A 122,029-nucleotide genomic window follows, 5' to 3' on the forward strand; every position below is an offset into this window, starting at 1 on the left:
AAAAATTATTTTTGATTTTCGTTTTATTTCGACCCATCCTAAATTATTAAAAAATGTTGTGTACATAAGCTATTTACGGGGCACCCTATATATCCTAAAAATTTACTCTGGTCAAAAACCGGTGTTTATAAAACGATTTATTTTACTATAGACGCCAAATAACAACTTCATCAAAGACGGTTTAAGGAAAACGTCCTAACAAACAAACCTTAATCGTGTTACAATATAATTACAAAACAAGACCTCTTTGTACGTACGATAAATTTCCATCCTGTTCTGTTATTTTATTATTTGTAATCTTGATATATTTGAAAATTATGAATTTCAAAAGGAATACATAACATATTTAATGCTAAAAGCAACAGAAACTGTATACATTGCATCAAACCTATTTTTCGTGTGAAAAAGAACGTCTGAATACTGTCAAATGAATATTTACATCTTTAATTAGGGTAGTTTTACAATTTGGACTTTTCTCCTCGATTACGTAATAGCATAGATTAAACGAGTAGACATTAAAGCAGTATCATAGACAAAAAGAATTAAATATAGACCGACAGCCGTGCTGCGATTAGCATATGTTCTGGCGTCCACCGCTAGGAGCGTCGTGTAGTGACGTAGCACGTACGCCGTAACTACACCGCGCTCCTAGCGGTGGACGCCTGGATCTATGCTAACCACAGCACAGCTGTCGGTCTATATGAAATTATTATTGTCTATGGTAGTATACATACTCCTTTAATCTATGATATTAAAGAAGAAGTAATAGTTCACAAATTGATTGTTATATTCATACTAGATACATTATATCAACAAATGGTAAAAACAAAACGCCCCCTACATAAACTTTACACAAGCATACATTGAAATTATTTGTTTATTCATAAAAGTGAAGAATGTATAAGGAAAGAATGTTATTTATGGTTCACTCTAGTCTAGTCCAACTTGAGCACGTTATGATGCAGTCTCAGTCCGGTTGGAGTCAATTATCGGGTTTTCCGCGTTTACGGAGGTGCTGACACGTAATTGGAAGACAAAGACGACAAACGAGAGGTGAAAGTTGCTCTCTCTTTCTACAAGAAAGTAAGTGAATAACGAGCCTGAAGCATGGATCGTGGTTAATCTAACAGGCCTTGAGGGTTCTTTGATAAGATTACATTTCGTGATCTCCCACTTACTGAACCAATTGACCTGTCTACGACTGATCCAACTCTGAATCTAAAGGTTTTCATTGATAAAGTCGTCACGAACTAAAATTGCTATATTTCACATTATTGAATAGTTTAGTAGCAAGGCGAAGGAAATGTGTCTTCAGGCTTATAATCACATGGAGTTGTCGGTGATGCACCTATTTTCCTAATAAGACAATTTTAGCCGGTGTTGTTTTTAACGAACATATTTCGTTACTAACGAACATATATTTCGTTACCAGTTAATCCAAGACCATTAAACCGACTTGTTAAAAGTTCTACTCAGAGGCGTCCTATGAACAGCTGACAAATAAGCCTGAGGTCTTCAAATCTCTTCGGCTACAGTCCATTGACATCCTAGGTTATGGGGTAGAATTTCTGAAACTAATTATTTGATGATCTCCGTGGCCAAAAATATGAAAACTAAAATTTGTTCCATTACATCAACTACACTATGCCACCTTCTGATTTAATTCAAACATAGAGTTATGTAAGAACTAGTACAACAGAGATATATTTTTATATTCAATTGCAGATTTGTAACTCACAGTAGATTTAAAGAGCTACACTTCTAAACTCTTCTGTATCCTCGCCACGACACAAAGCTCGAACGAACTGTTCTAAAGTGTAAGAACATTACACCCACTTTACAACAAAAAACTTAATAAACAATGTTGTTAAGCCTCTTCAAATCAAAACAGAAATAGAAAGTCTGAAGGCATTATAGGACAATAACCATCTCCACGGCTATGGAAGATTAGCGGAGCGAATGTATGTTTTTGCCACTAACGTTATTGACCTAATACACTAAGCTGGCTGGATTGGTAAGGCCATCGCTGGATTCTCACAATACAATACAATGGTCGACTTCGAGGCCAGGTGTTTTTATCGCATAACAGAGTTTTGTAGTCAAATGTTTATAATATTGGGGCATAATTATATAATAATGTTATATTACTTAAAACTGAAATAACTCCTTCCTTTATTGTGAATTCATCTCTAACGTGAAACACGTACAAAGAGTACTTCCATGGCATAATAATAAATTGATTATAGGATGTTTAAGTTTGGAATTTCTTAGACGTTTTATATGTGTGCCTGAAATACTACAACCAATTGTGTAAAGTTTAAAAAGGAAAATGCAGTATAATCGCAATGACAAGTGTCCCATGTGGATTATAAAATGACTTGTTATAAACGTAGACTTCTTATTATTTTTGCAATAACATGTAAATTATGGGTGATACAAAAACAAAGGGTATTGAAAAATTGCACGGTGCAATCCAAAGCACTCTCGAACACTCAGTAAAAGAATATCATGAAATATGTATTTAAAACGTCCTTGTAATAAAATCAAAAATAGGCACAACTCAATTCGGAAATACTAAAGAGCGAGGTAAATAAAAACTAAGCAGATTGTCTTAGACACACCACCTCAATTTTATAACAGTATAGATATATACCATTTGAGTCATCAAAACAAAGAATTCATGTATATTGAAAAGGTAGTTTAAAATAATCTCCATGCTAACCACTCCATAAATAAAATAACAAACCAATATATGGACTTATAATAAACATTAATAGTAATTCCTCGTTTAAAATATTGATGTAATTGAAAACCTTTAAAAATTAGAAAGTCTCTAATATGCTTTGCTTATGATACATCAGAGAGTTTCCGAGTAAAAAAATTTAATTAGCAAGATCGAGGTTAATTATTTAAAAATAGAATACTATTTCATCAATATATCCTTTAAAATGACTCCCATCTCGTTTTTAATTTATTTTATGGAAATTAGCAGCTGTTTAGTAAGTTATTCAATCAATCTTTTCGTCTATTACGATTGTGTTGCACATTATACCATCGTTACACTCTACTTAGTTATTATACATCGATGCAGCTGATTAAATCAATCGATAAATAATTTTGATACATGCGATTGCTTAAAATCGAAGGTTAGGCCTACAACTGTTTACAATAGCGGACTTTTAGTCCCTAGGGACACAGAAAACATACTACTATAACCCAGAATGCCAACCGCATGGTAAAAAAATATGTTTTCTGTGCTAGGGAGTAAAAGAGCTACTTCAGACCCGCACCGCATGACATGTATTAATACATTGTATTAAAAACAGCCATCAAGGTGACAGGGTTATTAAAAAAACTGTTTTTTCTGCACTATGACAAAAATCGATTTTTATCTTAAATATAGGTACTTCACATTTAATAACTGTTCTTAGTGTTCAGTGGATTTTATGTAATTGTAAAACAACCGTGTTCACATAAAACATTCACTACTAAAACAGGTCAACGGTAGTGAGTCATGCCCCGGGGGTATGGGCGGAGGCTCTTACATAACCTAACAATTGTTTTATGGCTCATAACAACAGTTGATGATTCTCTACAACAATGGAAAGAGAATAGTATTGCTGAAGCAAATGACCTTTCATTTTCCAGTAACAAGCACATCCTGTCTGCAGAAGAACATATAAACAACTATGAGCTTCTTCCTTCATTAAATGCATAACTTTTTTCCTATTTAGCATAATTTATAAGGGCTACCTTTTTACAGCCAATTCACAAGTAAGGCATCTTTAGGCGATTTATATTCTTGAATAAACTCTTAAATGGCCAATGGAGATTTATAAACATGTTTATTGACACCAGTGAGTATCACAAATTGTCAATAAGTTTCAAAAGGTACCATCATACCTAATTACAATTTTATTATATTATTTTAACAGAACCTAATAAAAATAAATCAATACAGTACGATTCCATAGCTATTATTACGATGTTACGTCTAAAGATAGATGTATGTGGTTAAACGGCTATACGTATTAATTTCTAGTACCCTAATATGTATAAATAAACATCTAATAGAACGTACTGATTCCTAGTGAGTGTAATCTAGGCGTATTGGTGAGTATAAACACATTATAACATAACATAAACACATTATAATGATTATTAATACAGTACGAGCTGTTATATTCGTGCTTTGCAACGGGAAGAAAATGTGACATCCATAACAGTGTATAAGTGGTGCTGATTTGTGTTTAAAAATACAGCAACTCTATGGTTTAATTTGAAAAGATAAACTGATTTAAAATTGTAAAGCTACTTACTTTCAAAATCCTACTTTTGATGTCAATAGATCCAAAATAATATGACAACATATCTTAGTGCAGCAATTACATCAATTACTTAATATTGATGCTTCACGAATGAGATTTTCACCATAATTCTCCAATTTTAGTTAAACCTCTTTACATGTAAAGGTAGGTTACTATATAAATTACAAATGAAATTATGTGCATTACTCTACAAAAATTATACAACCTTTCTTTAACCAAACATAACCTTCTAACTAAATAATGCACTTATTTTCCCAATCTAAATAAAACGCCTCAAACATATTTTTTTAGTAAATAAACAAACACCAGTTAATTGCATTGACCAGCTGTTTAATATCTATTATATTATTAAAGTGATACAATCAAATTTTATGTAAACGGTTAAGGTCATTATTACCAAATAAAAATATAGGCATATGGCACATCAAAATGAAGCTTAGAGTGTGTAGATTTGCCGAAAAGTATTGATATGGACGAATTTCCTAAGGGCTCTGCCCCACAGGCTAATTTACAAAGGGCTACCCCTGGCATATTGCCAAAGTTCAAATGATATAATTCAATTTAGTTCATGAAACAGCTGGTCAGTGCAATGAATTGGTGTTTGTTTATTTACTAGAAATATTATGATTGAGGAGGGTTATGTTTGGTTTTAAAGAAAGGTTGTATAAGTTTTGTTTAAGTATTGCTCAAAGTTTTCATTTTGTAATTTATATAGTAAGCTACATGGAAAGATGCTTGACTAAAATTGAAGAATTATGGTAAAACATGTCATTCATGAAGCAGCAATATGAAGAAATTGATGCTAAGGTATGTGTCTGTATGGAGGTATGTTCTTTTGGATCTATTAACATCAAAAGTAGGGGTTTGAAAGTAGGATTACACGTTTAAATCAGTTTATATTTTCAAACTAAACCATAGAGTTGCTGTATTTTAAAACACACATCAGCACCACTTGAATAGCTCTCTATGTCACATTTTCTTCCCGTTGCAAAGCACGGGTATAGCAGCTTGTAATAAATTAAATTAAATCATTTTAAACTTTGGAAGCAAATCAGACGTAGCATAGACAAATTGCCTATGGACGTAGCCACTTGGAAATCAGCCTGTAGGGAAGAGCCCCTTAAGACATTTTCCCATACCAATATTTTCGGAAAATCTACACACTCTAAGCTTCATTTTGATGTGCGAAATGCCTATATTTTCATTTTGTAAATGACATTAACCGTTTACATACAATTTGATTATCACTTTAATAACATAATGGATATGATAAGCATTGGAATTTGGTTGTGCTTACAAAGGTCTAGTAGTTATACCACGGCCTCCTTTAACTAGTTAAAGGGGCCGTGGTTATACACAATAAGCTTATGTTGAAGTACCGAGTCCCTACGCTCCATCATATAATCCACTTATGAATTTGCTGATGCATATTGATGTCTCTAATCTATTTGATATACTTTATTAGTACTGAACCAAGTGATATCAATGTATTACTATTCTATACAACACGCCTTAAAAATAATGTCCAGCATAAAATAGTTTTGCCAAGAGAAAACAAAACTGCTCAATGAAGCCAGTCGCCTTTGACTCCCGGAAGGACTTGAATAAAGCATTGCGAATGTTTCACATGTAGTTCCGGCAGCTGTACATTACAGTGTGTTGTGTTTGTCCTCAGCCTTGGGCTACAGTGAGACAATTAATTTGACCGTTAACATATTGGTGTTTTATCATTATAATAAAACGTAGTTATAAATTACTGTGTGGTTTTACAAAACTAAACACTGCAGGTTTGTCAGTTAAAAAAGCTAATACCGTTATTTATTTCAATATTCTTAACTTAATAGTCAAAGTTCAACCCTGTATTTTGCCAATTTCAACCTGTACACGACATATTTGTTTACCATGGTTTCTTACCGTTGTTGTAAGAAAACAGTTAATTCACTGGAGAGAAATGTCGTGGAAAACTCTATAAAAATGTTTTGTCAAACACTCCAACAAGCCTGGTGTAAATTTCCACCTCCAGCCTCCACTGGGAGCTTCCCAACCACATCAGCATGCAGTTTACTTGACCAGGTCAATAGACTCAGGTTCTGAGGTAGTTGTTTCTCCGACCACGTCCACAGTTTCTCACATACACAGGCCACGTCATGCACGTATATGCCAGGTAAATCACGTGCATCTCACGTGCACGTGCTTCGACACCTACGCACGTCTTACATTTCACTGCCAATGCCATCGACCATCAACTTTCTAGGGTTCCTTTACCTTCACCGCTTCTCCGGCAATTTCCAATTTCATTTCACTTGGAAGATGAGCATTTGATGTAATGAAGGAGATTAGTGGGAATGGAAGGGTGTTGAAATTGACGATTTTAAGGCTTAGAATTATGACTAGAAATGTCATGATGTCGTTGAAAATTTTCTCCAATAAGAGGTTTTTTTTATTCTTACTTTACAACGAAAAATCAATTTAGGCCCCAAAGACATAAAAAACATTTTATTTTTCTGATAGATTTTGAATCCAATTTGTTAAGAGAAGTGTCTATCCTAAAGAAACATACCCTGATTTTATTTTTCTCTAAAATACCTTTGAAATTCCCATGTACTTGTCCGCGACAACGGTAACGTGTTAATAGTTTCACATTTAAGTGTAACCAAGGGACTATGTTTTGTCTATGGTCTAACTTTCTCTAAGTAATAACCAATCTGTCATCACATCAAAATTCATTTGATTTCCATCCGGTGAAATGGTAGTAAAACCAGCATACTTTGTATTGCTACTCACTAGTTGTTTTCACTGCATGTAGAGATTGTTTAATGGCGTTCCTCGCGAGTAGCTAAAAGATGAGCACAAAATACCCACTAATCTCTGCCAAGTGCTCACAAATCACCGGCTAATGTTCGTTGCTCACGCCTACTGAGCATCTTCACAGCTGTTCAGTTTACGACCACAGTTGCTCAACTTTAAAGTCCGTTCATTTTGTTACTCCGCGGGTGGGATCACGGCAACAACCATTAACTCGCAATCCTGCCTGGAGGGGTTCAACTAATGGCTTCGTGTTTGAAAACACTGAGCGTAAAATGTTATTTTATAAATAAAGATCCGTGTGTGTTAACTGTTTGGTACTTTGGACTTATTTTCTGGGAAGCTATTAAATTACTTGTTTTTCTTGGTTGGATACAGGATTGGGTATTGCCCTTGACTAACTAAATAAACACTTCTAAGGATAACGTTACATTGTAACATTTGCAATTATTGTTTTACTGTGTGTAGTATGAAACATTGTATGGTGGTTTGCAGTTGAATTTATCCATCTGTCTATTGCTGGGTAGATGACTGGTTACAGTGGTGAACTGGTAATCAAAAGGTCGCCAGCTAGACGAGGAAGAATGTTAGAGGTGTTTGATCGTTTCAAACTGACCCAGCTGTCTTTGATTGTTGAGCTTTGATAAATGCTCTTGGCTGAAGAAACAGCTGATCTTAGAAACAAAGCTACACAATGTACGTGTCATTCCAGTCTTTCACTCTTTTTCAGGTTAAAATACACAGAATTGTCTCCCAGTCCAATGTAACAATGATAATAAAGTCAATCAAATCTTTTTACATGTAGATATGACAGTAACTTGACCTTGGCCTTGGGTACGAGGCTGCCACAATATTTCCGTGCCACGTGACCTAAGGTAAGGGGTGAGGTGTTTATAGTGCTAACTTACAATCAATCTCTCCTGTTTTCGAAGACACACATAGACTGACGTTACATAACCATTATGGAGATTGAAAACAACAAGACAGAATACGAACTTTTTGTCACTTCTGTAAGATTTTATCTTTAACGTAACGCCAGCATACGAGGTTAAGTTAGGTTAGGTTGGTTTAGGTTAGGTTAGGCTAGGTTAGGTTAGGTTAGTTTAGATAAGGTTAGGTTAGTTTAGGTTAGGTTAGGTTAGGTAGGTTAGGTTAGGTTACAGCATACGAAATGGATCCAATATTCATTTTTATTAACATAGTAATGAACTAACACGTAAGTGAAGTAGAAATATCTTGGTTTTCTTAAAAATGGAATTACCGTATAGTGCTTGTTTTCAAATCTGCTTTCGATTACCATAGGAAGCTACAGGCACCGATTATATGGCTGTATAATGAATCACCTCACCCCTTTACCCCAGAACACGTGATCATCTGGTAACCTCGTGTCCAAGGCCAAGGTCAAGTTGCGACCTCCTTGTCACCCTCTGCCAACCATCGGGCGTGTCGCTCCCTGTACTTCCTGCACTCAACCTACAGATCTGCTCTCAGCGTTCTACAAGACCTAGAACATACTTTAACAATCACTTGTTTTACTGTATACGCCATTCATCTAGTGAATTTTCCCATAACTAACTAAGGTACACTAAATTTGGAATAACGTGATAGACCCTTTTTAAAGATGAACTTTACAAAAAAGTCCCCTTTTACCTTTTTTTGAAAGGTCCACCTTTCACCAGGGAGGACATTCCCCTATTATAAACCCCCTTTCGATATTGAAACACCTTATGGATATTTGTTATTTCTCAAAATCACTTTAGTTTTGTGAGCTATTTTTCTATAGTTACAAAATAAATCATGGCAAAGCAATTATTTAATCTTGAATGCTACAATGTCAAAGCTACGTGAGGACACCTGGAATTTAGGCTGTAGAAATTTTAACTAATTGGTTTCTATTTAAAGTTGTTTTTGGATTAGATGCATTTTATTCCCGATGAACAAGTTGCACTGGAACCCCGGATTTTCTTTTAAGGAAACATTTGGGAACACAGCTACATTAAACAAATTAATGTATATCAGCTGATTTAGAAGAAGTTCTCAGTTTCTGCATTTTCATTTGAAAGGGGTTGAGTTGAAAACTGTTTGGGAAGAAGTCAAATCAAATAAAAAATCGTTTAAACAAAGAAAAACAGTTATACAGAAAATACAATCTCAAAAAAATTTATGTCAAAGCCTGTCTACGAGGTAACACTAGTCCATAGTCTTAGAACTTAATTAACACCGTTAAAATAATATACATACTATTAGGTTTACAACGAGAGTAAACAATCTCACGAGAAAGCCACATCAGATATCTTAAGCATTAAGATAATGACTAAAATAATATTAAAAATGGGAGTCTTTGGAAAAATACATATTTAACAAGATTCTATAACAAATAAAATCTAAAATCTTTCCTTTATTTAATTGCGATTATCCTGTTATAATTGCGATTATTATAAAGGATTTCAGCCTTTATTGAATGGTTTAATGAAATGTGCGTACAAAGTTCTCATTTTATTATGGCTCTTAAGCAATTGTTTACAATAAAAAGAAAATAATACGTTAATTGGCTACAATATATTTCTACAACAACATATTAACTATCGGTTAAACAACTAAAAGGAAAATGATTAATCGGATGATAAAAAATACAAAAGGGCTGTATAAGAATACGTAACCAATAACCGTTTGAATAGAAGTCAAAAAATACTCAATAATAATTATTATAAATTAATCTCACTTCATTATTTGTTCGTAAATGGATATTTTTTCTCAAAGAATCAGAAACTACAACATCATTTGACTAAAGTAGTTGACAAGTAATGTTCAATTAGAAATCCACATCAACCATGCAAGCAGAAAGGAATGCTGGTATGCAGGCAGACAATGATATTTATCATGCAACTCTGCTGGGACACAAATGAAGTCATCTGACTCCCACTGTGATTGCATTAACTGTTCTCATGAAATATCCCAACTTACTTCCCAGAGGCTGAGGTCATGTGACCTTAACATTAGATCTGGATCTTGAGCAACTGAACCAGTTTGATCAGAAGTTCTCACAAACGTGTGACACATGGATTCGCCGTACAGTGACAGTCGCTGCAGACGACAACGAGTTGGCGAATAGTGCAAGTTGATGTAAACATCGATTATACATCGATGGATGTAACTTGCTGTCAATTCTAAAAATAATCGTGGGGCGTTCTCTTGTACAGGGAATGTGTTCATGGCCTTTGACGCCGTGCTTGATTTTTACTTGTTTTCTATTTTCTTGTCCTTTATGGTAAGCAAAAGCTACGGTTTGTTGCTTTTTCGTTGTAGTAAAACACAAACCATAAAGAGTATCCCAAAATTACAAATTCGCATTGGCACACTTTAAATGTCACTAATAAGAAACACAGATATGATCAAAAATACCAATTGACATACCAAATTGACCAATGGCTTTTAATTTACCAATTGTATAAAATGTGTACTTGTGCTATTCAAAGTCCACGTCAGAGACCTTATTTACGTGTATTAGTGAAGTTTTACAGCGCTGATGTAGACTAGTGTTCACCTTACTTTTTTATTGTTCAAAGGTATTCAACAATGTTCAAAGGAAACAATTTTATTACTGTCTTCAGCTGGTACAAGGATGTCAAATGTCATGTGAGATGTTTAATCCACGGTGGTTCCAAACACATAACTAAAACCATTTGTCATTGGTGGAATACGAACCCGAGATTTTGGGACAAGAGTCTCGATCAATGTAACAATTACAACCGAGCTACGCCCTACTGTCATCTCTGGTGATATCGCATAGTATTTTTCCAAAATAAACTAAACAACATTAAAAATTAAGTTAAAAACAAACTGCCACTTCAACTTCAGGAGGTCAGCTGTTTTCACAAATTTATGTTAAATTGAATGAAAACTATGTTTCCTGATGTTATCGTAGGACCTCATGGTACTTTCTTACAGTTAACCTATGAAAAGATTTCTACACAACTTTAACAAATACATAAATACACGTTTTGTAACGAATTACAAGAATCTTTATAAGTATAGAATCATTTAATGTTATAAACGTTTTAATCTTGATGAATATAATTGTAGCAAAGCATTACAACAAGCTCAACGTTGGTCTTCTCGTTGTAAACATGTTATCATAAAAGTGTCAATTCTTTACACAGCTGAAGATGTAACGTAACAGGTGTTAATCAGGTGAAAGCTAAGCAGTCAAGTTTTACGTCTGTTTGAGTTATTTAATTGCTTCAATTTCCTCAAAGCTTTTTTACAAAACGCTACGTCTGGATTGCTTCACGTTTGCAAGAGTTCCTATGATTCCTATAAGATTTCTGATGTAATTTACTATAATTCCATTATGTCATCTTGTAAATTTTAGAAATATGCATCGTACATGTTTAAAGGGTTAAACACAATTTTATATTTCTAAAAAAAATATAGGTAGCCAAGAAATTAATAAAAAAATTATTTATTTACCTTCTTAATATCGTAACTCTAAATCTCTACATGATAACCAATACTACCCATGTTACTAAGTATGGTGTTTGCTGCACGTTTGTAAACGTTACAGGAAGTAGCAGATTTCTAGTTAATCGAAGTGTTTTTTTTTTTTATATTTCTAATGTTGGTCACAATGATTAATTTTTGCATAATTTGATTTCAATAATCGGTTGGTTTTATTTTGCGATTTCAACCGATTTTCCACGAACACGAATTCGTTTCTTAATTAAAACCCGTTCATGCTGAGATTCTAACCGTTTGAGCTGAGAATTCGACCGTTTAAGCTGCGATTCCAACCAGATTAGACGATTCCGGTAATCAATTCGTCAAACCTAATTAGGCTGAATGGGTCCAATCCTAGGAAGGCAACGACGGAGGAAGGCGCAGGCAGGTCGAGATTTACAGAGGTAACTTTCCCCATGAAGAAAGTGGCTCCTACAGGGACAAGGTCGGGATTGCGCAACAGTTACATCTGATACATCAGCTGTCACAGATAAGGTAACGTAGAAAACAGCTGATCAAGCTGAGGTAACAATGGAAACATATGATCAAACTGAGGTAACAATGGAAACATATGATCAAACTGAGGTTAACAAAGAGATCACTTGATACTGAGGTAACAAGGGAATCCATTTAGATGGGGATGAGCTGTCACAGATAAGGTAACGTAGAAAACAGCTGATCAAACTGAGGTAACAATGGAAACATACGATCAAACTGGGGTTAACAAAGAGATCACTTGAAGAAAGTGAGGTAACAAGGGAATCCATTTAAATTGGGATCAGCTGTCAAGATATGGTAACGAAGAAAACAGCTGATCAAACTGAGGTAACAATGGGAACATATGATTAAACTGGGGTTAAAAGAGATTATTTGAAGAAACTGAGGTAACAAGGGAATCCGTTTAGATGGGGATGAGCTGTCACAGATAAGGTAACGTAGAAAACAGCTGATCAAACTGAGGTAAAAATGGAAACACATGATCAAACTGGGGTTAACAAAGAGATCCCGTGAAACTGAGGTAACAAGGTGAGGTAAAATTGATTTGAGGTAAAGGGATTAGATAATAATACTGAGGTAACCAAGTTATACGATTATCAACCCGAGGGAACAGAAAATAAGATATTAAAATTAGATTATAAGGATATCAGATGACCAAACTAAGGTCACTTAAAGAAACTGAGGTAACGAGATAAATTAGATTTAAAAACAGAAGTAAAAGTAATAACCTAACTAAACCAGGCAAACTAAGTACACAGCTGATCAAGCTAAAACTACTGAGTAATTAGCTTACCAAACCGAAGTAATAGAGGAATTATATTGATAAAATGGTAAGTGGTTGATTGGGCTGATGTAACAAAAGAGTTGAGATGATCGAACTGAGGTGACAAGTGAAGTTCTTGATAAAACTGAGTTTAAAAGTAATCTGGTGAACAAACGGAAAAACGAATTCATCTCCTGTACCTCCTACAAGTGTTTGAGGGTTTTGCATATAAGTTTGAGAAGTCTGAAATAGGAAAAGTAAAATAAACGCATTTCCTAATTTCAACAGAACCAATGTCAGATCAAAAACATCCTGTCGCAATGTACAATAAGGTAAACCACTAAGTAGAAAACAGTTGGACATGACATTAACAATCCGTTAGTCTTGAAGAGAGTGATCACTTTCAACTACTACTTTAAAGACACATACCGTAGATTACATTTCTATAAGCGTTCATTTAAAAGAAACAGCAATAAAGTAATTACAATCAAATCTTGATTAACGTATTGTTGATGAGTTACACATAACTGCAAGACTACATTCACGTTTACATTAATTTAAGTGATTTCTTTATTTGATTAAGTGAATTGAATAAAGCTAGTATTTGTATCTTTACATTCGTTTCATACATGATATTTGCGAGCTTTATCCCTTAAGGATTATTTAAAATTATAAATTGACTATATACATGTGGGATGTGCCAAAGATAGTGTATAGCTGTGGGGCTTTGTTAATAAGACAACAAATTGTTTGTTGATTGTAATTGTTTGTTGATAAAACATCAATCAATCAAACATTCACGACCACACACATTGATAGAGTACTAAGTAAAGCAGGGCGAAAGGTAGTCAGAATTGCTTGTCAAACTTCACTAATGAGTACAAACCAGTTTCGCTTTCCATTCATGACAAGTACGATTAGAGTCTTTAAATAACTTTTCAGGAATGTTTAGAAACAAGTGGCTAGAAGCATTGACATCTTCGCTATGAGGAGCCACTTTTTTAAAGGTTGAAAGTTTGTAAAACTCACCCAAATCAAAAATAACTAGAGAGGTTAACTGTAAGAAAGTATCATAAAATTCTATGTTTCCTTCAGTTATAATTATTTTAATTTAAAATATTGCAAACAATGGAGATTTCTATTTATAAGCTAAAACTTGTTAAAATTCGCTGACGTCAAAGTTAAGTTTTATTTTAAGGTCTTCAGCAAATTTTCGACTTAAATATTGGGGAAAATAACCAAGATAATGTGATGCAAACCTTGACAATGTCAATTTAAATCTGAACCCCTCGTGTGTATCTTGTAGGTCTACTTACCAAATAAGTGGACACTAAGCTTTTAAAAGATTCTTGTTCATAAAAAATATGGAAACTCATAAATAATTGGCCTTTACTTTCAAACCAATTCATTTCACATAGTTTTCAATTTTTTTTTAGTTTTCTAACTTATTTTATTCACCACTACAGCAGTTCATTTACTGTCCTTTTAGTTTTGCCATCGTAATGATGAATAAAATTAATTCTAATAAACAGTACCATACTTCTGATAAATGCACACATGCACTGCTGGATACGAAAAAAACTACAAAAGAAGCATTATATTTTTAAATAGGGTAAAAATAATACTAGCAGTATTTTAAGTCAATTTGTCAAGCGCCATCGGTACGTCTTGGATAGCGTTAAAGTCTCTTGACAAGGAAGGAATATAGGCTATCTATATCATCTATATTATTAAAATAATTTGTAGGATTGTTGTATGCAGCAAATCAACCCCTAAACATTTATTTTTATAGACATATTGGGTGTCAATTTAAAGCGCTTATCGTTTAGATGTGCATTTAGCCGGTTTGGATAATGTCCCATGAAAGCCTTTCGTCCTATAGGGGTTTACAATTTCAGAGTTTGTGCTGAAATCTGTTGTCAATCATATGAACTTTTTAAGTTTACATTTGTTTACATCAAAACAGATGGCCATGGGATTTGAACCCGGGACCTCAGGGACAGAAGTCCCGCGCTCTAACTAGACCAGATCGCTCCCCCAAACCAAAAACAACTGTGTACAATGTTTAACTCTTTCTGAAGTGTTAACCAGTTAACATAAATACATATACACACCTTATGGACACGACTATTCCCTCCAAGTAGGCGGTCCTAGCCAGGAAATGACGCCATGGGATCGCCCCTTACCATTGTGTATGCTGTTTGCTGTTTGTTTACAGTAACCATTGTTCAGCAGCCTTGTTCCCCCACTCACAATCTCTCTCTTTCCCCCTTTTCTTCTCTCTTTCTTTCTCATCTTAACATAAATGTAAGTGAGCTATTTGTGGAAGATGAAAAGATAAAATGGTATAAAAGTCGATCATAAGCACCAAGTCAGATAGAGAGAGATGCAAGTGCTCGAAGTAATCTATGCTCAAGAAGAGATAAAATAGGTGGTAAGGCATAAGAAGACACTACAAAAGTGAAAAATATTTGTTATAACTTTTTAAATTCGTAAATAGTAAGCACGAAAATATTTGAAAATAAATATTCCACAATAGTAGGCTGTTTAGAGTATATCAGTCACAGAAAACCTGCGTTACAAGCTATTTTTCTTGTATGATTTTAATGATCTTTAAAATTACAGATTTAAATTCTATAAATCCCTATAAAAAAAGTAAAAGTCCATCGATCACTGTAAAAGTTTCATACGTTGAAGGAAATCTATCTGAATTTAACAAGTGAATTATTGCTCCCATAATTTCATACATATAAAGTAGATTGCAATGCCTACTCCAAATTACTATTAGTTGTTTCCAAAGAAGTTAAAGTACAATTATATGGCCCTAATACTCTCTATATTCCAATTCAGCCTTAACAATTTTTAATGACCAAACTGAAATCATAATTGAAACACACTTACCATATTTTTACAGTTCACTCTGAGTAATAACTGTAATTTATAAAATCTAATGTAAACTCTTTTCCACATTAGATAAAGCAAAATAAATCTGAGTCTGTCACATTTCTGGTACGCGTTTAGAAATTAGTCATTTATTTACTAGAGTTAATAGCTGGAACCTTAATTACTAAATTGGCGTATCCAAAAAACAAATGCGTCATTTTCCTTTGGATTAAGAAATAGAGATAACATACAGGATACTGACTAAATTGCAGAATCATTATAAGCACCGTAGAAAACTTTATTTTAAGTTTTGCATTTTGAAAATTGTAAAAACTTATTTGTCAATCAATTAGAAAGAAATTGTGTGTTTCGCGATCCTAAAATTTCTTCGATTTTAATTTGTTACATTACTTAAATTAATTTATTAGTTGTGATTCCTATACTAACAAAATATATACACAATGCAATTAACTACAAAAAAGAGAGAAAACATGTCGTTTTAAAACAATAAAAGTTTCTTATTTTTGATTTCTCATACAACAGTAAAGAAACTCTTACAGTTGGTAAATTTCTTGTCAAGCCACTTTCTAGAGGTTTTTGAAATGCTAGAGAACCTTGTTTTCTAACCAGAACACTTTCTTTGATACTACATTTAAAGTTAATGCTACGGGTAAACCGTATTCCAACAATAAAAAAAGTTGCATTCATAAAATCAAGTTGTTTTTTTTATTTTCAAACACATTTAACTTTTTCCATTTTTTGTTCCCACGTTTTTGATCCACTATTGGAATGGAAAAATAATTATCCTCGATTTCCTAGAGAGCATTTTGAGCATTTTTTCAAAGAGTTAATTAAGTTATTTAAACTGCGGCAGCCCTAACGCTTATTTTCATGTTCTACATTTTCAGACATTATTACGGCTCTCGTCGGATGTGAAAATTAAAAACTCTAATTAAGGTTCAAAATATTAAGTTCTTCTTGAATTACAGGGACTGATCACTTTCTTGGAAACTCCGATGTGCAAATCATCACCTGGAGAAGTAGCTTCTACTTTCTCAATGTTTAGTTTCGATTATGCAATTGGAGATATTTAACTGAACACTTGAAGCTTTAAGGTGCTACACGAGTATTCAAGTTCATCTTTCATAAATTCGAAAATCAGACTACTAAACATACTTAGTATACATGTATAAATACTTACACTGATGAACTGTTATTATTGTCAGTCATTTGCCAATAAAATGTTAAATTGAAGAATGCAAAGCATTGAACTCGTTTTTAATTTACTTCTGAGCAATGCAATCTAGACTACTTACATTGTTGAAAGTAGTGCACATGCAGTTTAGTGTCAACAGCTATTCCCATGATACATTTCTCACTTAATCAAACAGGAACAGTGAAATGTGTGAACTTTCTCACAATTGTCTATAATTGGATCAATTTACAATAATGAACAGTATCCCAGACCGACAAACCTAGCTTCTATACTTCAATAGAGAGCAGATTAGCATATGAGGTTATGAACACATTGAGTTTTGCCACACTAAAAATTGAAAGGAACTTAAACATCGAATAGTTACTAACAGTTTAAAAGTAGCTATTTTCCGAAGTAGGCACGACATAATTTATAAAATGATTTTATTAGTATCAATTGACTAGTATTTATTTAATTGACTGTATAGTATTAATTTTAGTATAAACATTATTGTTTTCAGCAGTTCTTAAATTTGTTCGTATTGCATGGGTGTATGCTTAGTATTCATTAATGACTTTATAGTATTTTTAAAGTATTTAAATTATAAATAGTACAATTCTTATCCCTTTCCGATTCTATAGCTTAATTTGTTCTCTCCTGTCCGTATTATAGCGTATTAAACGGTCGTACTTGCATCCATAAACACAAATCGTTTTTGCACCATGGAATTTTTAGATAAAATAAACAAAACTTTTTCCAAACCACCTTGTTCTTTACGATCGGTCAGGTTGATCAGTAGATGTAGATTTCCACTGGTTTTTATCCGATCACTCCGTGTCTATTTCACCACTCTATCGACAGAGAGGCTCTTGAAATAATCTGGGCTAACGAAAGTTACTGAGGAAGAGTCCACTCTTAGTTTCGGTTTCACTCAAGGAATGCACGAGTGGCCCACACAGCTGGCTTAAACGCGAGATAGTAACTTTGATTGGTCACATTTTAGTTGCGTTTTCTATGTGCACTGAAAATTTTAAAAAATAATTCTTTTTTATTAACAAAATCACAGAAATCTTAAGAGAATTTCTTTAAAGATGCCAAAAAAGTTGACCTTTCATTTAACAGTTGTTTTGTATTTTCTACAACCAAAGACATTAGTATAAAATGAGTAAAGTTACTAAATAGTTAGGCAACAATCAATTTTTCTATAAAAAAATTCAAATAAAAACATTGTAACATTTAGTCATTGGCATTGTTTACCTCGAAATAAATCAACCAAAAAACTTCAATAGTTTGGTGTGGTAGCTGGTAAACCGTAGGAGGAGATGAGATGAAAGGAATTCTAAGATCGGAAATAAGACAGAAAATTTCCTGTGTTAATATAGAATTTCTCCAGTTTCATGTCCATTTAGTTTGGTAAGGATTGTACCGATGGACAAAAATGCATCTGTTCTACTGTAGGTTCTCTGTTTGTCTATACAGTTGTTTGAGACCGGAATTCGAGACGTTTAATCAACAAATATTTATGTATACGTCCTCCATAAGTATCCTATACTCTAATACGAGCAAAGTCTGTTTGTCGGACTGTCTGTAATTTATATCTTGAAATCCAGCGTAAAGATTTATGATTACATTTGGAATTAGAGACTGATAGCCCCAAATTTACGTTTAAAACTTCTTAACCAAAAACGCAATATTGTACTTAACGTATTAAAATATTGTGTAGACGAATTAAAAAAATACGTAGCGATTTTGAAATATAAACACAGTGTGAAAAAACTAGATTCAAAGGTGAGCAGTCTATGCAATCACAACATATACGAATAGACATACGTTTCTTGATAATACTGCTTTGACGTAGGTTTTTAGTATAATGGTCCAAAAATACTATTTAGAATCTTTTACTAAAATAATTCTTGAAAATTCAAAACCAACCAATCATACTTAAAAATGCCATCCGCGTAGAAACACACAAACAACACAGGTACAGACTGGTAGAACAGCGTTCAATACTACATTGCTTGAATTCAAGCAAGCCATTAATAAACCATCCAACTCACCCATACAATACCAGAAATAAATCGGAAATCATACCCACTCATCACAGATTGCAACTCTACACCAAAAAACCATCATATGCAGGAGCAAAGTTTTTTAGAACTTTACCTAAAGAAATAAAAAAAGAAAATAATGTTAATAAATTTAAAATTAAGTTAAAAAATTATATTACATCAAATCCTATTTATTCAATTGAGGAGTATAACCAGTTGTAAATATGTATTATAAGCCCTGTTAGCTATAAGGAAATGACACTATTCCGTTGTATGACTCATGTACACATTATGAATAAAGATTGATTTGATTTGATACATTATCACGATATTCAACAAAGCAGTACCTTTATACACGAAATGACTGTCGGGAGATTTCCATATTAATCCCCCGCCAAAATGTTATGTTGCCTTTGATTTAAACATGCACGATATCGAAGGCTAGAGGCGAAATTACAGGCTGAGAATGATGGCGAATCTTCCAAGAATGACTGAGCTGCGTGGAACGGGGAATATGGAAATGTCAAGGAGAACGGGAGGATGAAGGACGAGAGAGAGAGAGAGAGAGAGAGATATGTCTACACCTACACGATGATGCGGAGGAAAGTTGGGATTTAAATGAGGTAAGTTTCTTATTTTAAATCTCTGCAACAGGTATACGCTGTATTTTTGGTGTGTAAGGGTGCAGTCGAGTAGTTTGATGTGATACATTTCGTTGTGACTCAATCCACAAAAGCGATGAAGGTAGTCCTGAAGAAATAGTGTGTACCATTCTGATATTACTTGATACGTTTAAACGGCTAGTATTCGTACTGTCCCGGTTACCAGCATTTGGCTCTTGGTTAAGGATATTGATTGATCTCATGTTTGAGTGGTAAACCATTCATATTAATGGGATTTGTACATGCTCACTCTACGTAAGTAGCATCAAACTACCAATTAATCACTGTTTAGGATTGCACTCGTTTTAGAATTTTTTAGGGGGGGGGATTACTTGTGTACATACAGATTGTGTTTGTGTTCCAGGAAGAACATATGTTTGAAAATTAGGTTAATTTACCTGGAAGAACGAAATTAATTATGATAAAAAATTGTGTTAGTGTTACAAAGCGAAACATATGTTTGACGACTTTGTTGGCGTTTTAAGGGAAAACATGTTTGACGACTTTTTTAGCGTTTAAGGAAGAACATATGTTTGCAGATTGCGTTAATTTCAACGACAAAGTTACGTTTCTTGATGAACAATATTCTTAGTAAATAATTCAAGTCCTAATTAATTAATGCCTTTTAATATCCAGAACATTTACTAAATTAATTAATCTATAATCTTAATTGCTACGAGTCAGAGTTATTTCTAATCTTAAAATATTATCAAGGTGAAATCAAAACAGTGAAATGCTACTCTTAGACAAAACATTACAATTTCCCTTACATGACAACACGAAACAACTTTACTTGTTTACAACTTCATTTAAGGTTTAACGAGAGAAAGATCGGTTTCTAACTGAAATTTCAATGTCTCCGAATTTACGAGAAAACTTGTTATCGTGGCTCTTTAGGGGAACACTTTTCATGAAAGGTCCAAGAATACTAAGAATGTATTTGTTTCTTTTCGAAAAGGAAAACGTCAAAACACTCAAAACCCTTATATCGATGATTCATAATCAGCTGTTGTTTGAAATCATAGCTAGAGTGGAAATTGTAAATAAACTTATGAACTTTATTGAAGCTTCTAATTTTATTTATATTTTCTAACTAAAACATGGTGTCAGGTGTATTTTGAAACCAAGAAGAAATAATGGAAGTATCTGGAGTGTTTAGGAGTAACTAGTCAACCGAAGAATGTGGAAATAAGGCCATTGATTATACGTGTAAACTTTCTTCTTTTTGTTTTGATTAATACTCACCTCCATAGAGTAAACACTATACTATACTAACTATACTAACACTATACTAACTTACTAACTATCGCTTTTGTTTCGAGGAATATTAAAAAAATACAGTGTGTCCCGTAAGTAAACAGCCAAACTCCGGGAAATTGTTGTATGTTTTCAAGCACAGGTTTTGTTATACCTTCAAATACATACTAATTTTCATAAAGATCTGTTGGGAAAATCCAAAGATAAAAATGTGTGTACAACAAAATTGTGGATATCTGGTTAACGAAGCGTTTTTGTGAAAAACTTCATTCCTCATTTTGACTTAATTTTGACCCGTAGACACGTTTCCCGAAGTTTGGCTGTTAACTAATAAGACATATTGTTGATTGTTCTACTTAATCATATTTTGAATTTGAAATTTTGTAAACAGGAATCCAGAGTGAGGTTGAGATATATATTTGCTCATAACCAAACTATCGTACAAAAACTTAACATTAAAATATTGCACTAGGTCCGATTAAGATTTCTCTCTTATTATGAATTATATATTCATATAAATGCAATATTTGGTCCAAAGCAAAATTACAAGTTATATCATCATACACACAAAAAACTAATTGTGTTAAGAGATAGACATGTGCGTTTTAATACAAGTGCACATGAATATTGTTACATAAAAACGTACCGGTAGAGGAAGGTTTGTTTCACCTTCAGCTAACGGAATTGTTGAACCTGTTCAAGCCCACGGCCTTCTCACATGTTCAACGTTCAACTTGAGGCAATGCACTTTTGCTTACGATTGATTTACAATTTTACTTTTTATCAACTTAAGGTATACCTAATGGGTAATGGGTTAAAATAATACAATAATTGAATTTGTATTTTTTTATGTACGACAAAGACTGCACTATTTCCCCTTTAAAAATATCAACAATGATGCTTATACCTTTGACTATGATTATACCTAATAAAAATAAACAGGCTGAAAAGTTTCCGATTATTTTAATTATATAATCCTACTTCCTACTCCTACTATAATATTATAAATGAGAAAGTTTGGATGGATGGATGTATGGATGTATGGATGTATGTTTGTGACAAGTGAACGCGAAAAATACTGGTCGGATTGGGCTGAAATTTGGCATGATGATAGCTCACATTCCCGATTAACATATAGGCATATTCTTATTTCAAAAATCCTTTCGGGCTCCGCCCCAGTGGCTCTGGAGTTTCCCATGTTAACCTTATGAGAAATGAAATTATTGAATCTTAACAGCTGTTTCAATTAAACAAGTTGGTTCTGTTCTGTGATGTTCAATAGCATTAAAGTTACAAAAATTACCAACAGGGTGCAGCACTATTATTTCTTTTACATTTATGACAACAGCTAATTTGCAACCAAAAGTTGAGTGAGCGTAGCGAACGAACTTAAACCTGGAGGTGAGTTAGCGTAGCGAACGAGCTAACCTGAAGGCAAGTGAGCGCAGCGAACGAGCTCCAACCTAAAGGTGAGTGAGCGTAGCGAACGAGCTCCAACCTAAAGGTGAGTGAGCGTAGCGAACAAACTTCAACCAGGACGTGATTGAGCCATGCGAACGAGATAATCTTGAAAATTAAGAAGTTAAACGGGGCAAAGCCCGCGGGTTACAGCTAGTAATATATAAAAACGTTGTTAAATTTAATGTTAAGCAGAGTAACATGAATACACCTGGATAAATAAAATAAAATATAGAAAACGTGTGAAGGACAGACGGAATAAACTTGTCATCTAATGAAAACAAAATATTAATAAACAAAGGTTAAGTAGATTACTGAACCAAAAAATGTAAGTCGACAAACATTAGATGTAATATTTATAATTATGTAAACATACACTTCATTCTAAACTAATGTTTTTAGGTACCTATAGAAAATTTGTAAGATTCTAATATAATTGGTAACACTAACCTTGCATTATTGAACCATCCCTCATCATGGAGATTTTGCTGTGTGTGTATACTACATTTGTTCCCCATGTAAAACAATTGACAAGCATTATTTTTACTTAAAAACGATATCAAACAACTTTAAAGGATTGTTATATTTAATTTAATGTCGATGTATGGCACGTTTAGGATAGTTTTATAAATTTTTTGAAGTCACATCTTCCCGAAAAAATATTCAATTAATTGAATAATATTCTTTAACGCCTGTAAGCATAAGTGTGTGCAGGGCTTTCCTTGCTTGGTGGTCTTTGAATGATATATCAAAAACAGCTTATATATTTAAAAAAAAAATTTTAACTGTAGCATATTTGTTTACAATATTATTTAGAATGATTGATTACTATTTATTCTTGAAAATAACATTTATCTCGTTCAAATTGTTAACTTTATCAGTGTAAACCTTATTAATAAGTAACAATAAGTTATGTTACAATGTGTCTTCTTCAGGCGGAACAGCATTCGCAAAGAAAATAACAAACAGTCGCAGTGTTGTTTTTCTATACTGGTTTCCTTCAAAGTTTTTTACAAAATGCGTAACTGTGTAGCTTGTCCAAAACAATCGAAGTTGCCGGAAAAGAACAAACAGGTGGTGGAAAAACCCACAAAAACCCGGTGACCCTGAAATCTAGAACTCCCGGTCCCGCCCAGACGACTTCCCGCTCGCTTAATGCGACGTTTCCGAATAATTTAAACCCATAAATGTGTGATAAGTGGCCCATGGCGTAATTTGGCATCGCGTCAATTTTCAGAGTGGAAAATCGACTTTGAGAGATTAGCAACATCATTTAGGTTAGAGATTCCTCATTTAAATTATTTCTTCAAAGGTATAATATTTTGGTTGCAAGAAAGATAATATTTCTTACAGTTACCTGAACAAGTGGGCTTCCTTGCACGGATTATAGCACGTCAAGTAGCTGATTGATGCATTTACTTACTTTTACCGCACCCATTTTTCTTTTGCCACACTCCAGTATTCCAACCAAACAACACAAGACAGTGTGCTTTTATTAGGCAAGTAATATGTGTCCGCTTGAAAATAAGTTAGCAACACTTAAATACTACGACTACGATCAGCTGATTCCCATTTCGACGTTTGGATTTAACCTAACCTAAAAACGTGTACTATAGTGTTTGAAAATTAAGTATTTATATGCTTTATAGTAACTGTAGGAAAACTATACTCTCTGTGTTTTGTATGAGTGTTAAAATAATAATGTAGCTTTTCTCCTACACATTCATATTTATTGTCAAAATTAAAAGTAAGAGTGGAAAGAAACCAAGTCGGATTATCAGTTTTCCTCAAATATCCGGTTAATTCATTGATGTCGACCACAACAATAAGGTATGTATTTTTCCATTTTTTCCTTCGATCCTGCAGATACAGTTTGATTAAATGAATATCTTGGGTTTTATTTCAGAGGAAATCGACAGCTTCCTAACAAATTGTTATCTATTTGGTTAAAATACTTTTGAAGTTATTTAAAAACCAATAAAATTTTCAACAACAAAAACAAAACATGCTCTACAATAAGTTGGAGGGACGTCATCTTAAAATTGGACCAAGTATTTTATATCTGTGATACAATAATAATTGTGAGACCAATTTCTTTCTATTCCTACGGGGTGGATTTTTTAATTTATATTATTTTATTTGCTTATACTACGAGAGAAGAAATTGTTTGCCGATAAAATGCTGTGTTCAAACAGTTTTAGGGCTAATTACATAATCAGAAACTGCACAGAACCATGCAAAAATTACTCGGCTACTCTATAAAGATTTACTGATATGGGTCGATCAAAGTCTTCGGGGAGATTTCGTTCCTTTTCACTGCATATTTGCAATGTTCTTAAATGAACAGCTATCATAATGTTATTTATATTTTTGTAGCGCGTTTGATATTATATGTTTGTCTTATTTTCCCTCCATCTATATACTCAAATAATAAGGATCGCGAACTTTTGAGAAACCCACAAGCCGCACACCTACTAACGTGAAACTTCCCCGAAAAATATCAGTTTTTCGATAAACCCTCTGGTAGCACGAACCTCAACTAAAGGGTTGTATTTAATCACATTTAAAATACCAAGGATGCTTTTTTTGTTAAATTTGTTTTCATGTATAAATTGTTTTACCCTGAGCTAAACTTTTGATTTTCGTTGTAGATGTTTACATTACGATAAAGTTATTAGTTTTGATTCTGCCACACAGTTTATTTGAAATAAACAAGAGGTTTTTATTAAAATTATTAATAATTACGATTTAGATTTGCCTGTGTGATCCATGTAGGTATGTGTGTAACTATTTTCATAGTAGATTTAGAGACCCTAATCTTCTAAATATTCTTTCCTCGTTGCGAAGCATGGAAAGGACAGTATTAAATTTAAAGTAATTGATTTAACTAATTAATTAACTCTGTGAACAACGTCAGTATAATTACTGACGTTGTTCACAGATTTGTTAATACAAATGTAAATTATTCTAACTACCCACTTTACCCTGTTTTACCCTTTTGTCCCTCGCTCCCCGAGATGTACCCTAGTCTCGCTCTGGTTGCTGACGTTTCTACCATGACCAATTACTTGAAATTGGACCAGAAACACCGCAGGGTAATTATCTGGTTGTAGACGCCATTGTTGTATTGTTAGGCGACGCTGTATTCTGATTGGTCCATTGTTACGAGGGTTCGACGTATTTGGAACGCTATGTGGCGATTCTGTGTGTTATTAGCCGTGTTTCCATAGCGAAACAGTTATATGTTGCACTTCCAAATCTAGGCAAATATCAATTACTTAATTGGCTCTTTTCGTTATTTACCACCACTATAGTGTTTTTTTTTTATTTTGGTTCTCATCCTAAGCTAACCTAAACTAACTGGTGCTGAATTTACGGAATTAAAGTGAAAGTAGGGGTGATTCAAAATTAACGGAAAATGATTGCTCATTAACAAAAAGCAAATTTTTATTAAAATGTTTAATACTTAAGATGTTGTAATCATTTTCAAAGGAATAAATCTGTCTAAGCAATGTTAAAGATACAAAATGGACACCTCGCTTGGATGTTTTGTGTGTTTGTGTCTTTATTGAAGCCAAGCGAGAAATATTTTAGTAACAGAGCTTAATATTTGTATAAACTCTGCTAATACATAACTTCTGCTGAATCCCTCTACGAGTCCTTACCAAAGCCTTTGGACTGAATAAGATCAGCTGTTTAATTAGTCTGGACTAAAAAAAGGGCATACATCCATCCAGTAGTCAAAGACAGCTGGGAGTTTCAAAGCATCTAAAAGTTCACAGTTTTTTTTTCAGGATCGAACCGGTAACCATAAAATGAATTACTAGATGAGCATTCTTAGCTACCCAGAGCATAAAAACTAGGAATTTATTTTAATTTGTCTTTGGGGTACCACAGTAATTGAGTCACAAACGTATTTGAACATAATAAAGTTAAAATGAAAACTAAATCCATGTGCTATTCTGCATTAACATACAGCCGACACAAAAACACACAAACAAAAAAAGGGATAAATCCCTGTAAAGCTAGGAATATTAAACTATTTATAATTCCGATCGTGGCCTTCGAATTTACATATTGATTTCTTTAATAAGTATTACCGATTGCTGAAATTAATTTGATACTCCTTTAAATCGTGTCATCGGTAAAACCAGGCGTTGAAGTCTCTCGGCGAGGATCAAGTAAATTTATTCTACGGTTTCTGTTTTTTATATGTTTTCATTTAAATATATGTTTGGGTGGTACTCGTAAATGTTTTAAGTTCAAGCTGAGAGCTCACTGCACTTAATTAATTTTACAATTGCTGTAACTGAGGCTAACTTCCTTCTCATTGCCCAAAAGGTTTCACATCTTTCTCCTTTTCACTGCCATCCTTGATGGAAAAGTGTGTACCGTACATGGGTGTTTTAAAGATATAAATATGTGAGTGAGTATGGAGATGTGAATTTAATTTGTCACACGTGATATTATAGTTAATTATTACATGAATTCAAGGGGAATATTGGATGGGCCATGACATAATGCCCGCCAAAAGAAACATTTTATTTGCAATAATGGGCTTAATAGATAGCCTACATTATTTTAATTTTGACGATAAATCATGGAAATGCATGAAAAACATAGTTGGACAAGTTTTTATTTAACAATATTTGCTTAAACATTTAACCTTCTCTTGAAATTCTGCCATCCATCGTTTCTGGGTTTACACATTTACTTGAAGAGATTTATCTTCTCAAAAATCTTTAATGACTAGAAGCACTTTTGTGTTGTTTCTCACCTGTTTCTTCCACCTCTTATCTTTCAAATTCGATGCAGCTAAAGAGTGTTTAAGCGTTGTGTGACTGAACCATGAGTATGAAATGGATTTGATAGCGGGCGGTTGTTTGTCTTTTTCAGACTTTTCATCCATTCTTTGTCTGAGATTCCTATCTTCATTCTAGCACTATTCTACAAAAATCGCCATCTTTTCCAAATCAACCCCTTTTCTTTTATTCTCATTAGCATTTTCCCATTTATCAACATGATCAACTCTTACCTATCCACTACGCCTTTCCTTTATTCTCATCCTCATCCAAGCGTCCTTTCCACAAAGTGTTATCTTTTACAACGCCTTTCTTTTTCTTTATTTAGAGATTTGTTCATCCTAGAATTTTACTCCAAAAATCCTTAAATATTTCATCTTTCAAGCATCATTCCGCTACCCAATACCAGAATCTTCTACTGCTATAGTTAGCTTGCGACTGCTGACCTAGGAAGTAGCAGTGTCAAATGCAGGACGGCTAACTGGGTAGGTGAGCGACAGTGATCACCTAGTTATTGTAAGTTAGCCTTCGTTTCAATAATGATAAAATTCAGTATCTTTTTGATGGTTTGTAACTGCAATCAGTTGTCCTTGGTCATTGAGCTTTGGCCAATGAACCCGCTGATTTCTAGCTTGTAATTTATTCAACCCTCATTCCTCACTCATCTTCGTCTTAAAATAAGCACTTTATTGGGTGGTCATAAAAATAAAACTATCACCATGTTTTTAATCAAATGTTTTTCTTTCCTTAAAGCCTCCTTCTTACATCCCCACCCACATTACTATCGAAAAATACTATTTTACTCGCGTTTTTCTCAATCATTATTTTCAGACCTAACTCTTCACTCTTCTGTAATTAATTTTCCACCCCAATCCACCCTTTGCACGCTGCTCGCAGCACATCCCCCCTCTTATTCTCAATAATATAAGGAGGCTACAGCGCCGCGCCGCGCACATAGTGTCTGCACCGCGCAGTGAAAGTGAATGTCTTGAGCACGGCGCATGCGCACCGATCCAGTATAAATAAAAAGGAAAGCTGCGCGCCGCCTCTTCGAGCTCCAGTGCAAGATGAGGTCTCGACAGCTCGCCCCATGGCTGCTGTTAGTTCTAGCGTTGTGTGAGTACTTCATTTTTCAATTACGATTTAAAATAGGGTTGATAACCTTGAGGGGTTTGTATAACAGATACGTATTGATTTGAGTGTTCTGTGGTCGTTAATTATTTATTACATTATTCATGCTTTTATAGAGTTCCTTTTTCTTCATCTGTTAATTTAGGTTAGATCTGGGTTAGTTTTTTGGGTTTGGTTAAATTAATTGCAAATTCACAATTTATCAATGGACTCATTTGAAACAATGCGTGTTGAAGGACACGAAGCTATTTTGAGATAAGCTTTTTATAGTTTGGTGAAAGTGTAAAAGGTTTTCTTTGTTGTCAAATCACCCTTGAAACGTTTTTGTTGTATTATTGACAGTTTGGTGCAAACAAGGACAATTAAATATCAATAGTAAAATGGCTTAGTTATAGCTTTTAATTTATTATTTAATTGCCAACTTCAAGAAAAGTATCAGTCGTGTGTTTATTCTTAACAGTTTTGTACATAATCATTACAACTCATTATTTATCCAATCTGTTAATGATTTAAATCGATTTAATACCTTTTAAAGTATTGGATCTATAATCTACTTTAAATTGAATGGTATAAGTTAGATATGATAACCATTTATTGGTAAGGGATTGATTTTGAAATTGTATACCCACCGCATGCTACAAGATAAGGTATTGATAAGAAAGAACTTGTGATAATAATGTATCTCATTATAATTAATTTCCCCTCGTGCCTCAAAATTTAAATGTACATATATAAATAGGTACTGTATAGGTTTATCGCTCCCGGCTCTCGGTAGCATTTGGTACTCAACACTCTCTGGAGACATAGAGGTCGCTAGTCTTCCAGCCTACCCCTACCCCCCCCCCTCACCCTGCCAACCATGCCCTACCTCGGCCGCCATCTTGGATTAGAAACCTGCATTAAATATACCTTGTTATGCAATTGGCTACGTGGACAAAACAGGCCTCATTCACACGCCTTGTTAACCTCATATTGAAATTGCAAGCCAAATTTGACTCGGCAAACTGAGCAGCCTGACAAAACAAGGCTTTGCGTTTCTTCAATATATTGTGCACTTTCTATAGACACTTCAAATAGATTGGATATAACAACTTTGAGAAAACGTCTCTGGACGATTGAATTTAATGTCTTGGGTTTGATTTGTTTTTGGGACTGTTCGCTGTAAGCAGTATTAAAGATTATAGGGGTGTCAAAATTAATTGTTATTTGCGTATTTTATACACAAATATTATTGTAATTTTTAGTTGTGTATACATACGAGTTTCTTGCAGAACACGTGTATTATCTTATAATCCACATTGAAACGCTATCGTTAAAATAACCTTGAAATAGATCAGTGATGTTGAGATCGATTATTACCAATGTTTATGCAATTAGAAGGAGACAGCTTAATGGTTATAGTGATTGTTGGTTCAATCCTGGGAAAAGTTATGGTAGCTTTTTGGCGGTTCCAAACTGAATCCCGCTGTACTTTAACCTTCGTCTCTTGGTAAGTGGCGTACTCTAAACAAACAGGCCGTACGGTATATTGTTGGTTACGTTTTTATGACGCACGTGTCAACAAAGAACAATACTAGTCCATATGGACGTGTGTATTACAACAGTGACAAGCTCTGAAACGTGTGGTTCGTCCGTTTATTTCTCAGTTGACAAGCTGAAGATTTTCCTAAATACTAGAATAAATCATCTGAATCTACATACTCTTTATAATAACCAAAGTAGTTATATCACTTATCAACTATCTATCATTCAAGGTCAACTATCAAAATTATCGATCAAAGGTCACTGTGGTCTTTGAAACAACTGATTTGTAACAAAACTACATGGATCATCTCACTCCATTCACACTCATATCTTGCTTTCATTTTCAGCTCCAAATACGTACCTAGGTGGGGCTGTTTCAAAAGTACTGTATTGTTGGGGATAATAATAGATTGTATATAGATATAGATGAACTGTTAGAACCTAATAAAATTTCCGAGTGAGCAAATAACCGCCCTTAAGTAACTAATCCGATATCGGTGTGATAACTTCTCAAAGCCACTGAGTTTCAAAGGTTACTTGGAACCCTAAACGTGTTATATGCTCAACGGCCCCTCTGACGTCATCGCTGCTTACATTGTATCCGCCACTATCTCTCCGCTCCGTCGATTGTTTATTCATACAGTATAACTCTTGCAGGTCCAAAGGTCATCCACATTCTTGTAGCGGTGTCTTATGACTCAACCGCGCCACCTTACATAACCGCAATATCTTGTACAACTTTCCTAATTTCCTTGCAGGATTTGCATAATTACATCGTTCACCGCCAATTATGTATGCAACTTACGAAATTGAAACATTGATTTTTATAGTTATTTTGGTGCAAGAGTTAGCGGTGATTGGTGAAATTAGTATTTTTTTATATTCTATGGTGCGTTTATCGGGTGAGATGCCTGATATAGGTATGATTGTAAAATCCTATATTAAAATCCATTGACTTTGGAAAGCGCAAGTATACCCTCTTGGCCGCCCATGGGTGTCACCCCTAAGGGGTGTCGACTAAATTTCCCTTTCTTTCTTAATTTATTATTAATTTTACAACTTTTTATTTACTCTTTACCTAACAAATAGTTCACCTTGTATGTTTTACATTCAGTTTCGGAGTTGGTTAAATTCAGTAACGGGAAACAAAATATAGTAAACAATGAACTTTATTTAAATTTTCTGAAAAAGATTAGCCGTCAAATAAGATTGGTTGACATAATTTGTTTAGATACCTTTATACATATTCGGTTTTTATAAGAAACCATATTTCAGACCATAAAAGTAGTCGAGAATTAAATTATTACTTCAATCGAAAATCGTTACCCAAGTTCAGTAAACAAAATCACATAGAGACACGGCCACGACATTTTTGTGTTCGTTCTGATATTATAAGCCGGCATTTCTTTGTATTAGCAATGAATACAATTGGTTGTATATATAATACAATAGGTTGTATTCATTGGTATTAGAAAACTCTTGACACCAAAAGTCATACAATAAAATCAGTATTCATTATTTTCATTGCATGAGACAGCGCCACAACTGTGCGTTTCAACTTGAATCTTCACCATGACGTTTGTGTTGTCTTGAACAATGAACTTTGTCATAACAGTTCTCTTTTTTACTTTCTGCACTCTTATATTCTAAAAAAAATGTAGTATTTCAATGGCCACAATTCACTGTTTTCCATCTCCTGCTCCACAGGATTCATCACGTTTGTTATGTTACAGCCAGTGTCACAGCTCACAGACAGAAGAGACAAGATGACGACGATGGCGGCGACGAGCCTGACCAATCAGTGGACGAACTCTGCAAGGACAGACCTCCAGATGAGTACTTTCGTCTGACAACCACGGGAGACTGCAGGGATGTCGTGAGGTAAGACATGTTCTACTAACAAATACTGTGACGTATCCAACGGCATGTTGAGATTCATACTCGACCTACCCCAATTCACTTCTGACGATTCACTAAATATAACCATAGATTACAGGAGTAGACCTAACGTTTCCAAGAAGAGGACAAAGTTGTCAATGTCAATTATTTAAACAGAGTCTGATCAATCTTATTTGTCATAAAGAGAGAAAATCAAACCGAGGAAAAGGATTTTGAAAATCAGCGTTCTAGTACTCCTAAGTACTAGATAGGGTGTATTTTTATTGACATTTAGATGTTGGTTTTTGCATTTTTAAGTGTAAGGTTTCTTTTTGTTTAGGCAAGAGAACTGTCTAAACTTCAGATAAACGCAATTTAGTCATTGACCTGAAAGATTGGATACATTTTTGTTGAAAAACCTAAATTCTAGATATACCATGTTCTGTTCCATTCAGGATGAAATTCTTTTGTCTAAGACCTCATGTGTGCTTGAATCTATATGGTCAGTCTCTGGTTGATAAAGGACTTTGAGTAAAAGTTCTAAGTAATATTTTACCCCCCCCCCCCCCCCAACTCTTTCAGAAAATTGGATTATATTGTTCCTTTACTTGCATTAAACTTTGAGTCTAAAACCATCATAGGATATGTAACATGATACACATCCTGTATCATAAATAAACTGGACCATTGTATCAATCGTTTCTTTCAATTTGAATATTGATAGGAAAAATGTAAATATACCAAATAAAATTATATTTCTGTTATTACGTAAAGCCAAAGTATACAGGACTTTTTTGGCAAAACCAAAACCACACAAATATACACCATATTATGAACTCCAATCGAGATCTTTACTATTTCTTCTACTCTCATATGTTCCCGCCTGAAGACATTTTGTGTTTGTCAAGTTCTAACCAAGATTGCGTTCAGAAGTCAAGTTTCTTTAATTGGATGTGGATGACATTTTGTTTGCTGCAGGTGTGATAAGGCCGCTGAAAACGGCAAGACCCGTCTAGCCGGAGTTCGCTGCCCCAACGGCCTTGCCTTTGATATTGACCGTCAGACGTGTGATTGGAAAACCAATGTTAAAAATTGTGGAGAGCTTGAGAGTAAGTAACCTAAATGGAAAATGGGCGAGGCACAACAAATCGAGGTATGGATATGGGTTGAGAGTCCTTAAAACCTATATTTCCCAAAACTTTGAAATACACAATGTTCATTTTCAATGCCTTAATTTCATTACTATTTTTGGTTTGATCCCTTCTTCAGGGCAAAATGTTTTCTATCTTCATTGTATTGTTAGAACAATCTCGACTTCAAATACCATTTAATACCACCTTCAGTTTTGAGTCGAATTGACCTCTCCTCTTGGATGAAATATTTTATTAACTATTAGCACTGCACTTCGGATCTCTTCAACTTCAAGCTCAAATGTCATTAACTGCACCTCTCATGAAAATTCCTGAGTTTTTTGAGGATCACATTTCTCAATTTTATTATTTTTTTTCTGGTTGATATATGCAAAATTTCTCTTCTCCTAAATACTTAATTTTTTCATATAATACACACCATTCTTCCTTGTACTTATTATCATTATCAGCGGTTTTTTCAGGACCAAATTAAATGTCCCATGATCAAGGACAGCTGTGACTGGTTTCAAACCCTAAATCTGATACAAGTTTATATTTTTCATCTTCTTGGAACTACTAAGTTAGGTTTTGGAATGTTCTCAACTTATCTTAGAATCCACTGACTCGTGTTTTTGGCTGCAGTCCAGATCTCCGCCCAAACCATACCTCCGTGCTTGGTGTGTCTCGCCTGTCAATGTGTTATCCAACTGATTAGCTATAGTTGCCATTTTGTCCTATAGGTGCACAAAATCCGGTATGAAGCAAATTAGTTGTCCGTCAGGGCTGGCTTTCGACATTGATAAACAAACGTGCGATTGGAAGGGTAAAGTCAGCAACTGTGATAAACTGGACAGTAAGTGACAGGACGAAGAGATTCCAAACAGTAGACTTTGAACTGCTTCTTGCGATGGGGAGACATCCCAGGCCGTTTGGTTATTGTTCATTTTTTTAAGTAGGTGGGAATCAAAAATCAATGTGTAAAGACAAAAATAAAAAATTATAAGATAACTGTTTCCTTGACAGAGATTGTACAATCGACTACTTTAACCAATAGTAAATATTAAAATTCAGAAAAAAAACAAAAGATATTATTTTGATTTGATTCTTTTCATTTGCGATTTAAAAAATCTCAATTCATCCACTTTAAACCCTGTATCTTGTTATTTAAATAGGTACCACTTGAGCTACCAATTTGTATTTTTGAAAACCGAAAAATAAATTTTTTTGAACATCTCCAACTAATCAGCAGGAGCATTATTTGGAACTGCTCAAATGAAATGCTAGAAAAGTATTTCTCACGTCCACATTTTCGGTAATGTTAAAGACAATAATTGAAATGAGCTCAATTAATTTTCTTGTACAATCAAGGTGACATGTTAAAAACCCATATTTTCAGCATATTTATTTTTTTACTTATTCTACCATAACAAAATCTGCTGTTGAAGAAAGTAGATGAACCAAACGGATGGGATCCATGTATAATGTAGAAGCCAGTAGACGCCACATTTGATGTATTTGCTATATTGTATATTATTGATGAGAAGGTGGCACTCCTCTCCTGCATGCTCATTTTCTACTGCTTGCAAAACTGTTCATACTGTATAGCACTTTCCACATCGAATGTCCTTTCATAAGGCAACAGATAAAATTATTAAGTACAGTAGTAATTGGTGCATGAAAACGAGATTATGGTGTAGATCATGGTGTGTAGATTGCTTATAATTATTAAAGTTACACAAAATGGGTATGGACCGAAAGTAGTTGAAATTGTTGACATTACAATCATGTATCTACATTTATCTTCTCATACATAGTATTACTAACTTTTGGGATTCTTTAATTTGTCTTATATATATGGCTGATTGGAAACTTACACACTGATCTAAAAATTATAAAATTTATTTTAATTTAAAATTATTTATTGTATTAGTAAATAATATAAATAGTATTTCTTTATTTAAAACACATTAGACATTTATTGAAAGATATTTGGGTATTTTTACCTATTTATCCTTACAGTTCATATTCCAATTATTTTTATATTTTAACCCCGTATCTAGAATGAAATATGTCTGAATGACGAGAAAAATATTTACCTACAGTATGCAAAAAATCAAAAATATTTCCCAAAAACGTTGTTCTCTAATCCCTCAAGCATTTTATAGTTATTATTTTGGATGCAACTCTAATTTAAATTTTGTTTAAAAATATTTTTACTAAAATTTTGTTATTGCTTGTAAAAAGAAAATCTTTGGGGTTTTCAGAGGATAAAACATAAATGTAATACATTGTAATGCTAAACTTAATCATACCATGGACTTTTTCAAACTGATTAAATAAACAATTGTTCATTTCTACATTTCTTCATAAAATTACCATCTATGTTTTACCTTTTACCAAGAAATGATTTTTTGTAGTCATTATGCTTTATAATGTTAACTACTAACATAAAAATGACTTGGTTTAGTCGGTATTTTTTAAACATACTAACTCATGTAAATATGTAGCAATGTATTTTTTACTACCAAATAGTTTAGAATTAGCTGTAGTGATATATAAGCATTAAAACTTTTTTTTTTATTCTCATGTTGTTGTTGAGTATTTTATAACAATTTAAAACAAGATGCTTCGTTTCAGTGAGTAAATGCAAGAAAGGTAAATACATCCTTTGAATTGAAAATAGGAAAAATTAACATTTTAATGGAATGTACTGTGATGAAATAATTAAACTAAACTAATAGGCACTCAAATACTAAAGTTCTCTCTTCTACAAAACTTAATCTCTTCCTTATCTATTACTGTTCAACAAATTACTTTCTTAACTAACATCTTCCTTTTGAGCTTTGAGCATTTCTTGCACAAACTGTGTCTTTTCTTGCTTCTCTTAATGATCCCAAAGAATTCCTTTTCTTCATAATTTCCTCTAGCCACCAAAACGTGTGTTATTCAGAATCCGTTGCATCAGTAATCTTTTAAAAGACTTATCCTAATTATTATTTTAGAGCCTCGAAAGGTCCTTCCTATCCTGAAGACAGACGAGCCAGTATGTCCAGAAGGGAAGTTATCCTGCGGGAATGGTGAATGTATAGAGAAAGAGCTTTTCTGTAACGACAAGCCCGACTGCAAAGATGAATCTGACGAGAACGCTTGCTGTAAGTCAAACTTTTGATTTATACTCTAACAAAATGTACAAACAGCTAATTAATAAGGTTTAGCAACTGAAGAAGGTACTGATGTGTGTCACATCAGGAAGTATACATTTTATTTATTACAACATGAATATATTTTAATATATTTATAGATACGGAAAGAATCTCATGATTTTTTAAAAGAAAATCCAAACTATAGGCCTAACACTTATCTCAAGCCACGAAAAATATTTGAATTCAAAATTATCCGGGTACAGTAGAAAAGAGGATCTTCTCAGATCACATATCTCGTTACACCCACTGTTAGTTCTACTGTGTTTTGTAAACCAAACATAACGTGACATTTTTGTTCCTGTTGTAACATGTTTTTGTCTGTTCCAGCCGTGGAGACTGATCCTAACAGAGCGCCAGACTGTGACCCGACCCAGTGTGTCTTGCCAGACTGCTTCTGCTCAGCCGACGGAACCAGAATACCAGGAAATATTGAACCAAACCAGGTAAAACAACTTTCACCCAACTTACAAAAAGACAATATTGGCTTGCTTACTTCCGTAGTATCTCGAAAAACAAAACTAGAAATAAAGGATGCTTTGAAATAAGATTTTACAAAAAATTGATCAGGATTGTGATACATTTTAAACAGTTGTTTGTACAAGAGGTAGATGTATACTCAAGTTGTTTAGAAATCCATTATGGGCGATTGATTCGTGTTATTCATTAGGACATAAAATTGTACATATATGAGCTATAAAAAGAGACATTTCTTTATAATTCAAAAGTACATTTTAAACTATAAACAAATTGGTACCTATAGGTAACTTAAATAGGTTACAAAAGTTGGAACAAGGTTACAAAATCCACCCTTTTGCACAATATATCAGACTTTCAGTTCACCCTTTAGTATATTATTATTATGTAATAATTTATTTCAACATTTCAATAAATTAGTAACCTATATTCTTAAAATATTTAGAGATTAAACCCTTCTGTCATTAGAAATCCGTAATTTATAATGTTGTTATTAAAATGGAAATGACGACACAGGGCTACAAGAAAAATCATAAGACTGACTCTTTTACAAGTTAAAAGTGCAATTTAAGAAATTGTAATAAAATCAACTATTTTTAGGTGCCACAAATGATCACAATCACATTCAACGGTGCCATCAACGTAGACAACATCGACCTTTACGAAGAGATCTTTAATGGCCAGAGGCTCAACCCGAATGGTTGCCAAGTCCGCGGAACTTACTTCATGTCCCACAAATACAGCAACTACGCAGCCGTTCAAGAGTTGCACAGGAAGGGCCACGAGATCGCCGTCTTCTCTTTAACTCACAAGGACGATCCGAAATACTGGACTGGAGGATCCTACGACGACTGGCTTGCTGAGATGGCTGGAGGACGTTTGATCATCGAAAGGTTCGCCAACATCACAGACGGATCCATCATTGGAATGCGAGCTCCGTACTTGAGAGTCGGAGGCAACAAACAGTTTGAGATGATGGCTGATCAATACTTTGTTTACGACGCTTCCATCACCGCACCCCTGGGTCGTGTTCCCATCTGGCCTTACACACTGTACTTCCGCATGCCCCACAAGTGCAATGGTAACGCTCAAAACTGCCCGAGCAGAAGCCATCCTATCTGGGAGATGGTGATGAACGAGCTGGACCGCAGAGACGACCCCACCTTTGACGAGAGTCTGCCTGGTTGTCACATGGTTGACTCCTGCTCCAACATCCAGACTGGGGAACAGTTTGCTCGTCTGTTGAGGCACAACTTCAACCGTCACTTCAACACCAACCGAGCCCCTCTGGGTCTGCACTTCCACGCCTCCTGGCTCAAGAGCAAGAAAGAGTTCAAAGAAGAACTTATCAAGTTCATCGAGGAGATGCTGGACAAGAATGAAGTCTACTTTGTGACAATGTTGCAGGTATGTTATTTTACATCTAACAAAGCAACTGCTGTGTCTAACAAAGATCCCAAAGGTACAACACAACCATTTCACTTGATCTATCTGGATGTCAAAATTACTTGTCTGTACATACTCCAAATTATGATACTCTTTTCTCTAATTCTTCCTTTTCTTCTCCGCTTCTTTTTCTTCAGCATTTGAGAAGTTCTGCTTTTAAGAGCCCCTGTCATGACAAATGACTCCTGGATGGTGACATTACCAACCAGACATCCAAGAAGAATACTTTACAATAAATAGTAAAACAGTACCGTAGTAGTTCAAAATACTAGTAGTTTAACGGGTGGGTGGATCAGTCGGTAGCACAACCGATTGTAACACCAAAGCAGCAATGTTTTATGTTTCTGTGTACACCGATAACGTCACTTACAATTATTCAATTCAGTTTATTCTTGCACTCTCAACTATTATCTCAACTTAACCCTATTTGCTAGATACGTTCACAAACAGGCATTTGTGGATGGGAAAGTGCAAGGTTAAAAGATGCAGCAAAGTAGCAAAACTTTGAAAAAATAATCTTATAGTATTAACTAACCGCCTAAATGATGTAACGATGTTAGAAATTGTAGTTTTATTTATTCACCACTATTCATCTATCAACTTATCTATTCAACAAACCCTTTCTGTCTCCAGGTGATCCAGTGGATGCAGAACCCCACAGAGCTCACTTCCCTCAGGGATTTCCAGGAGTGGAAGGAGAAGTGTGATGTGAAGGGACAGCCCTACTGCTCCCTCCCTAACCCCTGCCCTTTGACCACCAGGGAACTTCCCGGACAGACGATACGTCTTTTCACCTGCATGGAGTGCCCCAACAACTACCCCTGGATCCTGGACCCCACTGGGGATGGCTTCTCCGCCAAATAACCTCCAAAGACTGCTTGAGTGATAATGTCGCTGGAGAAAAATCTGCGGCCAAGACTGCACCAGCGACAGACGCTGTACAAATGTTGTATATTTAAGTTGTATTTAATGTGATTTAATTGTTTATGTGTCCATATTTGTATGATTTCGTAAAGTCACCTGATTCCTAAAGTCCGAGCAATAAATGGGTGCACTAAAATGGTTTTGTTTTTAATTCCTGAAGTGTCTTTGCTTGTGACAATTATTGGTAAGAAGGATTTGTAATATTTTTGAATTTCACAAATAAAAGAATTTTCCAAGGTCTGGACTTCAAACAATTTTGAAAAGTAGAAACAACATTTTGTTGCTAAAGGATTCTAGAAGCCTTGAAACATGTATTATCAAGGCCTTGGGTGAATCTCTTGTATCGAAATGATATTTTACCCTATATAGATAGAGTGATTGTGATTATACACTATTAGAATTTTTTATTATTTTGCTAAGGGAACGGTCCAAGCCCACAGGGAAAGCTTTTAGGGAAAGCCATTCAAGTCCATTTTTGTGGATATTCCAAAGATCAGATGGCATTTTAACGCCGACACACCATGATGCTTATATTAAAGCTAAGACGAGTGTTGAATAAATGAGACTATAACTTTGTTACTGACCGAGGTCAGCTGTTTCTCTCGCCATTTATAAGCCCAATGATCAATTGCAGCTGAGTCCAGTTTTGAACAATCAAAAAGCTACAGAACTTTCTCAGGATCAAACCGGCGACATTAAGATCATCAGGCGAGCATTATAACCACTCAGTTGCCCTCAGAACCTTCAGGTAGGTCAGCAAGTTCAAACTCGTCCCTCTCGCACCACTAGGCTGACAACATACACAACCCCAACAATACCCCTTAAAGAGTAAAACAAAACTGCCTAATATTTTAAAAATACATATAAAATGTTATCTTTTTACAATTTTTATGAAAAAAAAAATAAAAAGGCATGATACATTCACAACAGAAAAACTAACAAAAATATCACTTATAGAAAATTAAATAAAACGATAATCTAATAGTTTGTTGAAGGGGAAAGGAAGGTAGTGATTTTATACATTAATTCAGTCTCATTTCTTGATTTTGTAATACCTGAGAACATACAAAATAATTCTAAAACTCTTGCCTATTTACATGATAAACATATCACAATTGTATTGTTACAATTCTTACAGTATTTCAATATCAGTGACAGAATATTTGGTGAGAAATGTTCCAAAATCAACAAAAAGAGAGCCATTTGGCTAAATATTTAGTTCACATATTCATTCAAATTACACATCGGCTATTCGAAAGTCGATTTTGAAAAAAGTTCTAAAACTAAAATTTGAAGACTGGACTCTTTATGGATTTGACGTCCAGTGGGCCTAAGTATTGCAGCTTTAAAAATGGTTTCATACTCTATTCTGGTGTAAAACAATGTTATACACAACATTGAATATTATTTTTTTTTATTCATGACCTAATATCATGTTTTAAATATTTGAGAAAGGAATGGATGCACTACTAACTTACCCAAGATAAGATTTACAGGCAGTAATTAGCACACAAAAGTTCACAACTTCTTCAGAAGGAGGTAGTGGGTCTTCCTTCTGAAGAATCCCGCCTTGCAGGAGCAAATTATAAAATTAATGGTGTTGTGAACTTTTTGTGTGTTATAAACTGCCTAGAACTCTGTTCTAGGGTAAGTTAGTTGTGAATTCATTGCTCCTTCCTGAATTCCTAGGCCAAGTGTTATTTTATAAAATAAAACTGTGGGGTTTTTAATGGATGCATTTAACCACCAACATTAATTATCCTATCAAAGTCTTAAAAAAATACAAAAAAAAAAAAAAATTTAAAATCTGCCAAAATTCCATCACACAACAGAAACACTTTTCACCAAATACCCTCTATAGACTGGCAGTGAACACTTCTGCAATAACTTATGCCACATTCCAGATCGCTTAGAAGTGGCCTGTGACCTGCTCAATCTCTCCAAGGTCGTCAACAATTTCATCGACTTTGGTGCCGATTTTCTTCGCAAGCTCTTGCCGCTCGTTGACGGGAAGACTGAGGTATTGCCAGACTAACTCTCCATCAATCATACCTCGTGCTGGGTTGCCCATCAGTCTACTCCAACTCTTGTACTGCCTGTGAAAATGGAAAAATTGTTGATCGGGTAGGTACAGAGAAATTCCTGTCAATCGCAGAGGGCACAGGATCTTCGTTCACCATGAGCTTTGTAGTACAGGGGGGCAGTGTTGGACTTTGCCCTAGACACCACTTAGTTGTACCATTGAATATTTCCTCTGAACCTTACTTTTTGTGTTAGCATCTACGAGGATTGTCCATGGCATAAATTAAGGTCTCCATCGAGCTCACATCGCAACCAAGCAAGCTAGGTAATTGTGTTTCTTATTTCTTTTCCTACTATTCTAGATGTTTCCCTCCCCACAGACTGGTAACTTGATATTTAAAAATGTGAAAGAAAATTGACGCCTCCACAAACTATAAATCGCCTTCTGTGATTAGATTTTGATAGGTTATCAGTTGAAGGATGTGAACGGAGTAAAGTGTTTGGACGTAGAAAATGTACGGAATGGGTGGAGGGAGTTAGAGCGGGACTTAACATTTGCACGATGGTTTTCATAGTGTAGGCCAACTGCTGTTGTTTATCACTCTCATTTGCTGAAGTTAGGGGAATTTTGTATGCAGATTGTAGTATGATTGAGAGAGATTATCAAACTAAGGGGACGTCTCTTTAATACTATCAAGGGCAGCCCTGGAAGTCTGAAACACACCGATCAAAAAGCAGTTTTTTTTCAAATTCAACCACTGTCACGATGGAAATTGATAATCACGTCCAAACCCGTTGTGCAAATATTTTCTTACATTGCAGACAACTACATTTTTCTCAAACTAATAAAAATGAATGCCGTGCGCCAGGATGTAAAATAACGAACAACAATTTAATCCCAATACTATACTTCACTATACACAAGCTATATTTATACTTTACTTATACTTGAGTAATTGTTAAAACATTCACAACTACAATTTTTTTCTCACAATTATACACTAAAATGAACCAACAGCATCATGGCTGGGTGAGCTCTCTGATATTTAGAATTGTTTGGAATATTAGCCCTAACTGTTTATTTGGAGATCTATAATTTAGAAAATTGAAAATTACAACATGTTAAATGAACTTGGTTGATTGGAAAATAACCGAGGGACTACTTATATCTCAGAAGGTAAGTGCTGCCAGCACGTATGACAGAGGAGAATGATCTTTCCTTCAAGATAAAAAACGAGTCACAAATCCCCCACTCCTAGATTCGCCATGATAAAAATTGCCTTATTTGGTAAATCCTTGAGCATCACACTAAACTGAAAAGTATTTTTACCTGAAGGCCTTTGGGTTTAGACCAGCAGTATTTTGAATATGGTTAACCAAGACGTTCTGAAGCATGAGCAATCGTCTGTACGACTTCTCTGGCACAGGCAACAGGTAGCCTAATGCACCATCCAGAGTTGCTATATGAAACAAGAAAAGAAATAAGAATCAACAGTAAACACCAAATTCTATCTTAAAGGGAAGCCAAGTGGTTGATAAGTAGTTTTAAAGGGAGTTCAGCTATCTTACCTAGGAGTCTTGGTGCTAATAGATACACAGTAAAAGTCTTGACAAACTTACATCGCTACACAAGATTCCACAACAAGCTATCCTAACACGGCATCAATTAAAATCATTTGAATCTTAACTAAATAAAGAAGGAGAACATTTTGTAAACTTTTTGTTTAAAAATCATAGAATTCACACCATTTTTTGATTATGCATTAACAAAATTCTAAATTGGATACCCGGCACTAAAGGACATTTGGCATATGAAGTAAAATTTACACATAGAACCCCTCGCTGTAATTACAATACAAGCAATATATAAATATTTCAGATTACCCCATCACAAAACACTTTTTCATGAAAAATCTAACCATCAAGATTTTTTATTCTTGGAGTGCTTCCAACAACACGGATAGTTGGGAGTTTGACTATAGATGGGATGTTTACTCCAGTATTCTGGTCCAAAGAAACCAAGTAGCTAAAGCAGCGGCTACACTTGCCCGATTCGGTCCGGTCCGGTTCGGTTCGGTCCGGCACGAATTTGGGAGGGGTGGCTACACTTGTACGAATCGTTTCGGTCCGGCCGGAAGAGGTAGCTAAACTTGTACAATATTTTGGAGGACACACACGAGCACGGGGCACAAGTGCAGCAATACAGAAGGTGTTTAGCTAGGGCCAATTTACCGAATAGGCACGTGCCTAGGGCGCGAGGCAATTGGCTTTTTTGGGGGGTGCCAAAAAATGAAAAATTAAAAAATGGTGGTTGTATTTGCATGCAATCGCGGTAAACTTCCTATAATCCGTCGCGGCCGTGTGGACATTGTAATCGTCTCCCGATATTGTAACAAAATTCTGACTATTTTCCGCGGTCGTGAGACATAATTATCGTCTTCCATGATCGAGGCAATATATGAATATTATTGCCTAAATTCTTAGGCCTATGTCCTAGAAATAACTATTTTTCCTAATTTGATTCATCACTTTCATAGCCGAGCGCTCACGGAACCCCCCGATCCTCATCCGAATTTCGGGAGTAGGTGGCTACACTTGTCCGATTCGGTCCGGTCCGCCCCGAATGCTTCCGCCAAAATGCGGATGAATGCTCCCTGGACGATTGTTCCGCGCCGAACCGGACCGTACCGAACCGAATCGGGTAAGTGTAGCCACCTCCATTTAAAAACATGGGAAGCATTGTTCCGCATTTTTGAGGACCGGACCGAACCGGACCGAATCGGGCAAGTGTAGCCGCTGCTTAAGATAACCTACCAAACATAGTTATGTGTCTCTTTTCCGCTCCAAGTTGATGTCTTCTCTCCACCATTCCGTCCTCCACCTTACACTTGATCCTGAAGAATGTGTTGATGTGTTGGCCCAAGTGAAAGTCAGCTTTCCTGATCAGTCTTTGACCTGCAGCACAATTCGGTCATCATTTGATAATTTGGGTTGGATTTGTGTAAAATTTCTGACTGGGCCTCTGTGATCAAACCAGCATCTATCTTGTAGTATTCTGTTTACTTGCGGTAATTGTTAAGATGAAAAAATTTGAAGTCAAGCTAATTTATGTAAACTGTTGTTAGTATTTACAGTTGCTATATATATATTTTTTTTTAAGCAAATTGAAATGGCTAGATAAATATTGTGAAATGTCAAATTTTCAATCCACTGAGATACGAGAAAAGATGTGGATTTGATTTTCGGTTGGCTGGATGTCAGGCTCAAATCACAGATATAGGTAATCTAATTTCCTTCAACAAAAGGAACCCAAGAATTTCAAGAGTCCAGTAAAGAAAACAGAATCTGAAGAATCTATGGTATGAAATATGGAATCTGTGGTCTGAAAATCTGTGGTTTTCGGTGGGATTCTAAATAACTTCCAGGGGAGATTTTTTTACGGGAATCTTGTGGATGTTTTTGTGATTTTGAAAAGATCACAGATATTACACATTAACATCATGTTATTTGAACTCAAACAAAAGTACTGTCTCATTTTTACTAGATCAGACAATAGTATACTCTACAAAGCAGAGTGGATATAAAACAATAATACTCTTCTCACCTCCATAGCTTTCCCTCGCCTGGGGCTGATACATGTACAACACAACGTTCTTCTCTCTATCTGATACAAGGAAGCCGAGCTGGGCGTTGTCTATGAGGAACTCCACGTTGTACACCTCACACGCTCGGAAATCTCTACTGACCAGCGACAGAGTGCGGTACTCCTCTTGGAACCTACAAAACATATATCACTTATTGACACCGATGCACTTTGAGCTTGTATTTTATGCTGAATATGGATGCAGAATGACTGTAGACTGGAGTGAGATCACGTGTGTAGTTTGTTACAAGGATCAGCTGTTTATGTAATCAGGACCAAGGACAGTAATGTTTAATGTACATGCAATATAAGGTAGATTAACTCATCTTTAGGAACCAGATGAACCAGAAGGCTAGAGAGAGTTAGAGAGATGTTGTACATTTGGCATTATAACAACCTATCAATGTTTTCAATGGTCGTTTTACGTTTTTTTCTTTCTCTTTATTTGTTGGAATAAATTGTTTTAAATCCTATTTCGATAGAATGACAAAAAAGACATTGTTAAAAATTTGTCAATACATTGAAAAGTTGCTTGTCATTATTTAGTTCTGACTTGTTTGTAAATTTGAAGTACTAACCTGAGCAGTGTGATGGATTTGTAAACATCAGCCACCAATATAAGACTCTTGATACACAGGATCTGATGGATATAAATCTGAGTGTCGATAAACGCAACTCCCACTAGATCATTGTCCTTCAGCTGCCATATGTAGATCTGTGAACAATACAAACATGAAGAAGAAACTGATTGTCAACAGTGCAACAATAAACATTGCAATCCCTTGTTGAAAGCACAAACATGATAACTCTATTGGCTTGACGATGGTATAGAATAGAATATCAACATTAAACTGGTACTGGACAATACATGAACAATGCATTGGCTTGTCAATGCTACTGGTCAACACATGAACATTGCATTGGTTAGTGAATAGCCTAGACATAAACATCGCTTCGGTTTGTAAATTGTATACAAATACCTCTGAGTGTAATTTAACGATGTAAACCTAACCTAGTGTTTGATCGTTTGTGTTCATTATCTGAACTATTTGAAACTTTGTTTACCTATGGTTCAGTTTGGATTTAACTGCAGTACAAACAAAAACATTCAAACCTACATAGGTTGTCAACAACTCAAACATGAATATCACGTGGTTCTAGGCGTTTACAAACCCTATTACATAGTTTTAAGATTGTTGTTAGACTGACAAGTGGTTTGGTTTACCTTTTGCCCGACTGCTGATACCAGGAAGCCCAGTGCATGAGTCATGGCAGTAACTGGTCCCTTCTGCTCCTTAGCGTACAACATCTTGAACCGGTTCTTCGTGAGAGGCTGACCCGGCTCCGGCACAACCTCGATGATGTCAAATATCAGGATCTGGAAAAAGAATGTATGGACCCAGTCATAGTACTTATTGATAGCTTTGACTAAAGTCAATGGTAATAGTTCAGAGCAATTAATAAAAAATAGCCCCGCTGCAGCAAACCTGCAGACTAAGCAAATTTTCATTTGCCTGAATTGATTTTCAATTAAATCCATCAAAACCAACAAACCTGGAGCTCAAATCAAACTTTGAGAGAGAGTAAAAAGTTGGCTTTCCCATTGGATGTTAAAGTTTAGGTCTAATTGCACTGTAGGCTACTATAATAAAAAATTATAATTCCAGGTATACACTCACCCTCCCCCTGCTGGTGATGTCCTCGCTGTAGTTGTAGTTAGTCCCGAGAGCTATGTAGCCCTTGAGTCCACTGCGAGTTCCTTCGTACGCTAGACTCACGTTCTTCAGACAAGTCACATGTTCCCAGTCCTCCAGCTCCATCTTGGTGTTGGGAATAATCTGAAACAAGAATATGTACAATTATACCTCTGACCTCCTACAACAGCTGATAAGAACAAGAATAAGAAATATTTATTTCCATTGATCTTTATTAAAGAAATAGGACACGTCATTTGTTATACATAGTTACAAGGTGATTCAGTGCTTACAGTACAAAATCTAAAATTTAAATAGCTACATGAAAACGAAAGCTTTATTTTAACTTACTCTTCAAAATCTAATATTTATTTCACATCTTATATATAATCATCGATTTTGTAAAAAGGATTTTTAGCCTTACAGTCATACAGTTTATTTTTTAAATAAAAAACCAATTTTGCTTCTTCAGGCAGCTTATTAAAAAAAATTTTTAAATTTAATTTGCCCTATATGAATTTTCGGTTTTTGCCAATTTTTTCTGCAACTATCCTAATATTACCAATTAAATAAAAAATATCTTACTTACTTCCCAAGAGACGGGGGAAAACAGCAATACACTAAATCTTTCTTGAACAGGCAGTGGAAACCTGTCGTCTCTTTCTTCTATTGACAGTTCCTAAAAAAAAAAAAAAACAGTAATATAAAGGATCAAATATTTTTTTTTTATTCTGCGTAATTTAGAAACACATACAATGGTTTGAATGGTTTAACCCAATGGGTCAATCCATTTCAAATCATCCAGCAAAAAAAGAAAATGACACCCATGTTCTCAGATTCTAATGATTTTTTTTTCATGTGTTCCTTTTGCTATTCTAATTATGAATACCAAATTTCATTTTGATATCTTGAATACTTTTTTAGTTATGAATTTTCAAAAATTGCTAAAAAATAGCGTTTTCCCGTTTCTGCCGACTATTGGGAGTACGAAATTGTTTTGGTAAATAAATCATTACTCAGTCAGTATTTATCATATCACAATGGGACTTTCACTAAAATGTTCAGAAAATCTTGTAGAATTAAGGAAAAATATGTTTATGGGGGTGGTCATTTTATGTTCCAGTCAGTAATCCATCCAACTTTAATTTTGGTCTTATCTTTAGCAAAAAACACAAAATTTTGAAAAATTTGTGAAAATTATAGGCACTATGTAAACCAAAGGTGTTTTATCATATTTATGTTCCTAAGGACATATACTAACAGGTTATTAAAGAAAAACACTGGGATTTTCACTGCTTTTTAATTTATAACTCATTAAACAGAAAAATATAATTTTCATAAAAAAGGCAGAGTGCGGACAGTTAAACCTGTACTAAGAATCAATAGCTACTTCAGAAAGTGGTATTAAAAAAATTATCAAGACCCATTTATAATAAAGTAGAATTATAATTTTGAAAGGCAATAAAACTGAAGTTTAAAAGCACTGACCCAAATTGGTAGGCCTACAATGTCAAGCTTAGTACAGGGTGGGGCAGGGAAGTATCCCTAATTTTAAAGGTAAATTAAAAGACAACCAAAAATGTTAGAGCCAAACTTTTTATTGAGATTAAAAGGTTACATCTGGGAGTTTATTTTAATATAACTTTACTTGGTTTTAAATAGCATATCCTGCAAGTTGTGTCCCTAATCTTAAATGCATTACTGTATTCTGGTTCTGGAGTTCATTATAACTTTGTGAAGCATTTGTTGTGGAAAGAGGCAACATTCTAGGTGAATTGCATCCTTCAAGGCATCTAGGGTCTTCCCTTGAACTACCCTAGGCTTAGCATCACTCCAATAGAGCACATTCTGCTTATTTACCCGCTCCAGGAATATGGAAGTGTGCCTCGACACTAAACAAAACCCGAGCAGCATGAGGTAGTCCCGCAATTAAGATTTCACATGCATGCATTCGTTGTTGCCAGTCCCTTTGTGTGAGTTCATGAGCAACTACCCTCTTGTATAGATGGAGGTGTAAGTCCTCATGGAGAATACGAGGCACAGTACGATTAGACAACGCCAGCGCGGATGCATGCTTACAAGCAGAACTTTGAGGAGACTGCAAAATCGATCTTCTGACAAGGTCAATGTTTTCAGGACTCCGGACCGTTCTTTGAGCTCCAAATATCCTTCGCAATACACCACCACATACACGAAAGTAATTCACCCACACCAAATTGTAACAGCTTTGCGACAGGCCACCCGATAACCCGACAGCCAATGGTAGCTGCACAGCAACAATAGACAGATTTTTGAAAAAAATACATCTCGAGTGCAAAAGCACATTGGTCACTCGAACAAGCCATATCTACTACTAAACTACCATAGTGATATTTTTAGAAATTCCCAATACAAAAGCTTCATTTGAGCCTAACCCCACTCCTCCAGCACACCCCCACTACTCACAGTACCATCTTAAAAGTAGGGATATTTCCCTGCCCCACCCTGTACAAAAAAGACGCTTGAAAAAATATATGTAGCCTACAGTATTAAGAAAATATGAAAATTTCTTACCACTAATCCTTAATGAATACAATTTTTGGAGATACTCAATCTGCTTTTTACATGAAGCACTTAATTTTGTACTTGGTTTTTTGTCAACATGTTTTGGCACTGTTTTTCAATTAAATCCATTTCTTTTTTCGGGAAATAATACATTTCTAAAGTCAGGTTGGGTAGCAGGAAAATATTTCAGTTCTGGCAGAGAGGCTGCAATTTTAGGTGGTTATAGTAGTCAATGATACAAGTTTCTGAACCTAAAACCGCCCAGGCCCCAATTTTTAAGGACCTCGGTCGTCCGTAATGACGTCATCAAAATGGCGGCCGTAAGAGGATGCTGGGTCCCCATGAATTGGCTATAACGACCGAATGTCTTAACCGATTTTCATGAAATTTGGCACACAAGTGCTTGAATACATTATCTCGGCCTGGGTTGAAAATGGTCAAGTTTCATCAAGTTATTTCAAAATGGCGGCTGTTCAAAACTAAAAAAATTATGAGGAAAATAATTGTGAATTGTTTTATACAGGGCGAGTTTTAAATGAGTCCCCCCCCCCCCTACTTTTTTATACATTTCTTAAGATATCAACTCCGAACCACGTCAGATCATTGTAGAGTAGCAAGTGCTTCATTTTGACTGGGTTTAAATTTTTGGCCGCCATCTTGGATCCGCCATATTGGATACAAAGTTATTTTTTCAAATGTAAAGGTAGGGTTGTGACCCACCGTTTCAAACAAGACTTTTACGCTGAATACGATGCTGCAATTCGTTTAAAAAAATGTTGATCCATTCTAAAGTAATGAGAACTTTTTATAAATTTATTTATAGTCCATTATAACATTGTGCATTTACAAACTAAGGTCATAATCTAAAAATAGTGCTAGATAAAGATAAGTGGACACCACCATTCATTGTTGACCTATTTTCACTCGGTTATGGGATGTATTTTTTTCAGCCACCATCTTGGATCCGCCATTTTGAAATGTGATCAATTATTTTATAAGTTTTTTGTTATCAAGCTTTCTTGATAAAATATTACAATTATTTTGATTTAAAATGTCAATATTTCAAAAACCAAATATGACAATGAAAAACGGATTGCGGCATTGAATTCAGCATAAAAAAGTAGTTTAAAATGATGGGTCACAACACCACCTTCATATTTAAAATAATTAATTAAAAATAATAATAAGGTCTGGGCGGTTTTAGATTCAGAAACTTGTATACTATAACCACCTAAAATAACAGCCTCTCTGCCAGAACTGAAATATTTTCCTGCGACCCAACCTGACTAAATGTATTATTTCCCGAAAAAAAGAAATGGATTTAATTGAAAAACAGTGCCAAAACATGTTGACAAAAAACCAAGTACAAAATTAAGTGCTTCATGTAAAAAGCAGATTGAGTATCTCCAAAAATTGTATTCATTAAGGATTAGTGGTAAGAAGTTTTCATATTTTCTTAATACTGTACATATTTTTTCAAGCGTCTTTTTTGTACTAAGCTTGACATTATAGGCCTACCAATTTGGGTCAGTGCTTTTAAACTTCAGTTTTATTGCCTTTCAAAATTATAATTCTACTTTATTATAAATGGGTCTTGATAATTTGTTTAATAACACTTTCTGAAGTAGCTATTGATTCTTAGTACAGGTTTAACTGTCCGCACTCTGCCTTTTTTATGAAAATTATATTTTTCTGTTTATTGAGGTACAAACTAAAAGGCAGTGAAAATCCCAGTGTTTTTCTTTAAGAACCTGTTAGTATATGTCCTTAGGAATATAAATATGATAAAACACCTTTGGTTTACATAGTGCCTATAATTTTCATCAATTTTTCAAAATTTTGTGTTTTTTGCTAAAGATTAGACCAAAATTAAAGTTGGATGGATTACTGACTGGAACATAAAATAACCACCCCCATAAACATATTTTTCCTTAATTCTACAAGATTTTCTGAACATTTTAGTGAAAGTCCCATTGTGATATGATAAATACTGACTGAGTAATGATTTTTTTACCAAAACAATTTCGTACTCCCAATAATCGGCGGAAACGGGAAAACGCTTATTTTTAGCAATTTTTGAAAATTCATAACTAAAAAAGTATTCAAGATATCAAAATGAAATTTGGTATTCATAATTAGAATAGCAAAAGGAACACATGAAAAAAAATCATTAGAATCTGAGAACATGGGTGTCATGCCCTGGATGACTTGATATGGACAATGGCAAAGATTTAATTTATTTTTCATTGTAATATTTCCTGAAACTGCAATTTTTACAAAAGCACATTTTACAATACATGTCTGCTAATTCAATAGTAACAATTAATTAAGAGTCCTTGAAGGCTAGCAACCATCTTGGATAGTTTAAAACAGCTGCTGAAGAGTTATTTATCGTCCGAAAATATTTTTTCAAACACTAAAGTGATTATAATTTAAATATCTAATATCTAGTATAGTGTGAAGAAATGTTCTTTGTTGTTGTCAATTGGTCTCCAAGGGAGTCTATGGAAGCTAACGGCCATCTTGGATTTGTCCGCCATGAAAGCAAATGTTAATTTTATTAATTTCAAACAGCCGCTGAAGAGTTATTTACCATCTCAAAATATTTGTTCAAACACCAGAGTGATTGTAATTTAAATATCTAGTATACTGTGAGATTAGACATTCCCTTTGTATTTCTTTAATTGTTTTTCGAGTTTGAACATCTAGGCTCCAAGAACTCTTAAGAAGTTAAATGTTTTGACAAAACAGCACTGTCAAACGCCTCAGTCCAGGGTCGCTTAAATACCTTAAATCCGCTTTTTGAGTGGCATAAATACAGCACACAGAAATAAAGACTTTAGATACAACAGGCCTGACATTGGTGAGCAGGTACAGACTCAAAGCCCATCAACGAAGCTACTCAAGCTCCCCCAAATGTCATCCCCCAAGATTCCGCAACAGGTTTTTTTTTATTTTTTATTATTATCTACACCACAGGAAGGTGATGCAGACACTTTTAAGGGAAAGCGGCCAAACCCATAAATGTTTCCTAATTAAACCGGGAATCAAACCAGTTTCTCGCTCTGAAGGCCGAAACAATGACCACTAAGCTAACAAAACACACCAATTGTATTGTAAAATCCATAAATTAGACTATATTTTTATTTTTACATTTCAAATTGACTCAAAAATATTTTGCCCATACACATGGCAATTTAATCAGAGTATTTCTTCGACCACTCTTATTTCCTGATTAAAATTGTATCTAATGTTATTTTAGTAGTTGTTTCAAATAGACAGATACCAAAATAAGTGTTTGAATGCATTACAACAGATTTGTTTCAACATTTACTTTAAAGTGAAAAATTCTAAAAGTAATACATTCCAAACAGATTTTTATGAGGCTTTTCCGCTTACTTTATCTTCTCCGTTAAACTTATAGTACTGGTTGGTGGTTTCAGCTGTACTGGTGACCAAACAGTAGGTTTTACTCTCCAGATGGTAAGTGATGAAATGAGGTGTGCAACGTAGCGGCACCTTCCGGACAGGCCAGGACGCGTCGTAGGACAAGTGAGTCGGCAACACGCAGATACGCAATTCACCCTGCAAAACAGAACCAGGTTAACCAATATACAGTAGTTTATTGATGGACAGAATATCAACCAGTTGTTATACATACAAAATTCTTTTCATATTCGTGACTTTTTGAAATGGGAAAAAATTTCTTGAATTTCAATAACTAGCGTATCAGTTGATCACTGAGTAGGCCTACATTATAAGAGCAAAAACGCACTTTACACTTGAATTTTTTGACATAATACACAATTTAGAAGTAATGTCTCATTTCCATTTATCCTTTGGATTTTGGAGTTAGTAGAAATAAAATTACTTTATTCAACGAGTTTATTTTCCGGCTCTGATAAAAACCTGTAACTTTGAAACTTTGTATTGAATTGGCTGTTGACTATGTTACAAATTATTTTTTTTAACAGTTAAGTACACTTAATCGTCAAGATCTGTTACCTTCTGATTGAAATACAGAAAGCCCTGAGGACAGTTGACGTTGTTGAAGGGAGCAAAGCAAGTGACTCCGCCATCGATAGTCATGGGGTGGATCCGCAACTCACCCCTGTATGTGAGGAATATCCAGTGAGGGTGATTTCCACACACAAACACCTGCAGAGCAGATACAAAATATTTTTATTGTTGAAAATTCACGTTTTACATTTAAGAGGGGTCCAAACAAACCCCCAAAACTCCCCCTGGATACGCCACTGAGGATAAGACTATGAATGGCACTATGGCAGCAATGTTATGTTGACTACTGTTAACAAAGTGTACTTTGTACTTTAAACTTTACTACTAAAATTGTTTGTCTTTGTTTACTAGTTTGTAACTGATATACATTGTTTCAGTATTTATCATCGGAAAGTAAATAAAGATACGTCTTATAACACTTAAAACATATATTTACGCTTATACTGGATATTTATCATGTAATGTCAAATCTAAATATAAAAAATTCCTTGATGTAACAATGCTAATCCAGTTGAACTGACCATAAAATCAATTGCCATTTGCAATATTTACCACTACATAACAAGAAACGTAAGATTGTGGTTGGTTAAGAAAGTTGAAATAGCGGTTGGCACAATTTTGTTTAAAAACATGAATATAACATATTCTAATTTTTTTGTGTAAACAGTGTAAAGTTTTGTTTTTCTTTTGCCAGTTTGGACTCTTTCCCATTTAGGTTTTCATTTGGTTCAGGAGGTCTGCTATCCTCTAAAAAATTCCTTAAAACCTAGGCCCTTGTGCTCTATGTTACATCCTTAAATTTTAATAAACGCTGATTTAAAGAATGTATTTCTATTTTTACAAGTTTTTCAATTAAAATCTTACACAACAAAATAAAACTCTTTGTAACAAACTTCTTTAACAAAAGTAGGCCTATAACAAAAGAGCATTAATTTGAAAATCAATCTGGTCTTATCCTGATCAAACTCTGTCAGTTAATACTGTTAGAAAAATATATGTGTGGTATTTTATTAGTGTTCTAAAATAGTTTCTTTCTGGTATTTTAATTTGATTCAATACTTACTCCGTTGTAACCAGCAATGTTGCCGAAGTATCTCAATTGATTTACTCGAGGGCCCGAGCCAGGTCTACCCCTGTAAAAAAATGAAATTATGATTATCAAATAGTCTATTATGTTTATAAAACATGTAAATATGTATAATAATTAATCATAATATTTATTTTTTCTATGAGTACATGGCACACAGTAAAAATCAGTGTTAGTTCTGAACACGGTACTGTGAGAAATAATTATATTCAAAAATATTTACCATTGAAGGTCAGCCTAATTTGTCAGGTAATCTCTACTGTTCTATTGTAATAGGCTACTAATTAGTTTGTTTAAAAAAAAGGGGGTCCCATAAGTCAGAATCTCAAAACAATAATGACCTTTGTTTTTTCTGCTCTTCGTTGAGTCGAAGTAGAATGCTCTGCTGTATTCTTTTGAACCTCATCTTGAGGTGGCCCTTGGGATAACGGTACGCCTCATACAGCAGAACTTGGTCGTCTAGTCGTAAGATCAGTAGAGGACGAGAACTCATGTTGCCCAGGGGCGCCACTAGCAGCTCACGGACTTGGTACTCACCTGAACAGCCAACAAAAACGATAAGATAACCTTCAATAAACTAAGGTATGGCCATTCAATATCACTTGCAATTATGGCTAAATTGTTAAATTTTTAATGAGCATTTTTAAAGACGATTTTCTGCTACCTTGGCCACAAATGATCTCAAATCTCTAATAAAAATTACCAAGCCAGGCCAAAAAGTTTTTCCCAGCCTCTAGTCAACTGTTAGCCCGGACCCGCAAAACCCTTTTGGTAAGTAAACCAAACAAAAGACTTACCATGGTCATGAGTGGCACCAGAGCTCTGCGCCACAGTAGGAATGGCACCCAGACTGTCACACAACACTCTCAGCCCAGTACCTATCCCTGCCACCAGGTAGCTGAGTAGCAGATCAGGTACAGAATACATCTCTAGATGTCCATTCTCTCTAGTCACTATCAGCCAATATGTGGCCTTCACCTCCATGTAGTACTTACTCCACCTGGCAGAGAGACGAAGGTATTAGTGGTACAGTAAGCAATATGATGCAGTACAGCCATTATTGTGCCTAAGAGATACAGTGTAGACTTACCAAGGTGCAGCTTTGCCAGCCATCTTGGCAGGGCCAGCCCTCTCTGCGGCTCCCGGCTCTCCATACAACAACTCATCCTCATCATCAACCTCTCTGGAACAAAACAACAGAAACTAAATGTCCCATTATTTATTATTTCAGTGTAACCAGTCAGGACAAAAAATGTTATGCATGACCAATTGAGAAAGAATGGTTTACAATGCCACCAATACTTATAAGTGGTGACACTCAAGATTAATTCAATTGTATTAGGTTAATCAAGTTAAAAAAATAATTAGTCACTGTTATTGCAAAACTTTTATGTAAAATGTCACTCGAAGAAATAAACAGGAAACCAGACTTTTGTATAAGCCAGTACGTCAAATTAAAAATAAATTAGATGGACAAGTCACAAAATTTTAGGAAATTTTTGTTAAAAATATCTTGATCTTTGTGCGGGATTACATTTTGGGATTTTCTGAATGCGAAATTTGTTCAAACTGTCAGCGATACAATTTTACAAAAATCACCAGTGAATGATGATAATGTCTCCATGATCACAGGAAATGTTCACGAATTTGTCACTCTAGCCGATAATGACGTCGCCGCAATTACAGGAGATGCTCACAATTTCGCAGATATGACAGGTTACGATGATGAGGTTTCTTTGATCGTGGGAGGTAGTAACAATTGTGCCTATCACAGTCATGATGAAACTGGATATGATAAATAGAGATTTTAAAAATTTGTTTGTTTCTACCTATATATTTTTACCAAAACAGTAGCTGTTTTAATGGAACAATGCAATTAAGACATTGAATTGATCTTGTTTCCTATTATTGGCTTTTCATGAGCTTCTATTAATTTATTTTTTGTACCGTAAACTTTTTGCACAAGGAGAAAAAATTACTGTTTCGTTCCCACCTTGAAAATCAGGAAGAAAATAACAGTTCCACCCCAAACTCAAAGTACAATCCTGTCCACCCCAACAAAAATTGCGGGATCTGATTTTGGATAGGTACCGAGTACCGACAGTGATCTTATGAGTGTCAAACACAATAAGCGCAAATAGAAGGAGAGAACGTTATCAACCCAACTATGTCTTACCTTTTCACATTTCCTCGCGCTGACTGCTGTTCAGGGTCCAAGTGTAAATCAGTTTCGGGGAGCAAGGAGGAAAACATCCCTGACACATCACGGTAAGCGTGCATCGCTGTTATGTGCGGTTTCTGCAAATAACACTTTCAGATTAGTGCAATGAAAACAGTTTTGTTGAAATATTTTACTTCAGCAAATTTTATAAAATACTTTAATTGAATGAATTGTTTAAAATTAAAAGCACATAAACAACAGCACTTCAGTATCACTTAAGATTTTCTTATTGCACCAGAGATATGGATAATAAATTATCATGTCATGACACAGTGACACAATGTCATGTTTTTTATGCTGAATTTTAGTTAAGACCAAATTTTTCTCAAGCCAGAGCTATTTTTGTATAAACCCATTTTGTCATAGTGCAACTGCCTTTTCTCAAGATTGACACTCTCAACTGTATTAATTGTGCAGTGTAATTTCAATGTTAAACATACCGAGTTGATGATGTCCTGCTTGGCGATGAGTCGAGCGGAGGACTTAGTCTCTCGCAGTGTCAGACCCACCACCTGTCCGTCCTCCGTTAGCAGGAACACATAAGGATCTACGGAGGTAGCGTGGACCAACGGAGATCCCAGGTCTAGCGGCATGTGTTGTATCTGCTCCGACCCTTGGAGTAGTCTTACACCCATCTGAGAAACCTGGCAACAAGGAATGTTCATGTGAAAAACTCTTCTCTAATATATTAGACTGAGGAAACACAATTTATAACATTGTCTTGGTATTTTTGAGGTTATGTAACATAATTTAAGAGGCAGCTATTGACCACGGTTGATCGAGGTTCTACTGTATATCTCTAGATAATAAAGAGGATTGTACACTCGGTTTTCAAAATATAAACTGTCTATAACTATGTCTCATACAATAGCAGCAAAAGTGGATTTAAAATTTATATTGTTCTTACCTGGATGATATATTTGTTAGAGCCGAGATTTCCAGCATAAATTGTTGGGCCCTGGGTGTTGAAACCTGAACTGTCCATTTCATTGATTTCTTGACCAGTTTGGAGAATCTAAACAAGAATAATATTTCATTTGCAAGAGTAATGAATAAAATTATGCCTCTATTTACATGGTGGCAGAACATTGTACGGTGTTTTGTTAAAATAATTGGTAATGAATATATTCTGCAATAGTTTGTAACCACAATATCATTCTTTTCTTTCACATTCTATTCTAATGTAGTATTTGGCAGCACTCTTTTCAATTATTGCTCAATTTTGACCTGTACCAACTGTATTTCCCTTTGTTAAATTTTTGCTATGACTTTTAATAACTTAAAATTTGTAAACTTAAGGATACAATTTTTAAATTTCAGTGAATTCTCCTATCAGGAATTAGCTATTCCTAGGTGGCATGGCAAGTCCTAGACCCAAGACAAATTTACTTTTTAATTTTGATGTCCCCAGAGGCCAAAACACTATTATGTTAAATTGTATAAAATATTATGTAAATATATACTAAGGGCGTTTTAAGTAAGGGCCGTTAATGTATACCGTATAGCTCTGTAGTTTGTGAGTATTCCACAATGATACGCCATGCTGCATACTGGCATCATTGATTTGTGAACAGAATCACGCCATTTATAACTCTGTAGCTCACAAGTACGCTGAGATATTAAAATTTTTTTTACTATTCAATCCTCCGCTGCATGTGAGATAAGGCGAGGGATAATTTTTTTAACACATAAAACATATTTGATGCATACATTCAAACATTTAATGCAATGAGTAGGTGCGGAAATGGGTTAGGGAGTTTAATAACGGTCATGAAAATCTCCATGCAGAACGCTCGGACCGGCCTTTAAAATTTACTTAAATGTTGATTGAAAACTGGTTTGGCTTTTACATTGACAGGTAGGATTGAAACTCAGGGTGAAGATGGTTTTATGATTAGAATGCAGGATTTTGTCAGCATTCGCTATCACCAAAGGCATTTAGTGACAAGATAAGTTATGATAAGGTCCCACCTTAAGCTGTTTGGCAAAAAGAACTCACTCTGCATAGTCCATTAAAGGCCATACAAACTTTCATTACTCTGATTGAAATATGCCTAGCAGTTTAACTGACTTTTTTGATACATTGATGAATTGTCAGAGGGTTTCTTACCATGGATGATTCAGCTTGGCTCAGAATAAGGAAGGCATGGATAGGATCTTGGGACTCATCCTGTATTGTATCCCTCCCTGCCACGATCCACATGTCTGTGATGCCAGTCAGCTCAAATGTGGTAACAACCTGGAAAAGTTAACATCAACCTAAGTTTACATACAGTGCACTCACTCACAGATTTATTTCACATTCAAACTGATGCTTCAAACATCAGATGGTTAGGACCAAGAGCGCTTACAAAGTCGTAGAAAATTTTTTCAAGTGGAAAACTGATATCTTGTTTACAAGAAAAAGGTCTTCCCTGCAAACATTTAACCAGCTGAGATTCTACCAAAATATTCACAATACCGGTAATCTTAATTGTCTTTAGAATCTTGGCATAGAATTTTAAACCGAACTAAAAGTTTACCGGTTATTACAGGTTATCCAGGGTTTCATCAAAATAAAATGAGTGTAGGAGTTTTGCCAACGGGTATCAGGTAGAAAGGGTCCCCATCCATGAATTCCACATACTGCGGAGTCTTGCCAACGGTTGTGGGTTGCGCGAGAGGGGGAGGAGGGAGAGAGATTACACGTGACCGTGAGGGTGGCTTCCGCTAGGGGTGGACAAACCAGGCAAGATGCTGACTGTGTTCAAAGTAATGGAGTTATGCACTTCTGACTGTGAAAGGATATGTATTGAATTTTTAACCTAACCTAACCCACTGCGACAAGCGCATAACTGCCAAGCGTAGACAACCCTGACAATCGCTCTCCTTCCCTCCGTCACACTCTTTCTCCCACCACCACCGTTGGCAAATCTCCGCACCAAGAGGTGGCCGAAGGCATCCCCCCCATCTACCTGACACCCGTTGGCAAAACTCCGGTTCCCAAATAAAATTCAAGGACAATTCCAGGTTTAAAAACCTAAATTTTCAGGACAAAACTTGCCAATAATAAAAGCGAAACTTACTTGTTAAATACCTGCTAGTATGTTAAAACCCTTTATGCAAGTTTTGTGATAATTTCTAATAATCACAGCCACATGTTTTTTTTTTATATCTTTCGATCGCAGCATAATTTGTCATTTATTTCCTGCGATTGTGGCAACATCCATGATGTTATTGTGCAATTGGGGTAACATTAGTGATGATTTTCTGCGATCAAAGCAACACTCTCTATTTCTCGCGATGTCAGACATTTGTGAACATATTTTGAATCCCGCAAAATTTGTGATGATTTCCGGCAATAGCAGCATTTTTGTGATCATTACTTGCGAACACAGAAAAATCTATGATAATTTCTCATGATCACGGCAACACACATGATAATGTCTTTTGATCGCGGAAAGAATATTTTTCACAATCACCACAATACTGCGTGATAATATACCTCAATCATGACAGCTCTCTGATTTCACACGGTCTGGCCTAAAAATGTCCTCAGTAAAAATCCTAAGAAATACAATCAATTTACAATATTAATTTACCATACTACTTCCTTTTTAAGAAGCTAACTTGAAGATGCACTGATTGTGTTGTGAACTTTTTGAGTGTTGTCAACTGGCTGGAACTCCTTACCTGGGTCCCATTCACTTATCCGTTCATTCGTTCTTTAAGCAGGCCTATTCCTAAGCCAAGCGCTCTTTCTTTCAAAAACTAACCATCCCATAGGCCTAAAAGTTAATTTGTTTCAAAAAATACTCTTCATCAATTTACTTTAATAAACCTATCACTGGCAATCAGTATATTCAAAAAGATTACCGGCACAGGCACATTTCACTCTACAAGAACTGACCTGTGGTCTCACAGAACGCTGCAGCACACACAGAGCACCATTCTTGCCGTAACCGGAAGTAGTTACAAGCTCCACATCAGGATCTGTGTTGTTAGAGAACTCCTCGGACAGGAAGGCCGGCTCTCCCATCGACACATTACCACAAGGACCGATGTTCAACAGACTGTCACAAACCTAGGAGAGAATGTAAATGAGTTGTGAGATCAAATACCGGGTAGAATAATCCAGGTCATTCTAAACACAAAATATGTGAATAATGTACTGTGAATTAGTTTTTTGTTGTGAAAAATTTACTACTTTTTGTTTCACTTTTTGAACTCTAGACAATTCTATTAATGTTTTATCATATTTAATTAATCTTCTGTGGCCAAACACAGCATGAGTAAGTTAAAATACAAAAAAAAACTACAAGGACAAAAATGTTAGTGTGTTTGAACCAAGACTATGCAGTAACACAAACCTCAAACGAGTATGAGGTCAATTGTATAGAAGTCTGAGTTTCACTGCCATACACTTCTAGCTCATCAAGATCTCGAATGTCTGCTACGTCGGAGGCCATCCAATCACCTGAAGAGGAAATTAAATTAATAATACTAAACATTGATGGTATCCTCGTATTTATAGTAATAATAGTGAGAATGATTTCAAATGGTTTTGTGAGAGGATTTTAATCCTAATTGAAAGACAGGAATCAATTCATCATTTACAAGTTACAACTCAACAGAATTTTGCAAAACATTTTTTATTTCCAATAAAGTAAAATGAAGTGACAAAAATTACTTCCAGTGAATAAAAAAAAGCAACAACAAAGTACAAAGAACAAAGTAATGTTTCCAGAGCAGGCCTTGAATGGTGCGGGGCTTAGTGCAAACATTCGGAGCGAGGTTTTATTTTTTTTTTATTTTGCACCAAGCGCAGTGCAACACGAAACACGGCAATTTGCATGTCCCTAAGGCCGGTTCTGGATGATTGTAAGAAGTAAATATCTTTCAGAAAACTTAACAGCGAGAAAAACATACACTAAAGGCTACAGCCAATTTGCAAAATCTCGGCTTGATCGAAAATCTAAGCCTTGCATACCCCTCGTTAGTAGTTATCCTAAGTATAATTGTACACTCTTAATTAGAAAAAAAATAAAAATTGTTTATATTTAAATCACATTTCTACTTATCAATCCTTAGCTTATCAGAAATTATATTTTAGGCCTACCTAGGGTATCCATTCTTCTCTTTTTAGTTGGTTGCTGAGTCAGGTCAATGGTAGGAGGTTTGAAACCTTCAGTCGATCTTTTCTCCGTAAACTTCAGCAACAATGAGTTTCCTAATCTTGAGCCCAAAAACAAGTAGTTGTCCGCATAGACGGAAGTCTGCAAGTAAAATGAATTATTATAGACACAGAGAAACAACCAAAGCAATATCTTCCTCGGCCGTTCTCTTCAGATACGTGTTGTCTGGCTGTCAGTCTCAACCTTTCTCTGCTGTCTCTGGTGTGCCTCAGGGATCACTTTTGGGCCCAGTTCTTTTCTCAATATTAATACAGCACACTCAGGGATGAAAGTTCTGCTCTTTGCCGGTGATGCAAAAATGTTGATTAAAGTTCTTAAAAAAAAAATCAAAACCCTGAATGATTGCAAAACTCTGCAGAACAGTATTGATTTATAGATGAAGTGGTGCTACGATAAAGACGATAATGACCTTGAATATTTCTAAATGCTTTTCCAGGTCTAGCTCACCCATCATCTTTCCCTAATAACTTGACAGTCAACCCCTCTCAAGTTCTCTCATGATCAAGGAATTTAGCGTCATGCTTTCTCCAAATTTAAACCCTCAAGAACATATCAATTATATCTGCAAGAGAGCTCATTCTCCCATATCATTATAAGGAACAGCCGTAAAATGTTCTCTATCAATGCATTGAGGATTCTCTTCATCCATCTAGTCAGGCCTTTAGTTGAGTTTTTGTCACCTGTTTGGAGCCCTTACCTGCTTGGGAAAATCAAGAGTCTTCAGAACATTCAGACCCGTTTAATTCTTCCGGTTGGTGTGCTGATGGGTTTCAACTACCGCACTGTTCCAATCCATGATCTACAACTTCAGTTGAACATGATGCCACTACTTACCCGATGTGAAATCAGTGACCTACTGTTCCTGAGGAAGCTTATTACCTCGGACATTGATACCCCTGATCTTTGCAAGTTGGACTTCCGCACATCTCGTTACCTGCGCCAAACCCATCTTTTTGCCAGAAGTCAGTACTTCACCCAGTACATGTTCCACAGGACTTTTCCTCACATCCAACTCTTGGCCAACAGAATACCAGATGACATCAACCTCTTTTCTACACAAGTGGTGAATCTTTCAAAAATTTAGTGCTTTGTATTTTGTGTATTTAGTTGTATTTGTATATGTGTATTTAGTGCTTTGTGCAGTGTCAGTTGGACAACCTGTCAGACATTTTGAATTCAAACTGTGTCATCCTATTCAAACTGTTGTTTTGTAACTACCATCTAGGCCTACTTCTGAAGAAGCCTCTGAAAGAGGCGAAATATTAAGTAAATTATGTGTGTGATTTTATGTGTTCTTTGACTCATCTGCAACCTTTCATCAGGTGAGTTAGCTGTGTCCTCTCCATCCTATATTTATTTATTTAATCCAAGCTAAATGCTTTTTCCTAAAAACAGAATCTTTCAAAAAGAAATTGTTTGGACTAGAAGGCGCTAGATTGATTTGTTGTTGTTGTTTCCAAGTTCCAAGTTAAATGTTTCTAATTTGATTTATTACTATTGTTATTTATTATTCATATTGAATTAAGACAAAGTCCCATCGCATGTTTGGCTTGACCCTTAGTTATAGAAGAATTGTTTAGTGTAAAAATTGTAATTTTGTTTGTTTGTCTGTATGTTAAACATGCTAAATCAATACTAACTATATAAAAAGAATACTAGAGAATACTTTAGAGAGTAAAGAGCATAGAGTAAAACACTTACACACGTAGTCAATACACTAGCAGCAGCCTTTTCAAAATGAAAGCTCCTGACACTGCGCATGCTGTCTGCGTGGAGGGTCAGAACGTACAGTTCTCCATTCTTGAGCGAGATCACGATTCTGTCATTTGAAATGAAGCTGGCCTGAGCTCCTTCTAAGCTCATTTTTACATTCTCCTGAATCTCTGAAATATGCAGCTTTGCTTAGGGAAACTTCCTGTTCACAAATATTAAATATTTAAAAATACTTTATTTCCTAACAATATTTATGCCTAGGCCTACTTGTAAACTAATACATAATTAAGATTGTTTAACCTTACTCGTTTCATCTTACCCAGGATTATAAGTATTGTGAGTATTGTGACTTTCTACAAATTCTTTACTATAAAGACTAAGTAAGACAACTTACTGTGTCAGGTGGGCATTCATCTTACAACTGCAAAAATCAGAGTTTAGGTGCTTTTTAACTAAGAAAACAAAAAGAAACTCTAAAATAAATTGAACCAAAACATCCGTTGGATACCAATGATCTTAAAACAGTGGCTTAGAACCAGGAACAAATCTAAAATAACCTAATTAACTTAGCCTACCTGTTATTTGAGACAGTTGGCTGGTTATTCTAATATAAATAAAGAAATAAATCTTTTTGCGAGTTTTCTTGGAACCATTTATTAGTAAAATGCTACAGAACTGATCATTCTTGTAGGATACCAGAAAACCTCTTTCTTTACTCGACACATTTCATACTCGGTTTTAAACCTAAGAGGCTAACGTAAGATTTAAAAACACAATCCAAAAAATACTTACTCAAGGGGAACGCTGTGGAGACCTCAGTAAGAGAGTTAAGAGAGATGCCGTACGGAGGAACGCTCTGGTTCAAGTAGATGAGTGAGTTGATGCAAAAGATGACAGTTCCCCCGAGAGGCTTGCGTACTGCGAGAGCTTGTGTACAGTCCATCGGCAGGTTGCCCACAGACCAGATCACGGGATGAACCCGCTGTTGAATGTTGAGAGAGATGGCTACCATGGCACATGTGTCTCGTCTTACGGCTATCCGTCTAGAATTAATATAAAAACCACATGTTGTTATATTTAGGCCTTACATTACACCCTTATATGGTTGGCCTTATTTGGTTGTTAAAAGATATATTTATTTTTAACGATTTCACAAAAAAAAAAGGTTCACATCTTAAGTCTTGACACAAAAAACACAACGCTGCACACAATAATTTGAATACTACTGATCTGATCATGGAAGGTTTGAGTAGGAAGATTTAAAGCCACAAATTAGCAGGATTTTTTTAGACACTAGATGGAATTGCCAAAGTATACACTTAGTATACTTTCTTGATTGCCTTCTTAATTAGGCCTACTTCACAATTAATCTAGAAGAGGTTAAGTCACTTTTCTGTCCAAGTATTCCTCAAATGGCATCGAAACCAGTTGCCATATAGACAACTTGAGGATTATTTGGATAGAAATTTAACTCTTAATGTTTTGTAGACTTTTTTTTAAATTATTTGAGTATTGCCAGTAGCATAGACATAACAACATGAGCTTGGCATTAAATAGGGTGGATAAAAGTTCCCTGGCTACTAAGGTAATATTCATGATTAATTCCCATCCACGCAGGTGTCAGGATCAGTTCTTACCCTCAAAAAACTATAAAACTTAACTCCAATAATAGAACTAATTAACGTCAACAATGTAAAACTTAACTTACCCTGGAAACGTTTTCACAGGCTCATAGAGAATGAGCAGAGTAGGTTCATAATAGCCGTAGAGAAACTGAATGTCAATAATATTGTCTAGCTTGGCATCAACGTCTTTCAAAACTATCATGTAGGATGCCAGAACGGAAGCTTTGTTCTGTGGGCCGGTAGTTGTAGTATCTTCAGACAACATATCACCTTCGTCAAGTCCTATGGTCTCTCTGCGGAACGGGAGAACTACTAACTGTCGTCCGTAGACAAGCATTACGGCACATCGTCCTTCAGGGTCTACTCGTATTATAGGGATGTGAGTGTGTTGCGTCCATCCTCCCTGATAACATCGAGAGGGTTACATGACACTAGTATTTAATTCTTTACTTTTCTTAAGTTTTGTTAAGTTATGTTAATCTTGTGTCTGATTATAAGCCTTTGGAGCTCAAACGGTCGAACAATATTCAAAAAAATATTTCAGAAGAGACGATGCATCTGTCATACATAACTCATTTCCATCAACCGTTGTTCATAGTTAACTTAGATAAACAACAATAAAAGCTAGTGGGTCAAATCACTCTGTAAAGTGTTGGCTAGGCTAATGGTAAATTTTAAAAAAGTTAACAAAGAAGTATTTCTAACTAGGTTTTTGGGTATACACAACTAAAATAATTATGTTAAAAACAAAATTAAAAAATTGATCTATTCGTCCATTATTTTTTAAGTTCAAATAGAAATAAATAAACTAAAAAAGCATTACTAGGACTAAAGCTTACTCGTATTTCTTCTTCTTCGAAATAATGTAGTGAAAGTGTTTTCAGGTCATGAGTATCCAGATCGTACTCGACGACACTTAATTTTGCATCTCTAAAACTTAACAACAGTGCATCTCTGGTTGAACCTGCTAAACTGACAGACTGCATGGACATTATGTTTCCAAACATGGTGTACGTTGCCAAACACTCCATCTTCATTTTAGGAGGAACGTCTTAAAAAGAAATAAGAAACAAGTTGCAATTAGTTTGTAAGACAGTCATAGGTGAAGGTAAAAATTATTCATTACTAAAATTTCCTCCTAAGGTTGAGTGTATAATATTGATCAGACACTAGCACAATTTGAAAGCGTGTAATTTTTTGTCTATGTTTTTTTTCCACATAGGCCTAAATAATCCTGTTGCTGACTAACGTTAACTTTTTGTTAGATAGCCTCATTGACAGCCCAACACCAAAAATTACAAATGGAATCTGAGTCCAGATACCATTACACTTCATTTCAAACTCACAGCCTTCAGATTGTAGGCAAGCACTTTAACTATGCCTTTCGGCAAGTTAATGCAAGGTAACAACATACAATACGTAATGCTATGTTGCAGACTAAAATTAAAATCAAATGGGTAGAGTGCTGATTGATTACAGTGTGTTGGCTTTAAACCCTGAAGAATGCCGTAATAGATCCAAAGTAAGATTGATTATAACTTAGCCCCAGTTGCTAGGCCTATTTCAAATCGTGGTATCAATCCATTGTGCTAGGCCTATTTAACAAAACGGCGATGTTATACAACTTTAACAAGACCAGGGGTACATTTTTAGAAAGCATTAAACAATTCCAGTGATATTGTAAATAGGTACCTACACCACCAGCTTCTTAGATAAAGATCAATAAAATAAAGTACCGTACTCAATGAATCATATTAATCTTCATCAGGCATATTAGTCTAACTTGATTATAAGCATGAATCATGGAAAGCGTTAACATGGAAAGTATATAGGATTACAGATAATTTTCCTATAGCCTCAGGTAGATCTACTTTCTAACACACACACATTCTAGCAGAAACATTCGTTCAGGCTTTGTTTTAAGTGTAACATACAGTTTACTAAAGTATGAATACTGGTAACTTACTCATATTTTTAGGCTTTTTCTTATTTGTCTCTACATCTGGTATCAAACGTAAGACACGAATTATATTTGCTCCAGCAACCACCAATGACTTCTCCGATCTGTTGAAGAAGTTGCAAGTAATGGCGTGTTCTATCCCAGTGGCGGGATGAGTTGTTTTGCAAATCGAAAACATTCTGATATGGTTGTTTCCTGAAAATAAAAAAAATATTAAGAATTTTCGATGTGACTTAATTGGAATTGAACAAGAACTTAGAGTTACTTCATCACAAGTAGGCCTAACATTTTAAATTTTTACAAGTTGAGTTAAATACCGGTACAACAAGTGATGGGCTTCTGTTAAAATATATTGTTGAAGGGACAAATTATTTAACCTTGTTTACCAATATTTCCACTCAAACTCATACCATTTCCTAAAGAGCTAACTTACCGAACCATCCATCGACAACACTGCAATAGGTACACAAGCTTAAGTTCTCAAACTATATCGTTTCTGTTCTGTATGGGCACTACGAGTGAATTTAAAACTAACTCAACTCATAAAACAAAGATACTAACTTATGTGTCTTAATTTGTTGAAGATATTAACTTATGTCAATGAAGTTTCAACGGAACTTCAAGAAGGCCTAGGCCTACCAATCTGTTTTTCTTTTCTTTTTTTTCTTTTTTTTAGATAGGTTGGCGGTCTCTTTTAACCATGCATTTTCCCGTTGACATAGACTATTAGCCTGAGCGTGGAATGTATCCAGCAAAGCAAGGGGTGAGCCGATACAGTACAAAGATGAACTGTACTGGTCAAATGTTTGCGGCAGTTACCAGGATCCGCATACACGACATCGTCGCCTTGGGCCCAAGTCCAGCATCATTTAAAGTTACTGTGCTCATTAACTTTATAAAAATTAAGTCAGGCTAACTTATGTTTGATCAATTTGTATTTTAAACTACACAAACATTATTAACCTCATATCACCTAGAAAGAGCTGAGGTTTAGAGTTTGAGAGTCTAGTTGGCTGCACTTAAGTTGGCGTCCTACATTTACTCACATACTGCAGTTTGGTTAAGGTTAGGTTTAGTTTAGAACAGTTTTTATTTTATAATCAGCTGGTAGTTAATGTATAGGTAATGTAAGTTATAATAATAAATGTAGGACGTAAACTTAAGTGCAACCACAAAAAAAAGTAACCTACCCTGTTACTTTTAGAGGAACTAGACCAATAGCGTAAATAATTTACAGGGAAAATGCATAAGGCCTAATTATTTTTTTCCATCCCAGTGAGCTTAAGAGCAAGGCAGTACAGAAGTAGACCTTCTGCCAAAGCCAGTAGGAGTAAACCTAGGACTATCTATTGTTGAGGGACTGGTAGGCCTAAGCTGTAACCAAATGTAACTAACTTATAGTTCTATCACTTTCAAAAAATTTCAAAATTTTTAACCGCTAAGCTAACACAACTGATTCTATTGACTGAAGTTCAAAGCTAGGTTAATATGCATTTAGCCTAGGCCTAAGTTATACTAATAAAATGATTATGCCTGCCTACCCTAAGTACTTATGATTTGAACAGAGTTCCAGAAAAGCCTCCCGGCTTTGATTAGAATCACTTTCACTTATGCATTTGCTTATAAAAAACACATAAGAGCCGCAAAAAGAGTAACCTCAAGTTAATGTAATTAGAGATCCTAAAACATTTTTTATCTGCATTGTTTACCGTACTGGTTTCTAATTCTATAAGATGTACATAAGGTTAAGGTTTAGTTTATAGTTTTAGTTTTAGTTTCGTAGCGTTTTGCTTGTTTTGTTTGTTTGAGATTTGAGACTGAGACTGGAGAGGTTAGGTTGGTTAGTTAGATGCAGGCAGGCAGGTAGCATTGCCATTTTGGAGCATTGAGTCATTGCGATATAAGATGTGATCTATACTATGAGAAAGCAACGTTTTTGTAAACTATAATTTGCATCATATGCCACCACGGAAATTTAATTTGGACATGTCCTGTCAAGAATTTAGGGAAGCCTTAGCTTTACGTTATGGTTATAGTTGCATTGATTATAGATCAATCGCAGGAGTGCGATTGTAAAAGATTGAATAAGACAGATGTAGGAAATAGTTATTTGTGCAACTAGTGAGAAAAGTGAGCAATTGACTCACTCGAGAGAAATCCTTACTCACGAGCCGTAGGCAAGTGAGGAATGGTTTCTCGAGTGAGGCAATTGTACTTTGAACTCGAGTTGCTCATTATACTTTTCCTACAGTTACCATGAAACAAATAAATTTGTGATGAAACATAATCTATTTTTACACAGAAGTGAACTTTGAATATAACATTTAATGTGAAGTGACAAATACAACAGTATAACAGCTGACCAGCTGATTTACAGCCAGTGCTGCCAACGTATTTCGTGCGCATAAGACGTTGCCAGCATGTTACGCGCTCACTATTTCGTGCCTTCACGTTGCAAATCTGGAGTGAGACAAAGTAATTAGAGTGAGACAATGTTAACATTGTCTCACTGATGAGCGAATTGGCCACTTTGCTTTCTCAAATCAGTGAGAGAACATGTACATTGTGAGTAACTGTAGGAAAAATATTTTAAACCTAACTCGTCTACTAAAAAATAACAGGTAAAGAAATCTCCTTTTTTATCTGTCACGTCAGGACGTCACTCTAAGAGGCATTTGTCAGTCTCCTAGACAAAATCCATCTCTTGTGAACTGGCGACCCCAGGGTAACCAAAGCCAACCTCCAGATCCCTCCTATTCTTTCTTCTGGGTTCGATGACTATCATTCGTCTTAACGTCTTCTTTTGGTAGCTCATCTTTCTTCTGCACTTTTGTATCAAATGACTCTTTTTCCTTTCTTCCTTCATTTCGCCTCTTTTTTTGGCTAAACCGAGGCGAATGCCACCAAGCTCCCCAATGGTGGTGCGTAACGATCTTCCAGGATACCAAGTGGCCACTTGGAGTAACTAGCTGTACCTGGGCATGCGGGGCTCTGCCTATGGACTCGATATTCGATTCCCTACCAGTGGGAACCTTATGGATTCTAAAAAACCAAAGACCCTACCAGAACTAAACCTCAACGTTGCATTGCCAAAATTTCAGGGGCTATCTCATCCAGAGAAACACCCACCTCTCAAAATGAGGGCATCAAAAATGTATGAGGTACTGATACTCTAAGAAGCAGAAATTTCTCATCCTCCAGGATGTCTTTCCTCATCTCCACCTTTTGGGTGTAAGTTGCTTCACATGGCCCGAGAGCCGGGAACAGTCACTCCTTCCGAAATCCAAGAACAGACTGGCTAAGAGTACAGCTCTGACCTGAAGTTGTAATGGGGGATCTGTGTGTGTAAGGGTCAGCTGCTTTGTAGACATGATTAAATCTCAACCGACTTACAGGACACTGTGATCACTTTGCACACTTCCACTCCACAACAATTGTCGCTAAGACAGAGAACCCACCAGTTCTAACACTATAGATGGTGAACTGCAGTTTGGATTTTAATTGCATGAGGGTGAGCAATAGGAATCTATTCCATGAAGTAAACGGAGCTGTATCTGATGGGAGTCACACATAAAAAATAGCTTCCCATTTAAATAAACTGTCTCAGCTATCTGACAATAACTCACATCCTCCCAGCTCGTCACAACCCTTACATGATGGCTAAGCGGTGGGAGTTAACTATATGTTATACTAGCAGAGTACCCGTCCTTCGTACGGGGTAGGCATATAAGTATAAAATGCTTATTGCAGTTATACTCAAGCTTTTGCGTTTGCAATGGGAGAGGACACAGTTTCATATAATTTGCTTCTTTAAATTCACAGTATATTTATAGTATTACACATCTACCATATAGCCATAATATTCTACCACTTCACCTAAACAAAAGAGGAAAAATAAGTTATTGAACATTTTTAGAATATCACAAATTATTAATGAAGCCAAAAACATTAAGATAACTGTAAACAATCCTACTTTGACAGTTCTCAATGTGTATCACAGTTTTTTGTTACTGCTTAGTTCAAATTAGCTGTTTTCATAAATGCAAAAAATAATAGTGCTGCACCCTATTGGTAAATCTTATAACTTGAATGCTTTTGTATAGAACCAACATTTTTAGTTGAAACAGCTGACTAATTTCTTTAATTCCCTTTAAATATGAATACTCATAAGGTTAACATGGGGAACTAAAGAGCCACTGGGGCGGAGCCCGAAAGGATTTTTGAGATAAGAATATGTCTATATGTTAATCGGGAATGGGAGCTATCATCATGCCAAATTTCAGCCAAATCCGTCCAGTAGTTAATGCGTGATTGAACTACAAACAAACACACAAACTTTCACATTTATAATATTAGTAAGAAGTAGCCTAAGATTTTAATTATAATATTAGTAAGATTTTATGGGTAAAATTGCAAAAGTTGCAATAACTTATTAACTGTAATTTATACAGTATTGGAGGTTGTACTGTTTTGTTAGAAGTTACAATAACCATAACATACAAATTTTTTATCAAAATAGATTGAGCCATTAAAAAATATACTTTTATGTTATTTTACGGGGTATGAGAAAATCACATAAACTGCAATTACTTTTTATCGAGATTTTACAGTAATGGTAGTTGTACAGTTTTGTTTACAGTTAAAAGGGCCATAAGGAACTAAATTTAGATTATAATCGCTTGGGCCTTTTGTAAAATCCAATTTCACCGCTACTTTATGTTTTTCACGGGAAAGCCGCCATTATAAAATCTAAATTCCTACCCAAATGACAAAATCACCTGGAGGTACCTTAGATTAGTACTCACAAACCAAAAATAACGTCAAAATCAGACCACATGTATAGTCTGTAGCTCTGTACACTAATAAACACACATCCAGACACATACACACAATATATTAACACCGACCACTTTTTTGAAGAAATGGTGGAGGAGTTCAACGGAAAAATGTTGCGTTGGTTGGCGTATTCATTTAATTCTATAGTAATCCAACTTATTAAAAAATAGTTTACCCAATAAAACAATTTAATTATGTATAATATCTTCTCCTCTGGTTTTATAACCAAACATGAAAGTACAATGATAAATTAATCACTAAATTATATTTTCAGTCTTTTGGTTGTTAATATTGTGAATTAAAACGACATCACAAATAATGGTTAGAAAAAAAAAGAAAACAACTTTACAAAAACTGTACCGTACCTATTAGTTTGGCTTGGTTGAAATTTTGCTGTACAATTGAAATACCAGTTTTGTACAATATACCTATTTTGTGAAACATTTTAATTTTTTGGATTAAATATCAAATATCTAAAACACTATTTCTAAGCATCCTAGCACAGGAAATAAACATTTTTTTATCTAAAAAGAAATAAAAAATGCTGTAGCCCTTACTTCTAACAATTAACAGAAACATGTTCCAATTAAAAAACTCTGTCTTATTTCTGAAACAACATTTTAGAAGTTCCGACAATATTTATTAGTGTATCTGTCGGGTGTTAACCCGCATAGTTATCACAGTCAGCTGTCGCAACAATTAGAACTGTTTACAACTGTTTTGTTAGTCAGAGGCTTTGCCTTGAATTCCTGCAGTGTTATTTACTCTGTCAATTTGGAATGCCTCACAACCCAGCCTTCTACGCTTCACAAGGTATCTTTATATTTTTATCAAAACAAAACATAATTAATTAATGAAAAGGGTTATTCTTTTACAATTTGACAGTTTTTCTATTGTTTTAGTGTTGTATAACCACAACAATAAATGTTCTAAAACAGTCTATGTGTTAAGATAACAGTCCAACCTTATTTTGATAATCCCACTATCTCAAAACACAGACTGTTAGACATGTCTTCATTATTTTTGTTAATGCGTGATATTAATCAATATTAGCTCAGAATAGTACAACTTTGAGCCACAACCGTTCTGTTGATGACATTTAATTTTAAACTTAAGTTATGCTAATTATTTAACTGACGGGCGATGGTTTTTCCATTGTCTAACAATAATAATATCATGTGCATTATATTATACACGATATGAATGATAAACGCAATGTCATACGACAATTTTGTTGTTACAAAATTTTGTCTTTCAATGGTTAAGATTACTCATTAGATCCAATTAAGAAAGGTCAATTCTGGGCCCATTTGTTATTTGTGTGTCCAGTTATGCTTTAAAACAACTGGTCAGTTTTTGATAACAAACAGACCAAGGTTTAGACAGTCCCTTTAGGCCAGGCGCACACAGGCGATTTTGAGTCGCGCAACAGTTGCCCGACTAAAATGTTCAACATTGTTTTAAATTGGAGTGCGCACACGAAGGAAACAGTCTGGGGACAGTCGCGCAACTGTTGCAACCGATGTTCCCGGACCCAATTTGCCAGCGACTGCTCTGCGACTCAATTGTTGCGGGACTGTCGCTCCAGGTTTGGTATCCATTGAAACAAGTGTAGATGCGCACACATGCAACTAAATAGTTGCTGTGTCGCTCAGTCTCACCCCAGGAGTTCAACTACTCGTGGCCAGAACTGTCACTAGTGTCAATCTCTGTCTCTAGTGTCACTAGTGTCTCTTGTTGTGTGAAGTTTTTAGAAAATTACAAGTACGAGTGTGCGTGATGAGGATGTCGAACAATTAATTATTGATGAAGTTGAGAAGAGGCCGAGTATATTTAAAGTCATTGAAACTGTCCTTTCACAAGTCGCTCACTATATATGGGATGAACCCAGTATCTTCTCTTTTTCTTTCGCGCGCGAAACTTCAGCAACAAAGCACATACTACGGCTGTATCATTGAAATCCATTCGGAACGCTGTAACGAATGTAGTTCCAACACGTCTCAAGACTAGATCCGCGACTAAAAAGTTGCCTGTGTGCGCACTCCAGCTCAACTGTCGCTAGACTTCAGAGTCTCCGAGAGAGTTGCGCAACAGTCCCCCGATTAGTGGGGCAACTGTTGCGCAACTCAAAATCGCTTGTGTGCGCCTGGCCTAACTTAGAATATAGGACCATACGGTATCTCCCTAGTTAAATTCCCGTTCACAAATCACTCGCCAGCCGGTAAGTAAAACTTCACTTGTGCAGAAAGTAGGACATGTTCAACTTTTGTGGCGAGTAGTCGCTAGTAGCCAACTTTGAGAGTGACGTGTTTCACTCGCCACGAGTTGGTAGCGTGTATGCCGCCATCCCCAGTCGTATGGAATATGTGTTAATAATTAAACAGCTGATTGATGTATTGTTATTTTTAACAGCGCAAATATTAACACAAAACTGTACCAGCCGCTACAACTCGTATTCTATGTGTGAACTCAGATTAAAGGCCTATTTGGCTGGCAAATAGTAGCTGCGACTAATAGTAGCGGTGACTAAGTCACGGCGAGTTAGTTGCCATGTGTGTATTTAAGGGGTTAAAAAGTTATGGATACAATTTTAAAAGTCACATACAGACAGACAGAATTTTAGACCCATGTTTACATGATGATTTTTATTGTTTTGACAGATGGTGGGTAAAATAAATGGAGTATTCATTAAACCATAGATAAAACATACTCCCTTAGTAGATTTCTCATCCTTATGGAACAGCTGAAGACAATTTTATTGTTAGTTCTGTACGGTTTTGTGTAGAGGTCGTGTTTTGTTTACAACTTTTTCCCGTTATTACAGCCATTTAAAACCTCGTTTAACCAAATAATACGATATAATCATAAACAATAACCTGTCCCCTAGCTATATAACCAAACAGTAAAGCACAAATCAAGAAATTAACTCTAAAATAATAGAAACAAAGTTTCGTCGACACTAGCGCCCATGTATCACGTACATGAACTAGACACGAAAAACGTGCTTCAAAATTAACAATGGGATGAGAAGTCTACTTGTGTTGGTTAGTCTATGATTAAACTTTAACAATTTAAAATATGTACCATCTTAATCTTTTATACCTATATTTTTTTTCAATTTTTTTAAATAACATAAAACATTCTTAATATGGGTCAGTTAAACTTAATTACCATTGACTTTCCTACACTGCACGTAATGTTCTTATTTTACTGTAAAATAATAAAGCCTCTTTCATGTATTTTTCATATTGATGTTGTTTATCAGGAGGATTGAATGTGCTGATGTTTAAAAAATACCAGAAGAAAAGAAAAAGATAATTAATCGTTTTATTTTGTTAAAATAATTTTCAAAGTTTGTTAAATGGCAACAATTTAATAATAAACAACAAAACGCTCTTTACATGTAACAACCTGTAACCGAATTTAGAAAAATTATCTTCATCTGATCCAAATAAGGATGATAAATATACAAGGGATTATGTCTATATTTAATTAATTGTTAGCGAAGACACTTTACTCATCCTGTCATATTTCTCTTAACCTTTTTAAATTATATTCTACTGACAGAGGTTAATTATTTTTCTTAATCAAGCTTGAACAGATTTGGTTCTCTGAATGGTCAAGGTCAATAATTAATTTCCTTACACATAGCTATCAGTGATGATACAAATAATGAGATGACATTTGTTTAAACAGACTACTCTTTGATAAACTCTATGTTAGTCGTTGCTTTGAGTGTGATTGGAGACAGGTTGACATTTTGAAGTTAGTAATTTTTGTGTTCTTGTTAAAATGCCATTTTTTGGTTCTTCCAGACCACTTTTCAGGGATGAGTGGATTGAATACTCCAAAAATGAAAGGGACAAGTTACTTGGTAAGAGGAACTTTCTAAACACATTGGATACAATATATTCAAGCAAGCGGTCTATGCGTGATTGCATGGATTTTTGTTAGTTAATTGGGCTAAGCTAATTTTAATGGCTATAGAAAATAATTCAAATTTAAAACAATTTACAAAATTTATCTAGGTTCACTTTATATTTTTTTTAGCTTTTATATAACTTAAATACTAAGTCTAGCACCCGTTTGCCATGGATTTATTTGTATGCGGTGCCACTTTTATAAATGGGCTTTAGGAGATTTAAGCTTTTTAGGGGTGCAAGGAAGGGGGGAAAAATTCCCCCATAATGAAGGATGAGAGGAGCGCAACTATCTCTCGGGCCCATAGCGCATCACATGCAAACCGCAGTCCTGCGCTGGTATGGAATCAAATTTTACCATAATGAACTAAACATTACCTACTTTATTTACTCTCTAGTTATTAATCTAGTATACCGTAACAGCTGACAGGCACAAAAAACACATTTACTCATCTACAAATTTAGTACTTTTTTTATCAGAATTTATTTTACAATTTTTTTTTACATCCTTATATATAATACGTGAAGGCGATTTCTACGAAACACTACTCCTCCGTTAACAATAGACGGATTTTTACAAACGACGTGTCAAAATAAAGTATTTTTTGTTTAGACGCCCCCTTTCACCAATTCCTGTAATAAAAATACTCGGGCTTTGCCCCACAGGCCATCAAAGTTGGAGTTTGTCCCATAAGATTAACATGGGGGAATCTAAATATTTAATTGGAAACTTTGTCCCCACCAATTTGAGGGAACGGCTGGGCGTAGAAACTTGGTAGAGGTGTCCAAAGAAAGGTCTTGGTCTGTAGACGAGTTATCAAAAGAAAAACTAAGCAAAATCTCTTAGAAATCTGTCCCAGAAGCCTTTAAAGATCCCTCCACAGAGTTGTTTACATTTTGGCCACGTGGATAATATTTTTTAATGAAACAGCTGTTCATTTTTAAATTGTATTTCAAACAACATACATTTATTGGGAGTTACTGAATTCTACCAAATAAGTATTTGCAATGTTATTTTCAGATTTTAAAATTGATTTTCTTCTTTACGAGGTGTTAGCCCGTCCTACGTACGGGAATTCAGTAGTCAGTTAAAACCGTGTACAATTCAGATCAGCTAGTTTTATTTAATTTACAATCTGTTTAACAAAAATGAACAATAAGCAAATATGATCAAATTTAAATACAGTAGTTGTTATTCTTTATCCAACAATAAAGCCAACACACACACTTTGCGTATTTGGTACAAAGTTTAAGTCCATAAAATTCCTAAAACGACAACTTAAACATGGCATCTTTTCAATCTATATACACAGTTGCTGTTGTCCAATAAATTTAAAGCAATCTGTTCATAAGAATATAAGAACAATAAGTTAAATATGTTAATATGTTTTAAAAAAATTGGCCGGGAGCAAGTGTTTAATTTAATCCATTAAAAACACTTTAATGTTCTCTGGATATCTCATAACAACCCCCAAACTCAACAACCACAAACTCGACAACCTCTTGGTCCACAAATTGTCCAGTTATTGAGGTTTTATTGTAGTTTCAAGTGTTTCCAGTGAAAATAGAGTAGGAGTGATAATTCATCTTAAACTTGAATAGAAATAAGGGCTTATTGCTTGAGAATTAAGAAGACAAAGGCTTAATTAAATGAGGGAATTAAGAATAAGTAGGCTTACCTTTAGAAATGTAGGCCCCACTTCACAACAGTAACACAGAACACGGAAGAAAAAACAAAAGAAACACTGGATATTTCGGGGCCACTGGTCTGTGCGACCGCAATACATCTTAACTATTTCGCCGTTAACGTTAAAGTTGTCACTAATTATCCGCAATTGCTGAAGATGTCCAGGATTTTATCGCAACCGATAAGTCGAAGATCATGTTCCTGCAAACTCGGAAGATCTTCACGATTTTGTCATGATATAAGGAGACAAAGACGATGTCTCCACGCTCGCGCAAGATGTTAACTAATTCTCCGCGACCCCATGATTCAATCGTTCATGATTCCGCCATGAACAGAGGAGACGAATATGACATCTCTGCCCTCACATAAGATGTTAACTATTTGTCCATGGCCATAGGAGACATTATATTGACTTCTCTGCGATCGCAGAAGACAAAGATGATGACTTCGCGATCGCAGAAGATGTCCGACGATTATACTGTGTGCAAAGAAGACGCTTACAGTTTTGCAGCGATTACAGATTGTTATAAACCGATTATAGTATATCAATTAATATATTTTAAATTAATTATTTCCAAAACTACCCGATTTTGATAATTTGCCAAAAGGTAAACATTTTTGACTCAACCCGAAAGAAATTAAAAATGTCTGGCCCTGACCTAAGACCCCAAAATTATTAAAAAAAAATTATATACTTATTTATTAGCTAAGTCTTTTTGCTGATCGGATATTTGAAAACAAAAGGTCCATTCATTGAGTTAAAGCCATACCCTATTACCAAATCCTTTAGTTCCAAACTTTGAAAAATCAGAATATAGAGAGGCCTCTCTGGTGAGAGCTGTCAGGGGCCTCATCGATTCTAAATACGGCCCTGTTTCTGGGTGATATATACTAAGTTAAAAACATTTACCGTACTTAAAACATAAGCTTACTTTAACAGTTTTGTCTTCATTTGTTTCAGCAGTTGATTAAAAAGTATAAATACAATATCTTATGTTTAAGTAAACTTTTATTGTTAGCTACATTGTTAACTTCAGACCCACCAGCTGAGCTGTGTGATTTCAAACACCACAACTAGATATTTTGCAGATTTTTGGTGACACTACTTGGGAGTATTGCAGAAAAGGATAATCCAAATTTTCAGGCTAAATGTTCATGTCGTGTATCTTATTATCATAATCTAAATGTAACATTATCATATTAAGACATTTTGTATTACAACTGTCATATAAAAATCTATTAGACTGCCAATAATTTGCTTCAATTACAGTATTTTCGTTGTAGGAAGTGCACCTAGTCAAATAACTCTTAATGCAGCCGAAAATAATACATTTCCCTATTATTTCCATTGTGTAAACACTAGGCAATAGACAATACAGTATAATACCTTATAGACTTTCAAATTCCGCGCCAACACGTAAAAATGTTAACCCTAATAGTAATAGTAGATGTGAAATATTTTTCGTCATTCGATCACAGCTCCAGCTTCTATGCTTTTTTAAAGTATTTGTGACCTCTATGGCGTAGGTTTTAAAACAGACAGATGGCTGGATGGCTCGTTAAGAATAGAATTTGAAAAGCTGTCTGCTAGGGTTTTCTCTTTCATTCTTCATTTCATAGTAGTTCTGCGTCTGCACTAATAATCAAGGTTAGGTTGGCCAGTCCACAAATAATTTAATATCGTTCATTATCTTATTAAAGTTATACTTTTAAACATTGTTCAATGAACGGAACTTTAGTGGAATAAAGTGAAATGATTTGACCAAGATTGTCTTTGAATAATTTGTAATGTGGATTGGATGCTAGCTTATGTAAACAAGCAAGGGGCATAAACAAATAAGCAGCTGGCGGTAAAATTATGGTTTCAAAGAACTAAAGATGATCATCATCGATGACATTAATTCCCACCCTTTGTTAATCAGGCAAGGTAAGTGCAAATTTATCTACGTTAATATATTATCGAATTTCCCTAGGGAAGAAGCTATTATATTACCGTAGGAGGCATGGTAATGGGACAGATTTACCTTTTCAATTTTGATGTCCCCAGATGCCAAAAACACTATCTCAAAATGTTTTAAAATAGATTTATACATTTTTTGTCCGTAAACGCGATGAGTTGAGTAATTTTTGTCCAGTTTTGATGAAATTTGGTTTGAGGGTGTAAGGCAGGATAAACTAGAATCAGTTGGCGAACAAGCAGGATCGCACCATAGGAATGGGGTTTTATGGGGAAAAGTTGGTTTTTCCCATTTTTGGCCCTCAAACCACAACATTTCCCAATTTATCTCTAGATGATTTTAAAGAGCTTAAAAACAAATATCGGTAGGATATCAAAGTGTTTTTGTACAGTTACGGTAATTTGGTTACAGAGGAAATAACAAAAATTGTAAATTTAATTTCCGTAATTTTTACTTATCCGAAGAATATTGTAAAATGTAGTTTGCCTGTTTATGGATAGAATAGTTTTCTTCATCCAATTATGAAAAGGTATCTAAAAAGTGAGGGAAGTGATGCATGAGTGTGGACAGCTTCATGCAAAATTTCATGCAATAACGCCTGCGTTGATGAATGTTAAATTGGTAGTTGAAAGGCAAGTTGAATTTGAAAGCGCACGAGTGTGGACATAGCTAAATGACAATTTATTTCAGATGATACAAGTAATGCCGATGGCTCTGCTAGGAGAGTTATGTCTTCTGGAGATGTTAAGGAAAAGAGGTCAAAATCCAAAGCTCTGTAAGTATGCAATTTTTTTCTAGTTTATGTAGGCCTAAGTATTTTTTTTTTTTTATAAATAAATATATTTTTATATTTTAACTCAACATTCAATCTACATCTGGATCAGGTAAGGGGCACCAGGGTGTATCTTTAAATTTGTTTACCTTGAAAACACCTTTATGCTTGCACTTTGCAAAAATATGGAGCAAATTATTTTCTATTGTTCCAATGTTAATAATTTGGTTGTGATGAAAGTGTATAAATAGTTATTTTTATACTTCTTGATCAGCATTGTTCACGTGTTATTAAATTTACGAAAAGTAAATAAAAGAAACGTCTTATAATACTTAAAAAATATATTTACGCTTATACTGTTACTCACAAGACGGTAAATATAAAAAAAAAGATGGTAGGTAAGTTGTTACAGTAATAGAGGTTCTACGATAGGCTACTTAATTGTTGTCATTAATCATGTTTCCAAAATTTGTTTTAACTTGGATACTCTTTAATTTGGCACTGAAAGAAAATTGTCAACCTATAATTTAATTTAATTTGTTAATCAAATAAATGTCTATCTAGGGTTGAATGGGTGCAGGAGCAACTTTGGGATCGGCCCCACAGTCGCTGGATAGATTATCTCAGTCTCATTGTGTTGGTGCTACTGACATGGCTGCTTTTGTACACACTCTTTGACTCTGAGGTAGGTTTATCTTTAATCATCTCTAATAGCTTCTAAAATAGTTACGTTTGAAAATAGTACTGCGCCGCCGCCGCCACTTCAGTACAGTTCAGGTACTATATTGGCTGACCCCTTGCTTTGCTTTATCTTTATATAAGATACACAAAGGTATCCGAGGCCCTATGTGGACAGGGCATATTCAAGGTTGAAAGAGGCTGCAAATTACTTAAAAAATAATCATTGACATTTGTAAATAGTTTTGAACCTTGGAATGTGCTTTGGAATGCACTTAAGACTGGACCAGCCACCTTAGATTACAAGACGGGTACTTAAACCCAATTTTAATACTTTGATGTGCCTAGTACAATGTTGCTCTTCGTGCTACCAGTAGTCTTAACCCACTGGTGCTTAAGTATTTAGTTGAATCTCACCTTCTATTGTCACATTCAGGCTTTAATTATTAGTAGTACTTTTCCCAACCTGCAGATGATGACATAGCTGAATTGCTTAACGTGTTGCTCTAATAAGTGTAGGCTTAAGGTCATTCTACATTTACGGCTTTGATCCCTGTTCCCGTATTGTGCAATCCATATTAACATTACTATTTTGTCGCATAGCGGTGGGGTGATCCACCTTTAATAAACAATGCATGGCTTGGGCTGAAGTTGAATTAAAAGTTGTATAGAGATTAGATTACTCCACACCTGTTTTGCTTCTTTTTACATTAGTGAAAAGAAGGAGATGGATTTTTGGCCTTTATTTCGGTTACGTGTGATTCATAGCTAAGCAAACTTGTGGGCATTGCCTGTTTTGGGCCGTCACACTTGACACTTATCACTTAGCGGATAAAACCACATGTTTTAGTATTGACGGTTAAAATGCTTACGGTTAATCGAGGTTCTTCTGTGCTCCACTAGGGAAAAAGCACTCTTAAATATCACAGTTTTGAGAAACTATGTCAATTATTCTGAAAAACCGACATAGCTTCAAAAAAGAGCCATAGATAATTCTAATGTTAAAAAGATAACCCCTTTCCTATTAATTCATAGTTTTAGACCGTGACTGAGGATGTTTTCCCCTGCAGGTTAGCCCCAGTGGAGACATGTTCCGTCTGCTGGTGCTAGTGTTGTGTGCGGCTGTTGCTGCTCCTCTAACATCTCTTATCAAACTCCCACCTCTACTCGGCATGTTGCTGACCGGCGTACTGCTGCGAACTGTTGGCTTCTACCATGTGTCTGGCGTTTATCACAATATCGTCGTCAATCTTAGGTATTGTAAGGTCATCATTTAATCTCGTGGGTGTAACAGCATCTAGTAGAACATTAAATTAAGCAAAGTTAAGATATGATGTACCTGTGATACTGTCAAACAATCCTTTATAGTTGGACTGTATTCTTGTTAAAGAGCTATAGACCAGAATAGGTTTGATTTTGTGTTTGATATGAAGAGCATGCTTACCTGTTTAGTGGAAAACTGACTGTAAGGTTCTTTTCAATAGGGAACTCATTTATTTTTTTTTTTTATTTTTTTTTTTTTAAAAAGAGGTTGGCGGCCTCTTTTAACCTTGCATTTGCCCGTCCACATAGACTAAGCGCCCGTGCGTGGATCGTTTACAGCAAAGCAAGGAGTGAGCCGGTACAGTACAAAGGTGAACTGTACTGATAAAAATGTTATCGGCAGTGACCAGGATCCGAACCCACGACAATACTGCCTTGAGCCCGAAGTCCGCGACGCTACCGACTGAGCCACCGACTCACTAAAACTATACTCATACGAATACTCATACGAAATTGAAATTTTTTTTAGACACGTGTTTTGTGTCAAAAAGACTTCAGTAACCCATTGCATATTGCATCTTCCCAACAACAAATAAATCAAACTAATCAAGTATAGTTATAATAGTGTGACTACTGTATCTTAGGCTAATATGAATAAATCATCATCAGGGCCAAAGACGTGTAGTTTACCTAATCTTTCGAAGTCGTTATGACGGTTGCACCCACACATAAAAAAAACCTACACATAAAAATAGAGACAATAAGGTCAACATTTAAAACTAAAACAATTTGGCCAAGTAATAATAGCACATGATGCAGTACCAGTGAAACAATTCTCTGAGGTAGCGCATCTTTACTGCTCAAATCCTCCTTGGTTGAAAATGCAGTGACAGTGAAATATTTTGTACAAAGTGTCACATATCGTTTATTGTGCCAGTATGGATTTTCCCTTCCCATTAAGCCTGCTGTTTTAACTAAAGATCCTTAAAACCTAACCTCAAAATAAACACAACCATGTACTTATGTCCAGACAGACTGCTATGACTGTGATCCTACTCAAGGCAGGGCTAGGCCTGGACCCAGCTACCTTGGTCAGGCTATCATTGGTGGTGGTGAGATTAGGCATGTGCCCGTGTGTTGTAGAAGCGGTTACGATCGCTGCAATCTCTCACTTTCTACTCGGCTACCCGTGGCTGTGGGCGCTAGTATTGGGGTATGGTATCTTTTAATTTATTTTTTGTGTTTATCTTTAGTGTAAACATTATAGTGGTTATTTCCCTACGTATTTTTTATATCATTAATTCTAGACTATGTTGAAAATCTAAAAATTGAAAGACAGTCGAGTTGGTCTTAGTCTTGTTTCTTAGTATACAAAAAAAAACAAAAAAAAAACAGTAATCTAAGTAATAGGGCCTTACACCTAGAGTCAATGTTTAGTCAATGTGCATATTTACTGTTACGCTCTAGTCTCCAAAGATCCATTTTCAAGAAGCCCTTCGGTTGAAATTTATTTTGTCGTCTTTTCTGAAAACTGCCAGGCTCTGTTTTTACTCAGTATTGACCTCTTTTCACTGTTAAGGTGTTGTTTTCAGGTTCCTGCTGTGTGCCATCTCCCCCGCTGTGGTTGTCCCCACCCTGCTAGGTCTGAAAGAGAGAGGATACGGAGAAGACAAAGGCATTCCCACCCTGGTCCTGGCAGCTTGTAGTCTCGATGACATCACTGCCATCTCTCTCTTCTCTCTTTTTCTCGGCATGATATTCAGCACAGGTACGCTTTAGGGTTGTGATTAAAACATTCTTAGTTTTAGAAGAGTCCTTGGAGGCTAGCGGCCATCTTGGATGATTTCAAACAGCTGCTGAAGAGTTAATTATTATCTAAAGTGTTTTTTCAACGCCAAAGTGATTAAAATTTTAATATCTAAGACACTGTGATATTAGACATTTTCTTTGATGTTTTGAATTCCATAGGAGTCCATGGAAGCCAATGGCCATCTTGGGTTTGCCCGCCATAAGAGCAATGTTAATTTGTTAATTTCAAACTGTGACGGAGCCTAGCGTCTTAAGATATGAAGGTGAGAAAAAACCATGACTAGTAAAAGACAAACAATAGTGCACCAATAAACCTTATTACCATAGGGGTAGTGATTCTTATTAGCTTAATATAGATTCTATGTCTATATCTTTCAATCTTTGTCTACTCTTCTAGGTGACTTGACACATCAGATCCTCCAAGGTCCCACGGATGTGATCGTAGGACTTGTTGCTGGGATTGTCTGGGGAATCATCTCTGGAAGCCTTCCTCACAGAGATGATGTAAGTTTGTTTTAAATATTTCATCACTGTAATTGATTGTCACACTCTGCCAAGGTGATCGCGGAAATTGAAGACAACACTGCCACTGTCGCTTTTCTAATAATAAGTTTGAGCTTAGGTTTAGATATATCTTTAACAACCTAATGTACTTAAGTAAAATAAATAATTAAAGGATGTGCTTAAAGAATGCTGTAGTGGTAGCCGTCATTGTCAGATTGTGCCACTAGTAAGCCTGTGTTTTGTTCCTATTGGTATTGAATACCAGTATTGTATTCACGTTTCAATAATGGTTACCAGTACCGATACTTATTCTAAGAACTGATGGTACCAAGAATCACCTTTAGGTACCAACACATCTCTCACTAAACAGTGGCCGTGGCCCTCCCTCTGAATTAGCCACTGCTTGATCATTGAGATTAATAAATTGCAGTGCCGGATTTAGGGTACTTGCGGGGTACTTAGGACAAATTACTCGAGCGCCCCCTCCCCTGTAGCGGAAGTTCCCTGTGATAGCAGTGAAATAGTGAGAATCTCTCTTGATCAAGGGGACATCATCATTGTCACCCACGATCGTGGGTGAAATCATGGACATCTAATCTAAATCAAGGGAAAAAAGAGGATAGCAGCTAGCTTACCTTGACAGTGTAGGTAAGCTTGCTGCTAACCTCCTCTTTTTACAATTCAAAATCCTGGCCTAGAGCCTTTCCTTGAACAAAACTAAGTAAAGGGAAAGCCATCATAGACTCTGTAGTGGAATAGTTAACATTTCCTGCGGGTCACAATCACAGGGACATTCTCATCGTCACACACGATGCCGGAGAATTTGTAAACACCTACCCTAAATCAAGGGAATGTCATCATTTGCCGCAAAATCGTAAACATCAACCGCAGGCCGCAATCACGGAGACAACATCATCATAACCCCCAATCGCAGATAAAATCAATAACATCATCTTCCCAAAATCAAGGGCACGTGATTCTTGACATCCGTGACTGCGGTAAAACATCGTGAACATTTCCTTCTGTCCACAATCACGGGGAGATAATCGTCACTATCACAGTTACAGAGAAATCAAGAGAACCTACCCAAAATGAAGAGAATATTATCACCAACACCAGTAACCACGGCAAAATAATAGTTTCAAAAAATAAACTTTATTTTTCTGTTCTGAAAAAATGTTTTTTGTCAATCCTTTGCGGCCCTGGTGGTAAATCCAGGACTGACAAATGGTCCTGGCTTAAGAACCATCTTATCTTAGTCAGTAACAAAGCTATCTCATTCATTTCACACTCGTCGTTAGTAATTTTTTTCTTAAAATAAGATCCATTATGTTTTAGCATCAAGCTAATGAAATTAACAAAATTTATCCATTTTCCAATATGTGTTTGGCTATAACAGAAAAAAAAATGCTAAACTATCTTCTGTTTCCATTGCAGGAGCTAGTGGTTTGGAAGCGCGCTGCCATGGTAGGGGGTGGTGGTCTGTGTGCTATCCTAGGTGCACCTCTAGCACAGTTTCCCAGCGCCGGGCCTCTAGCCTGTGTTACCATGGCGTTTGTAGCCTCCGTGTGTTGGAAGACTCAGGGATCTGTTGCTGGGAAGGTCAGTGTCTCATAATTTACTACAAGTTACAAGATTTTAGTGTGTAAGACTTTTTTAAATACTTTACTTTTACTTTTAACTGAAATTAAAAGTCATTTTAAGGCTGTACATAGGAAATTAAAGCTCAATTTAGTAAGCTTGGATTACGATTTATCAAGCGTTAGTCAAGGTTTGATTCTTGACAGAATTTTAGAATTTAGGTGAGATTTGTTTTTTTTTTAGTTGATGAACACACTCTAATGTTGTTTGAACAAACATAATCTATACACGTATGTATGTGGATGACAGTGCATGTACACTATATTGTCATGTAATTCTAACTGACTGTGTCAACATAATAGTGTTTAGTTTTTATCATAAACTTATAATGCTGGCAGTACCTAATAAAAAGGTGTTAAAGGATTGATTCTGTAGAATATTGAGTTGGAAAAGTGATGACATCCAACATGAAAAAGAACCATGAAGCTATGAGATAATTTGCGTGTGTACTCGACAGTGATTACGGGGGCTTAAATTTTAAGTGAAAAACCATTAATTTAACAAGTAGAACAAACAGTAAAAAGTACATGTAAATAAGTTGGCCCAAATAGTTCTTGTATTATCATCAGAACGTAGATGCAGGTTGCTTGTGGATGATTGTAGTGGATGTGTTATGTGTCAGCCTCAAGTTGCAGACGTGTTCTCCGTTTTTTGGAGAGTGCTGGAGCCGATGTTGTACGCGTTCATTGGAGCGGAGATTGACCTTACGGTTCTCAACTTAAACACTGTATTGTGGGGCGCTGCTGTCATATCAGGAGCTCTTGTTGTGAGTTTAATTTGTATTGGTTGTTTTTTACTTTACGCTAACACTAAATTGCAATTCAACTTAAATAACAGGAATTTTTGGGATATTGAAGACGACATACATCCCATATATTATATGGACCAGCTGTTTTGCAATTTCTTTTTTGCTCACAAAGAACATGGTTGAAAGCCACTCATCGAGTGTGATACTGTATGAAATTCCATTTTCTCCCTTACTTTTTGATATTAAAGACACTATATTCAACAAAAAGTATTTCTTCCCGTTCTGTTTTGGTTAACAAATAAAGCATTTTTTACAGAAATCATTAGGCCTAGTCAGTGGCTCGAATGAACTATGATAATTTTTATTCCAAAGCTGGTCACAACTTAAAGATAGAAATAGAATGTCTAGTTGTATTCATTGTCAAATCTTCACATGTTTGTTCTGATACTCAATTATGGAAATCTACAGCCATTTCATCATTGATGGAGTCAGTAATATAATAAGTAAGTGTATCTACTACTAGCTGTTAGTTTAATCATTGATATTCCTAGGTGAGGGTGGTGGTATGCTGCCTTGTGTTGTTGGGAGGGGGTCTCAACTGGAAAGAAATACTGTTTGTGTCACTAGCATGGCTTCCCAAGGCGACTGTACAGGTAATATAATCATATCACTTGAATGTTTTGGATGTTCAAAGGATTTTGTGGTGGATATGATGAACAGCTGGTTAAACTGAGTTATCCTATCAATTTGAAACAGTTTTCTTCTCACGAGCTTAATAATTTATTGAAAACCATTTTAGAACTTTTTTTTAACCCTTTGCGGTCGAATGGTGATTATAGGTCGCTGCCGCCATTTTCCCGACTGCTCGAAAATGGCGACCTATACTCACAAAAAAAATCAAAAAAGTTTATCTTTGCGGTTGATTGGCGAGTATAGGTCGCCTGGCGCCATTTTCCCAACTGCTCGAATACTCGCCGAAAAAATGGAAAAAAAATTTGACCTCAAAGGGTTAAAGTTAAGTATTAAGTATGAATCAAGACTTATTTCCATATTTACATTCTAGAAATTCTAAACCCAGCACTGCTGGTCTATCTTAGGCAATTAGATTACAAAATTGGCTATTTGAAAATTCCCTCACAGCAATAAACATGTCTTACAGGCAGCGCTAGCTCCTCTGCCTCTAGACATGGTACGGCAAAGCAGTGCTCCACTACTTGAGGACGTGGCTAGAGCCGAGGACATCTTGACAGTTGCCGTGCTGTCCATCCTCATCACTTCACCTCTAGGAGCCATCGGGGCAACTCTGGGTGGCCCTAGGCTGCTCAAGAGACAGACGTGAAGTGGACATCACTTCATGCAGAGTGTGCTGCTGTCAAATGTTTTATATTGTTTTTGATTTTGTGGTAGATGATGCGACAAGATGTTTAAGTATATAGTAGGTTGCTCTTTTACCTTGACCTGGTAAACAGCTCGCATATTCAACAGATATCAACAACTGACATAAATACTTTCGCTTTATTCAAGTTATGTTTATTCAAAAACTACAATTTGTCTATGTACATCCATAGACAAACCAACACAAGTAGACTTCTCATCCCATTGTAAATGTTGAAACTTGTGTTTCGTTTCTAGTTCATATCCGGTGAAACTGATTGCTAGTGTCAACAAAATTTTATTTCTAATATTTAAAGTTAATTTCAGATTTGTGCTTTACTGTTTGGTTATATAACTAGGGGATTAGCCTCTACAGTACAACGGACAGAACTAACAATAAAATTGGCTTCATCTGTTCCATAAGGATGAGAAATCTACTAAGGGAGTATGTTTTATCTATCGAACATCTTTAACACTATAAAGGGATGTCTACTTCTATAATTAGTCAAAAGTCTACCAACCGTAAATTAAGTGTGATCTGTTCTATAGATCATGTGTAACTCTCAGGTTTATGAAGTAATTAATACAAATGCGTCTGTTCAGTGATTATATACATTTGTTTAGAGTTAGCTTGAATTTGTGCAAATCAGCAAATGTACTTATATTTAAAAATATATTTTTAGTATTACAATTTGACTTTTTATATTTTGGTTTCCACTTTTTTAACATCCAAGTCCTTTAAATTATTATTCTTCAAAATCAAGTTTTTTTTGTTTTACAAATTAAAATGTACATATTTGTTTATAAACGCGTAAAATATTCATGTGCTCTATGGTAATAAATGGACAAGACACTTGGCCATAGGCTATTGGAGGCGATTCTTACAAAATATAAAGTAGGTATATTTGAAATATATATAGTAAATTTCTCGGTCCTAATAAAAATTTACGTAGTCTACTGACAATTGAATTAACTAGCTTTTGTTCGATCTTCCAAATTCTACAGCAATTCCCAATGTTTCCATCAGTATCAAGATCAGCTCGACATTCTGGTCCCCGGTCCCCATAAGTTTATTTTATTTTGATTTACAATTAATTATTACCGATTTTTCCAAAGATACATATAGGAGTCACAGACAAATTGAAGGAAGACTATTTAGACGCAATAGAAGATTTATTTGTCCATTTAAAAGTTAAAGAGGGAGATGTTGGTACTGTATTGCTATAACCAGCTGATCTCTGATTTTCATTGTCAAGAATTAGATCTTGTGTAATTAGATCTTGTAGCCCCATAACGTTACAAGTTGCACCTGAGTCAAGCTGGAACCTTCTGAGCTTTTTGTTGACCATAATTTTTACAAAAAGTTGTTTTTTGTACTGGATATCGTTAAGTTCCATCACTTCCTTATTATTATTATTTTATGGCCAGCATTGGACCACTTAAGTCAATATAACGGTCAGGTTCTTTTAAAATTCTGTCTCTTCTTCTTGTCCGCCCAATACTTCTTCATTCATTCCGACCGTTGTTTTCTTTCTTCTTCCGAAATCACTCTTCCTTGTCTCTGATTGTTTGCTCCTATTGGCAGGATTATATTTTTGTCTTTGAGTAAACTGCAACCGCCTCTGACTTATTTTATTACCCATTACAATACTTGAAAACAATATAATTTGCTGTAAAAATATATTGTCAAACTGCTTTCACAGATGCACCCGTAATAAATTGATAAAAATAGACGGATCTTTATGTAGGCAAGATAACATTGCATTTTTTCATGTTTACAAGTATTCCTTAGTTTTGATTGTCTCCTGCAATTGTAGCAACATCCGTGACCATATTCTGCGGTCTTGTCTCTCGCTATCACGTCAACGCCGGTAATCGTCTTTTTCGGCCACGTTTCGGATGACCGGGCTTCAGATAATCCTACAAGGCTTCTGATTTTGATAAGGATCGGTTACTGATCTTTAAAATATGATGGCACAAAGCTTGGAACTTTCCTGTTAAAGGGAACATTTCATTATTATCGATGATTTTTTCTCGATATTATCGATATTAACAAATTGAAACATATCAGCTGATAACTACGTGATAAATATTGTTCAGTATCAACACACAATAATGAAATGAAACTGTTTGAAAAAATAACCTAACATAACAAACCAAACTTGCTATAACATTTAAAAATTCTGTGTTTAACTTGCCTTTTCTATTATCAAACCCAAACGGAATTTTTAAATGGTCCAGCAAGTTTGGTTGGTTATGTTAGGTTAGCTTAGAACAGTTTCATTTCTTAATCCATATAATAGACTATTTTAGAATAAACAAGATCAGTTAGTTGTTGTCAATTTGTAATGGATCGGAAAATAAAAATATCGATATATCGTAAAAATCATCGATAATAATGAATGTTCCCTTTAACAGGAAAGTATCCAAAGGTTTATGTTAATTTTCCTTGCTATTGACTCTATATTACAATTAAATACTCAAAGCCTGAAATGTAAACTTCAATCAATATTAAATGTTACTGAATTATGAGTGGTGGTAGACAGTGTTGGATTTACGACTATGCCGTGGTTTAGGACCGTGTTTTTGTACAATAAATAAGTATACCACCTATTACCTTGGGGGTATACCCATTAGACCCCCTCCGGTGTTTAATTAGGGGGTACACAGCCTACAACCTTAATTGACTATTGGATCTACAACCCAAGATTCCAAGCAACGGCCCCCTCCGAGAATCCGTGCTGGAGCCGGCGAGCCGCCCCTGCTTCCCTGAAGGGAAAATCGCTAAAAAACACATACTGTAAATGATTCGGTTGAAGCGTAGACTAACCAACACCTAAGTAGACTTCTCATTCCATTATAAATTTTGAAGCCCGTTTTTCGCTTCTAGTTTATATTGGTAATACTGATCACTAGTGTCGACGAAATTTTGTTTATATATATATATATATATATTTTGCTCGTATATACGCCAGTGGCATTTTTGTAATGAAGTCAAACACTTTTTTAAGGGAAAGCGGTCCAAACCCATTAAAGTTTTGTGGATGTGCCGGGGATTGAACCCGTCCCTCCCGCACCGAAGTCCGAGACGCTAACCACTAGGCTAGCAACACACCCAATGGTTTAATATTAGGGTCATTCATTATCATGATGTGTACTTTACTGTTGCAGGTAGCTAAGGCATCACAGAGCTCCAACCTAAAGGTGAGTGAGCGTAGCGAACGAACTTCAACCAGGACGTGATTGAGCCATGCGAACGAGCTCATCTTGAAAATTAAGAAGTTAAACGGGGCAAAGCCCGCGGGTACAGCTAGTATGATACTATGATATAACCATAGACTAACCAACGCAATTAGACTTCTCATCCCAAGCTCGTTTTTCGTGTCTATAGTTCATGTCCAGCGACACTGATCGCTGTCAATGAAATTTTTTTCTATTGTTTTAGAGGGCTAACTAAATTATTTGTGCTTTACTGTTTGGTTATATAACTAGGGAAGTTATTGTTTATGATTATTTCGTTATCCTACAGTTACCTGGCAAAGCGGGCTTTTTTATACTTATTATATATGAGGGTTGCTGTTGTTAATTTATAACGCTTCATATTCGTCAATTCGACAGGCATAATGGTATATGGGACCATGAACAACTTTGTACTATATGCTTATAAACTGCAACAGTGCAACTTCGAGAAATCATGACTTCATGTCAATGCCACCATGATTATTACTGTCGTTCTCTCTTGTCGTCTTGTCCCATGTCCCACCCTCAAAAATGATAATAATAAATGCCAAATGGTGAATGGTGATTGGTGATAGGTGTTTGTTGTTGATTCCCTAATCCCTAGATTCTACCTTCTGCAATCTAAAGTTATTATATTCCGATTAAAAGTAATTGACTCCTTCACTACTTAAATAGTTAATCTGTGATTGTTTTAGTTTCACATTCTTTCTTTTGAAATTAATAATTCATTAGCCACTTCGTGAATATTATCAAGACGATAAACGATGAGTTTCGTACTTAGCAGAAATCTCCCTTAGCAATATTTTTATGCGATGTAAGCCTAGAATGTGTTTTCGGTTTGTGGCGTGATTGTCAGTATAAGTATAATGAAGTGGAAAGGGGAGGTTGCTCCTGGATTCATAGGCCTACACCAGTTTAATTATTAGCTCTAACATGATCTTCACCTACGAATCATGTAAGTCTCCTAATTGCTTTTTAGACTTACTAAAGTTAAGCTAGGCCTAGGGCCTAGTTGCCCCAACTCTTGGTAATTGTCAGTGTTAAATCTACTGACTTGCTTCAGGATAGTTTGGTGATACTGAAGCTGTTCAAAATTAGTAGCCTAATAATTTAAGTTGTCTCCATTCCCTCCTGTCCTGTGGGTACACTAGGCCTACAGTGTCTGAGCATTTCTCACTGATAGACTGTCCTAATGAGTTCAGTATTAATTTTATATTTAACAACAAATTAGGCCTAGTTAACACGTTTGCTGTGGCACACTAAATGGCTTAGACGTAGCCCCAGTGCGGCGCAGCCGCAGCGTCGAACAAACCCGACTGCCTTGTGATTGGCTTTCAAATTTTGGCCTGACGAATAGCAAATAACGGGCGGTGCTGTCCTGCTTTACAACAAGAGTCGACGTAGTTTGCTAAAACACCCACAGATACTTAGCAGCACTGCTTCAGTTCCACAGAGAACCTTCAATATTAATTTATTATCAGAACAACCAAGTTATTCTAAACTTAACTTAGGCCTAATCCAATTCAATAAGTTACTGTAGGCCTAAGTTAGGCCTTATAGCGATTACAAAAAATATTGTTTTTTTTTCCAATAAACATCAAATTGACTTTTTGTTTTTTTACGTTTGTATCCATATTGAATGAATAGGCCTAAAACTAACAATGTTTAACCAAAAACTGTTTTCAATAATTTTCATAGGCCTACTACTGTTGGTATGGTAACCAGATAAGAAATCTAAATTCATGTTTTCTTCCATTTTTATTCTTAAATACCTAATGTAACTTACGGTATCTAAGAAAAACTAAAGATAAACTAAATTATACAACTTTGATAATGTTGTTATTGTTTCATAAAATGGTAGGCCTATTAAATTAAATACAATATTAAATTAATATCGTATAAATATTACAATCGTATTACAGTAGACTCCCTCTTATCCGGACACCTTTTAACCCGAAATCGATTTAATTGGACTACACTTGGTGGAAATGACATAGGGCCCATCTTTAACCGGACTATTTTTATCAGCACATCGGTTTAACCGGACTAGATTGTCAGGAGGGGGGGGGGGGTACTGAAACGACTGTTCTCGTGGGAAATATTTGAGACCAATGACCACTTGTCTAAATAAGTAATTATTATTGGCTCATAAGTACATTAGAGCCTATGCATTTAAACGGTCCATTAAACAAGTTTTCGGGGATGTCGGCTTAACCGAAAAAACCGTTATCTGGACTGGCCTCGGTCCTGAGGAGTCCGGATGAGAAAGAGTCTACTCTATTAATACGATAGTAATCGCTTTTTTCATAGTTGTTGGACGCGATGGACGACAATGGGATCACCAGTGGACAAGTAACTTAAACCATCTTTTTAACCTGAAATAGTGACCTAGCTAAATACCTATTGTTTCATATCGCAGTTGCTTACTTTTTATGTAATTTGGACTTGAAGTTTATAATTGTTTAGCTCCCATTGGAACATACAACCTCAAAACATGTCTTCCTTTTGGTCATTGTCGGTAGCAACTCTCGCCACATCCTATCCTTCTAGCCAAATCTTTCAACTCTTTGCTTCCATATTTTTTCATTTTCAGGGTCCTATTATTCTGATTGCAAGAGTTTCTTTTTCCTAGAGCACAGTTTGTTTTCTTCATTTAACCAGGGCAGATGGCCTGTTATTTAAAGCAATAAATTACTTTGTTAGAGTTCACTTCTGGCCACCAGGTGTTCATGATTCTTCTAAGACAGTGATTGAGTTGCAGCATATAACCTATTAAAAACTTGAATGTATTAGAATGTCGGGGGGTGAGCGTAAGAAGCGATCATCTCGAGGCACTGGCTGGGAGGAGGCCGGGGGAGAATTCTACCAGGAGAGTTACCCAGGCGGGGATGCGGATTTGGAAGTTCTTCAGCGGGATCCACATCGCATCGCCACGTTGCTGCCTAGCAAGCAGAACAGGGCTGGTAGGTGATGCGCCAAATTGATCTTGTTGTAAAATTTTTAATTTAGTTAGACCACGGTATGTCAAATTAACATTAGCCTATATGAAATAGTTTTTTTATTAGGCCTATGGCCTTACCTCTTTATGGTTACAAACTTACTTAAAATTGATTCATTTGGTCTCCCAAATTAAGTGACTGCTCTAGCACTTGTGAAACTTGCGCTAAAAAGACTACAGAGTTTATGTTTTTGTATAATTTTCAAGTTCTTTTAAAAATCTATAACACTAGGAGATCATAATAAAGATAGTTTTAAACTTTAAACAATAGTTTCGACCAATTTCAAATGTTTTCTTCGTCTTATGTCCAAATTATGGTTCATGAACTAGCTTTAAAACTGAAATCAGCTTCATTATTGGCAAAAGCTTTCAATAATAATGGTTTAATTTACCTCTGTCAATATGGTCCTTGCGTAGTTTGTCACTACTGCAGTTTCGTGCTCGTGGAGCACATCATCAAAAGCTTTCGTCTAGCTTGATTCTGAAACATGCTATAACTGTTGTTCCACAAAATGGGTTAGGCCTACTCTAGGCCTACTTATGAAAAATTTGTGTGCAAACAGTAGTTGAAAACTTAAGTTTAAATTTGTTAATTTTAGTCTAAATACTTTACTTGATGTACCTACCAGTAGGCTATATGAAATTTCATTGAAATGTGAGATGGTAAGGCTCTTTTCAATTCAAATCTTAGTCAAGGTGTTATAATGCTTGCCTTCAAATCAGGGGTTGCCAGTTCAATTTCAAGCAAATTCATTACCGGACTCAGGTCCCATTTGTCATTGGGCTCGATGTTAGATAGAACAAGACTTTGGTTTGAACCATTTTCTAACAATATAATTTTAAATGACACGTCAATAAACACAGAAAAAAATAACTTCCTCAGTTGAATATGTTTATCAGTAACAGTGTGTAACAGTGTTTATAAGGTTGTCTGTTTTGTCATTGTTTTATGTTTCAGCCACCAGCAAGCGCCATAATGCCCATGACATGAGGTGCACCACCAAGCGCCGCACGTCCACACGCTCCATGTATCAAACTACGACCCAGGCTAGGCAAGGAACCACCCAGACGGAGGTCCAGGTCTCCATAATGCCCGATCTCTCCGGTAATTCATAATTTCAACAATATTAATTTTCTTGGCATAACAACTTTAAAGGCACTGGAAAACAATTTTTTTGTATCAAGAAGTTATATTTCGGCTATGATTTTACTAAAATAATTATATCAAAGATGACTAATCCTAAACAGCCTTCATAACTTTTTGCCTCATCTATGTTTATAACTTACAATCATGTTTTGTTGTAGAAAACCTTTCAAATGAAGAACGGACCTGGGAAGAAATGATGTTGATCAAGGCAATGCCAGTCAGCATGGCACAAAAAAAGGAACTGAAAGCTAAATTGCAGGTAACTAGGCATGTTATTACTTTTTGTAGTTGGCCTATTGTTGGCTTCTGAACATTTTTGTGTTGCTCATTAACAGTAGCCTTGCCTACTTTATTTACTCTTGGTACTTCAGTAAAGCTTAGGTTAAATGGATTATATTCACATTGATGTTCAGGGTATTTATAACGGAATATTGTTATGAATAACTGTCTTGTCATTTATTTCAGAGTGCAGATACATTTCGTCTGCAGGGATTGAAGCAGTTCAAATGGCAAAGGAGAAAAATGTGGGAGCAGTTCAAAATAAAGTGGAAGGAAACTTACTCCAAACTGGAACTTTGGAAATACAGCTTAAAAAAGATTGAGGGAAATTTTGGGACTGGAGTTGTAGCTTTCTTCTTGTTTGTGAAGTGGTTAATGTTCTTGAATTTAACTATAACTTTGATGATTTTTACTTTTATTTTCCTACCCTCTGTGCTAATGGAAGTGCCAAAGCCAAGCCCTTGTGATTCAAATAATGTCACAGTCGTGGAGTGTTGTGCTGAACATTACGTAAGAAATCAAAGTGAAAAGATCGGCTCGCTACTGGAGTTTGTACAGGGAACAGGATGGATGGAAAACACTCATCTTTTCTATGGGATGTATCCAAGTATCGTGTTCAGTGGTGACTTCCGGTACAATTTAGCTCTCGCTTATATTTCAACTGCTGTGGGATACTTTTTACTCAGTTTTTTTGCCATCATGAAAAGCGCAGCTCACGGATTTAAGGAGCGGTTGATAGAAAACGAAGGTCAGTTTTATCATTATTGCAACATGGTGTTTGCCGGATGGGATTTTTGTATTCATAACCAACAATCGGCCAGCATCAAACACAAGGCTTTGTACAATGAGATGAAGGCTTCGTTGGAGGCCGAGAGACGAGAAGAGGAGAAGCGTAATCGGTCGAAAGATGAGAGAATCAAACTTTTAATGATTCGTACTATTGTGAATCTCACAGTTCTTTTGATACTGATTTTAGCCGGGATAGTTATTTATGTTACTTTTCAAATATCCATAACCACAAAGAGAATGCACAGAATTCAGACATTACTTGTTGAATTTGCCCCTTCTTTGTGCATTGTGTCTTTGAATTTAGTAGTACCAGTAGTATTTAATTACCTAGTCACGTTTGAGCATTACAGTCCAATATTCGTCATTCGCTTCACGTTGTTCCGCACAATCTTACTTCGTTTGTCCTCTCTGAGTGTTTTGTTCGCTTCTATCTATGGCCTCATCAAGTGTAATGTTCACCCAGAGCAGTGTACCAGCTCCGAGTGCAACACTCCTCCATGCTGGGAGTCCTACGTGGGACAACAGTTGTACAAACTGTTGATTCTCGACCACGTCTCCAGTATTGTGGTTACTTTGTTTGTTAATTTCCCCAGGATGTTGATCGGCAAACACATACACTGTCGTCTGGCTCGATGGCTGGGCAATCAAGAGTTTGACTTGCCCAAACACGTGTTGGACGTAGTTTACTGTCAGACTTTGTGTTGGTTCGGTAGTTTTTACGCGCCTTTGTTGCCAGCGATCGCCACAGTGCTGTTCTTGAGCACCTTCTACATAAAGAAGTTCACTTGCCTTGTAAACTGCTCTCCGTCTACAACTATTTACAGAGCTTCTCGCTCTAACTCCATGTTCATGTCCGTTCTATTGGTTTCTTTCACCGTCGCTGTAATACCGTGGGCTTACACGGTGGCTGAAATCGTTCCATCCAAATCCTGTGGGCCGTTTAAAGGAATGCCCACTGCATGGTCAGTCATGGAACACACCTTCAGCAACCTGCCAGGGTGGATAAAAAGCCTGGCTGATTTCTGCACCACTGCAGGATTCGCTATTCCGGCTTTTGTTATTTTGACTTTGAGTCTGTATTATTACTACGCAGTAGCTGCCGCCAACAAACACATGGTCATTGTGTTGAAGAAACAGCTGGTGTTGGAAGGCCATGACAAGCAATTTCTTCTCAATAGGTTAAGTGCTTTCATCAAGCAACAACAAGAACGCCACAAAGCTATACGTTCTATAGAACCGCCTAATTAACTCCTCGGTAGTTCTTGGACTTTGAATGTACGACATGGTCTTGTATTTGTAAGATTACTCAATTTATAAACGGCCATTTGATAATCGATGGCTTGACTTTGCTTTATCGTTGTGACATGAACTTGAGCTCAAAGTTTGCCAAAGACGTAGGTTGTAGAGTTGTCATCTGATTTGTAATGTGATATACGTTTTAAGGTACAGTTTATCAGTAATTAGTCAGCCCTGTAAAATACTCTGTACAGATTTTGATATTTACAAAACTTTTATTTTCATTACAGTATACTTGACTGCACACTGCCAAAATGTAAATTGAGATTTGGTCGTCACATAATTAATTACTCTTGATGTTTTAATGTTTAGCTCTTATCATTGTAGACACAATAGCAGTTAGTTATGTCTTATCTTGTATGACAGAATTTTAAGTGATAAGTATAATTGTTATTACTAACATAATGACAATTTTCAAGGACTTACTATTCTAATTTTTGTTCAAAGTTATAATTTATTTTCTTTACCTCGTTCAAAACCTGAGTGAAAGTGGGTCATTATGTATACTAGGTTTGCTTTCATAGCAGTGAAAGGCAGTTGAGCGGAGCAATCAGGTTTAATAGTTTTTAATAAAGCAATAAATAAAAACAACGTTTATAGATAATACAAATATTTCATCAATTTAACTTATCAATTTGTCTCAGAACTATCAACATCTATAACAAGTTTCATTAGTAAAGATGTGGACATAACATAGGTACATATCCTTTGTATTAGTAATTTTCCTGTGTTTGCTTGCTAATGTCATCCGGTGAACCCACAGTTCTGGTTGAACCCGACCTTGAACCTAAACCAATCGAGATTCTCTCAATCTTGGCCAGATTTTGCAACTCAGGCAGAAATCCTGCATGGATCTATACGATTAGAAGATGTAACTTTTTAAAGACTTGCCTGCTTTGAGTGAATTGCACAAATAGTCACCATACCTTACAAGTTTTGTTTTCTTAAATTTTGTACATTTAACATGATTATGAAAAGCATTGTTTTCAAGCAATTTCTACATTCAACTATCTCAAAACATTGCCAAAAGTAGTTGTTCGTGCATTTCTGGTGTTATTACTCGTCTTCATTTTCTAAAAATATCAGACAGCTTTTGAGAATGCACTCTGAAATTTTCCTTAACATGACACTCTTATGCGAATTAGGTATTTTCTTGTAAAACAAAAACGTAAAAAATACTTTATCCTTGCTTTCTTGGGCAATTAAATACCCCAAGTCTTTGCCAACACTACAAGCAATAAGAAAGAAAGAAAAAGAAAATACCCCCGCCGCAGCAAACCTGCAGACTAAGCGAATTTCCATTTGCCTGATTGGATTTACACTAAAATATCTCCTTAAAAATATCACATTTATTCCCTATTTAAATAGAATCAGTTTAACACATACTTAGGTTTGCTGCAACAGGGAGGGTAAAAGTGTTTTTTTTTTTGTAAAATATTAATAGTTAGTAAGAAATAAAAACATTTTCCAAATTTGGGCAAAACATGTTAATAAACAAGCAAACTACAACAGTTTACTTATTCTCCATAAGAATAACATGAGAATTTTAAATTTACAATTTTTTGGAATTTTCTCCGTTACCATTAGGCGCATTATAACGCTTCCATATACTAAATTATTTGTTTTTTAAGCTCTACAAAATTGTTTGGAAAGAAATTGCAAAATTTTATGTTTTTTGGGTCAAAAATGGGAAAAACCCATTTTTACCCCATAAAAGACCCCATAAACCCCCGTTCCCATGGTCCAATCATGCTGGTTCGCGAACTCGTTCGAATAAACGTAGGTTTACACGTTTGTACCAAATTTCATTAAAATCAGATCATTTTTGCTGGAGTTATCGCGCTAACGGACACATATATATATATATATATATAAATATATATTATTTTCTTGCATTTTTAGGGCTACTAATATAATAAAATTAAAACATATATAACAAAGTACCCTTTTAGTAATTATTTTATTTTTCATGACGACATGTTTCGGAACTAAGTCCATTGTCAAGTCATTTTTACCATAACCTCATTCTTTAAACTAACAAAATTAAAAATATAATCATATGTAAAAATAATAAAATATGTTAACTAAATCTTAATACATTTTGGTATTAATTTTTTTCATTATACTATATGAATGTTTTTCTTTCTTTCCTTAGTTTTTCAATTTTATCGTAGATAGGTTGGTTTAATTTTGGAATCATTGTGTTGAGTATGTTGTTGGGGTCCTTTTTGTTGTGTATATAAATATTTAGCTCTTCTTTCACATTAAGTTTCTCACGTTCTTTTTCAAATTCTAAAATAGTTAGATTGTCTTTCATGTTTTTATAACTGTGGTCTGTGTTCATTATATGGTCGGCGAAGTTCGACTTCATTGATGTCTGATTTTTTGATTTCAATGCTTGTAGATGTTCCTTGAATCTTGTTTTAAAAGTTCGAGATGTTTGACCTATATAATACTTGCTACAGTCACTACAGTTTATCTTATAGATTCCTGATTTGTTGTACTTTTCGTCTTCATTATCTTCTGTGTGTTTGATTTTTTTATTGATTAATTGGAAAATATTGTTCTTAGTTCTGTAACTATTACTGAACAACTATAACTATAACTATAACTATAACTGAAAAATTAATACCAAAATGTATTAAGATTTAGTTAACATATTTTATTATTTTTACATATGATTATATTTTTAATTTTGTTAGTTTAAAGAATGAGGTTATGGTAAAAATGACTTGACAATGGACTTAGTTCCGAAACATGTCGTCATGAAAAATAAAATAATTACTAAAAGGGTACTTTGTTATATATGTTTTAATTTTATAAATATATATATATGAATTTGAACGGATGGTGTTTTTGGCCTCTAGGGACCTCAAAACGAAAAAAAAAATTGGTCCCGGGTCCAGGTCTTACCATGAGTACTACGGTAATAGCTTATTCCCTATATGGGAAATTCGCTAAAACATGCTTTATTTTTCACAAAAACTTTGACAAGATTAAATAAAGGCATATACCAACAAAGGTAAACCGTCTGTTGTGGTTGGCACAAAACAATAGTCTTTTAGCAAAAATAATAACAATCTCTAAAAGTATAAAAATAAAAAGCTACTTGAAAACACATCCAAATATTATTATAACACTACAAGCAATACAACAATCAAATTTGTAAATAGGTTGGGAAGTGTAGAACACGTTTAAACTCAGCGGTAGATCACGTGTTTTGTTGATAATAGCAAATACTAGAGGTCGTCCAGTGGTCGAAAACTCAACCAAAAATATGTAATTTACAGACTTCTCTAATTTCAATCCACGCTGTACATAAAACATGTGATTGCAATTTCTTCCATTTTTGTTTTGATTTTCTGATTATATTGCGTTGTTATTTCACCACCAGCATGGCAACCCATAAGGTCCATGTTAATTATTTTAATTTTAAACTATTTTTTGTGCTTATTTCTGCACATCTACAGGAAAATAATACTGTACCTGCAATCGGTGGTCTTTTCCAAATTGCGACTTAAATGTAAACTTAAGACTTGCTCTGTATTATTTGATCAGTGGTCATCATCCGGATTTTTTCCTTTTGTACTGTGTTTAGGTCATGGCTTGATTTTAACATATACTATGATTCTTTGTTTTGTTTACATTTACGTCCTTATTTTTTAACCATCATGCCAATCCATAAGGCCAATGTTGAAATTAAAAAACTTTTTAATTATATAGGCATCATCAAAAATTGAAATTGGTTTGGTCTACACCTTCCAAACATTTGTCAAAACAACCTTGGTAAGTTTGGCTAAAATATGTTCAGCCGTTAAATAAAGTGTTAGAAAGTTTGCATTGAAGTTGATCCCAAAGAGCTTCGCTTCGCTCAATTTAAGAGCTTGATTTAATGACTCACTTTCTACTCTTGTTATGAAGTATAGTATACCATTAATATTTTAACTAAAATCAAAGCATATATACTGGTATATGTTTTTCATTTATTTATTTTTTATTAGTAAGGAAACAGTTCTTTTAAACTTACACCTACTGAAAATCAATGCATTGATTTATTTTTGCTCAATCTTTTTTTATCAACCGTGTTAGAAGAGTAAGAATTAAATTTAACTGTAGTCCTGGTCAAGGAAATCAAAACAATTTTCAAGAAAACAAGTTTGGTTTTTTTTCTTTTTTTACTGGTGTGCTTTTAAGCGACAAGATAATGATTATTCTAAACTTATTTTCCTCAAACATTGCATGCTCAAATCCTATTCTTTTACTCATTTCATGCTAAGCTTTATTATCATTTGCTAGTCAGTAATTGTGATTGCTTTATAGGCCTATTTTGTTATATTTTTTATATGCAGTAGTATTTTTATAGGAATGGTTGTAATTTTTTTGTAACACTTTATTTATTGTAATTAAGTTTTTAGATTAAGTCCAAATGTATGTCAATATGTTTGAAAACACTCAGTTTTTGTGCCAAATAAAATGTTTACAGGCTAATACCAAAATATATGTTGATATTCTTTATCCCTCAAAATCTCTCACATAACAACCATCCTCTATTATAGTTTTTCTGATAAATTTCATACTCAATATATTTTTCTAAAAATGCAAGTAAGAAATAAATTACCAAAATTAATTATTTAAAAGGCTAGCAACATACAACTCATCTTAACCAGTTTTGCATCTTAAATCTCTAAAAATAAAAGTACACAAATGTTAAGTATATCTGTGAAGTTAGAATATTGTTTCTTTTAAATAACTTAGGATGGTATGGACGTCAAAAGGATTAAAATACAGCTTTTAACTCGGTTTTTTTCAAATCTACTAGAGGACCTATGCTGCTCTGCAGCATTAAATTAAATATCATATCCAAGAAATAATCAAATTTATGATTTTTTATTGAGTGATGCAGTATTTTGAACTTAACTGATACAAATGATCAATAGTTCAAATTGAAGGCTATAATTTACTGATTATTTTGAGTCCAAAACATTTTTTTACAACCGGCGACTCCCACAAAAGTTTGTAGTCTTTGTTTAAATTTTGCGACGTCAAGCGTTATCATTGTACAAGAAGTTTGCACTGAAGACTAGACTAGAGCTCGTGTAGCAGGACCGAATTTTAGTAAACAAGTTGAGCGTTTCTAGTGTAGATCAAACATGTTGTACAAAAAAAGTTTATAAAACACAAATTTCCTTTGATCGACTTGGCCGGGGAGCGCTACAACTTGTTGTAAAACATGATTTTTTTGCTGTACAACTTGTTTAATATTTTCCATTGCATTTTTAACCATGTTAAATCCAATTACTACCAATTACTGTTGTACAACAGAAGTTAATTTAACAATTTGCACGCGGCTATTAAGCCTACATAATAACACATTAGAACTATAAAAGTGATGCATACAGCTTAGCAGAATTTTGCAAACAACACAGTTTCATAGTAAAATATTTTGTTTAAAGAAACATAGAGAATACTAAAAAAAAAACTATTTATTACAATGTACAAACAGTGTTAAGTATTAACAAATTCAATTTACACAATATTCATTGCATTTTTCATCTTAATCGTGACGGTACACTTTAATTTGTACTTTAGTTATGTGAAGGTTAAAGATCTTCTGGATCTCGACTTTGGTCATTCATCAACAGGAGAGTGTAACTGGAACAAAAAGTATAAAACAAGTCCATAAAAATTATATTGTTATTTTTTAACTCAGCCAAAAGCACTGTTTGTGAACTGTTGTAGTTAGCTTGTTTATAAACATTTTGATCAAATTTGGCCAATTAATTTATTTCATAATATACCATTGACATGTTACCAACAAAACATGTTTTCCTTGCCTGCAGCAGAAATTTTACTCAACTGACTAAAGAAGGAAGTATCAGTGAGAAACTTAACTTAATCAGTAATTTTCTTGTACTCTTAAGCACTCTGTTGCATTTTACAGCTCATAAGTGCCTGTAAGAATTTTCTTCAGAGGGGTAAACCAAGGGTCAGAGAAAAAGACCATCCTCCACAAACAAGCTTATGTTGTAACATAATTGTTGGAAGCTTTGAAGCAAATATGTTTGTAAACGATTTTAGAATCTGTGTTAATTTTTATGATACAAATTCTGAATGTTAACTTATTAATAATTTTGTTACCTGATTTATACTCTTATTGATTCAGTTATCAGTAAATTAATTAGTTTGATTCACACAAAACTTACTGCTTTTGCTATATCAATCCAATCTAAAGCTGCTAAAAACACATCATTTTTCGTAGGCGATTTATCCCAGTTCCAGTAAACTATTTCATTGAAAGTTTTTGTTACGTGAAGTGTTCTTTCATGAGCGTCGCTTCTTTCTATTTTTTCTTCTAATATCAGTCCAGTAAACCCCTTGGGCAGCTCCACTACTTCACCTTTTAATGGATAGCCTCTGAAGGATGCTTCAAGTTTGCCTGAAAATTGTGAGCTCGATTAGAGACGAGTTGAGTGAGACGAGTTAGAGTAGCGAACAAGCTAACCTGAAGGCAAGTGAGTGCAGCGAACGAGCTCCAACCTAAAGGTGAGTAAGCGTAGCAAACAAACTTCAACCAGGACGTGATTGAGCCATGCGAATACTTATGAAGTTAAACGGGGCAAAGCCCGCGGGTACAGCTAGTATATAATAGTATTATATATCATTAGCAGTGAATGTGTTGAGTTAGACCATAGACCTTTTCCCTACCTTAGCCTATTGCCTAGGCCTATTCAGTATTTATCCATCATTGTAAACTTAGTAGGCCTAGGCCTATTTGAAGAACAACAGGGGAACCAACCTTAAAATATGAATGATTAAACATATATAATAATATAAACTTGTCTTTTCAACTTACCCTCTTTGTTAACAGGCAAAAAATACTGCGAAACCCCTGCATTTCCATCTAAATGTATTTTACAAGGAATGTAGTGTATTGATGTTTTTGATTCTTCCAAATCCTCAGACTTTTTTAAATGAACTGTTCTGACCATCTTGAGCAAACGATAATGAAGTTAACCGTAGTTTAGTTGTAGGCCTACAAGTTAGAATATAACACTAATATAGGCTTGTTTAGTAACCCCCCAAAATAAACACCCTTCCCCTTGATTATTAAATCAAGATCAAGGGTCAAAATCAAAAAGTCAGGTTATGTCAGGCAGGCCAGCGCCAGGTGGTGCAGAATTGGGAATTGGATTTGGAACTGGCTCCAAGCGCGGGTAAATATTCTCATAGAGTAAAGAAATAAAATTGAATGGGGATGATGATTATGGATTGTTGGGAAGGACGAATGATACCCCCGCAGCAGAAAACCTGCCAACTAAGCATATATTCTCCATAAGAATAACATGGGAATTTTAAATTTACAGTTTTTGAATTTCCTACATTCAATAACCGTACAAAAACACCTATGGTGTCTACAGGGAAATTGGTATTGTTTTGTTTTGAGCGTCAAAAATGAGAAAACACTCTTGAGATAACTTATTGCCATTTTTTAGTATCTACTGAAAGTCAACAGTAGGTACTACAAACCGCAAAGAGTTCGAGTCCTTATTATTTTATCCCTTATCTTTTTCCAGGCTTGATGTTGTTTGTAGCTGTAGATGATGCCATGCCATGGATGATGATGTACATAAGTATTTTTGGTAATAATTTAGAATTTTGTTTATAATAACCTGTTCACATATCGTTACTACCACCATTCATTGATTATATAATGCTACCATTAGGCCGAAGTGGTACTCTATGGCAGCGTTGGAACTGGAAAATAAAATAATCAATAAAAAAAAAAACAAACCCAAATCTAATTCTGTCCTAGTCCTAATTCAATTCCTGTCCTATAGTCTAACGCTAGGCCCTATCCCTAACCTCAAAGGTGTAAAATTGTCTTAGCCTTAGCCTTCAGTGAAAACTGAAAACTAAATTCTTATTTTAGACGATTGTGCTGAAACTGTGTAGGGGTAGGCCTTACTTTTTATATATTTATTTTATTTTGTTAAGTCTAGTAGGTACAGATTTTTAATTTACATGTAAAGTCAAGACGCTGTTACTTTTCCAAAAACCAATCTTAAGTTATCTAAGATGGTAAGTCTATTTAGTTTTTAAAATCTCTTTAGGCTCTTAAGATTTGCCTGATTTTATCTAAGTTAATAACTGTTTTTTTACAATTAAGTTTAGTACGCCTAGGTTAAATGTTATGCTCATAAGTTATTTATAAAAAGTGTTGTGCCATAAAGTTGTATAAAGTGTGTACCTATAAAGGGCTGCACTTTACTTGACGTCCTACACTCATTCGAATGAAAATATCGATCGATATATCGATTAATCGATTGCTTCATTCGATATATCGTTTGGTTAGTTAGGTAAGGTTAACCTAACCTAACTAACCAAACGATATATCGAATGAAAGAATCGATTGAAAATATCGAATCGAAAAAACCAATCGAATGAGTGTAGGACGTCAAGTAAAGTGCAGCCCTATAAAGTTAACCACAACATTTTTCAGTCTGCCACGGTAACGAGACTGTTACCTATCTCAAGTTATTGATTTTTTTCAGCCATTAGAGAAAGTACTTCCTGTCCCTGAGCCTCCTGCAATACAACAATCATTAGAGAATCGTAGACTTTGGATTGGAAATTTAGATGCTTCTGTTAGTGAGTGAGTATTGAACCTCAAAATCCAATCTTTTGATAAAAAAAGTTAGGAAAAAACTAAGGGTGTGTTCATAATTGGCATGATATGTTATGACTTAAGCAATGAGTGATTATTATTTTGCCTTCACATAATAGTTACAGGAAAATAATGGACAGTGGCCCGCTTCGTGTAACTCCATTGCAAAACATGACGTCAGCTTTTGTTGGGGCTACTGTAACTTCTTTGGTAATGACTCCATTAGATGTGGTAAAGACCAGACTTCAAATGCAGCAAGGAAATGTAAACAAATTCTACTTTTATTGTAACGGATTAACCGATCACTTGTGCCCAACCTTACCAAAGGAGGATGTGTGGTATCGCAAGCCAAGCAAGTTTAATGGAACCTTAGATGGAATGTTGAAGATAATTCGACAGGAAGGAATGTTTTCACTATGGTCAGGCCTCAGCCCCACGCTAGTGTTAGCTTTGCCAACTACCGTTCTCTACATGGCTTTATTTGAAGAAATCAAATTTCAGCTGATGGATCACTACAGTCGTGATCGTAAACAACCTCTTTGGATACCATTCTTGTCTGCTTCTACTGCTAGATTTTTTACAACGGTTGTTGCTGGGCCGTTAGAACTGATCAGAACAAAAATGCAAGCTAAACGCATGAGTTATTTAGAAATACACAGAGCAACTCTAAGTCTTGTGCGTTTTAAGGGACTTGGAGGTCTTTGGAAGGGAGTTAGTGCCACTTTGGTAAGGGATATTTCTTTTTCGGGTATATATTGGGTTGTCTATGAATCCTTGAAACAAATTTTAGACAACGAAACAAAACCAACATTCACAAAAAGTTTTTTAGCTGGATCCACTGCCGGAGTGATTTCAGCCGTAGTTACAACACCTTTTGATGTCGTCAAAACACATGTGCAGCTTATAGCTGCTGAAGAAATACTTACCGAGGCACCAACCAAACATAAAATTAGAGTGTTTTCTACAATCTGTAAAATTTGCACACAAAATGGATTAAGGGGTCTTTTTGTTGGTGTAGTACCTAGGACAATCAGAGTTGCCCCTTCGTGCGCGATATTGATAGCTACATTTGAATGTGGAAAAAGATTTTTTCAAGATTATAATAAAAAGATTGAATTAGGAAACTAATGTTTACTCAATGTCAATAAAGTTGTTCTGAATAAATTTTGATTAATTTTACTGTCTGCGCATTTAGCCTAGGCAAAACTCAATGAATCTCTCAAGCTGTCCACTATTGATTTCAGATGAACCATTGGTTCCAAAATGATGAAATGGAAAATGTTCCAAATTACCAACCCTAAGGAATAGGTTGAAAATAGTTTTTATGTTTTTTATTGCAGAAAGTATTGAAACCAGAGGTTCACTAGTTAAAATCTCACAATTATTATAAAATAAAATATATTGATGTTGTATTATATGTAATTTTAAAGCTCTTGTTAATACAAACATCTTGGTGGAATCAGAATTTGACTATTTTTATTCATTAAAAAATGGTGGCTTATTGTGGACAATTTGGCACTACATTTTGAATAGGCTACCTATATTTTTCTTGAAATTATATCTTTATTAAATTATATATTTATCTTTACTCTAATTAAAGTTTTGAATTGGTTATGAGTTAAAAACTTTATTTTGATATTCAATATTACATTAATATTACAAAACAAAACAAAAATTTAAATAGTTAAAATGTGATACAGCATCATGGTCTAAGGCTTTTCATTTTAAAGGTATGGAAACTATAAACTACCTTTATATTCAAGCCTTATCCGTAACTCTTTTAGTTTTTAAGTCATTGACTAAAAGAGATACAGATAAAGTTTAAATTTGAAAGATGCTCGGAATTGTAATAAACTCATAAGGTTTGTCATACATGAACGCTGTATAAATGTCCACTTTTACTGTACGTTAAACATAAACAGATTTATGGCTGAATTATTTACATTGAAATTATTTTTTATCTTAAGAAGTATCGGCCTTGCATTTGCCGGTCCACATGGGCCACTGAGGCCTATGCGTGGAACTTATCTGGCAAAGCATGGGGTGAGCCAGTACAGTACAAAAATGAACTGTAATTATAAAAAATAGTGGCAGGTACCAGGATCCGACCCAAGACATTGCTGACTTTTCCATGGCGCTACCAACTAAGCCACCAACTCACCATTGAATAACCTTTTAGCGTATACCTTTACGTTACTGTACATTACATGTCCTGATCCAGTGCTAAAATGAAAATTTCACTTGAAACTTTTTCAAGGGACTTTATTAGATTTTTTCAAGGGTTTGAATGGAATAATTCGTTTATGGTAGGCCTAGGCCCTATCATTTGATGAAATTATTTATTCCTAGAAATACTTAAAAATACATAAAAAGGCCAAAGAGAATAAGAGCCTTAACTGATCTTCTAAAAATATTTTGATGAGCAATTTTTTTGACCCCCTTTCATCTGTAAGAAACCTTTATTCCAAATCTCATCTCAACATTTTATAGGTAGGGCCTATCTAAGAATTTTGGTTCGTTTCATTATTTCCTTTTACTGTATGTAGTATTGTTATTAACTTTCTCCTTTTATTTATTGACTTAGCAGTAATGAAAATTAGCAGAAATTCTGGAAAAGTTTGGATTTAAAAAAGGACTCTGTAACTTTATAAAATGGAGTACCAGTAAATGCCATGGATTCAAAGAACTTTGACTCGTACTTGCAGTTAATTATAAACTGATATTCTTTTCCTTCTTGGCCATCATCATAGCCTACCAGTCTGTGAAGTATTTTTATGGTAAGTTACAAGGCTACAGTAACTAGATTTTCAGTTAACATTGGTATCCAATTTTCAAAAGTTAATAAATCGATCAATAAAACTTCTCCCCAATACATTGCAAAAATAATGTTCTCAAAATTACCTAATAGTTTAAAGTATCCCGAACCCTGATATAGTTCTTAGCGTGTCTCCTACGGTAATAGCTTCTTCCCAATCTAGGGGTTATTCTCTAAAAACAATGATTTTCAAGCTGATAGAGGGCAAGAAAAAAATAATCTGATTTTCCCTTGGAACCATTGGTTTTTAATTTTCTCATTACGTGCAGTAGTGTTTTTATTCAATAAAATTTAAACCATATGTTTTTATGTTATCATTTCACCCCAGAAAATGCTACATTCAGTAGTAGTAATGAAATAACCGTTACATCCACATGTTAAATTTGTCGCCAGATTTTTAATCAAATTTGTCGTAGTTTATGTGAGCTACCGACAATTTGTAATTTATGTCGAATACACTAACTTTTTTACCAAGTTAAACTGATCTAATAACTTATTTATGGCTATAGCAACTCTGTTATGACTTCTCACCTTGGTCAGCAACAAAAAATAAGATAGAAAACAGAATTTTAGACACTAGCGGTTTATAAGACGGTTAAGAATTTTAAACATTTTTTTTATGACTGGCTCCACATAACTACGTTTCTTTTTTAATAAAAAAATGGCAACAGCTGGTCCATATGGGATACTCCAGTATCCAATCAAAGCCATTACTTAAAGAGTCTACCAATTGAAGTTCTTCCGTTCATTTTAGGCACAACTAATCTTGGCTACGTTTATTTTGTTTTATTGGTATCACCTCCTGAAAACTCTCGAAAAATATGGGCGCCTGGAAAAGTTTGACATGTTGTTTCACCGGACTGGGCCGCTGGCTGGGCAACCAAGGGGTTATGCCTTTGTTACCTACTCCACCAAAGAAGAGGCAGAGCAGATGAAAGAGGCTTTAGATGGGAAGAAGATGGGGAACAAGTACATTGCCGTGCGATGGGCCCACAACTTGAATACGGTAAGCAAAGGATACCTCCTGATAATATATCAAAGGTTCTCTGTGGATCTGTACCCTACTTGAGTGTAATCATTAGCGTTTGGGGTGAGTGGGGGGGTTGGGTACTTTGGTGAGAGGACCAAGGGTCTGTTTAAAACCAGCTGGACAATGGTTTGTTTTGAATAGTGTATAGTATATTTCGTAGCTGGGGCCGAAAATGAGGTTTTGCCGCCTCAAGATAGTTTTTAAGTTTGAGACAAAGTCGAGAACCTACGATCGAGGGCTGCAAAACCATTTCGGCCCGTGGTACGAACGCTATTTTTCACTACACTATACAAAATTTAGAAAATATATACAATAAATGCACACAACTACAATTTTAAGGGTATATGAAGAAATAATTTGAGGGATCAGCAAAAATAATATATAGATGCAAGGCAGCGGTGACAATAAAGTAAGTCTATTGCAATGATATGGATACTGATTGTGTATTTAATATGCATTAATGTTTTAAGAAAGTAAGCTGATTTTCATCCCTAGGGATGTAAAAACCTGCTTCGACAACCAATAGACGACAGCTGGCACCCTGTTGGTAATCCTTGTTACTTTAATGCTATTGAACATCATAGAACAGAACCAACTTGTTTAATTGAAACAGCTGTTAAGATTCATTATTCCTTTTAAATATGAAAAATCATAAGGTTAACATGGGAGACTCCAGAGCCACTGGGGCGGAGCCCGAAAGCCCGATCAGAATAAAAACTACTTAGTTTTCCTATTTAATGCCCAAAGAATCGGTGTACCCAATTTCAGCCTCCTAGGTAAATGGGGAGTGGGAGAATTAGTGATGAGGGAGTGAGGGCTTTGCCTTTTATATATATAGATTTAAGCTTAAAAACAGGGTTATCAGTCACTTTAGCATGTTTTGTACGTTTTATCATTACTTTTTTAGGGACTTATATCCCTACAAGCCACTAGTAAATAATAATTTGTTTTATTCACAAACGCTTTTGGAAACTAGGTGGTTTCCATGATCAAGTAATTATTAAGTAAATATTTATTTTTTTGTACTAGTGTAAACACAGCCTGATGATGGAAATCTAGTTTCTAAAAGCGCTTGTGAATAGAACAAATTATTATTTATTGGCCTTGTTGAACATTAAAATTTGGTTATACATTTCATTCATGATATCTATTTTTCAGGAAGAAAAAGAAAAACAGAAGGTTGAGCTTGATATTCCAGTTTTAACAGGAGGGAAGAATGAACAAAAAGTAAGGTATGTTAAAAAAACACTATTGTTAAAGCATATAATATTGTATAAACACATTTTTCTCCACCATCATCAAATAGTAAAATCACTCACAGAGAGGCATGCAAATCAAATTAATTTGATAGATGTTGAGGTATTATGGTCATTTTATGTAAGTATTTCCAATCAAGTAGGCTTACTTAACAGGTTCAGTCGCAGCCGTCACACTCCCCTGTATGTAAGGCTTCCCTCCACACGGGAGTGAGTGTGTTAAATTAATCCAATATATTTAAACTCAACTAGGATTATCTTGCTGTGATGGTGTATCCCATATTCTAAAGCACAGTGATTTCCGACAACTGTCATTTTGTTTATTGTATAATATACACTTTCTCATGATGGATAGCCTCTGGATCATTAAAATTAGCAGAATATGGTTTATTTTACCTTGCCTAAAATGATCCTGTGTAGTCGTCAAACACGACAGCTGTTTCGTGCTACAATGAGCACATCTTCAAGGTGAAGAAACACAAAATCAAATCATTTAGCCCGCGTTGAGCACGTCAAAAAACACATAAAGTACATGAAGTTCACACAAACACACATATTAAAACACTTGGCCAAGTACCGCGAACACGCTACAATATTCAATGCAATCTATATAATCATAATTGATGGTGTGGTTGGAGGCCTTGAGGATTTTGAAGCCCTCTTTTAAAATGCCATTCAATGAATGTAGTCCTTGGTGGTAGTCTGTGACAAGAGCAATGTTTTGGCTATTTCGTTTTTCATTATTTGGTTGTGGATGGTCTTGCGCTAAGCGGATTTGGTTCTCTACCAGCTTTCTAGGGTAACCCCTTTTTATGAATGCGTCAGATATTTTGTTATTGAACTTGTTTAATTCATCATCGTTGCTGCAGATCCTTTTGCCCCTGATGGCTTGACTGAACGGGATGGATCTTTTGGTGTTCTTTGGGTGGTTGCTGTTAAAATGTAAATATTGTAGATGGTTGGTAGGCTTGAAGTGTACACCGGTTTGTATGAGTCCATCTTGAATATTTATTTCTAGGTCCAGGAAAACTATTGTTGATGTTGAGATGTTGCTGGTGAATTTAAGGGAACTGAAACTGTTAAGGCTGTCAATAAACTGTTTTAAGGAGTCTGAGCCTGAGGTCCACAAGATAAAAATATCGTCTATAAACCGGAACCAACACAAAGGTTGTACTTTTTGGGATTGTAGGAAACATTTTTCGAGTTTCCCCATGAACAGATTTGCGTAGGATGGGGCCATCCTCGTACCCATGGCAGTGCCTTTAGTTTGTAAGTAGTTTCTACCTTCAAATTGAAAATTGTTTTTTTCTAGAATGAACTTAACCATGTTCAGTAGGAAAGAAGTTGAGGGCTTAGTGTTTTTGGGGCGTTGATCCAGGAAAAATTCTATAGCCGCAAGTCCATGTGTAAGGGGGATGTTAGTGTACAGGGAAGTTACATCTATGGTAGCCAAAATCGTCCCAGGAGGAAGAGGTGTTGGTATGGTTGTCAGCCGTTCTAAGAAGTGGTTGGTGTCTTTAACATGTGAAGGCAATTCTCTGACAAAAGGTTGCAGGTGAGAATCTACATATGCCGAGATTCTTTCCGTGGCAGAATTGCAACTGGCAACTATAGGTCGGCCAGGGGGTGGAAAAACGTTTTTGTGTATCTTGGGCAGTATGTAAAATTGAGGGGTAGAGGGGTTGTCATTTATGAGTAGTCTTATTGATTCAGGGGAAATATTTTGGAGAGGTGCTTCTTTAACGAGCCACTGTGTGAGTTCAGTATTAAAATCGTTGGTTGGGTTTTCATCAATCTCTTTGTAGGTGTCTTTGTCGGATAACTGTTTGTAGGCTTCAGCAGTGTAATCTTGTTTGTTCCGATATTTTTATCTTGTGGACCTCAGGCTCAGACTCCTTAAAACAGTTTATTGACAGCCTTAACAGTTTCAGTTCCCTTAAATTCACCAGCAACATCTCAACATCAACAATAGTTTTCCTGGACCTAGAAATAAATATTCAAGATGGACTCATACAAACCGGTGTACACTTCAAGCCTACCAACCATCTACAATATTTACATTTTAACAGCAACCACCCAAAGAACACCAAAAGATCCATCCCGTTCAGTCAAGCCATCAGGGGCAAAAGGATCTGCAGCAACGATGATGAATTAAACAAGTTCAATAACAAAATATCTGACGCATTCATAAAAAGGGGTTACCCTAGAAAGCTGGTAGAGAACCAAATCCGCTTAGCGCAAGACCATCCACAACCAAATAATGAAAAACGAAATAGCCAAAACATTGCTCTTGTCACAGACTACCACCAAGGACTACATTCATTGAATGGCATTTTAAAAGAGGGCTTCAAAATCCTCAAGGCCTCCAACCACACCATCAATTTTTTGAAAGATCCACCTAACATTGTTATATAATCATAATGTTTAATATAACTCCCATACATTTCATGATAGGCTAATTAAAATTTTGATAATATTTCAAAATTAAATTTTTGAACAATTCAATTAATTGATGTCTGAGTGATGAACATGTTAACATAAAATACAATTTATGATTTTAAAATCTTACTTTTAATTTTTAAATTCTTGTTTTTTGAAAGATTAGCTGGGCAACTGAGTGGATCTAATGTTCACCTTGTATCCAGAATGTTGCTGGATTAATCCTGAATAATGAAGAAGTTTTTTGATTGTTTGTACACTGTCCTTAGCTAAGGAACCGGTCAGTTCTAGCAAAGCTTCTATAATATTCATATCACTCATCCTTCACTAACATTTCCTTTGTGTGTAATCAAATCATTGTTATCCCAGAAAAATTTGTTCCAGTCGAACTACAAAAATACAAGCAATAGAGGCGAAGTTGAAAATGATGGAGAGCAACTCAGAAAGTGAATTTCAACTGAACGGAGGGCCGAGCGGTGTTCGATTACATCAAGCTATTAACAGAGGAAGACAAACAAGATCATACCATAAGACAAAAATGTACACAAAACCATACCACCGTAGGTGATTGAACTGTATTCAAAATGAGGATTACCATAATTCATTTTTTATTTTGAATTAACGCTCCTGCCTATCCAAATCTTAAGGCGTGTTTACACCAAAGTTTACAACTAAAAAATTAGAGCAACTATTGGGAGATTTTTTTGGAAAACTAAAAGTTTCACTTCTCTAACTTGAAGCAACAACTGGAAACAACCGACATCGCGACCAGGGTGTGTGAAGGGGCGACAGTTCTCCTCTTGTTTTCAACAAGTTGCTTACACAAAGCGTGCCGCAACATGTCTTTCACTTTTAGAAGTCAACTTTCTAACTTTGATCTTACCGACACTCCACAGCAAACTAAAATTTAGTGCAAGTCTTGTCTATCTACTAGTGGAAGACTGAAAAAGTTACTGTATTTTGTAGAAAAAGCAACTAAGGGAAAAATAGTGGAAGACTTTGGTGTAAACGCGGCTATAAATGTATATAGTGATGGATACAGTGTAAATGTAAGATCATAGACAAATAGAATAAATATAGACTGTCAAAGGAAGGTTACGGCGCCCACCGCTAGGGTTTGCCGTGTAGTTACGGCTCACACCGCTGCAGGCGGGGAGCGCAGGAGCCATATGCGACCAGCAGACGCTGCAGTGGTGTGCGCCGTAACTACACGGCAAACCTAGCGATGGGCGCCAAAACTTCTGCTAACCACAGCACAGCTGACGGTCTATATTTATTCTTTTTGTCTATGGTAAGATACAGGTACTTTTTTATTGTATGCTCAATAGCTGCGATGCCCTGTCCCAAAGTATTCAATTTAGTTTATAGATTGTCATTTAATCATAGTTATATTGTATTCAAATGCCATCCAAGAGAAACAGAATCTAATTTTGAAACTTTGAATTAGGCCTACTTAAAAAAGTTCACTGATCTGTACTATGGATGGTGATGGTACAATAATGTTGTAAAAATGTAAATATGTGGAATGTTTGATAAAAAAATGTGTTTTAAACCTTGTTTTCCTCTTTTATTTAGTACCTATAAACATATCTTATCCAAATAATGAACATTTTTAGCAAACGAACATTACTTACTTAACTAGGTTTTTACCTGGTTTTTACTTAGGTACAAACAAACCAGCAACCTTCATATTTGAAGGCAAGCCCTTTAGCACCTCTTATAACCAGAATTACGGGACTCCTTTTTTCCCACAGTACAGCTAGAAGTTTCAGGTGGAACTGATTTCGCCTTTGCTTAAACAATACATTTATTTACAAAATTACAGACAACTAACTACAAAACATATTAACTTAAAGGGTCCCTTCCTCCCTCATCTTGCGTATGTATTTCCCCCTCATGTGGAAGGGAAGCGGAACAGCTCCCGGACAGGGAATTTGTCCTGGAACTTCACAAATGCAGGCTTTTTCACACATATAGCCGAAGTTGGCAGGATTGTCCTTCTTTTCTCTCGCTTGAGCTTCTGCTTTCAGAACTTCCCTGAAATAAAATATGTTATTATTGTAAGAGCAAAAAGCATGTCCCTAAAGTCAAATATTTTATTATTGTAATAAGCAATACCAGAACGCCAGAAGGACCCAAATTGAGAGAGTTGAAGCTCTGGGGTCAGCAAGCATACTTTTGAAAGAGTACTCGAATTTTAATACCTAGGAGTCCCTATTAACTTGAACAACGAAAGAGGAATAGAAATAGGAGAAAGACTGATTGCAACAACCAAATGTTTCTGGAGCTAATACAAAATTAGTTGAAAAAACTATCTAAAAACACCAAATTAAAATGTTGAGGAAGATTTGTTGACCTATAAATGAAGAAGGTACATGGCGAATAAGAAAATACTGAGAACTGTACAAAGAACCGGACATCGTAGCCATAGTTAAGGAGTAGGTGACTGAGAAAGGCAGGCCATGTAGAAAGAAGGGAAGTATACTGAAGAAGATCAGCAATGGACGACCAAGAGGCACTAGCCCGCTATGAAGACCGAAGCCAGTGGAAAGACCAAATCCAGAAGGATCTACACAGAATGGGGGTAACTCTCGACCTAGCGGCAGACCGGCAGCAGCGGAGGCATCTTGTTGGCGAGGCCAAAAACTTTCTTAGGTGTGAGTGGCCAAGAAGGTAAGCTAAGGTAATAGGCAAAGCCATTATAAAAAGGTATTGAAACCCCACTTTTAACACACACATAGCTGTGGGGTTTTATTCAATCTGTCCATTATTAGTAAGCTAGTAATTAAAAATTCTACGGATTTTGAATTGATCGAAACCATTTGCCTATTTTTATATTGTTTACATAATTTTAAAAATATAAAACTTCTGGAGAACATGCACACGAAAAAGATGGGTAATGTGTAGAAATATGCCTAATCAGAAGTAAAAAGCTCATCATTCACCACAGCCAACCACAGTTTATTCATGAGTGGCCTCTTCTACTTACTCTGCCAAGTGAACAGACAACCAAGATGGAAAACCATCCCACACAATACCATATATCCATATCTAAAAAAAATGCATCCAAAAACAACCATATACACCAATTAACTTACTATATATCATATCATACTAAAAATATGAAACATACTTGATGAAAGAACCTTTGTAATGTTGCCAATTACAAAACTTACTCTGGTTTTCCCAGCACTTTTAAGACATGTGCTAAAATATCTTCTTTTTTCTTACCATCCACATCAATCAGCATGCTTTCATTATTATCTGAAACAAATTATCGAGGAATAATAAAAAGCATATGAAAGAGGCCCTTAAGTTATGTGTCTCACTTTAAGTTTCTGAATTTTAAGATATGTCAGGCGGCATAAGGTGAAAAGAGTGTTGAAGTTGTATTTCTTACGCTTTTTATGTGGTGAACAGACAGAATACTGCTAAGTATTCTATGTGACTAGTCTAATGAAAATACTTAATTAATTTACATACCAAAATAGCAAGTGATGAAGGGTGAAGGAGTCAGGTTTCTAAGAGTGAGGATCTGAACACTCGGGTTCTTGTACTGTAGTTGAGGCAGATACCAAAACACAAATTTCCTGAAAATGCCATACAAATTTTAACACAAATGACAAAAGGCCCAAATCACATCAAATTAATCAATTTCTATTAGCACCATGGCTATTTGATGAGTTAGATAGACCATTAAAAAGTAGATACCTCCAAAGTAATATAGATATTGATATTTGGATCCGATATTATCGTGATATCGATATTAGAGGCTGGAATTGTTATCGATATCTAATATCGATATATTGCTGTTATCGCAACAACCCTAGTTCACTCATCTCCTTTTTTCGTATTGATAGTGATAGAAAAGTTAGAAATAAACACAAAACACAGCTAAGTCAAATATTTTCAGAGGAATAAATTATAGTTGTAGGCAAGAGTCAATAAACATTATTATTTTAATAACTTTAGTACCTAATGTAATATTAATCGAAGCTTTCCAAATCTATCGTAATGCTATGGAAAATTTTTTGTCAAAATTAAAGAAACTAGCAACCATTTTGTTACGAGACAGGATGTTTATTTATAGCCTATCACTGGAGGCTTGAGTCACAAAAACTATCTTGACCTTTGTAGTCGTTAGCCCCCTCCACTGCCCTCCCTACAAGCTGCATTGTTTGTTTACTCCAGCGATAAGACAATTCTAGTTTATGATACAAAAATAGCGTTATATTATACGATCGAGGGCGGATAGGCTAATCCTATTACGATTGCGAGATCCGTTAAGAAGGGGTCTACTGTAATAGTAATTTTAGGTTGTTAAATTATTATTAGGCCTAATGCAAATTTGTAAGAATCAATTACACTGTGTAACTTCATTGGATATTGTTTCTGCTGCCATCATATTGTTAGCATTAATTTTTGTATTGGTGTATCACTGTTTGTTGATAAATAAATGGGTACAGTTTCTTAACTGGGCTATCCTAATATCGATTGAAACTATCAAATTGAAAATGTTGTATAGTAATCGATATTTTTAAATAGCCTATATCTATTATAAAATTAAACTATCATAACCTAACCTAACCAACCAAACTTGCTGATCGTGAAAAAATCACATGAAAGTTTACTAATCGTATCGATAGTTTTAATCGATATTAGCATAGCCCAGTTAAGAAACCCCTATAAAGTTAGCCTACATTGCAATTATGAGAACAACTTTGTGAAGCAATCACAAACGTTTTTAAGAGGAAATAATACACTATACGCTAAATTTTTGCAGTGCAGTTCCCATACGGAACTACGACTAGCCTAACCCTCCGAGTGTTATTTGCCGCTGCATCGACACATAACACACTTTGTGTAGTGTTTTGTGTCGCTGCAGCGACTCACAAACACTGTTTACGGCGAAGGCTCTATGACTGACAAAATCGGATTGAACTGGATAGAGTTAGGTATTGTTTTATTTGACAGATTCAGAGCTTTCTCCGGAGGTCTGTCTCTAAGCGCTTTTCATTTTAGTTCCGAAAATATTGTAGCAGACAGCTGACATGTGTATTTGTAAACAGCTTGGTTAACCTCGCACCGATGACTGATGTGTTTTATTACGTTTATCATTGTTTTAGTGTTAAAAATCAAAAGTAGTGATATACGTGGTGCATTATAAGAAGATTTAAGTGATTTTGAAGGGCTGGTTGATGATCCTGAAGAAGTAGGTACCTAGTGATATTGGTGTAAATTATCAGCCAGATTCCTAGCTATGGTTAGGCTAAGCATTCTTAGCTAAACGCAATGTACTGAAATCTGTTTTTTGCCCATAACTTATTTATTTGCAAATCTACTTCCTTATATTATTATATATTTTTAATCCTCATAAAAATTTTTTCAAATATTTATAGGCCTATAATTTATACAATTTCATTGAGCGCACTTTTTTTTTACCTAAAAAATTTTTTTGAAACAAATGTTTCTTATGTTTTATGTATAATATTGAAACCCATGATTTTCCAAACAAAATGGTATATAGAACAGTATAATTAACATTGTTTTCAAGCTTCTCAGATCCGTTTTAATGAAACCTTGCAAATGAGCAAAAAATAGGCAGACATTAAGGCCAAAACAAGGGACACTCGGAGGGTTAAGTGAATTAGGCCTAACAACTTGTAGAAAAGCTATTTTAGATGTTAACAAAACTAACCTGGCACCTTCATGATGATCTCCTTTAGTATTGTAATTAATGCAAAATATTTGTAAGGAATCTTTAAATAGTACTTTGCCAGCCTCTAAATACTTTAATGTGTACCGAATCGGTTCAATACCTTTCATAAACGGCATGTTTGGTTAGTTTAATTACTCAACCTCAACAATTTATCAGTTATCAACAACAGAACTCTCTCGTAAACATAACCTAACAAAACTTTATAATCCAAATCCTTATTTCTTACTTCTGTTCTGTAATAATTCCAATAATCCACCCCGGTTGGGGAGATTTTTTTCTTTATTTTTTGAGCCGATGGCTAGGCTATTTAAAAATTCATGCAGCCTTGAGGTACACTAAATACTAAAAATGTGGTTGCTTCCTGTAGTAAAACTATAACTAGATAAAACATCCTCCTTGAGGATTATGTTTTATCCATATAAAACATACTCCTCAAGGAGGATGTTTTATCTATGGTAAAACTAATTAAATTAATAAATTATATTGAAATTGACTTGATTAGATTAACTTCGGCATTGGGATTCCAATATTTGTTTTATTTTCTTTCGATTTTTCTTGGAACTGGAACCATTCTGTCTTGCTATTTGCTCGTACTTTTAACACTGATTATTCAATTGGCCGTTTATTTTATTCACTAAGATGTGATGTTCCTCAAACTTGGGTACACTTCAAATTTTGTCACGAATTTTAGTATTCAGAAATTAGACCGAATACACAAGATAGAAAAAAAATGGTACCTAAATTAGAATTATATAGGCATAGCCTGCTTTAAAATATTAAAATTTAATTTGAACTTGACTTCAGAGTTACCTAATTAAAACCTACCTTTAGGCATAGATAAAACATGTTCCCTAAGGGACTATATTTGATCTATGCTTTAGGTCATTTTACAAATGAGTTTTATTCACATTTCAAGGACAAAATATTAGTGTTATTTTTTGTGATCTTTTATTGTGCATCTATTAGCCTTTGATGTAGGTACTCTTATTTTTCTCAGGTAAGCTAGATGAACTCTATTCCTTACAAAAAATTCCTATAAATACTTTTCAAAATAAAACATCACCACCGCAGCAAACCTGCAGGCTAAGCGAATTTTCATTCAATATAGCTGATTGGATTTTCAATAAAATCTATTTAAATAACGTTATAATGTTCAACAAGTATCTAGGTATGCTGCTACTGGGAGGGTTGTAGTGTGTTTTTAGCAAAATATATAAAGCTTTAGTATAAAATAAATTAATTTGCCAAGTTTGATCAAAATATATCCATAAATAAGCAAATTACAACAGTTAACTTATTAGCCATAAGAATAACATGGGAATTTTAAATTGGTTTACAATTATTTGAATAGTCCCCGTGTAGCCAATAACCGTGCAAAAACACTCCAATATACTAAATTATTTGTTTTTTATGCTCTTTTTTAAAAGAGAAATTAGGAAATTTTATGTTTTAAGGGTCAAAATGGAGAAAACCCAATTTTTACCCTATTAAATCCCCGTTCCCATGGTCTGATCATGCTGGTTTGCGAATTCAATAAGTTATCGCACAATACACCTTCAAGGCAAATTTTATCAAAATCGGACAAAAATTACTCAAGTTATCGCGTTCACGGTATATATAACTTATAGGGTAGCGTGAGGGTATTGGGACCCGGGGGTAATTGAGAGCTATATTTTTTGATAACTTTTTTTTAACAAAACTGTAAATACATTAAAGTTTAGGCATTCTAAAGGGGTTACATCACAAACTGTTGGATAATTTTAATCTTCTGTTTTTATGTATAAAAAAAAACAAAAAACTGAGCCATGTTTTTTCCGATTGTTAAACATATGGCAAAACTTTAGCATGATAGCATTTCTAGTTATTTTATATATATTATATGAATAATAGCCATGCCAAAATGTATTTTTCAACACATTTAAGGTTTAAGCAATAGTTTGTTATGGTTTTAAAAATAAAAAAAGTCAAAAACTAATTTTAAAAAAATGTTTACGGGTCCCATTAACCTGAAATGAAATGAAATGAAATATTATTTATTTATCCAGGCAAAAGTTAGGGCCACATGGCCCTTTCTTACACTTAACCTGTCATAAATATATCACACATATTTTACCAATTACATTAATATACAACAAAAAAAAAAATCTAAATCATGGATACAGAAACTTAAACAAAAGAAAATAACTTACATTTTAAACTGTACAAAAATAATCTTCCTCTTTCCCTCTCTCTCTCTCTCTCTCTCTCTATCACACACACACACACACACACCAAGCACATCTGTCAGTGACCAACCACGCGTACAAGCCCCTAGGACAAACCAACCATGGCCATACGTTCAAAATACATATTTTTTAGCGCTGCCACAAACCGGGAACGGTTATCAAGGGATTTGATGGCTAAGGGGAGGTCATTCCAAAGTCGGCAAGCGGTCACAACAAACGCCCCGTCGTAAACTGCAGTCCTATGATGAGGCATACGCAAAGTCAATGAAGCATAGCGTGAAAATCTAACACTTTCTTCAGCTACAAACCTAAAATCATCTACAAAATATTTT

The 122,029-nt window shown here is 35.2% G+C and overlaps 8 protein-coding genes across 13 annotated transcripts; 5 read left to right on the top strand and 3 right to left on the bottom strand.

Moving 5' to 3' along the window:
- The first annotated feature begins 28,160 nt into the window (after positions 1–28,160).
- Positions 28,161–39,042, top strand: LOC128999524 (chitin deacetylase 1). Of its 2 annotated transcripts, none has more exons than XM_054426090.1 (7): positions 28,161–28,312; positions 31,585–31,732; positions 32,708–32,838; positions 35,862–36,011; positions 36,390–36,505; positions 37,137–37,943; positions 38,616–39,042. In XM_054426090.1, the coding sequence occupies exons 1-7, from the start codon at positions 28,264–28,266 to the stop codon at positions 38,844–38,846; spliced, it is 1,632 nt and encodes a 543-aa protein (XP_054282065.1). In that variant the 5' UTR covers positions 28,161–28,263; the 3' UTR covers positions 38,847–39,042. The 2 variants fall into 2 exon arrangements, with proteins under 2 accessions (XP_054282065.1, XP_054282066.1); XM_054426091.1 differs by lacking the exon at positions 32,708–32,838 and adding an exon at positions 33,600–33,712.
- Positions 39,043–39,932: 890 nt separating this feature from the next.
- LOC129000205 (cleavage and polyadenylation specificity factor subunit 1) lies at positions 39,933–68,295 on the bottom strand. The gene is made up of 27 exons (XM_054427160.1): positions 68,151–68,295; positions 66,616–66,804; positions 65,489–65,700; positions 64,733–65,052; positions 63,817–64,067; positions 63,013–63,194; positions 61,236–61,392; positions 60,487–60,593; positions 60,027–60,200; positions 58,248–58,376; positions 57,045–57,152; positions 56,578–56,781; positions 56,093–56,214; positions 55,007–55,099; positions 54,714–54,916; positions 54,258–54,453; positions 53,893–53,962; positions 52,815–52,967; positions 52,209–52,394; positions 46,855–46,944; positions 46,251–46,409; positions 45,797–45,949; positions 45,150–45,286; positions 44,533–44,705; positions 43,743–43,883; positions 42,259–42,388; positions 39,933–41,002 (listed from the first exon to the last, which is right to left on the bottom strand). Exons 2-27 carry the CDS (start codon positions 66,785–66,787, stop codon positions 40,816–40,818), a joined length of 4,209 nt encoding a protein of 1,402 aa, XP_054283135.1. The 5' UTR covers positions 66,788–66,804; positions 68,151–68,295; the 3' UTR covers positions 39,933–40,815.
- A 6,895-nt stretch (positions 68,296–75,190) lies between these two features.
- On the top strand, positions 75,191–88,444 carry LOC129000330 (sodium/hydrogen exchanger 9B2-like). Of its 2 annotated transcripts, none has more exons than XM_054427292.1 (11): positions 75,191–75,319; positions 79,701–79,785; positions 80,347–80,467; positions 81,531–81,715; positions 82,754–82,936; positions 83,316–83,491; positions 83,930–84,036; positions 85,474–85,638; positions 86,300–86,443; positions 86,977–87,078; positions 87,585–88,444. In XM_054427292.1, exons 1-11 carry the CDS (start codon positions 75,238–75,240, stop codon positions 87,762–87,764), a joined length of 1,530 nt encoding a protein of 509 aa, XP_054283267.1. In that variant the 5' UTR covers positions 75,191–75,237; the 3' UTR covers positions 87,765–88,444. The 2 variants fall into 2 exon arrangements, with proteins under 2 accessions (XP_054283267.1, XP_054283268.1); XM_054427293.1 differs by lacking the exon at positions 75,191–75,319 and adding an exon at positions 78,722–78,979.
- Positions 88,445–91,619: 3,175 nt separating this feature from the next.
- Positions 91,620–99,063, top strand: LOC129001512 (transmembrane channel-like protein 7). The gene is made up of 5 exons (XM_054428831.1): positions 91,620–91,994; positions 93,833–94,002; positions 94,996–95,142; positions 95,343–95,443; positions 95,650–99,063. Exons 2-5 carry the CDS (start codon positions 93,834–93,836, stop codon positions 97,498–97,500), a joined length of 2,268 nt encoding a protein of 755 aa, XP_054284806.1. The 5' UTR covers positions 91,620–91,994; position 93,833; the 3' UTR covers positions 97,501–99,063.
- A 3,953-nt stretch (positions 99,064–103,016) lies between these two features.
- On the bottom strand, positions 103,017–104,659 carry LOC129001419 (ribonuclease H2 subunit C). The gene is made up of 3 exons (XM_054428681.1): positions 104,402–104,659; positions 103,752–103,984; positions 103,017–103,200 (listed from the first exon to the last, which is right to left on the bottom strand). Exons 1-3 carry the CDS (start codon positions 104,535–104,537, stop codon positions 103,177–103,179), a joined length of 393 nt encoding a protein of 130 aa, XP_054284656.1. The 5' UTR covers positions 104,538–104,659; the 3' UTR covers positions 103,017–103,176.
- A 728-nt stretch (positions 104,660–105,387) lies between these two features.
- Positions 105,388–115,229, top strand: LOC129001277 (probable RNA-binding protein 18). 4 transcript variants are annotated; one of them, XM_054428521.1, is made up of 5 exons: positions 105,388–105,627; positions 106,101–106,201; positions 109,821–110,034; positions 111,217–111,290; positions 114,138–115,229. In XM_054428521.1, exons 1-5 carry the CDS (start codon positions 105,625–105,627, stop codon positions 114,319–114,321), a joined length of 576 nt encoding a protein of 191 aa, XP_054284496.1. In that variant the 5' UTR covers positions 105,388–105,624; the 3' UTR covers positions 114,322–115,229. The 4 variants fall into 4 exon arrangements, with proteins under 4 accessions (XP_054284496.1, XP_054284498.1, XP_054284499.1 ...); XM_054428523.1 differs by having other exon boundaries at positions 109,867–110,034; XM_054428524.1 differs by having other exon boundaries at positions 105,388–105,503.
- On the top strand, positions 106,216–107,377 carry LOC129001276 (probable mitochondrial glutathione transporter SLC25A40). The gene has a single exon (XM_054428520.1). The coding sequence runs from the start codon at positions 106,346–106,348 to the stop codon at positions 107,339–107,341; it is 996 nt and encodes a 331-aa protein (XP_054284495.1). The 5' UTR covers positions 106,216–106,345; the 3' UTR covers positions 107,342–107,377.
- Positions 115,230–115,542: 313 nt separating the features above from the next.
- Positions 115,543–119,662, bottom strand: LOC129001381 (probable 28S ribosomal protein S25, mitochondrial). The gene is made up of 4 exons (XM_054428632.1): positions 119,452–119,662; positions 117,237–117,343; positions 116,930–117,017; positions 115,543–115,790 (listed from the first exon to the last, which is right to left on the bottom strand). The coding sequence occupies exons 1-4, from the start codon at positions 119,586–119,588 to the stop codon at positions 115,604–115,606; spliced, it is 519 nt and encodes a 172-aa protein (XP_054284607.1). The 5' UTR covers positions 119,589–119,662; the 3' UTR covers positions 115,543–115,603.
- Between the last annotated feature and the right edge of the window lie 2,367 nt (positions 119,663–122,029).

Source organism: Macrosteles quadrilineatus, unplaced genomic scaffold (genome assembly GCF_028750875.1).
Source record: "Macrosteles quadrilineatus isolate MER2022 unplaced genomic scaffold, UCM_ALF_1.0 Scaffold_8__2_contigs__length_117827958, whole genome shotgun sequence".
Taxonomy (NCBI): domain Eukaryota; kingdom Metazoa; phylum Arthropoda; class Insecta; order Hemiptera; family Cicadellidae; genus Macrosteles; species Macrosteles quadrilineatus.

Bases quoted from the DNA above. Each gene is read 5' to 3' on its own strand.
- LOC128999524 (XM_054426090.1), top strand. From the start codon at position 28,264: ATGAGGTCTCGACAGCTCGCCCCATGGCTGCTGTTAGTTCTAGCGTTG. The intron at 28,313-31,584 runs GTGAGTACTTCA...GTTATGTTACAG, and splicing joins GCTGTTAGTTCTAGCGTTGT to CCAGTGTCACAGCTCACAGA. The intron at 32,839-35,861 runs GTAAGTAACCTA...TTATTATTTTAG, and splicing joins AAATTGTGGAGAGCTTGAGA to AGCCTCGAAAGGTCCTTCCT.
- LOC129000205 (XM_054427160.1), bottom strand. From the start codon at position 66,787: ATGTTTTCGATTTGCAAAACAACTCATCCCGCCACTGGGATAGAACAC. The intron at 60,201-60,486 runs GTTTGTGTTACT...ATTCTCTCCTAG, and splicing joins TGACCTCATACTCGTTTGAG to GTTTGTGACAGTCTGTTGAA. The intron at 54,917-55,006 runs GTAAGTCTACAC...TCTCTCTGCCAG, and splicing joins GCTGGCAAAGCTGCACCTTG to GTGGAGTAAGTACTACATGG.
- LOC129000330 (XM_054427292.1), top strand. From the start codon at position 75,238: ATGCCATTTTTTGGTTCTTCCAGACCACTTTTCAGGGATGAGTGGATT. The intron at 81,716-82,753 runs GTATTGTAAGGT...ACTTATGTCCAG, and splicing joins AATATCGTCGTCAATCTTAG to ACAGACTGCTATGACTGTGA. The intron at 85,639-86,299 runs GTCAGTGTCTCA...GTTATGTGTCAG, and splicing joins AGGGATCTGTTGCTGGGAAG to CCTCAAGTTGCAGACGTGTT.
- LOC129001512 (XM_054428831.1), top strand. From the start codon at position 93,834: ATGTCGGGGGGTGAGCGTAAGAAGCGATCATCTCGAGGCACTGGCTGG. The intron at 95,143-95,342 runs GTAATTCATAAT...GTTTTGTTGTAG, and splicing joins CATAATGCCCGATCTCTCCG to AAAACCTTTCAAATGAAGAA. The intron at 95,444-95,649 runs GTAACTAGGCAT...CATTTATTTCAG, and splicing joins AACTGAAAGCTAAATTGCAG to AGTGCAGATACATTTCGTCT.
- LOC129001419 (XM_054428681.1), bottom strand. From the start codon at position 104,537: ATGGTCAGAACAGTTCATTTAAAAAAGTCTGAGGATTTGGAAGAATCA. The intron at 103,985-104,401 runs GTAAGTTGAAAA...CACAATTTTCAG, and splicing joins TTTGCCTGTTAACAAAGAGG to GCAAACTTGAAGCATCCTTC. The intron at 103,201-103,751 runs GTAAGTTTTGTG...TTTTTGTTCCAG, and splicing joins GGATTGATATAGCAAAAGCA to TTACACTCTCCTGTTGATGA.
- LOC129001277 (XM_054428521.1), top strand. The intron at 106,202-109,820 runs GTGAGTATTGAA...TTTGTTTTATTG, and splicing joins TTAGATGCTTCTGTTAGTGA to GTATCACCTCCTGAAAACTC. The intron at 111,291-114,137 runs GTATGTTAAAAA...AATTTGTTCCAG, and splicing joins AAGAATGAACAAAAAGTAAG to TCGAACTACAAAAATACAAG.
- LOC129001276 (XM_054428520.1), top strand. From the start codon at position 106,346: ATGGACAGTGGCCCGCTTCGTGTAACTCCATTGCAAAACATGACGTCA.
- LOC129001381 (XM_054428632.1), bottom strand. From the start codon at position 119,588: ATGCCGTTTATGAAAGGTATTGAACCGATTCGGTACACATTAAAGTAT. The intron at 117,344-119,451 runs GTTAGTTTTGTT...TGGCATTTTCAG, and splicing joins GATCATCATGAAGGTGCCAG to GAAATTTGTGTTTTGGTATC. The intron at 117,018-117,236 runs GTATGTAAATTA...AATTTGTTTCAG, and splicing joins CTTCATCACTTGCTATTTTG to ATAATAATGAAAGCATGCTG.